The sequence below is a fragment of the Centroberyx gerrardi genome, chromosome 13, assembly GCF_048128805.1.
Source record: "Centroberyx gerrardi isolate f3 chromosome 13, fCenGer3.hap1.cur.20231027, whole genome shotgun sequence".
Classification (NCBI taxonomy): Eukaryota; Metazoa; Chordata; class Actinopteri; order Beryciformes; family Berycidae; genus Centroberyx; species Centroberyx gerrardi.
In genome coordinates, this window is record NC_136009.1 from 31,870,158 (window position 1) to 31,992,695 (window position 122,538).

The window sequence follows — 122,538 nt, forward strand, 5'->3', positions numbered from 1 at the left end:
ACTCTGAATAGTCGGGTGACTCATCACGGACATCTCCATTGGTTCATTGTTATGAATGTGCTTCTACTTGACAAGTTCCTGTGTGCTCCTGCAGCTCAGGGAAACTAGGCTAAGCCAACACCTCTAGACTAGGACCTGCTGTACAAACCCTAAGTCTTTTAATCTGCTGTCAGATGAAGCTCTTTTGTTGTTTTCAGTGCTTTCTGCTGTGGACGATTCTGACTTGGAAAGGTTAGAAGCTGGTTGGCCTCAACAGGGAATGAGCTAATATTAAAATAATATTAAAACAGTGTACTTCAGACCACACATTGCATTTCTAAATTCTCATTGTAACCTACATATTCTAATACTGGATTCATTATTATAGCCGATATATGTTAATCTGTAGCCTACATTACAGCCTATATATTATTGTATAGACGACATATTTTAGTCTACATATTGAAGATGATATTCAAGCCTATATTATAGCCTACATGTTTTAGCCTACATATCATAGTCTACATATTAACCCACAGTCTCTTCTGCCTCGTGGCTCCCCAGTAGTGGAATGACCTTTGACCTTCCCTCTCCAGTCAGAATAGAGTCATCAGAGTATCCTCATTTTCCAACATAAACTGAAAACTCATCTAACAAACTGAAAACTCATCAGGCAAACTGAAAACTAATCTCTGTAACAAACTGAAAACTAATCTCTAATAAATTGAAAACTAATATCTTTAACAACTGAAAACTAATCTCTAACAAACTGAAAACTAATCTATGTAACAAACTGAAAACTAATTTCTAACAAACTGAAAACTAATCTCTAACAAACTGAAAACTAATATCTTTAACAAACTGAAAACTAATCTCTAACAAACTGAAAACTAATCTAACAAACTGAAAACTCGTAATAAACTGAAAACTAATCTCTAACAAACTGAAAACTCATGTAATAAACTAAAAACTCATAGAAATACCTCAGGTCATCCACTTCCCCTCTTCTCTACTAATTCTACTTAATCTGTAAAAACGTCCTTCTATTTTCTACCTCTCATTAGCTCTTATTTTATTTTCCTAACTTACTTCTCTTACAAGATCACTCTACGGCTACCAAAATGTTGTCAGTTCATTGTAACCTCTGACCCTTGACCTCCTTACTATTGCTTATAATGTTGTTGATCTATTGCCTACAATGCATTTTAAAAGGTATAGCCCACTTTGTATAGTATATATGTGTAAATATATATATATATATGTGTGTGTGTATATGTATATATATACATATATACATATACACACACATATACAGTATATATGTATATACTTTTTTTATATATTACAGACTACATATTCTAACCTTATGTTATTGCCTATATATTCTAGCCTCAATATATTACCCTTCTAGAAATAGCAATAATAACAACAACAACAATAATAATTAAAGCTATGTCAACAATGCATGAAGGTTTATGATTGGTGTAAATAGGTGTGGTGTTCACTACCACATGGTCACTTTGATACTTGGCAGCCATCTAGGAACTGCTATTTGAAGCATGCAGAACCAGTTACATGCTGTTTGGTCTGAAGGTGGCGGTGTTTTTAAATCGATGTTGTGTTCAACATGAAACCTGATTCCATTTCCATCTGTTTTCGTATTCTACTGAAGGAGGTCATGCTGGTCATCTGTCATTTTGAATTGGCCAAGTTAAATCATCAAAAGCTGTTATTTATTTATTTATTTATTTATTTTATACTAAAGTAAACTTAACCTCCTAAGCCTCAGTGGAGTAAGATTCATCTGAGTTCCTTCCAGTTGTGACTGAGACATTCAACAAGATGATGCCATGTGACTTTAGTTCCACTAGAGGGCAGCATGCAGCCGATCAGACCGGCCTGATGAGAGTTACTCAGTCAGGGTTATGTTGTGAAATTACACTGGACATTAGTTTATATCTTACCTTTAATTAAACAAAGCTAACTAATTATCTTTGGCCATGTTTTTAAAGGTGCTATATACCCCTTCTTAAATAAAGGCTGTTTAACATAAAGCTTGACAACACAACAAATTCCCGAATTTCCCCTAGGGGATCAATAAAGTGTATCTTTATCTTTTAAACCAATGGCTGCGTAGCCTGAATGACAAAATAATTAATTTTGGCCATCCTCCACTTTTTACCTGCACCATACATCTGCTTCACAGGCCTAAATATGACACATCGGTGGTGATATGTGACATTTAGTAAAGCAAAAGAATGAATCATAAAGTAAAATAACTAATGTGTTGACCATGTCTAGTTCCCATATAACTAACATATAGCCTGGCTCATAGACCTAAATCTGACCATCAGTGGCTTCGGCCTGTAGAGACGATTTCTGACCTGCTGGACATCTGGCACCTTTTCTCTGATGCTGGTTCATTGATCGTTGGTAAAGTCCTGAGCTGTGGCCACTTTCAGAATGGAGAAAAGGAGTTTGTCAGGCAGGATCTGATGATGTCCTGACCTTCATCATGAACATTTGTTCACAGATAAGAGCTTCTGAATGTTGTCAGCACATGGTGGATAAACTCAGGGACTGAAACCTCTTCAGTGTTGTACTGTATTTAATTCTGTCTCTCTGCCAGTAATTTGATCAACTACTACTATCAACTACAATTGGATTTATAAAATGTTCAAACTTGAATTGTTGATCAGCAGATTTCTGCTAACATCAGCTCCGACTTCAGCTTGTGTGGATCTGCAACAGGTTTTGTACAGACTGACAAGTTGGAAAGTGAGCCACGTTTTTCTGGTGCATTTGGCTCTGCAGCAAACACACTTCATTTTGGAAGGCTTTCCCTGCAGCTTATTGGTGATCCTCAGTTTTACATTCAGGACATCGACACTCTGTTATGTCACGCAGAAAAGCCAAGCTGGTAACACTTTTCCCTGGTTGGTTGTCAATCGGCCAATTCCTCAAGCATCAGATTGATTTCTCCTCCGTTCAGCCAGCATACATTTTTCACACTCTGCAAAGAAACACTTGGCCTCCCATCTCTCTTGAAACTGTCCACATTCAGCATCAGTCTGCCTTGTTTTGAGCTGGTGAGCTGAAGCTTCAGGTGCTGCTGAGCGGAGGGAAGTTTGACTTTCAACTGTTGGAGGGTTTGAGGACTGAAGCAGTTTTCTATTCCACCAAATAGCTGAACATTCATATGTAGGACATCAAGAGCTTGACATGCGGTGTAGAAAAAAACACAGGTTTCATTCTCGTTTAACTACTCCCCCAACACCACACACACACACACACACACACACACACACAATACATCCCCCCCAACCAGAAATACACATCTATCAAATAAACAGGATGAATAGAATATAATTATTCATATTGCATCTTCATGCTGTGTCTTCATGGTGCGTCTTCATGGTGCGTCTTCATGGTGTCTTCATGGTGCGTCTTCATGGTGCGTTATGATTCACACACCAAGACGTACAGACGCATCTGTCAGTCCGGTCCTGAGGAACACCAGCTGTTGACCGGGGGCTGGATCTGTTTTCAGTTCAGTTTTGGTTTTAGGAGTGATCTTTCTGCATCCTTTTTGCCCACATGTGAACTCCTTTGACAAAGACTAAAGTGAGAGGTTACAGTCAAACCAGGTTAATGGATCTGAGAGTTGTTGCCCTTCAGATCTTTGGCAGTTCCATTTGAAATGAAACAAGGTGTGAAGCAATGGTTTAAGGATGGACTTGAGATTTGACCAGTTCCAGAGATGGATTGGTCTTATTTTACAGCAGCCTGGTTGAAAACCAGGAGCCGTATTCACAAACACTGAGAATCCTCCGAGTCTTAACTTTGTCTAAAACGTCCTACCAAGCAGTTCTAGCTTAGGAGTGATTTAGGAAAGTTTTCAGAGCGACTCTGAGCAGGAATGGACAGAACTTTTATCTTAGTGAGGAGTCGTCGTCGACCTGTTGCTAGGTGATGCTCTCTGTTAGACGCTGTCATTGGTCCATCAGGAAAAATCTCAACATGCCTCTTCAGGCCCCGTGTCCACCAAAGACCTGTGAAAAAAGCACTGGCGCTGTTCTTTCATTAATTCCAATGGAAAAGTAGCACTTTCAGCGCCTACAACCCAAAACAGGTACCTCACCTCTTTTCTAGCGCTGAGTGCCGTGAACACTGAACCTGTTCTCGAGTTGAAACAATTTCAACTTTTCTGAAGCGCACCGCTCATCAATGTCACTTCAGAGTTCTACCAACCAATGAGGATGAAGCAGGGGCAGGACCAAGAGCCTGCATCCTGCCGTTTAATAGCTAACATTAGCTAGGCTAAAGGTTAGCATAGCAACAACACCAGGAGACGTGATCTCAGTGCTCCTCGCTCCAGCCTCACCTGATGCGGCCAAAGCGCTCAGCACCAGCGCTTCAAACGCTCAACAGGTTGGTTGGTGGACACGCCCCTTAGTCACGCAGAATGGACACAAGGAATCACACAAGATAATCACACAGTTTACTCTATATTAAAGGAACACTTTGCCGATTTTCAACCATATCTCTATCTATCCGAAATCAGGATATAGTGTGAAAAACAACAACATGTTCTCTGTGTCTCTGGGGCGCAGCTTCAAAATCTGTTGTACTTCCGCGAACCAGTGTTGTCATTGGTTCTCGGAAGAACAACAGATTTTGAAGCTGCGCCGGTTCGCATGGCTGTTATTCGAACTACAGATTGTACTTACTGATTTTTGTATGCCCGCATCCACGGACAGTCAGATTGAGAGCCATACTAGCAAATGAACGGGGAGCTCTCGGTGCAGGCAACATGGAGGGAAGGTAAACATTGTTCATTAGTGTGCTTGCCGTAGGCAGAGCACACTCTTACTATCTTGCATACTTATTATTCTTTTTATTCTTATTCTTCTTATGGACAAAAGTTTAGGATGCATCTCCTCCTACAGTTTTTACAGTACATAGACATATTAGACATCAAAATGTGCGGCTCATAGAGGAATCGTGTGCTATTACTTTTCTAAGAGATCCATCATAAGCTCTTTGAGATATGAATGATTAAATGGCATTTTTAGACGCAATACACACCCATTGTAAAAGGATGAGAACCTGAGAACCGTGTGGACTCAATCACAGGATCACAGAGCCAGAAATTTAAGTTTGGTTTTGTCCTTGTTTCTCCGTGGAGATTGGGAGGCTCCCACACAGTAGCTGAAGCTAAGGTAGAATCAGATCAGTATGGATGTATTTGGACTTTTATTCTGTATATTAAAAGTCTAGTGCAGAGTTTTTAATGGCTGGCTTGATGCATTTGGGACAGACGGACCGCGCCGCGGAGATCGGGAGGTATGTCTGGTTTCTCCCACACAGTAGCTGAATCTAACTGAAGCTACGGTACACACACAGAGTATTGTGGTTTCGGCTCGTCGGCCAACGCTTAACGGAGCTTCTCACGAGCTCAGTTTTTAAGCTAGAGCGGAGCTTTTTTTATTTGCGGAAACTAGACATCCAGACGAATACGTAGGTACCAGCCATGTTATGTAACATAGCTCCAAAGTCGGCGAAGTTTTTGACAAAGGTAAATGGGCATGACTATTTTCAAACGGGTCCCTTGACCTCTCACATCAAGATATCTGAATGGCTCATTAGAACCGCAAGAGTCTTAGCTTTACAGCCATATCTGACATATGTCAGCTACATAGGGTATATGAGCTCCAGGGTACTAAAGACACAGTGTTCTGCATGCAGTGAAAAGATGTTATTCTCGCCTTTTTTTCTTTCCCTATTTCTGCACACTGTGGTACCTAAACAGTCATGGAATTGTAGAAATTGGGTATGGCTGCAAAGCTGAGACTCTTGTGAATCCAAAGAGCCCAATTGCATTCATGTGTGATTAAATATGGCCTCATAGTAACCATTTCAATGTGATGACAGCATTTTTTATAACTTGACCTTACTGTATAAAATGACATGAAATGAAATGGTCGAGCTCATTCATGTCAGTGCTTCGACACAGCCAGCAGATGGCGACAGAGACCATGAGTTCCCCACATGGGCTTTCTGTCAGCCTCGGCGCCGACTTTGTGATGCGTTTAGGATCCTTGGAAAGCTGGGAATCTGTAGTTTCGTTCGATACCAAACATGTTGCTGTGCAGTGATGAGAAAAGTTTCCCAGTGCCTTTGAACGCAACTGGCTCTGTTTACTGAGTCTAGTCTGTCAAAATGCTAACAATTGCAATGCTGCACCGCTTAGCAAAGCTAGTGAACGCCAAGTCTAAGGGCAGGGGCATTGGAAGGGCGGCAAGCACACTTAAATTTTCTTTAGAAAATTTAGCCTTTTCTAGTTTGCATATACTACCGACATTGTAATGATACAAAGCTGGTTGAAAATCGGCAAAGTGTTCCTTTAAAGTGTGGTTTACTCATACTGTCAAATATGTAAATCCCTGTTTAATCAATAGTTAGAGCAACCTAATGATTTTGACAAAATGTTTGAAAACGTAGTTTTAATTTTTAATACTTGTATCCTCAGGCTGACTGATGCCTTTATTTGGGTGATGTAGTAATGTTATTATGACTTTACCAATTTGATGTTAAGATTTGGTGAAAATGGCTCAAGACTTAGTAGTATTAGTATGATTTATGGACTATATTGGCAAGCCTATATGAAAGGGGTTGTTGAACATGAGTAGATAATCGATGATGCGGACGTCCCACCAGTGAACCGACAACACCTGCTGGGGGAAACCTGCTGTATCCATAAAGCTGCTTTGTTGGCTGGGGAGGTGCGAAGGTCCAGAGGGAAATAAATAAACTGCATCACAGCATGAAGCTGTGAAGAGCTGTAACTGTCTGTGTGATTATTCTGCTGATGGAAATATCATTGTGATAACTTTCATAATAATAATAACATTAATGTTGTAATAGTGTTACTTTGTTGAGTGGGAGATGTGAGTGCATCTTAATGAGATCAGCAACAAACATCGTCCTGCAGGATACAGTCTGTAGAGTTGAACTAACTCTGTCATTCAGCGTCTGGAGAACTTTTCTCCTCCTCTCTTTAAATCATTTTGTCTTCTGCTTCAGAACCTCCTCAGCTCCTGACTCAGCTCCTCTCTCCTCTCAACAGGTTTCACCTCAGGAGCTCTCTTAAAGGGGGAGATGCTTTGTCAATAGCTTTATCTTAACTAGGATTTAATCTTACTTTTAAGGGGAAATTCTTAGAAAACATCATTCTAAGAATTTTCTTACAATTTCACCACTTGGACCGACTCTAGTACTAGGAAGCTTTGTGAATATGACTCAGCAGTCAAAGCTAAGAGACGGAAGTAAAGTCAGTCATTGTTACTGACTGAAGTTTAAACAATCAGAAATAAAACAGATATATAAAACCGTCCGGTGGGTCAGAACTGTAGGATGTAGGCATGGCCACAGGGGGGAGCGACGTCTTTATTGGCTCAATGAAAAAGGCCAATTGATAGAAAGCGTTGGCTCTGTTGGTTTGGAGGTAGATGTTGCCGCTCTGAGTCAGCAGAAAGATCAATCGGATCAGTTAGGGTACTGCTGCCAGTTAACTAACAACCTTCCTAGTTACTTTTCTAACTGGAATGCATATAAATGACATCACAACTAAACTTGACATGGCTTTCCTCTTTGTTTTGATTGTTATTAACTGCTGAGTTTCCTGATCAGATGGAAACCAACCAAACTACTGAGAAGCTTCTCTTCTCCTGCGGCTCAGTTCAGAACTTCATCTGGAAAATCATCCTTCAAAACTTTCAGAACCTTCGGAACTTTCAAAACCTTCAGAACATTCAAAACCTTCAGAACCTTCAAAACCATCAGAACCTTCAGAGCCTTCAGAACCTTCAAAACCTTCAGAACATTCAAAACCATCAGAACCTTCAAAACCTTCAGAACCTTCAGAACCTTCAGAGCCTTCAGAACATTCAAAACCTTCAGAACATTCAAAACCTTCAGAACATTCAAAACCTTCAGAACCTTCAAAACCATCAGAACCTTCAAAACCTTGGCATTCCTTTCCACAGGATCGACTGTTTCCACCTTCTGACTGATCAAACTGCTGTTTGGCTTTCGGACCTGGTCAGTCAAAAAAAAAACGCTCTGTGTATTTTTTTTCAGATGCACTTAAATCTTTAACTGTACAGGGTTAGGGTTAGGACCTCAGTGAGACTCTGGTATAAGAACTGGTTTGGCATCAAATCTGAACCTTTGTAAGAAATGTTGGCTAAAGCCCCGTTTGGAGGGGATTAAAATGACAAGGTAATGAGGGTAATAAAATGTTGGCATGCTCCTCTGTTATTTTACTTATGACTTGGAACCAAGCGGCCAAAACCTTGGGTGAATTTTGAGTCAACGGACCACAACCAACTTCTGATAAAATATAAAGTCAAGACATTTTTTCCACAAGAGGTTTTGATCTCAGCAGCTAATTTCACTTCTTCTAATGTGTGTCCTTATGGAGATTTTCAAAATAATTGCATCATTAACAGATATAATGGTTATAAAACGGGTTTGCAGGGCTCGAGCTTAAGGACCTCCCGTCGTCCCAGGGCCGATAAAAATAGGATCGGGGAGGATGTAAATTAATTTTGGGACGAATTTGAGACGAGAGTTGAAAAAAAACAAACTGCTAACGTTACGTTACGTTACAATGAACGGCGATGAAAATGAAACTGACTGCACGTTTTGTGTAGCACACACAGTTCTTATTAAACCTCCTTGACAACATACACACACACACACGCGCACAAACGTTACTAAGTAACGTTATCTAGACCCACGAAATCCTGTCAGACGCCTGTCACTGCCGGTATTGACTGTCAGAGTGATACACAATGGCAATGGCGTCCCGTAGTGGGATACTGCAATTTTTTAACGTTAACATTACATCAAGAAAGCAAACATCAGGAAAACGCACAACAGAGCCAGACCCTGAACCGCCAGCCTCTGACCTCACGACAGCCGCAGCTGCAACGGGGAATTCAACCCAAGTCAATGAGGTAAGCAGCGTTAAGCTTGCTAGTATTAATGTAATGTAATGTAACGGACATGACAAAGCAAAACTCACGAAGCTATCTAGCAACTTACGATATGAACAAGCAACTTACGATATGAGAAAAATGGCTGAGGCTGAGGGAGACTTTTTGTTGAATTGGAGGAAATGTTTAATAATGACGGGGAAAATGAAGCGGATAAAGACAGGATTGGCCCGGTCAGCAAAGGGGCTGAACGGAGGGAGTGGCGGCTGGCGGGAGGTGACAGGCAAGCTGGTAGCCACTGAGGCGGTGAGGAAGAGCTCTGAGGGGAGGAGACTCCTTTTGATTACCGACATCCTAGATCAGGCCCACAGAGAGAGAGTGTGAAGTGCCAGTGATCCATATGATTACTTTTTATCGATGATTACACCAAACGTAAGATTTTAAATTCGGGACGGCCCACAGTCATTTCGGGACGGTTCCGGGAGGATGGTGAAAAAAGTTAGTTAAGAGCCCTGGGGTTTGTTTTCCTAGTGATTGACAGGTCGTCTGTCCAGTGATTGACAGGTCGTTGATTACAGACCAATACCAGAGTAAAAAAAAAAAAGTAACCACCCAGCCCCCCCTCCTATTTCTGTGAAATGGTTTAGTCCTGTCCTACTCAAACATGCGGGCACATAGCGCTCATAGCGTTTGGAGGTGAGATCACGGTGCAGCGGCGCTAAAACACACACACACCCGACACACGCCCCCCGCCCTCCGCTGATTGATTGAATTGGTCTTGATTATTTGGCTTCTCTGGTTTCTAAATTTGCTTCTAAACTCCTAACAATAATAATATAATTTATTTGTATATACTGTATGTATGTGCCATTAGCCAACATGCCAAACGTTGAAATAGAACTAGTAGGCCTACTCTACATGATCTCTCTACATGATGCTCTTCATGATGGGGGGCTTTTTTTTTTTTTTTTTTACAGTTGAGCACCTGCCCTCCTACAAGTCTGTGCACGGGCCTGCAGGACCCTCTGGGTGAAGAACTCACTGCTGGTTTACAGTCTGTGCTTGGAACAGTTTTTAGCCAATACCAAATCACAGGTCAGCTCAAATGAAAGATAAGAAGTTTTCCTTTCCAATCAGTCACTTCAGTTCTTCATGTTGCTGCTTTCTTTCATTTATTTTTTTTATTCATTTTTGGGATGAAACACGTTCTGTAAAACACACTGACATGTTTTGGCCAAGAAGTCTTCATCAGAGACTCTCTCCTCTCCTCTCCTCTCCTCTCCTTTCCTCTCTTCCCCCCCCCCTCTCCTCTCCTCTTTCCTCTCCTCTCCTCCTCTCCTCTCACCTCCTCTCCTCTCCTCCTCTCCTTTCCTCTTTCCTCTCTCCTCTCCTCTTTCCTCTCTCCTCTCCTCTTTCCTCTCCTCTCCTCCTCTCCTCTCACCTCCTCTCCTCTCCTCCTCTCCTTTCCTCTTTCCTCTCTCCTCTCCTCTTTCCTCTCTCCTCTCCTCTTTCCTCTCCTCTCCTCCTCTCCTCTCACCTCCTCTCCTCTCCTCCTCTCCTTTCCTCTTTCCTCTCTTCTCTCCTCTTTCCTCTCTCCTCTCCTTTCCTCCTCTCCTCTCTCCTCCTCTCCTCCTGGTAGATGACTAATCTCTGACAGAGATCTTGTGGGCGTCTGCATGTGAACAAATGGACTTGTTGGTGTTGAAGCCAAAATAAAGTGGGATTGTGAAAAAGGAAACTGTCCATCTAAACAGCTTCAGATAAAAAACGTGTTTTAGCCTCTAAACCTGAATGAATGAATGTAACACACACACACACACACACACACACTGATATCTGCAGGCTCTGCTCTGTTTCCTGGGCCGTGTGTGTGTGGTGGCGGCGGGGGGGGGGATGGGTTAGTCATTTTCTAACCCTCTTTCTTTAACTACAAAAATTGGTTCACAATACATTTATTTGGACTATTTTGTCTAAAATATACGCAAAATAAAAATTTGTGTTAAAGTGTGTGGAAAAGTTCCAGTACATATTTTCCACCTTTATTCATTTGGTCTAAAATGTCTCATTATCATAACCTTATTTATACTTTCAGTTACTAGATTTTTCTCTTATTCAACTTTATATTTTCACATAAATTATTGAATTTCCACTTTGAGATTTTGAGATCCAGATTTTAGAACAAAATACCCAAATAAATGTATTCAGAACTAATTTTGTAGCACAACAAATTGTGCAAATGTGGAGGAGGTGAATACTTTTTATAGCCACTATAATTCTCCTCATTTAGTGCAGTGATGGAGTCTGTTAGTGGAGGCGGCGCTGAGGTTCCTTAATTATCAGCAGTGACGATCCGCCTGCTGCCCACAGTCTTCACTCTGAGCTGTGGAGAAAAAATAGATCCTTCTCACGCCTGTTTGACTCATGATGATCCTCTGCCTCGCATCACTTTCTCTGGATCCGTTCCTCTAGTCGGTCTCAGGTGGACTGAGCCGAACCTGCTGAAGTGAAGATGACCTGATGAATGGCTTACAGCTGATCTCAGGTCAGAATCCCTCAGACTGAAGGATGTTTCCTCACTCTTCATTTCCCCATCAGCTGGTAGCTGCTCAGAACAGACAGCAGGCAGAGCTACGTACTGTGACTGATGTACTGTATATAATGAATTAACATTAATCACAAGCAGTTATGTTGTCGTTATAATGCCGTTACAATGTCATTACAATGTCGGTATGTCGTTACAATGTCGTTACAATGTTGTTATGTCGCTATGTCGTTACAATGTCATTACAATGTCATTATAGTGTCGTTATGTCGTTACAATGTCGTTCTGTCGTTACAATGTCATTACAATGTCGTAACAATGTCATTACAATGTCGTTATGTCGTTACGATGTCGTTCTGTCGTTACAATGTCGTTACAATGTCGTTACAATGTCATTATGACGTTATGTCATTACAATGTCGTTATGTCGTTACAATGTCGTTACAATGTCGTTCTGTTGTTACAATGTCATTACAATGTCGTTATGTCGCTATGTCGTTACAATGTCGTTACAATGTCATTACAATGTCGTTATGTCGTTACAATGCCGTTATGTCATTACAATGTCATTATGTCATTACAATGTCATTACAATGTCGTTACAATGTCGTTACAATGTCGTTTCAATGTTGTTACAATGTCATTACAGTGTCGTTATGTCGTTATGGGTTTTGATTGACGTTTAGGTGTGAGGGCGGAAGTAACAATAATTACTTACTTGGGGTGGAAGTAACAAAAATTACTCAGGTAAATGATAAATCACTGAGCTATTTAATCCAATCTCCTCTGAATTTATCAAGTCACTTGACAATTTATCACTGTCTTTTTGAGTTCACATGCAATTTCATCCCAGTATTTTTCAATTCACATTCATTTTCATCACCTCTAAATTTATCAATTAATTTTTGTTACTTCCACCCTTCTGAGGCTCGCCTTAAATGATAAATAGCAATGTTGAATGATAGAAAGTGGTGATAAATGATGAAAATGTCTCTCTTTTTATCAAATCACCACCATTTTAATCAAATCACTTGCCAGTTTATCACTCATTTTTTCAATTCACATGCATTTTCATCACATCTAGTTTTATCATTTAATTTTTGTTACTTCCACCCCTCATAGGTGTGGTCTGGTGTGGTTTGGTCTGGTCTGGTGTGGTCTGGTTTGGTCTGGTGTGGTCTGGTTTGGTCTGGTCTGGTGTGGTCTGGTGTGGTTTGGTCTGGTCTGGTCTGGTCTGGTGTGGTGTGGTCTGGTGTGGTGTGGTCTGGTCTGGTCTGGTCTGGTGTGGTTTGGTCTGGTCTGGTGTGGTGTGGTGTGGTCTGGTCTGGTGTGGTCTGGTCTGGTGTGGTTTGGTCTGGTCTGGTGTGGTGTGGTCTGGTGTGGTCTGGTCTGGTGTGGTTTGGTGTGGTCTGGTCTGGTCTGGTCTGGTCTGGTCTGGTCTGGTCTGGTGTGGTTTGGTTTGGTCTGGTGTGGTCTGGTCTGGTCTGGTTGGTGCTGTTTGTTTGCTGTTTGTCTACACATTAACCTCAATGACAACACAACAAATAAAAGAAAATAAGTAGAATAAAACAGAAGTACAAGCTCACTCTATCTTTTCTACTTTATCACGCAGCTGATTATCAAGTTTAATGGGATTCTTTTCACTTTCTCCGTTATGAACAAAACACAGTGATCTGTTCAGGAAACGTCTTCAGACAGCGGATTTTAAAATCATCTGTTAGTGGATTTATAAATCATCTGTTCAACATGATGTGTTCTGTCTCCAGTGTTTTTAATGTATTGTTGAAAACTACGGGAGTCTGAGTTGAAACCTGCAGCAGGACAGACAGCAGGAGCTTCTGATCGCTTGTTCAGACTTTTCATGGGGGATAAAGTTTATTATTATTATTATTATTATTATTGTTATTGTTATAATGGAGAGAGGAGAAACTAAAATAACCCCACTGTTCTCCTCTAAAGACTGAAGCCTGGTCTGTTGTACTTTGTAAACATTGCTCCACTCGCTGCTTCATTCTCTCTCCAGCCGAGTTTCCTCCTGCTTTGCGCACTTTGACTGTTTGCACAATCCTTTCCTTATTTACTTAATTATCTGTCGTCGCCAGCCTCCCATTCAGTATTTCACTGTTCGCCCCCTTTTTTCCTCTTTGCACACAGTGTGCCCATTTTAGAAAAGACCTGTAATGAACTGTGGCTGTTTGTGAAGTTGATCTGCAGTCAGGTTCACCTCCGTTCAGAGACGGAGACAGAGAGCAGAACACTGAGCCTCAATCTGTTCAGCTGTTTTGGAAATTAACCCTAAACTATTATATTTCCAAAAGTCACTGAGCAGCGGTCAGGACACAGGATGTAGTGAAAAACATCAATGGTACACACCAAAGGAAAAGTTATACTGATAACCTTTGACCTTTTACGGCCATCATTTGTGTAAATACACTAGATGTTTTTAATGCTTTTGTTTTGTTTTTTTGTTTTGATTTGTTGTGATAATGTTATGTTTTATATTTTAATGCTAATTACTTGTGTAAACAAAGTGTTAGACTCACATAAAGGCACAGGAAGTGAGTCTGTTACAATCGATAGCTAGAAAACAGTGATGTGCACCAATAACCAGGACTGCATTGTGTTTGTTCTGCACCAGGTTGTCACACATGCCTAAGCAGTCTTTGTGTTCCTTAAATCAACTCGTCGACTCAGCGATGGGTTTGTAGGTCAGCGAACAAACAGATTTGGAGTTGAAGAGCATCGCTGTGCCAGCCGGTCCTTATCTGTCCCGTTTCTCTTGTCCTCACAGCTGCTTTGGCCGCCGAAGGTTTAACTTTACAAGGTTCATGTGCCACGCACCGTGAGCTCGACCAGCGAGTCAGAGGGGAGAGGAGGAGAGAAAGGAAGCGGAGGAGCGATAACACCGGAGCCTCGCAGTCTGTAGGCTGCCGCTCCAATTTTTACCGGTGAACAAAGAGCCAAGTGTTGGGTTTCCCCGTCACTCTCGCTCCCTTTGTGGAAGTGCGAAAGCATAGCAGAGCGCCGACATGATACTGTTCTCAGCCTGAGAACAACACATCACCTGTGCAGAAGTCTGTGAAGCCTTCTGCTCTCTAACCAATATTCACCCTGCTGCAAAACTATTGATCAGCAGAGGAATGACAGATTCAGGTGCAAAAAGACTTTTATCTTCACAGAGTTCCTTAATGTTGAGACAGCGTTACGGTTAGGGAAGTATTTATTAAGTTCCACCCTGGCTCCGCCTTCTTCCTCTGTATGTGTGTGTGTGTGTAGTCATGCTGCATCAGAGTAGCATTCATGTCATCCGATGATGACATCATGACTGATGATGCCTGGCATCTCTTCTTTGATTGGTGTCCAGTAAAAGTCATAGAGTGACACCCTATGACACTCTATGACACTAGACAGTCTATGACACTCTATGACACTCTATGACACTAGACACTATGACACTCTGACACTAGACACTCTATGACACTATGACACTCTATAACACTAGACACTCTATGACACTCTATGACACTAGACACTCTATGACACTAGTCTATGACACTCTATGACACCCTATGACACTCTATGACACTCTGACACTAGACACTCTATGACACTCTATGACACTAGACACTCTATGACACTAGACACTCTATGACACTCTATGACACTCTGACACTAGACACCCTATGACACTCTATGACACTCTATGACACTAGACACTCTATGCCACTCTATGACACCCTATGACTCTCTATGACACTCTATGACACTAGACACCCTGACACTCTATGACACTAGACACTCTATGACACGCTATGACACCCTATGATGCTCTATGATGCTCTATGATGCTCTATGACACTCTATGACACTAGACACTCTATGACACCCTATGATGCTCTATGACACTCTATGACACTAGACACCCTGACACTCTATGACACTGACACTAGACACCCTATGACACTCTATGACACTAGACACTCTATGACACACTGACAGTCTATGACACCCTATGACACTCTATGACACTCTATGACACTAGACACGTCTATGACAGTTTAACAACTTATTACATGGCCTTCATAATCCCTCCTTTGAAATGTCAGAGTGCATCCAAATCAATCTGAAGAGGGATATGGAGAAACATGCAGCAGACCAAATGATTGATGTTTTTAACAGTAATCTTACAACCACACTTGATATCGTTGCTCCTCTCAAGACAAAAAAGAAATTACGCTGTAAGACATCACCATGGCTGAATAGTTCTGTCCAAAAGATTAAAAAAACTTTGTCGGGCAGCAGAAAGAAAATGGAGAAAAACCAAACTTCAGATACATCGTACCATTTATAAAGGGTAACACTTTCTGTGACGCCCATGTCTATAATGCATTATAAACATACTTATAATGCGTTATAATCTGCTTATAGCACTTTATAATTATAGTTATAAGCACTCATAAATATTCATTATGCTTTATAACAATAATCATAACACATTATAAAGCATTTTATAATTACTTATAAGGTCAAGTATCATAATACTTCATAATTGCTGGTCACTGACATTTTTTTTTGCAAGGATCATAGTGTATTATAATTCTCATAGTTGTAATACATTATAATCATTTTATAATGCATTATAATCACTGTTATAATGCATTATAATGTGATTATAAGTTATTCTAAGTGGTCATTGGGTGCTTAATGACATTCCTGAGGTATAGGCAGATATAATACATTACAAGCTGGTTATAAGTCACTATAAGTGGTCATTGTTTGCTTTAATTAAAGTGAAAAAAATATCATTAAATCTATGCAAGAACAACACACAAAACGTTGTAAAATTAATTTATTTGTTTAACGGGTCATAACAAAAATTGAGTACTCCAATTTGACAATAAATTAAATAAGTAAATCTCTCTGAATTAATAAATGGCGGTGCCTCCACTTAGTAGTGTTTAAAGAATTTAAACAATATCTACTAAGAATTTCAATTACTACAATTAACCTGAACTCAATGTCCCCCTTTGAAATATGTGACTGTATAAAATTACCACAACTCAACACCAGATACTTTAAATGCAAACCAATTGCCTTTAGTTATGCAACTAGCAAGATGTGAAATATAAAAACAGAAAATAAAAAACAACAACTTCCAATTATCAAAGCAAATACCCAGATATTCCAATATCAATCTTTTACATTCCACAGAGGCAAAGTGTGTAACTTACCTTAAAATTAACAGACCAATCTTACTTTCTATAGCTTATTCTCAAAATGAAATACAGCAATTGTGGATACACACACACTCAACAACAGTCTTTGGAATAATAGTAGATCTACTAAAATAAATAAAAATGTCCAAATGTAATAATGGTTGCAGGCCTGAGTCGTTGCTGGGGCGCGTAGAGGCCTTTCAGATGAAGATGATATTGCGTCCACTTCACTTGCTCCGAGCAAGGCAAAAACAAACCTAACGCAGTGCACGTGCACAGACAGTACTCATGACTTGATGACAGAGTTTGTGATGGGTAGACCTGATGAGGGCGATGCAGGAAAACGGCATGTGAGGCCGACTGCAGGCGGATCCAACACAGACACAGCATGTGGAAACAGGGCTTGAACAGGTCTGTTGTCCTCCTGGCCCACGGAGGATTTCCTGCTCCTTTCTCTCCCTATGCGGTACAACAGTCCAGTTCCTATATGCATAAAATCCAACTAAAAATCAAGTCCATAACACAAGGATGTATCATAATCTATTATTAGCTTACAGGCTATCTGATAGCTCGTTCACATAAACAAATGGCCAAAGCGATTGCTATGCTAATAACGCTAGCCACGATTAGCATTTCTTTAGGTAAAGTCATGCTTTACCTTAACAGCATTCACACAGGTCTAACATGTGGTCAACCCAGTTAGGAATATTATGATGGTGTTTTCAGGTCGGATAGTCCTTTCTCTGCTGCTTCCACATGTTCTCCCGCGCTGTACCTAGTTTTTACAGTCAGCGCCTAAGTCCCACCTCTCTTAAATTCTGATTGGAAGATAGCAATTTAACCACCAATGGATATCAAATATCTACCAAAGTACTAGAGAGAGTAGTTTTTAATCAGATTAATAATTTTCCGAATGTAAATAATATTCTAGATAAGTTCCAGTCAGGTTATAGAGCGAATCACAGTACAGAGACTGCTTTGACCAGAATAGTTAATGATCTCAGGCTCAATACAGACACGGGTAAAGTTTTGATTTTAATTCTTTTAGACCCCAGTGCGGCATTCAATACGGTCGACCACAATCTTCTTATCGATTGTTTATAGCACTGGGTTGGCTTCACTGGTTGTGTTTTAAACTGGTTTCAGTCATATATAACTGGAAGGAATTTTTCTGTTAGCCTTGGGGATTTTACATCTGAGAAAGACGATATATGGTATGGTGTCGCTCAGGGGAGCTGCCTCGGTCCATGCTCCCACTAGGAGAGGTCATCAGACAACATAATGTTAACTTTATTAGCTACGCAGATGACACTCAACTATGTCTCACCGTAGAGCCGAATGACACTGATACCCTGAACTCATTGTTTTCTTGTTTGTCCTCCATTAACAACTGGATGTGCAATAATTTCCTCTTTACTAATTCTATTACTTGGCCCTAAGCATAAGAGAGACCTGCTTCTCAGCAACTTGCAAAATCTGACTCCTCCCGTGAAACCTGAAGTAACAAGTCTAGGAGTCATTCTTGATTCGGATCTTAGTTTCATTTCTCACGTTAACAAAGTGACAAAAAAAGCTTTTTTTCATCTCAGGAACATTGCCAAGGTTCAACCTTTTTTAAACAAATGTGATGCTGAGAAACTTATTCATGCTTTTATTACTACCAGATTGGACTACAGCAACGCCCTGTTTACTGGTCTACCTAAACAGACCATTCAGCTACAGCTCATTCAGAACTGCACTGCACGGCTCTTAACTAAAACAAAGAGGAGGGAACATATTACCCCATCCTAGCTTCCCTCCACTGGCTTCCAGTGGCCTTTAGAGTTGATTGTAAAGTCCTTTTGCTGGTATATAAAAACGGCCTTGGCCCTGCCTATTTTACAGGTTCTCTCACTCCTTACACCCCTGCACGAGCTCTCAGGTCTTCTAGTGCTGGCTTACTGGTCTCAAATTCGTACTGTGGCAAAAAGGTCAGTGAAGCAGCCTTTTTTAATTATGCAACTAAACTTTGGAACTCTTTGCCAAGGAATATTAGAGAAGCAGACTCAGTTTATTCTTTCAAACGCCAGTTAAAAACACATCTTTTCAAGTTAGCTTTTACTTGATTGGTTTTATTGATTGATTGGTTATTTATTTGTTTTTAATGCTTTCTTTTTATCATTCATTCTTTTTATCATTAATGTATTTTATTTACATCCTGTTATAAGTATTTTGAATTGTGCCTCTGGTTTCAACTGTGCCTCTGACTTAATTTGCCTTTGTATTTTTATTGTATCATTTTATTGTCTGTGAAGCACTTTCAGCTGCATCCTATGCATGAAAAGTTTATTATTATTATTATTATGACAGTCTATGGCACTCTATGACACTCTATGACACTAGACACTGCATGACACTGTATGACACTCTATGACACTCTGATCCTCTGACACTATGACACTCTATGACACTAGACACTCAATGACACTCTATGACACTATGGCACTCTATGACACTGCATGACACTGTATGACACTGTATGACACTCTATGACACTGATCCTCTGACACTATGACACTCTGACACTCAATGACACTCTGACACTATGGCACTCTATGACACTCTGTGACACTCTGACACTATAACACTCTATGACACTCTATGACACTCTGACACTCAATGACACTCTGACACTATGGCACTCTATGACACTATGACACTTTGACACTATGACACTCTATGACACTCTGACACTTTGACACTCTGACCCTCTATGACACTCTGTGACTCTGTGACACTCTGACACTGTATGACACTCTATGACACTCTGACACTGTATGACACTCTGACACTGTATGACACTCTGACACTCTATGACAAGTAATGAAGCTCTCAGAGTCTTTGGTGGAATATTAAAATCCTCCACAGACAATAATGAATCAATGTCAAAAACTAGAATGTTGCTCTATTCATGTGAATGTTTTGTTGCGTCTCACTGCAGAAGGTTGTGGGATCTGACCTCAGGCCAGCAGCGCTACGAAACCATGATGCTGTCTTCAACTGATATCCATAACACTGGATTAGCTTCTCAGATTTAGTCAGAAAACATTACATTAACTGATATAATAATATAATAGGGTTAGGGTTAGTTAATTAAATTTTTTAAAAGGTTTGACCTTAAGCAAAAAAAAAAAAACAATTATAGTCAAGAAGAGGGACATTAGCTAGCATCATGCCGACACGTCAGAACATTATCATGTTCTGTATTTAGAACTTGTCAATGGAATAAAGGCATTTTAATTCTTTCCACTTCAAGTTGAGTGCCTTGGTTTCTTGTATCCTCCTAGCTAATATATCTATCCTCTGCCAAAGAGCACCTTCTTGTTTCTTACAGTTGATAGGCCTAGTTTCAAGAAGCTCTCCAGTCCTATCATCTGGCCTAACCCTAACCCTAACCCTAACCCTAACCCTAGCCCTAACCCTAGCCCTAACCCTAACAAGAGGGACATTGCTGCAACAGGCGAAGGACAGACTGAGACCAGCCTGACCGATGAGGACCAGCCACTTTGGACCAACCACTTGGCTCCTGTCGTGATAAATAATTGTAATTTTTTATATATTTCTCTAAGCCTAGCACATCAAAATATTGCAAAATCTTCACTAATCAATAAGCCATCCATCCTTCCTGAAGGAGAAGTTGGGGCAAGTTGGGTCCAATAAAACCTTGGAAAACAAAATCTGCTGAGTCGTCACTCATCACTTTCAGTTAAAACATTCGTGCGCTCTCTGAAAACACTCCATGCTCCATGCATAACACTCCAAATCCTCCATCAAAGCAAGATGAGCCATTTTACGCACACAACAATCACCATCTTATTGTTGCCTTTTATGATTGCCAATACCCTGAATTTCATCACCCATATTAATATTCAAAATTATGCCAATTAGTCATTTTAAGTCAGTATGCTTAAATGGTAGATAATATAGTTGGACAATATGCACTGTCCAAGTTGTTTATGGGTTTGGGTTAGTTTGGTACAACATGCACTTTAAGTCTCACCTACTGTAGCCAAAGCATTTTTGTATTAATTATGAAAAGGCCTGTTCATCTGATTGTCTGTTCCTGTCCTGCTGTTTTCAGCCATTTGGTTCTGTGTCGGCAGGTCAGAGCTGTGCTTTAATTTATTTTGTCAAGTAAGTACAAATTGATAAATCCCGCTCTTTGCTTGGAAATGGTCGTACGCATGGTTTATACATACATATTTGTACTTACGCACTGTTGATAAATGAGCACCCGGGTCTTACAGGTATCGAATGTCTGAACAAGACCAGTTGAGCATTAAAGGTTGCCAAGTAAACCACTAAGGCAGCATCAGTGTAACGGGATCGTTTTCTTTTTAACTGTCTTGTCTTTTTGATCAAAGGGATTACACACGCTACCTCCCTGCTACATCAGTGTAAAGCCATGCATTACACCTTCACATCTGCAGTTCCCTTCATTATTGTGGTCACTCAGAGGATCCAGTGGTTTAGTATCAGACTTTCCTTACAGCTTAAACTTCTTCTAACATTCAGCTTGTGCTCAAATCAAATCGGAGAGAAACTTTAGCTGCTGAATGTTTGTATCATGACAACTTTGGAATTAACAGCAGTAACTGACTTGGGATCAGTTTTTGATGGCATCATCTTTGTGAAAATGGCAAACCTAACCTATGATCGATTAATTTGTTCAACTTGGAATCATTCAGCTGCCTTAGGTCATGAGCTAACTGAAAAGTCTAATTTGACTTGAAATCAGTGTCGGGATCAATAAAAATGTCTTAGTATACTGAGTTTTTCTGAAGGTTAGGATCACAGTCACTGTGTTCAAAAAGACAGTTGGATAAGATGGTTTACAACATAAAAGACCAAATGAAAGAATGTTTATAACAGTTTATAACACATGTTTAATGAGGAAGCAAAAAAATGCAGCAAATAAATTATAGAATGTCGGCAGCGTTTAATATATTTACAATGAAGCGATAAAACCATACTTATGAAAGATTTTGACTTTTCAGCGTATTTTTCTAACCCTAACCCTCAAATGATAAACTGGACCACATTAAATTATCTCCATGCCGGTCTCTTGAGATGTTGATCAACAGTAAATGATGCACTGACCCAAAGAGGCGCAATCAGACTTAATAACGTGAATGATACGTTCATATTAAATTGACATCTTTGTCATCATTAGTGTTGTGGAAACTGTCTGGCCAAATGAAACAGCCAACCGTCTTTGGCATTCTTCTGAATGACAGGAAAATCTGAAGCTTTACAACTCGTCTTCTTGGTTGGAAAGTTGCTGGCTGAAGCAAAAAAATGTCAAGAATGTTGTTTACAGTGCAAATTTCAACATTCAGGATATTTATTATTATTATTATTAATAATAATAATAATAATAATGATAATAATAAACGTAATTATAAAAGTAATAATGATATTAATAGTAATAATAATAATAATGTTTGGCTCCAGTAGCTGGTCGAACAAATTTCTTTCAAGTATCTCAACAGAGATTTTATACACTTAGTTTAACCTTCAAAAACAGAACACACTGTATCAAAAAGGAATCCCTTGAACACAATATAGAGACAAAACATACAAATCAGGACTGATGAAGAAAATTTTACATTACATCGTAAGACTTCATCTATTGCATAGTATTCTCAGGTCGTTTAGATGTTCTCATTCCAATGTGGAAAAGAGTCACTCCACACAAGAAATACAATGCATAGTCCGGTTCTCACTCACCACTAAACATAAATATATTATGGAACTCTTCTTTTTATCTGAAAGTGCCAGAGAGACTGTGCTGATTTCATGACTCCTGCCGGATACTTTGACCAAACAGCTAGACTCGGGCAGGCAACAAGTAGAAGACCAAGTGTTTTTAAAGGGACATGGCAATTCTGACTGTCCACTGTCCCATTGTATCTAAGAGTTTGGGGTTTGTTTAAAAAGTGTCTTATGAGCAGCCGCACTCTTCTACAATCATGTTCTGAATGTCCTTTTTAATGATCTTCTGCTCTTCGTTGTAGTAGAGCATGGACATGGCGCGCAGCCTCATAGGAACGCAACACGACTTGATGCTCTGGAAGGGGCTGTAGCCCCGCATGCGGTAGTGATTGATGACCGTGGAATGAAAGGAGAGGGAGGAGCCTGTGATGCTCGCCACGTGATTTGGGCAGTCTCCCTCACAGTAGTTTGCATGGTAACCGGGTGGGGCGATAATCCAGTCGTTCCAGCCGATGTCCTTGAAGTTAACGTAAAACTGGCGCTTACAGCAGATGCGGATTTTCCCATCGCACTCCAGGCCTCGCTTGACCCGCCGGTGGTCCGGCTCCTCTCGCGCTCTGAGTGCCACCATGAGGAAGGGCCGATGAGACTGCTCCCTCTCTTTGGCTCGTTCCCCAGCCGCCGGCATCAGGACGGGCGTGGCTCCGGCCTCACCGCACAGCGGACAGGAAACCCGCAAGTTCAGCAGGCTTTTGCCGCTGTCCAGAAGAGCCTGGACGCTGCGCTGTACAGGCAGGGTGTGCCAGCCGCTGCGGCGGGTATCCACCATCTTCTCTGAAATAGACTCCTCCTCCTGGGCTTCATTGGGGTCCGCCGCCGGGTCCTGGCGCTGATGACGCTGAAGGAGCTGGAGGGTCACTTTGCCTTTGGCTCGGTTTCCCTTCGCTAACTTGAGGAAGATCCAAACGTTGGCTTGCTCCACCACAGAGGAGCTGGTTCCCTCCTTTGAAATGTCAAAGGTCACAGTGGTTGGAGAGTCTCCTGGTGCATGAAAAAACAGAAACAGTTAGCATGCCATAGTCACATTTATACAGTAGTATGGCACAGCTGTGTTGAAACTAGGTAGAGGATAAAGAGAGCAAAAATACAGTCAAACACAAACTATTCCATGAATGTTCTTAGCTAGGTGGTTCTCAACCAGACTCAACAAAAAACACTTGTAATGTTATGGCTTCAAGTAGAATTTGAAATATATTTAAATACAAAATTCTAAAGAAAGTTGCCTTTTGTGCCCAATGTGCATTGGGCAAAATGTGCAAAGACTTTGTTTATTCAAGGTCTGCCGTTTGTGACTGCTGGGTTTGACTGGCAGAACCAGGTTCACCTGGGATCTATTTACTTTGGAATAAGCCAGGTAATGATGAGGCATGTCAGAGCTCCTTACTGTACTTTAACTTTTCTATTCAGAGCTTTTGTTTTTGCCCTCATCACTATGAAGGATCTTCTCTCTAGTCACCGTGCTGCTAGCAGTCACCTAACATTGACCTTTCACCTGCCTGGCCCACTGACTGTCCCTAAAGTCTGGAGACAGCTGCACTAACCCTAACCCTGCTATTTGAAGGAGTAATGTTTCTCTCTTCTTCTTTCAAACTTCCCACGGTCCCTCAGACTCTTGGAGTAGATCATAATCTGTAGAGATATGGGCTATATGAGTGTGAAGATAAACAGTTCACTTTGTCTTTGTGAATTTATTGATGCTTTTGGACACCAGCTGTAGTAACACAGCAACCTATAGCCTGTTCTACACTGTTTTCTGTAAGATTTATTACAAACATGCAATGTATTCTGGGAAAATTATGGATTTGAAGTACACAAGAACACATCTTCACCCTCAGCCTTCAGTCTCAACCCCAAATGGATTCTTGTATGGATCGACTAATGATTAGGATGGGTCATGTTCGCTGAAATATTTATTCTGTAACAGCAACATCTGCTATCACAACAAAACAAAAGAAAAAGGCAATCTTAGCAACATGACTGCTGTGTCTTAGTTGAATCCAGTTTGTCTAACCCTAAACCTTCTCACATAAACTCAGGTGGCATCGGAAGATGAAGCCTCCACTCCTAATGAAGCAGCTAGCCTTGGTCTGTGAAGCAGAGAGCTGAGCTGGAGCAGATCTGAACACTTATTAAGAAATGGAAGGCAGACTAACTCTAACTTCTGTTTCTTGCTGCTGTCGTTTCAATTAAAATTTAATTGAATTGGCGGCTGAACCTCTTTCTTCAGCATTTCACCACTAGAATGCAGTTCTTCCCCTTGCCCCCTTTCCCACCTCATGTCTTTTTGCTTTCTCTTCCTATCATATGAATGAATGGACAAAAATGTCATGAACATAATAGCATGAATGGTGCCGCTTCTGCCGCTAAATATATTCAGTGCGATATGAACAGCAATGCTAAAAAAAGAAAGGCCTGGTTTCAGAGTGATGGAGAGAGGGAATGTTGTTAACAAGCCCCCCCCCACCACCCCCACCATCTTCTCCTGTGTCTATTTACCTCACTTTCTCTTTGTCATCTCTATCCGCCCCCCCCCCCCCAGCCACCACTGTAGCCCAGAGTAATTACTGGGGCCCATATTTGGCTGAATGAAGTGATTATGTACAGCCTGAGACCAGTGGGTATGCCCACCCCCCCACCCCCATCGTTACCGTCCCCCTAATTTCGGCGGGCCTTTGAGGGGCCTTTTTAATTGAAGATTTCACTCAAAGGGGAGACTATTTATAGCGCAAAGCCATTATGCACATTTATGTAAGCAAACAAGCTGAGAGAGAATGTGTTTGTCACGCGCTGCTTCACCACACACAACGCTCTCTAACCCTCCGAGCCCCACAGTGTCACATGTGGAGCATTTATGTCTTCTGTATAGAAATACCACCAAAAATCAACACCTACTAAAATCTGTCCCTCACATTGTATGTGTTCTGGTTAATGACAGTGAACCATGTTGGTCAGGATTGGTGTTAGTGAACTGTGTTCAGGAAGAGGAAGCCTTCCACAGTGACACACCGACCAGAAAACACTGGACTGGACACACTGCTGCTGCGGCATCTCCTATAGTGACGCACTGGGTCACATTTGCATTGGCAAATAATTCATAGCATTTGTTATAATGTAGGGGACAGGACTGGGGGGTTTGCCATATATTCCACCAGAAATGATGAAAGGCCATTTAGGATATTTACTATGATTGGCAACTTTCCTGACACTATCTGGATTGTCCTGATGTAGTAAACTCTCCCATCTGGAGTTAAAGGAAACACGAAATATTATTTGATCCATGTCTGGTAGTAGTTGAGACTCTCAGCTGGGAAACGTGTCTTTGCCACTTATTCCTTGCTTTTATTGAGCGGTTAGCATTGCTCGCTCTGTGGATATGGACTTGTCCACAATTCTGCCATTCAATCAGGGTTTGTCTTTTCAATAATTTAATCTATTAGTTAGGAGGGATTGATTTGTTTGAAGCACGATTAAAGATTCCATTTATAGTTTAGACTTTTTATTCCCTCATGGTTACTTCATTTCATCATCTGTCTGAGTAGAAAACTTAACTCCACTCCTTAATTATCTGCTTTGGAAGCAAGTGGAACTAGGTGTGTTACTAAGAAAATGAGCACATTTTCAGAAAACAGTTACATTAGTAGGGAAATAGGATTGTTAATAAGGAAATACAGTACATATGTTCTTCAGCACTTCTCCAATAAGTCCATTCTACATCAAGAGGACAAGAGATTGGAGTCTGGAGGTGTCCTGAATTCTGCCATCATACCAAACAAATCTCCAGCATGGATGCCAGGTTTGTTCCGAACACAAAGCCTGTCTGAGTTCCTGCAGCAGCAGGGGGTTATGGGACACCGAGGGGTTAATTGTTTCAAAGAGTTTGTCATTTCAACAGCATCCCTCCACCCCACTGAGTCTTTCCTAGAAAGATCCCCAACCCATTCAAATTACACTCGCTAATGCACGCACATGCATGTCCAGCCCATTTCCATTCATGGACCCCAGATAAATAGATCTCCCTTCTCACTCAGCTAACACACTGATGCAGCCATGGTGGCGATTAAAGAACATGGTTGAAGACATACATAACCTAACATTATTAAATTGAACAATAAGTTAGGCTTGTGGTCCTCAGGTCATTTCTTAGCAACAAAATTCTGACAGGACAGCTAATAAAACACTCTGTGTGTAGAACAGGTGCTATCACTTTACCGTAGAAGTCATTTGAACGTAAGGAATAGAATAAATAATGGCTATTGGTGTTGGTATTGATGAATTCTGGCTGTTTAACCATGTAAATGAAACATTAACTTTGTGTTTCTGATTGAGTACAGATTGGTTCTGACAATGAGCCTGTACAAGCTGGAGGTATTCAGGGTCAGCGGATCACTAGAATCATTAGAATCATCAGTAGACAGTACAGTCAGTAGAGTCAGTAGAACGTACAATCAGTAGAGTCAGTAGAACGTACAGTCAGTAGACAGTAGAGTCAGTAGAACGTACAGTCAGTAGACAGTAGAGTCAGTAGAATGTACAGTCAGTAGAGTCAGTAGACAGTAGGGTCAGTAGACAGTAGAGTTAGTGCACAGTAGAGTCTGTACACAGTAGAGTCAGTAGACAGTAGAGTCAGTACACAGTAGAGTCAGTACACAGTAGAGTCAGTACACAGTGGGGTCAGTACACAGTGGAGTCAGTAGACAGTAGAGTCAGTAGACAGTAGAGCCAGTACACAGTGGAGTCAGTAGACAGTAGAGTCAGTACACAGTGGAGTCAGTAGAGTCAGTAGACAATAGAGTCAGTACACAGTGGAGTCAGTAGAGTCAGTAGAGTCATTAGACAGTAGAGTCAGTAGAGTCAGTAGACAGTGGAGTCAGTAGAGTCAGTAGACGATAGAGTCAGTACACAGTGGAGTCAGTAGACAGTAGAGTCATTAGACAGTAGAGTCAGTACACAGTGGAGTCAGTAGAGTCAGTAGACAGTAGAGTCCATAGACGGTAGAGTCAGTGCACAGTAGAGTCAGTAGAGTCAGTACATAGTGGAGTCAGTACACAGTGGAGTCAGTAGAGTCAGTACACAGTAGAGTCAGTAGAGTCAGTACACAGTGGAGTCAGTACAGAGTGGAGTCAGTAGAATCAGTACACAGTAGAGTCAGTAGACAGTAGAGTCAGTACACAGTAGAGTCAGTAGACAGTAGAGTCAGTACACAGTGGAGTCAGTACACAGTGGAGTCAGTAGACAGTAGAGTCAGTAGATAGTAAAGTTGTGTGTGTGTGTGTGTGTGGAGAGGAAGTGTTTATGATGCTGAGACAAAAACTGAAGCTGCTGATTGGCACTTAGACTCACTGAGGTTCAGACTGGGAAAATACACACACACACACACACACACACACACTGACCTGGCTCTGCGAAGGTGATGATTTCGGCGGGCGGTTCAGGAGGCGCGGTGTCTGCGAGGCCCCGCCCCTCCTCCTGGATGTCCACGCTGCCGTCTTCGGACACGCGGCCGACGTGAAGCTTCTTGATGGCGTTGAGCAGCGCGGCGCGGGGAACCGGCTGGGTGAGGTTGGGCCGCGCACTCAGGTGCAGCATGTTGAGGATGTGGCGCTTCACGGCCTCCACCATGTCGGTCTGTCCCACCGCCGAAGAGAAGTTCCTCTTCATCTGAGCCAGAGCGCACGATGGACAGGGGGAAGCCGACGCCCCCTCCTGCGGCTGCGGCGCCTCGTCGAGCGACGGAGACGGAGACGGAGATGCAGTCGGAGAGGCAAAGACCGACTGGAGACTGGCCGCCGCAACCAAGACCGCAGCTAGCAGACACACTGAGGCCATGCTGGGCAAACACTAACACACACACACACACAACCCCTCTCTCTCTCTCTCTCTCTCTCTCTCTCTCACACACACACACACACACACACACACACACTCTCTCTTTCTCTCTCACACACACTCACTCTCTCTCTCACACACACACACACACACAACCTCTGATGCCTGTCAAGGTGCTGAGAAGATGCAGAAAGCAGTAGGTCAGGATGCAGCAACAGATCAAACCAAACAGCTGGTTCCTCTTTCAGCAGCTGGCAGTAAAATCCTTCTTCAGGTTCAACTGCTGTCTTCTCTTCTTCTCTTCTTCTCTTCTTTTCTTCTTCTCTTCTCAATGAGCTGAACTCAGCTGATGGTCGTTCAGTAGCCAGGAATGTTTAATAGTCAGCAGCAGTTTACTAGTCAACAGTATTAGTCTGGTTGTCCTGTGAAGTCTCCTGTGAAGTCTCCTGTGAAGTCTCCTGTGAAGTCTCTTGTGAAATCTCCTGTGAAGTCTCCTGTGAAGTCTCCTGTGAAGTCTCCTGTGTCCAGCAGCAGGTTGGAGCTGCAGGTCCGGCTGGTGGCTCTGCGCTCGCTCTCTGGTCGAGCTGAATGGCTTTGTACAAGTGGGCAGGGTCAGAGAACTCCCTCTCTCTCTCTCTCTCTCTCTCTCTGTCCTCTTACTGTAATTATACCTCTCTCCCTCTTTAATCCCTCCCTCCACAGAGGTATTTCCCTTCTTGTGAGTCACTAACATCAGCCCCCTACTCTACATACACACACACACACACACACACAAGCAGGTGAAATTCGCACTGAGTAAAATCCTGCCTCATATTTCAGGACTGTTTGTGGTGTTTCCTGACTGATGAACGTCACGACAGAGGAGGAGGAAGAGGCAGAGTGTCTCCCTGATTCATTCATACCACACACACACACACACACACACACACATTCCCCCTCAGTCACATTTTCACACACTAGTAGAGGCATGTGTCTGCTCACACACATCGTGGACATCCTTCCTCTGCGTCTTAATGATGACTCAGCGCAGCATCATCAGCTCATGTGGAGAGATTCAGTTTGGAATAAATTTTAGACTAAAAAGAGAGTTTGTCGTTACAACCACAATCCAGTCAGCCAAGTCCTGGTTCAGAACAGATGGAGTGGATTTACAGACAGAGAGATGAAGCAAACAGGATCTGACTCCCTCTGCTGCTCGCACCGAATATTACCGCAGCATCCTCACCTTCCTATCTCCTCTTTTTGTCTTCTTCTCTCTCCTCCTCTTTCCCTGCTGTGTCCTCTTGTTCACCCTGGCTTTTGTCTGTTCTGTCTGTTTCAGTAATATGATGAAGATGGTTCGTCTCTGTGTTCCTATTATGATGAACTGGTTCAGTTATCTGATCCCAGCAGTGTTCAGCCAAAGCCTGGGGACTCTGTTCCTTCACACTGCATATGGCTTTATACAGAATATTATATGTTCCTTTATACTGGGTTGAGGGCAGTATAAAGAGTTTTTACAGAATATTATATTGAGTGATTTTATATAGAATGATTTAATCTCTTTGACTCTTCCATCATACTGCCAGGATACACAGAAAATAATAATAATAACTAGGACTGCAAGCAGTCATGGACGGGGCTGGCAGATGTCGCGTAAGAGGAAAAAGAGTCACAGCAAACAAAGCACATTTACTCAGCATCACCCAGGACTTGAACTCACAACTTTTGACACCAAGGGCAAGTCATGAACTTGTTGAGCTATCTGTTGGTGGTTTGATGAAAGGAGGCATCACACTATGACTGAGGCAACCAGCAAGGTGCATGATAAGATCTGTCCATCCATACAAAGGCAGATTTCAAACTAGTGTCAAATATTCCGTTTTCAAGATAAAATTCTGAGAATTTGTGTACTTTATCAAGACAACATAGAGATGTCTGTAATTTATTTTTTACAAGGATTGAATGCTCCATAAGTGAATAATTGATGTTTAAAGATGCTATATTTTCTATTGACTTCAATGGTTTCCATAAAGGCAGAATTCAAATAATTTTTAAAAATTTAGATTTTGAGATAGAAGACTGAAATTTTGTAACTTTTATCTACCAAGACAGGAAAATATTTTCTATTTTTTACATGAAGATTGGACATCGAGTAAACAGCAATTCACCATGGCTGTGTACAGTACCATTTACAGTCAGACATTTTGATGAGCTTTGGGCTAAATCTTTGATTAAATGAAAAAACCCACAATAGTTTTATATGGGCAGGTCTATAGGCATGCTCTATAGTGATTTTCATGTAATTTGTGCAAAGTATGTGGGACTAGTTAGATTTAATTAGTTTTACAGTTTTTAATAAAAACAGATTGGTGGACTTCATAATTTAGCATAGGTACCAGAATGGGAATCATATGATCCTGACTCTTTGTTTGGTTAAAAGTCCAGTGGCTGCATTTTGCACTAATTGCAGACGACAGAAAGAATTCTGGCTGAGAGCGGAAACCTTCTCACGGCCAGCAGAGTGGAAAAAATACCTAATTTTGGAAATAATTTTGGAAGCAGGACCGAGCCAGCATTTTAAGGTCGGGATCAAATATTACGCCCAGATTTCTAGCAGCAGGCTTTACACAGGTGGACAGATTGCCAAGACAACGCTGAAGCAGCTTGATGGAAGAGAACAGGACAGATTTGCCTTCATTTAACTGGTAAGTCATGTGACGTCCAGCACCTGATATCAGAGAGACAAGCCTGGTTTTATCAGAACATATATTTGGGTAGCATCTGCATAACAATGGTTACAAATAATATGACCAAGGCGAAGCACATAAAGGAAGAAAAACAATGGGCCAAGGATTGAACCCTGAGTGACTCCACACAAAAGATGAGTTGAGCAAGATGAGGCATTCTACCTCAACAGAGAAATTCTATTATTCTATTATTAAGAAGTACTGCCAAGTAGAATGGCATGGTCAATAGTGTCAAAAGCTGCTCTGTGATCTAAAATAATTAAAATAGAGCAGTCACTAGAATCAGCAGTAGAGACAGTCATTAGAAACTTTAATTAGGGCAGTTTCTGTGCTGCGGAGAGCTCAAAAACCTGACAAACTTCTCAAAGTAATTGTTCATAAAATATATCAGCTTCCTTTTCTGTAACCTTAGATAAAAGGGGTTAAGAATGGCAGATATTGGCTGTATAGAATGGTATACATGATATGGAATGGCTTTATAGAATTGTATATTATAGAATAGTTGAAAGGGTTAGTAGGGTTTTGATATCCACTGTATATTGATTATTATATTTATAAGCCTATTGATAGCTATGTTGCCAGTATAGTGAAGGGTTTTTGTCTTCCAGATCATTTTCAATGAGAGCGTGCTCTGGTACAGAAAGGAGATTTATAGTGTTTAGGATGTAACTCGACTCCCAGTTTGAACTCGACTTGATCCCTTCTGCTTTGTGCTTTGTTTCCCTGAGGAAGCATCAGACTGAACACTGCTGTTCATCTGTTTCACAACGGGAGCGAAGCTTATAGTCAGCTGACATGACTAAACAAATTATAGCATTGTGTTGTTTTATACCATCCTCTGGTCGGTCTAACTAGCCGGGGTCCAGTATGGAACAATAAGGCTCTCCAGGGAGTTTGGAGAGTGAATGCTCTCCTTGTGCTGCCTTGCTCCTGGGGCCGTCGGCATCGTCTAAAGCCACATTCCCATCCCAGGCTCAGTGTTGAGAATGACAGTAGGACTGAACTGTTGGACCGGCAGCCATGAGCTGCTACACAGCAGCGAGCCAGGCCGTTTCCTCACTGGTCTGGTCATCCAAACTGGCAACCTCCAGTCAGGCTGCCTGTGTTCAAACTGGCAACCTCCAGTCAGGCTGCCTTCATTCAAACTGGCAACCTGGGGGGGGCTGACCAGTATTCTACTGGTTTCTACTGGAAGCTGACCAGTACAACACAGTCTTCTACTGGTTTCTACTGGGAGCTGACTGGTACAACACAGTCTTCTACTGGTTTCTACTGGGAGCTGACCAGTTTTCTACTGGTTTCTACTGGGAGCTGACTGGTACAACAGTCTTCTACTGGTTTCTACTGGGAGCTGACCAGTACAACACAGTCTCTACTGGTTTCTACTGGGAGCTGACCAGTACAACATTGTCTTCTACTAGTTCTATTTCACACAGGCTTCGCCCTCTAACAGGGCTCTATTGGCTTAGCCACTCATCTAGTTGCCTCAGCGCACTGAAAATTAGAATGCATGTGCTCAGCCAAACAGAATGAGCCTATACACCCCCTATGGGGCGTCACGCTATAAATGGCGAGCGGCCCCTCATTCAGCATCCGCTTTTTCTTCAGCGCCTGACGTTTGCCTAGGATGGCATTGTCTGAGACCAACATTGCTAAATACTGCCCGGACTGCCCCGGCCTGATCGCGACAACGGATCAGCATGAAGCGTGCTTCGAGTGCCTCGGCCCGGAACACGCTGCTTACGGCGTCTCCGACTCACCAGATTGCAGCAGCTGCAGGGCTCTTTCCATGGTGAGATGCTGGGCTCATTTCAAACGCTATCAGCATCAGCGTTCTCCTGAGATTGAGCTCCGCTGTGATGACAGCGAAGCAGAGGCCGGCAGCGGCTCACCCAAGCCCTGCTCCTCTGCCCCTGTCGCAGCGCTTCCCCCGCCGGCTCCTACCTTGGTAGTGGAGGAAGAAGAAGAGATGCCACCGCCGGGAGACAACGATGACAACATCTCCTCCGTCTCCATTACGGCTGCTGCCGCTCTACCTCATCCATTATTGAAACAAGACTTCCCCAACGTGATGAGGACGGCCGCCGAGAACGGCGGGCTCCCGCTTCCGCCTCCCGAACCCCCTTGCGCCGCTGATCGCCTGGCCCAAGGAGTCTATCGGCTGGCGGCAGAGACCAAGCTGGGCTTCATCGCTCCCGCCTTGGACGAAATTTGGGCAGCGGTGGAAGCATGCTGGAAGGAGCCACTCCGCTGCAAGGCTCCTATCTCCAGCCTTTTTGGTTTTTCCGATGTCCACGGGAAAGCTGCTATCTGCCGCTCTGGTCTTACCCTGCTCGATGATGTGCTGGCCGCTCATTTTTCTCCTGGCTCAACCAGCTGGTCTGGCAGCAGGAAACATGCTCCTCCTCAATCCAGAGACAAAGAGACGGTGGAACTCTTCAGCAAGGTTTTCCACCTGGTGGCTCAGACGGCAGCTGGCACCTGGGGCTGCTGGAGGTGTCCCTATCCACCATGTTGACAGGGAAAGCCTCCCTCTCCACTTCTGATTAGGATCATGTATCCCGTATTGCAGGACAGATGAACAATTTAACCAGGGGAGTTGCCGCTGCCGCTGGACATGTCATGGCTCTGTCTACCGTCAGGGCTCGGCACGTGTGGCTTGGTCTGACAGCCCTTCAGAAGAAGGACAAGGAGGACCTGCTGGGTGTGCCGCTGTCGCCTGACGGGCTCTTTGGCGCATCTGTCTCCTTGGCTACGCAGCGTTTCCAATGCTTAGAGGAGGAAAAGGCTCAGCTGCACCATCACCTGCCGTTGGCGTCTTCTTCCACCAAGCAGAAGACTTCCTCGCAGGACTCGAGGGAACATCCTCACCACAGCCCGCCCCACCACAGCCCGCCCCGCCACCAGCCTGCTCCGATGGCGACACTCCTCCTCCGGCACCGACCCAGAGAGGACCCCGAGGTTCCTGTCGACCGCTGGCTTGTTCCTGGAAGGCTGGGAACCAGCTGCCCAGCAAGAAGCGGTCGACCACTGTTGGAGGGGGGAACCAACCCGGCCTGCGGGGCATCTGTCCTGGCGTTGTCCTCGCATCCCCCCACAATGTTCCTCAAAATGTTCCCATTGTGCCTTGTGTGAATGATATGAATTTGTTTGTAATTAAACAAATTACTTCTTCCATAAAGAGTCTATTCCTATCACCCTGACGACCGATTGCTCTCTGTCCTCCTCCCACAAGGGAAACTGGCCAGAATGGCGATCACAGCCATCATTTTGCTCTCTGCTCGCTAACCACACGGGCAACATGGCAGCGCGGCAAGCAGACAAACCAGCACATCAACCTACTAGAGCTGACTGCAGTCATGCTGGTCCTACAGCACTTCCTGCCTCTGTTACAGGGGAAGGATGTGCTAGTGAGGACCGACAACTGTTCGACGGTGGCCTACATCAACAGACAGGGCGGAGTACGATCCGCACCATTGTTGAAGGCTGCCAAGAACCTGAGGCGCTGGGCCAGAGAGCACCTCCATTCTCTCAAGGCGCTGCATATTCCAGGCCTGGAGAACACGGGGGCCGACCTCATGTCGAGGGGCGAGCCCCTGGAGGACGAATGGAGATTACATCCCGACATTGTGGACCAGATTTGGTCCCGATTTGGGAAGGCAGAAGTGGACCTGTTCGCCACCCGGCAGAATGCCCACTGTCCCCTGTGGTTCTCTCTGTTTCCCTGAGACGCTCCCCCATTGGGGGTGGACGCATTTGGACACGCGCCATGGCCAGGAAAGCTGCGGTATGCTTTTCCCCTCCGTCTCATTCCTCCCCTGCTGGCGAGAGTGAGAGTGGAAAGACTGTCGCTCATTCTGGTGGCCCCGGACCGCACAACGGCACCGTGGTACGCAGAAATGAGACAGCTGCTGGTGGCTCCACCCTGGACAGTTTTGGGGGGCATTGTCTCAGGCGAACGGAGCAATAGGCATGATGCCCAGCCCGGGACAGCCTCTCAGGGTTTGGTTCCTGAGAGGGACAGACTAATGCATACTGGACTGGCTGCGGATGTGGTGCAGACCACCCAGGGCGCGAGGGCTCAATCCACCATTGATAGCTACAAGGCTAAATGGTTGGGCTTTTAAAAATGGTGCGGGGAGCAGAACATCGATCCTTTGAACTGTTCAATTGGATCTTCTCTCTTTCCTCCAGTGCCTGCTGGAAAGGGGGTTGGCGCACTCAACTATTAAAGTGTATGCATTGGCAATCTCTTCCTGCCATGAGAGGTTTGGAGAGAGGACGGTTTTTGGTCACCCCCTCATGAAGCGTTTTTTGCAGGGGGCTAGGAGAAAACGCCCAGTGGTGTGTTCCACCGCCCCCCAGTGGGAGCTGCCTTTGGTCTTGGAGGCTCTGTCTAAGGAGCCTTTTGAACCACTTAGGCAGACTTCTCTTAAGCTGTTGTCGGTCAAGACAGCTCTGCTGCTTGCTTTGATCTCAGCTAAAAGAGTGAGTTACTTGTGTGCTCTTTCGGTCCATCCCAGCTGTTTGCTGATAGGTGGAGACCTGAGTGGCGCCACACTCAGACAGAATCCGTCTTTTGTACCCAAGAACATCAATAGTTCTTTTCAGTCTAGGACGATTCAGCTGGAGGCTTTCTATCCTCCTCCATGGTGAGGAGAGAGAGGAGAGGCTGCACCGTTTATGCCCCATGTGTGCGTTGGCATGTTACATGCGCACAGCCACGGTGAGACGCACACAGCAGCTTTTTGTGTGCTATGCAGACAGCGTGGCTGGCAAGCCCCTGTCAAAGCAGAGGCTCACCCACTGGCTCTGTGAGGGAATATCACAGGCTCATGTGCTGGCAGGAAGGGACCCTCCTGTGGCCATCGGAACAGGTGTGGAGGAGATCTGCACAGCAATGTCCTGGTCGACGCCCTGTCCATTCATCAGGTTCTATCTGTTGGATGTGTCTGGGTCTTTCTCCGGTTCTGTACTCAGTACTGGTACACGAGACTTGTGAAGAAATGACCTGTTAGGCCTGAGTCTCTCGTGTTGTAGCTCGATGGAGACCGGCCACTGGGTTGGCCAGCGCTACACCTTACTGTTTGTCAACATGATTAGGTGTAACGTTGGTTTTCACGCCCCCCATTCTATAGACATGGGTGTGAGCGGAACCATATCTGGCTGACCTATTGCATTGTTACAGTCAATCCAGGCTATGACACAGCATGTTCATGTTAGTGTCTCGGCAGAGAGTGAAGTCATCGGGCTTCGCCCCCTAAGCCAATAGAGCCTTGTTAGAGGGCGAAGCCTGTGTGAAATAGAACGATAGTTACATATTGTAACTGTAGTTCTATGATCACAGGCGGAGCCCTACCACTCCACAAGTTGTTGAAGACTTAGTGGATGCTGAATGAGGGGCCGCTCGCCATTTATAGTGCGAGGTCCCATAGGGGGTGTATAGGCTCGTCCTGATTGGCTGAGCACGTGCATGCAAATTTCAGTGCGCTGAGGCGACTAGATGAGTGGCTAAGCCAATAGAGCCCTGTTAGAGGGCTCTGCCTGTGATCATAGAACTAGAGTTACAATATGTGGCGGGGCACTCCTCTGTTTGAGCGACTCGCGGTTTGAGGCGCCTTTGGTGTGCAGCCCCTAGACTGTGGAATAGCATCCCTCTCTCTATCAGATTTGCCCCCTCCATTGATTCCTTCAAGTCCAGGCTCAAAACATATTTTTATTCTTTAGCGTTTGGATCCTCCTGATGTGGTTTGATATGTGCCTATGCCAATGAATCGATTTGTCGATTCATTGGCATAGGCACATATCAAACCTGTGTGTATTGACGCTTATGTGGGTGTTTTTGTTTTTAGTCTTTTTTGTGATTTTATTGCCTGCTCTGGTTTGTACAGCACTTTGGTCAACGTGAGTTGTTTTTAAATGTGCTTTATAAATAAATTTGACTTGGCTTGACTTGATTTGACATTACAGTGAGTTTGCTGCTCACGGCATTACAAAATTATGACTGTGTCGTTCCGTCCTCACTATTTACCTCATGAGTTCACACAACTGACTGTGATTCTTGCCTATGTCCCTGGCCCTGACAATGCGCTCGCAGCTGAAGCATTGCAGACAGCTACAACAATGCTGTCTCCAGAGCAGCTGATCAGCCTGTCTTTCTGCTTGGGGACTTCAACAATTGTGACGTCATTATGCTACTCCCACAGCTGGAGCAGTATGTCACATCTCCAACGCGACTGGACAGAACGCTGGACTTATGTTTCGGAAATATACCCGGCGCATATGTCTCCAACGCTGAGGGGGTGTTTTGAGCTCACTGACTGGGAGATGTTCTTCCAGAGAAGTGAGGGTGACCTGAACATACTTAACAACTCCATCTGCTCATATATGTCATTCTGCGCTGGTAATGTCATTCCAACTAAACAGGTCAGACTCTATCCTAATAAGCCCTGGGTCACCAGAGAGCTGAAACACTGTCTCAACCTCAAAAAAATGGCATTCATACAGGGAGACAAAAAACATGTCAATGAACTGAAAAGGGAGCTGAAGCACAAAACCAAGCTGGCCAAGCTCCGCTACAAAAATAACATGGAGGAAAGGTTCACCAGCGGAAATGCGAGGGAGGCGTGGCAGGGTCTCAACATCATGATGGGCAGAGCTCAGAAACCAGCCCAGATACAGTGCCCAGACCCCACCTCCTTCGCAGAGCAGCTGAATACCTTCTATGCCAGGTTCAACAGGAGTGACCCCGAGGAGGACTGGACCCCGACCAACACCAGCTATGCCCCTGCACCAATCAGTGTGGAGGAGCGGAAGGTCGTCTCCATCCTCTCCAAGCTACACCCGAGGAAAGCTCCTGGACTGGATGGGCTCAAGGGCCGCGTACTGAAAGAGTGCGTGGCTCAGCTGGGCGGTGTGGTGGCACAGCTTTTTCAGCTGTTCCTGAACGCCAGCTTCGTCCCCAGGGCATGGAAGGAGACAACCATCATCCCTGTTCCCAAAAAGCCCCATGCCAAAGCCATGAATGATTTCAGGCCTGTGGCACTCACCTCCATCCTCTGCAAATGCATGGAGAGGGTGGTCGCTGGGGAGCTTACCACCATGGTGGGCGAGAGTCTGGACTCGCTCCAGTTCGCCTACAAGGCAAAACGGGGAGTTGAGGATGCCAGCCTAACTCTTCTGGTACAGTGGCTAGGCACCTCAATTCACCAAACACATATGTCAGGATTGTATTCATGGACTTTTCATCTGCTTTTAATACAGTAAACACAAACACACTTCTGCACTGCCTCCAAGGACTGGTTGGACCAAGGATTGGTTTAGTCAACACAACACTGGTTTTATGGATTAAGGATTTTTTAAAGGACAGACCCCAACATGTCAGAGTGAATGGTCTTAAATCCAGCAACATTGTTTTAAATAGTGGGGTACACTAACGAAATCACCTGCAATAGCAACGGACTGTCACTTTTTAAGTATGCTGATGACATGGCCTTGGTGGCAGACGAGCGCTCCCTGTCCACATACAGGCAGTATGTGGACACCATGGTCCTCTGGTTCCAGGAGAGCTCCCTGGAACTGAACATCAGTAAGACCAAAGAGCTGTGTTGCGGGGGGCGCCGGGCATCTGACACCCCACACCCTCTCTCGGGACCACTCAGGCTGGAGGGGCAGGCGGTGGAACAGGTCGAGATCTTTAAATACCTGGGCACTGAGATCGACCACCACCTGTCCTTCACACAGCATGCGGACGGGGTCTACAAAAAGGCCCAACAGCGCATGTTTCTCCTGAGAAGGTTGAAAGGTTTTAATGTCAGACAGGACATTTTAACAGCAGTATACCAGTCACTTATTGAATCAGTCCTCACATTCAACATTGCATCCTGGTACAACTTCCTCACAGAGAAAAGCAAGAAAAAACTCATCATTAAGCATGCACCCAAAATCACCGGCACCACTCAAACCCAACTCTCAGACCTTTACAGTCACGCAGTAAAAAGAAAGGCAGACTCGGACACCCCGGTGGCTCACCGAGTAGAGCGCGTACCATATAAGGCTCAGTCTTTCCCACAGTGACCCGGGTTTGAATCTGGGCTGCGGTCATTTGCTGCATGTCCTCCCCTCTCTCTCCCATACCTGCCTATCTCTGTCAATAAAGCATAAAAATGCCTAAAATAAATCTTTAAAAAAAAATGTAATGAAGAGAGCATGACTGTTGTAAAAATAAAAAAATATAGTACTCTAATTCAGCCCGCTTTCTACAATACACAGTGAGATTTGTACAGGACCAAATCCTGCACCTTGTTGCTTATAGTGCCATGCTGCAGTTCAGTTACAGCCCAGTACTGTCGCCCTCTGGTGGATCTCTACTGACACAGCTACAAAATCAAATCCCACATTTTACAGGAAACTTTATTTGTATAGAACTTCAAAACAGTTACAAAATGCTTTACCAACAGTAAAACAATCATAAATAAAAGCCAATATGATGAAGAATAAAAATGCCAAAATGTAATTAAAAATGGGGTTACAGAAAAATAAAACAGGCAAATACAACAGGAATAAAATAGACAAAAAACAATTATATAAAAGCCTATTGGTAAAAATACGTTGTAAGAGGTGATTTAAAAGATGATTAAAAAGGTTCTTAGACACAGGCTTCTTCCACAGTTAAAGGACCAGAAGGCAGCTACATTAAAGAAGTGTTCAGAGATTTACAGATATACAGCCGAAGATCGTCGGCCTAGCAGTGGAAAGAGTTGCAATCCCATATTTGCTGGCATTGAAACTCTTTCCACTGGTATGCCGACGATCTTCTAGATAATGACAGAATTTAAATTTTTGGATGAACTATTCCTTTAAGTTTACTGTGAGTAAAACAATCAGGTAATGTGATGTTTTGGTCCAAAGCCTTATAATCAATAGTCACAGTTATAGTGCAAATCTCAACACTTTGGACTCCAGTTCTTATTGTACACAGCAATGTTTCTTTTAAAAAGTGTATTGGACAGAGTAACACTGGTAACATATATTGTTAAAGGCTCTATTCCAATGTTCACATAATGATGTCAGTTGTAAAAGAGTCTCACAGCAAAACCAGTGTTGCAGCAGAGTCTTTTACACTCAATATCTAGAACTCTAGATATTAGTCTAGATCACTATAGGTATTTATGGCAGAAGTAGACTTAATACCAAGCAAACAACATTGTCATTTCTTTCCCCATAAATTGATAGCACAATAATAACCTGAGATGAGATTCTGTTACAATCTGGAATATTCTGATAGTTCTGCCTCGGTCTAACAGCCTGTACACAGGAATCCTTTCATGTCTGTCAGGAAGCACCAGAAGCATTCTGGGTAAGGTAGTTTGCGTCACTATTCCACAGGGACATTGTAGTGTCTGTCATCCTCTGTTATGAGGGGCAGGCACGGCCAATCTGCCTTCTGTTCGCTGGGGTAGTAAGTAAGAAATTCCTGGGAGTCGGCCTTGTACAGTCGGTAGACCTGCAGTCTGTGTTCCACAGAAAAGCCCAGCAAGCACATTTCCACCTGAACAAACAAAAGCACAATCTTTGACTTTTTGGACTTAACACTTTTGCAACTGTGATAAACCATAACTAAAAAAATAATGGTCTGTTTTTTCTTCACTGTTAAAGGATAAGGCTGGTGTTTTTTAATGCATTGCTTACCGTCAACAAATCCTATGAAAATAACAAAATCAACAATGCATTTGTTCTACTCCCATTACTTTCTGACTTCCCACGTTCCCTTTAGTCTTCAACCCGGAAGTCATTGGCTCCAATTGTAAGCTAAAAACCTTGAAATACAGCTCACAAAGACATAGTTTACATTTTAAAAATCGCTAACTGTTACCATGAAAAGTCAGGCTGTTGTAGTTATTACCAAATCAAATTCAAATGGGAACAAATTCTTCATTACGCCGGGGACTATTTTCTGTGCTACGGAACTACTTTCCTGAGATCGCAAAGTGTTTACAGCCGGCTTATTAAGTTGTTTGAGGAAAAAGTCGTCCGGCCCGGTGCATCGTGATGATGAAATATGCTGCAGAGCAGCAGCATGGCTCTGTGACGGGTTTTAATAGTTTTTTAATACAATAGAGTTCTATGGCTGCTGGGACATGAGGCTTTACTGGGCACCGGCTACATGGACGAGACTTGTTGGCAAAACAAATTCATTGCTGATTTTGTTATTTTCATAGGATTTGTTGACGGTAAGCAATGCATTAAAAAACACCGGCCTTATCCTTTAAACATTAGCAACATAAACTCTATATATGCATAAAATCCATGTCAGTATCATGTTTAGCTGTTGCAGACTGACAGTCCTTGTAGCAAACGTTCAATCAATGAAAGTGAAAAATGTCTTCATTCCAATAAATCAGAACACAAACAAAGCCAGTAGTGAGGTGGCAGTGTTTCAACAGGATACACCATACTGCAATTTTGACTGATTTTACATTGAAACATACCAAAAACACCCAACAATGGATGTTACTAGTTCATAGTGTCCCCAAATTACAGAAAAAATGGTTTAGCTGTCTTGTCGGATCTTAACTTATTTAACATTAGGTTGATTATGTATTCACGGCTCAAAAACCTTCGCCATCATTGGTTTAGATAACAGTTGCGTTCTCAGGCAAAAGCTACGTTGGCTAGTTTGCCCGAGTTTGCAAACTAACACTGAAGTTGCCAGGCACGTTACCTGCTCCAGTCCTCCAGAGAAGCCAACATGACTGAGGTGGTTTCTGAAGAGGGCCTGGGGAGAACTGGAGGAGTCTCTAGCAAACAGCAGCCAGGAGAAGTCTGGGACTTCCTGTGTCTCCATCTCTAGGAGGCCGTGGATCTCTGAGGCCGTCCGGAGCATGAGGTACTTCACAGCCTCCAGGAGGCCAAACTCCTCCTCCTGTCCCTGGAAGACCTGCTGGACCAGAACCTCCCTCTCTGCTGGACTGGACTGGACTGCTGCTGTCCACTAGACAGACAAGGAGACAGAGACATAGATAGATGATTTCATCATAAAAACAGGAATTATGGTTCTGTTTGAAGAGTGGATAAGGACTCTCACTTTGTTGCCTGTAGTAAGAAATAGAGTAGGGATCTTAGACCTGCAAGACTGGTCTGGGCCAGTTTCTACTGACACCCCACTCTGAGTATATTTAAGGAGGTCTGTCTGTTGGTGGTTGTTGTTACTGTGCAATAGTGAAGAGTTTAACTTCTGTCTTCTGATATAAGTACTCATTCTATGCTTTTGACTGTACTAGGAAGTAGAGTAGGGATGTTAGAATTGCACCAACTGAAACAGGAGTGGCGTCAACAATGGGCCAGTTTCTATTGCTGGGCTATTGACACCCCACTCTGTAGCCATTCAGACACACCTGCAACACATTCAACTAATTAGCAGAGCACATCTGCTAGTTGTTAGCTGAGTATATTTAGCCACAGTTCTTCGAGAGTGGCAGCCTCGTCACATTAAGACTCAGACTCACAAAGACTAAAGTACACACCACATGCAACTTGGTTGATGGGTCGCTTATCTATGACACTGTGGGCAGGCCAGGGCCAGTCGGGCTGTACGCGTTAGTAAATATACAGTAACTACACAATAAGAAACAATAAGAATTGTCTTAACCAAGTGTTTAATTTCTATGTTATCTCCTCATCTCAACGTTTCCCAAGACGATCAACTCCGCTCCATCACCACTCTCCAGTTTTGTCTATCCACCTACTGTAGGTCTCAGTGTGGAGAGGGGCTGAGAACACAGCTACACCTGCTGCCCTTTCCTAGTCTAGAGTAGCTAGACTTGCTGATCGATTTAACATAACTGCTGATAGGAGGGATGTTTGTACTTTACTTTTCCTGACTAACCTTGCAGCACTTTTGATCTCATATCACTCTAAACCATCTGGCTTCTTACCCAACTAATGCGTGAGGAATGTTCACTTATTCTACTATAGCACTTATTCTAAGTCACTCTGGTTACGCGTGTCTGTTAAATGCCTAAATTGTAATTGTAAAGTGACCACATATTATTACTGTTCATAATGACAGAGAAACCTAGAAAGAGAAACCTAGAAAGAGTAACAGTAAAAAAGACTACTAGATAGACTGAGGTAGTCTTCCATAAAGAAGGAAAAGGAAAAACAGAAAGCTGGTTTCAGACATTGCTCCTCCATCTAGGATTTCTTCAGCAGAAAATGTACCCGGTCCCTGAGCAGGTCCAGGTATACATGGAGTTGTGCCATGGTCCCTTGGGTGGTGCTGGACTTCCTGTTTCCAAAGGGAAACTTCCATTGTCCAATCAGATGCCTGTCGGCCTGGAGACTCTAGAAAACAAACAGAGAAGATTAAGAAGTCTTTCTTCACTTGTTTCCTTTGTCTTTCCTAGTCCTTATCCACATATACTAGTCCTTATCCATATATACTAGTCCTTATCCATATATACTAGTCCTTATCCACATATATTAGTCCTTATCCACATATACTAGTCCTTATCCACATATACTGGTCCTGAGCCACATATACTAGTCCTTATCCATATATATCCATATATACTAGTCCTTATCCATATATACTAGCCCATATCCACATATACTAGTCCTTATCCACATATACTGGTCCTTATCCATATATACTGGTCCTTATCTACATATACTAGTCCTTATCCACATATACTGGTCCTTATCCATATATACTGGTCCTTATCCACATATACTAGTCCTTATCCACATATACTGGTCCTTATCCATATATACTGGTCCTTATCCACATATACTAGTCCTTATCCACATATACAAGTCCCTATCCACATATACTGGTCCCTATCCATATATACTAGTCCTTATTAGGGATGTCACGAGAACCGATACTTCGGTACCAAGTCGATGCCAAAATTCTGAAAACGTGACGGTACTTGTTTTTCTACAGTACCTATGGTACTGTAGATGTGATTCTTCCGGAACTGACGGGGGCAGCATATACACCTACAAGTGTTCTAGTCTGACGTTAACTGCAAAAGGAAGAAGAAGGAACGCGTACCGACACGGGAGAATAACAACACATGTAATCGCGACAAGTGCGGCTGCAGCGACAGCAGGTCCGCCACGACGTGTCGAAAGCAGCTCAAAGACAGGCATCCAGATTTATACAAAGAATTCAAGGTGAGTGAGTTTCAACATATCGTCAAAATGTTCTTATCCTGAAATGTTACCGTTATTTTTGTTTGCAACAGCTGGCATCTGTTGTAGCAATGTTCCACACACAACGTTTGCAATGGCGAAACGCTAAGGCTAACGTTATCTTGTTTAGGCTAATGTAACGATAGCTCATAGTAGGCTACAGTCATTACTGTTCATCAAAATATAACGTTAACTTTTAAAATAAATATTTCCACACTAATGGTCTGTCACCATGTTAGTCAATTTAAACTACTGCTTGCACACTGAGTATATAGAGGTGTGTGTGTGTGTTAGTACATTGTGTGTGCAGCAGCCTCTGCTGTTTTCTTTGAGCTAAACCTGATAACTGAAATCTCCTAATTTTCTTTTCACAGTATCAGCCAGAGGAGGATGTCAGCAGGAGAGACAAAATGAATAGGAGGATTCATTTTTTTGTAATGTTAATAGTTGTTTCTTGTTATTTATTACTTGAAGGCTACATACCACTGTTGTTGCTTTTTGGAATGTTCAAAGTTTTCTTAAATAAAGGAGTGTATGTTGAAGTACATGGGATTTATTTATTTATTTTTTACTTTGGTATTGAGTTGGGTTTCGAGAATTGTGGAATTTCAATGGTACTGGTATCGACTACCAAATTTCTAGTATTGTGACATCCCTAGTCCTTATCCACATATACTGATCCTTATCCACATATACTAGTCCTTATCCATACATACTGGGAAGGATTTCTGGCTGACTAACCAGAGGAGCAGATAAGAAAAAAGGACTATTTCTTTGTACATCAGACAACTACACATGTCCATCTTTTGGTGCATTTGTACAAATGGTAAAGTCAGACCTCTGTTATTCTTGTTTAGTGCATGAGCATGTTCCATTAACTGTAAAACTTCCAATAAATACCTGTCTCTAATAAATGACAGCTGCTTTCCACTATTGAAATGGATAAAGGCCCAGCCTAGCAATGGAACTAGGCATTTTAGCGTTTTTATATAGCCAGTACTATTTAAACATTTATATTCAAGTATGAACTCAAAGTGTGTGCCTACTGATTGGATCTCCATGTCGCGGAGACGGGGAGGCAGGCGTTGTGATTGGCTGAGGATCTGGAAGAGGGTGGCCCTCAGGGCACAGTAGTTGTCTCCTCTAACTTTGCATAGCCGCCCAAACCTCTGGGCCACCAACCTGTAACCCTGCAACACCACAGAAACCACATTAACTGACCCTAACCCTAACAGAACCTCAGCCCTAACATAGCACAAAGCTAACGTGTCATAGCACAAAGCTAACGTATCATAGCACAAAGCTAACCCTAACATAGCACAAAGCTAACGTATCATAGCACAAAGCTAATGTATCATAGCACAAAGCTAGCCCTAATATAGCACAAAGCTAGCCCTAATATAGTACAAAGCTAACCTATCATAGCACAAAACTAACCTATCATAGCACAAAGCTAACCTATCATGGCACAAAGCTAACCCTAATATAGTACAAAGCTAACCTATCATAGCACAAAACTAACCTATCATAGCACAAAGCTAACCTATCATGGCACAAAGCTAACCTATCATGGCACAAAGCTAACCTATCATGACACAAAGCTAACCCTAATATAGTACAAAGCTAACCTATCATAGCGGAAAGCTAACCTATCATGGCACAAAGCTAACCCTAATATAGCACAAAGCTAACAGATAGGACTACAGCTCTGTAGGTGAGAGAATTTCCACCTTTCTAATGATGAGAATGATTTGATAGATAATTGATAATAGAAAGGCTACTGCTAGTAAAGGTTAGTGGCGTGAGCAAGGCAAAACTAACTGAAACCTGAAAGGCATGTGGTGAGGAAGACCAGTACCATCCTCCCTGGTCACCAGCTTAGAGGGCAGTTTTTGTTGATTCCCTCTGGACAATAAAGTTTTGAATTGAATCAAATTAAGTGAATTGATTTGAGCATTTAGACCTCTGTGATAGTTATGTAAGTAGTTAGACCTTCTTGATGAGGACACTCTTGGTCGTGTTGCCCCTCCATTCTCTGTCACTGTAGGACAGCAGATCTACTGAGGCAGAAACACTCACTCCTTCCCACAGTCTGGAAACTGCAATACAAAAGGACTGGTTGGTATCCAACACCTTCCAAGTCTTCTTTAAAAAGTAAATGACAGTGACAAGATGACCGACTGATATCTGGTAAATCAGAATGAGTCTGCCCGAGGTTTCCTCCAGTGCAATGTCTGTTCTCCTGCTGTCTGAAGGGGAAAAGGCAGATGAGGAGTTCCTGTGTGACGCTACCTGGCTATTTTTTGTTATTATTTATTATTATTTATTACTTAGGCTTCTTAGGCCTATAATGTTATTCAGTGCTTGATTGCATTGGCTCTTGATTGGCTCTAGGTTAAATACATTCCGGTGTCAAATGTTGAACTGCTTTCGATGTTTTAACAGTTGCTGCTTCAAGTTTCAGCCAGCAATGGTGGCTTCATTATGAAGTTTTTATTAATGGATCATCTGTTCTGTTTTTCTTTAGGTATAGGTTACTGTGGATTGTGTGCATCAAATTGTTTTATGACACATTAGAAGAAAAATGTGGGCTTTAATTATAGGCTGATAATAGAGTACGATAAAAGCTGCCTGTCTGCGCTAGCAGCTGCTGTTCCAATGGTGGGGAATTCGTGGATGGGCCAAAACATAACTTATGACTGATGTTAAAATAAGCACGCTCCAAAGAGAAAAGCCCACTTGTCCCATGGTGTTCTGTACAGAACAGACTACAGCTGGAGAACTCGTTTTCAAGCAGGTCTACTGTGTAAAACGAGCTTTAGGCTCTGAACGACACATCAACAAGTAAATGCTTCCTGCCCCTAGTATGCTGAATCCCAAAGTTCCCCATCACTTCTAGTCTGGCAGTCCCCCCCCCTCCCTTTACAGTAGTTCTTACTCACCAACTGTTTTGTCTCTGTTTTTCCTCTCCTCCTCTATGTCCTCTGCTCCGCGGTAAAGGTCTTCATCACTGCAGGAGAGATGATGGAGACAAGCTTCACACGCTGTCAGAAATGTGCTGGTCCAGGATCAGCAGGATTCCTGCAAATTTCTGATTTCTAAATTCCATGACTATTCCATGACACATTTCCATGATCAATATTTGACAGCACATAAGCTCATATTTTACATTTCTTGTTAAATAGCTGATCTGAGCAGCCAAATGTTTTATGTTGGCTAGGTACAACAATAATCAAGAAACTTATTTGGCAACTATTCCTTCAAAGGTAACTAGAGCAGACAAGCTTGACACCAACTGCGTCCATGAACCTTTCAGACCATTTTGGACATGCATAATTTTCCAGGAATATTCCAGGCTTGGAAAGTACAACTTTCAAATTCCATGACCTCCAGGTTTTCAGTGTCAGTTAAACATCTCATTCATAACACCTGACAGGCAAACCTGACACTACCTCCTCCTCCATCACACTTTACCAACACCACTCCAGGTTCCACAAAGGAGGCTAAGAACAGCCCGACTTCAGTAAAACAGATCGATCCGGGATTCAGCTGAGCTTTAATATTTGGGCTTTCTTCATCATTTATGTATATCTTCTGCCAGAAAAAAAATTATCAAAATCAAAAATTTGAGCCGAGGAGCTCTGGTGTAAGTGAAGTACAATGGGAGAGTGATGTGTGTGTGTGTGTATGTAGGGTGATAGTGGGTGGTGTGTGTGTGTGTGTGGGGGGGGGGGGGGGGGGGGTGTTAGTGTGTGTGTGTGTATGTGTGGTGTTAGTGTGTGTGTGGGAAACAGCTGGTGCTGCGGAGCCTCTCTCTCTGCAGACCAACATCCTGAAGGTCTGGTCGCACCGTGGCGGATTGGGCAGTTTGACGACCGGCTTTCTGGTCGGAGATGGAGCAGCTGGTCAGGATGCTTTCAGTGGTGCAGCGGTAGAAGTTGACCAGGATCTGTGGAGACAGTCTGGCCTTCTTCTCTTCACCTGACAGGTGTTGAGGACCATGAAAGATCCTCAGTAATGTGGATGCCCAGGAACACGTTCCACCTCCACCTCTGAATCAATGGGACATTGATTCAGATTGGAGTGTGTCTGCAGCTTGAGCGCTTTTGTCTTCTTAATATTGAGGGTGAGGTTGTTGTTGGAGCACCATGTCGCCAGCTGCTGGACCATCTCCCTCCTCCCTGGAGGCCGCCTCATCGTTGTTGGTAATCAGGCCCACGACTGTGGGGTCAACCGCAAACTTAATGATGGAATTTGAACTGTGAACAGGCACACAGTTGTGGGTGAAGAGGGAGTAAAGGAGGGGGCTCAGAGTCAGGCTGGAGGAGGTGCAGCTGCAACAGTCTGGGGTCTGTTGGTCAGGTAGTCCGGGGTCCATTTGAACAGGGAGGAGTCATGGCCAAGGGGGAGGAGTTTGGGGGTCAGCTTGGAGGGGAGGGAAAACCTTGGGGTAAACGCTGTGTTTCAGTTGTGTTGGAGGTTTGAAACCCCGGTTAAACCAGAGTTGAAGCCAAGCCTGAAAAACTAGCCTGACCGGACCAGGGTAGTCTGGAAGGATACGTTTCCATGGTAACTTAGCTTGGACTTACTTAAACCTGCTTTGTGAAACTGAATGCAGCCCTCTGGATTAGAGAGCCTAGCGTTACCAATACTAGTCCTTTGTCTCCGGATAAAACCATACCTGTCCTCTGGTGTTGCTGAGCCTCGGCTCGCCCCTTCACCCCGACGGAGGCCGGGCTCCCGGTCTTCAGCCAGAGACGGAGAGTCCTGGGAGTAGCTGCTTGTATCCATGGAGACTGCTTGGTTAACAACATCCTCCCCCTCCGGAGAGGCCGTCCTGGCTCCAAGGTTGGCCAGTCTGTAACAGAGAACACATTTCGTTATTGTTGGGTCTTGGTCTTTCGGTTTGAGACTGTGGTCTTCCACCGTGAGCCATGGAGGCCCAAGAGGTTTTTACACCAGCAGCTGATTTCACTGATTGGCACAGGAGGACCTAACCAGTGAAATGTGCCTGTGTAGTGTTTGGTTGTAGGGTTCGTCCGATATATCGTGATTTACGCCTTTTCTCGCATATTGGATATCGGTCACCAATGTTGCCCCTCTTCTGATATGAAGCAGCAAAAATATACAACTGTTAAGTTAGTCCATGTCTACCATCTAGTGGCGACTCTGGAAACTGCAGGCAGACCGTCTGCAGTGAGTGGCTTACCTGCGGCTGTTAGGGAACTGCAGAGGATTCACTGCATGGCCTGCAAGTCAAACACAAGGTAACTGCATTTTAATGCATTAAACAGTAATCATGACATAGTGGTGGTAGCTAACATATCCAGCGCTTGTCAAATAACTTACAACTGGCAACTCTAGCTCACCCATGTTTGATTTGTCATGATAAAATAATAGACTAACACAACCCCCCCCCCACTCCCCACTGTAGGGGTCCAGCATTCAGGCATTCCCCTCTGTACTGATGGATTTCTGCATTGCGAGCCGCTATTCTCCCTCTCTGTCTCTCTGTGGACAGACTGTCTGGCAGTCTGATCCGGACCGGACCTGCAGGGACAGTCAGTCACCTGAGGAAGAGTTTTCCTCACATGTGGCTCTAACGCACGAGCGTCGCGGAAGTCTGTCCCACCGATCAGCGTCACGGAAGTCTCTGTTTCCATGGAAACTCGAGCCAGTTGAGTCTGTTGAACCTTTTCAAAGTCACTTAGATCTTTTCCTCTTGCCATCTTAATCCGAAATCGAGGTTAACTGGGCATGCTCAGCATTTTTACACATGCCAAAGAGCATGATGGGATGTTAATGCTTAATTGTATCATGCAGTACACCTGTATGTTTCTCCACTCATTTATTCAGCTTTGTCCTTTAATAAAATGCAGCTGAGTTCAATCAGAGCAAACAGGAATACAGCAGGACTTTCTACTGTTAATCTATTTACCGTTAGCTTCTTAGCTAACGCTATCAGTAAACACAAAACCAACTTTGCCTTAAACAGGAAAGCTGGAAACATAAACGACAACCTGCAAATACTACTGACCAATAACAGCGCGATTGGCACTCTTTAAACGTCAAAAATTACCTTATTAATTTGTATTTTCCAAAGCTTTTGAGCACACTGACGTTACCGGTGAAGTCCGACCACAATACGGAAGGGAAATGATCTGGATGCCATCGCAAGGAATCCTGGGAATGTGAGTTTTCATAGTGAGGGGCCAGATGTATACAACTGGAGATCTTGTATAAAACTGTAGAAACATGCGTAGTGTTTCTTTCAGATTTATAAAACCCTGCTGACATTTTCACATTGTTATGTTTTCTAAATCTCAATCATCATGAAACTGCGCATGTGCGTGAGCCTAATGTTCACTCCCACAATTGTCCATAATGGATTAACCTGGTTCGGACATAAGAGTCGCTGTAACAGCCAAAGCAGCAGAGGTGGTAGAAGTACACAAATTCCCTACTCAAGTAAAAGTGAAAAATACTCATTTAAAAATATACTCTGGTAGAAGTTGAAGTACCATTTCAAATCCTTTACTCAAGTATAAAAGTAGGCTACGTGGACTTATATTTACTTAAAGTTTAGAAGTAAAAGTCGTTCTCCAAAAAAGTCTAATGCTCTAAACTGGTTTTCTGTTGAGCGCTCCTCTGAATCCCAGATGAGAAAGAGTCTGCAGCTCAAATCCCGAACCCGAACCCTAGCAGCTGAATTCACTACGTCAGTTCTCTCTCTCGTTGCTTCTCTCTTCTTCGTGTTGCTTCTCTCTCTGTCCCTTTCCCTAATTTTTAGTGTCACTTTGCTGAACAAGCAGCCAATCACATCTGGCTCTTGACCAGCTGCTTCCGGGATGGAAGCCGTCTGATGATGAAAATATTTTTTTTTTTAGAAAATCAGTTGATGATTTCTCGAGAGCAACGAGTCTGTTTTGAAAATGTAGTGAGTAAAAAGTACAGATTTTTCTTTTGAAATGTAGGGAATAAAAGTAAAAAGTCTTCAGTGAAAGAAAAACTTGAGTAAAGTACAGATACTTGAAAATCTTACTTAAATAGCCTACAGTAATGAAGTATTTTTACTTTGTTACATCCCACCTCTGCAAAGCAGCAAAGCCAATACAGATCAATACTGTGATCGATAACAGCCTGTTATGATTCTTATTCCCACATTATTGTATACGGAGACAAGATGAAACCTGTTACCACTTATAAATCATGTTAGAAAAAGGATTTTACCACATTTCTATTATTATATGAAACTGTTTGGGACTCAGGCTCCAAATAAAATGTCAGTTCCTGTTTGATTCTCCTTCTCTTTACCTGACAATATAATTTATCAATAATAATAATAATAATAATAATAATAATAACACGCAGCTCAGTCTGTGAAGTGGAGATTTGCACGGAACCTTTTTTTTATTTTTTTAAATAAATATCAATTTCTGTGGAAAGTGGCGCATTTTTTCTGCTTATTTATAATTTATACACCCTTATAATAACATAAACGTATAATAATAATAATAACATATAATAATATAATATTATAATAATATAATAATAATAACCTTAACTATTCCTCTTCCAGCCTATGGAAACCATCTGCTAGAACAGATAGAATATTAATTCACAGTCAGCTGCAGCTTTTAGACCTCAGTTTACCCAAAACACATTGTTCATTTTAAAAGAGATTAAAACAGATCAATACTGTCTGATATCGGCAACAAAAAGGAACGACAGAATGGATTCTCCACATAAACTGTTGAACTATTCCAAATTATGTGAAAATTCATCCAGGACTGAACTGTATACTAAAAAGACCATATACCTTATATTACCGAAATAACATCTACACCATATACTTATTATATACCATATTACCATCAGCTATAATATATACCAAATACTGTATTATATACATATCCTACCATATTAACCACAGCTCTACTGTCCAGTATTCATCTGACCATCTGCAGCTGAAGCTTCAACACAGAAACGAATCAGAATCATCTGAAAACCTGCAGACTCTCTGCGTCCATGGACCACTGTGGAAGACCTGCAGAGTACAGCTGCTGTTACCATGGGACCTATAATACAGTATATAATACAGTAGCCTATATGATGCAGTATATGATACAGTAGCCTATATAATGCAGTATAGGATAAAGTATATGATACAATATATAATACAGTAGTCTATATATGATACAGTATAGCCTATGATATATAATACAGTATATAATACAGTATATGATACAGTATATAATACAGTATATGATATATAATATAACACAGTATATGATATATAATACTGTATATAACACAGTATATGATATATAATATAACACAGTATATGATATATAATACAGTATATAACACAGTATATGATATATAATATAACACAGTATATGATATATAATACAGTATATAACACAGTATATGATATATAATACAGTATATAACACAGTATATGATATATAATACAGTATATAACACAGTATATGATATATAATACAGTATATAACACAGTATATGTTTAGGGCTCGTGGTCTAGCAACACCACACCGGTCCAGCCTAAACGGCTGCAGTAACGGGAAACAGGTGTTGTGTTTTAAATGTGCTTTAGTTTGTCAACCTGTCGGTGAAATAAGATCCGAGCCGTTTGGTTGAGTGTTGTAGCTTTAAGCCCCGCCCCCCCGCCCCCGCCCCCTCCCCCCTCCTGTCAGCAGATCTCTCGTCGTTAATCCCGTTTCACATCCAGCAGCCATGGCTGAAATAAAGACCGGAATTTTCGCAAAAAACGTCCAAAAGAGGCTGAACAGGGCGCAGGAGAAGGTCAGTGTGTTTATTTGTATTAGATATTATATTTCCAGTCGGCGGTCCGTGCTGCTGCTGCTGCTGCCCGCAGGAGGCTGCAGGCAGGACGGATGGATGCTGAGCTGCAGGCCGCTCGCTTCCTTCAGCCTGGTTCTGCTGCAGCTCCTGATGCTGAATCTGATGTTTGGTGCAGTTTCCCTGCCTGCTGCCCGGGTGAAGGTGACGTTAGTCGGGTTTCGTTAGTCATGGGGTTTGGTTTAGTTAGTTAGTCGTAGGGTTCGATTTGGTTAGTCACACCGTGTTTCGGCCTCAGTGGAAGGTTTAGGCGAACAGACACCGCACGGTGGATTCAATGTAAGACATCTTAGTGAAATACGTCCATCTTACGCCGAATGATGTCACGTGCAGCGAAATATTACTCATCACATGCCCGTCATGACCTTCTGTAATTTATCTGCTGTTTTACCGGACAGGTGGAGTTTTATTAAGGTGTATTTTTCCTCCAAGGTCGGCAGAAGGGGAAGCCTGTCTGCCGCGTCACGGCCTTTCTGACTCCAGATCAGTTGTCTGTTTTCTGTTGCTGGTTATTTATAGAGAAACAAAACAAATAAACACATTTTAGGCTAAAGAGCGAAATTATCAAAGGAAGAACATAATAACACTAATAGAATGCACTCGAGTTTTGTGATTTTTGTTTGGGATATATCAAGTATATATATATATGTATATATATATATATATATATATGTATATACTTGATATACTGTGTGTGTGTGTGTGTGTGTATATATATATATATATATATATATATATATATATATAGCCTATATGAACTGGGATGTGATACACACACACACACACACACACACACACACATATATATACATATATATATATATGTAAGTACAGTATGGAAGAACATTGTATCACCAAAAATATCTGCCATCAAATGTATTTAATGTTTCATCTATGAAGGCAGTTTAGCCTCAGGCAAAATAGACTAGCTGTCTCTCTCCCTCTCTTCTCTCTCTATCTCTGTCTCTCAGCTCTCTCTCTCTCCCTCTCCCTCTCTCTCTCTCTCTCTCTCTCTCTCTCTCTCTCAGTAAGAGGATTGTATTTCTTTTAATATCCCCTTGTAAGAAACCCATCTATCTGAAGAGAGAAACTAGTTAGGCTGCTAGTAAATGAGATTTTATCCAGGGGAAATAACAAGCGTCTGTTTGTTTGTTGTTTGTTTACAGACTGATCTTAGGGGAAATCTTCATTAGACTGATTTGACCAAGCGGTTGCTACAGTGACGCTGTCCATGGTGCTGAAACGGACTGAATCAAGCCTGTAGATCATGGCTGCTGGATAGAAATATACTTAATTGTTCAATTAAATTCAAATGAGGTTTATCAGTATTAGATACTTAATTAGCAAAACAGTGATAATCAATAAAAGTAGCAATAATAACAATAAGAATAATTGAACAATATAAAATTGCAATTTTCTGATCACAAAGAAAAATAGAAAGTAGGCTATTAGTAGTTCTGTCATTTGTCTCCTCAACAATATACAGCAGTTTTACTGTAGAACACTGTAGAATACTGTAGAATGCTGTAGATCGCTGAAGATCGCCATTGAACACCATAGATCACTGTAGAACACAGCAGAACGCTGTAGAACACTGTAGATCGCTGTAGCTGTAGAACACTGCAAATCACTGTAGAACACTGTAGAATACTGTAGAACACTAGATCGCTGTAGAATACTCTAGAGTACTGTAGAACACAGTAGAACACAGTAGATCGCCGTAGAACACTGTAGATCGCTGTAGATCGCTGCAGAACGCTGTAGATCGCTGTAGAACACAGTAGAACACAGTGGAATACTGTAGATCCTTGTACATCGCTGTAGATCGCTGTAGAACACTGTAGAACACAGTGGAATACTGTAGATCCCTGTACATCGCTGTAGATTGCTGTAGAACACTGTAGAACACAGTGAAATACTGTAGATCCCTGTACATCGCTGTAGATCGCTGTAGAACACTGTAGAACGCTGTAGAACACTGTAGATTGCTGGAGATCACTGCAGAACGCTGTAGATCACTGTAGAACACTGTAGATCGCTGTAGAACACTGTAGAACGCTATAGATCGCTGTAGATCGCTGCAGAACGCTGTAGATCGCTGTAGAATACAGTAGAACACAGTGGAATACTGTAGATCCCTGTACATCGCTGTAGATCGCTGTAGAACACTGTAGAACGCTGTAGAACACTGTAGAACACTGTAGATCGCTGTAGATCGCTGCAGAACGCTGTAGATCGCTATAGAATACAGTAGAACACAGTGGAATACTGTAGATCCCTGTACATCGCTGTAGAATGCTGTAGAACATAGTAGAACACTGTAGATCGCTGTAGAATACTGTAGAACACAGTAGAACACAGTGGAATACTGTACATCGCTGTACATCGCTGTAGAACACTATAGAACACAGTAGAACACTGTAGATCGCTGTAGAATACTGTAGAACACAGTAGAACACAGTGGAATACTGTACATCGCTGTACATCGCTGTAGAACACTATAGAACACAGTAGAACACTGTAGCTCACTGTAGAACACAGTAGAACACTAGAAGAAAGTGTGGCTTTGTCTGAGCAGAGCCAGATCTGTTTCTACTGTGTTTCTACTTTCAGGTCTGTTTCTACAGTCAGTCTGTTTCGATAGCCAGGTCAGTCAGTCTGTTTCTACTGTCAGTCTGTTTCTACTGTCAGTCTGTTTCTACAGTCAGGTCTGTCAGTCTGCTTCTACTGTCAATCTGTTTCTACACTCAGGTCTGTTTCTACTGTCAGTCTGTTTCTACTCAGTCTGTTTCTACTGTCAGTCTGTTTCTACAGTCAGGTCTGTCAGTCTGCTTCTACTGTCAGTCTGTTTCTACTATCAGTCTGTTTCTACAGTCAGGTCTGTCAGTCTGCTTCTACTGTCAGTCTGTTTCTACTATCAGTCTGTTTCTACTCGGTCTGTTTCAACTGTCAGTCTGTTTCTACTGTCAGTCTGTTTCTACTGTCAGCTTCTACTGTCAGTCTGTTTCTACTGTCAGGTCTGTCAGTCTGCTTCTACTGTCAGTCTGTTTCTACACTCAGGTCTGTTTCTACTGTCAGTCTGTTTCTACAGTCAGGTGTGTTTCTACTGTCAGGTGTGTTTCTACTGTCAGTCTGTTTCTACTGTCAGTCTGTTTCTACTGTCAGTCTGTTTCTACAGTCAGGTCTGTCAGTCTGCTTCTATTGTCAGTCTGTTTCTACACTCAGGTCTGTTTCTACTGTCAGTCTGTTTCTACAGTCAGGTGTGTTTCTACTGTCAGGTGTGTTTCTACTGTCAGTCTGTTTCTACTGTCAGTCTGTTTCTACAGTCAGGTCTGTCAGTCTGCTTCTATTGTCAGTCTGTTTCTACTGTCAGTCTGTTTCTACTCAGTCTGTTTCTACTGTCAGTCTGTTTCTACTGTCAGGTCTGTTTCTACTGTCAGTCTGTTTCTACTGTCAGTCTGCTTCTACTGTCAGTCTGTTTCTACAGTCAGGTCTGTCAGTCTGTTTCTACTGTCAGTCTGTTTCTACTCAGTCTGTTTCTACTCGGGCTGTTTCAACTGTCAGTCTGTTTCTACTCTCCGTCTGTTTCTACTATCAGCCTGTTTCTACTTGGTCTGTTTCTACTGTCAGTCTATTTCTACAACCAGGTCTGTCAGTCTGTTTCTACTGTCAGTCTGTTTCTATAGCCAGGTCAGTCAGTCTGTTTCTACTGTCAGTCTGTTTCTACTGTCAGTCTATTTCTACTGTCAGTCTGTTTCTACTCGGGCTGTTTCAACTGTCAGTCTGTTTCTACTCAGTCTGTTTCTACAGTCAGGTCTGTCAGTTTGTTTCAGCTGTCAGTCTGTTTCTACTGTCAGTCTATTTCTACTGTCAGTCTGTTTCTACTCGGGCTGTTTCAACTGTCAGTCCGTTTCTACTCTCCGTCTGTTTCTACTATCAGCCTGTTTCTACTTGGTCTGTTTCTACTGTCAGTCTGTTTCTACAGTCAGGTCTGTCAGTTTGTTTCAGCTGTCAGTCTGTTTCTACTGTCAGTCTATTTCTACTGTCAGTCTGTTTCCACAGCCAGTTCTGTCTAGTCTAAAAGTAAGAAAACACTCAGAAAACAGTCAAAACTGAGCACAATTTAATCTATAAGGTTAAAACGTCTGAAAAAATATTACGTGTATTTAAGAGCCATTTGAAACCGTTAATCACATTCTTCAATAACTGTGGCACTTTGCGCCGTGCATTATGAACATTGCACATTACAAAACATGACAACTCACTAAATAAAAGTTAACAAATAACATTTAAAATAATAATTAAAAATATTTAAAAATAATAATCAGTCATCAGAAAAACTACCAATAATAGGCCTACAAAAAAATAACAATTAGACGTGACATTAGATTATTAGGCTATTCAACAACGGCGTGCTGGCAATCAGCTTCAAACAGCAGGTACACACACACACACACACACACACACACACACACACACACACACAACGTGGTAGGCCTACTTACTCGACTGACGAAACATTTTTGTTCAGTGAAATCAACATGTCAACATGTTCGGGTGAAAGGCGAGACCTCAGTCTATTAACAATAAGTCCAGCAGCTGAAAAAACTCTCTCAGCTGGCACAGATGTTGCAGGCACACAGAGATAGCGACTTGCAAGCCGGCGTAGTTTTGGAAAGCGTCGCGTCTTCCCGCACCACCACACAAGTGGATCTTTGTTAGGTGGGATACAGGTTTCCATCCAGTAGCGCTCCAGATCATCTTGATCCGCGGACTCTCCATAGCCATCCCCAAATAAAGAGAGATGTAATCTCTGTCCGGTCCCACTTTCCACCTCGCTGGTTTACAGCCGGGCATAACCGCCTGCTAGGGCTGCAGCCCTGGCTAGTGGCGGGTGGTTGCGTAACATCTTAGACGCAACAGTTAACTGGTGTTGTACATTATTAATAATTAGTTTAACCGACTAGTATTTCTGGTGCCGAGTAGTGAGGGTAGAAACGTTTAATCGACTAGTCTAATCGCGCACATCCCTAGTCTGATGTAGCCAATATAGATGGCTCGTAGGTCAGCATGAGTGACGGAGAAACATTTGAACAGCTTCCTGCTGGCGCTTGCCGACCTGGTGTTTACCTGGTCGGGTCGCTCCACCTGAGGTCGTGCTGGATGGAGAGTCCCAGCACTTTGATTTTAGGCAGGATAGACACGGGGATGTTGTTGATGGAAAGAGGTGGTGCTGGTGGTGGATTTTTACTGAATATGTGCATAGCGACATGGGAACATGTTGTTTTGGGTGGACCAGATATTTAGCTCATTGAGCCAATCCTGGGTGGAACAGGGCTGCTGCCACTGTCTGGACTCCAGCAGGTTGATGTCATCAACGTACTTCCAGACTGGGTTACGGGCACCAAGGGCAGCGTCATCAATCAGGGCAAGGAAGAGGATAGGTCCAAGGAGGGCTCCTTGGGCCACCCCACATGTGAGGTACTCCCATTCCGATAAGGCACCACAATAGTTACAAAAGTCACAAATCTAAGGGACTAGTTCAGGCCTCACTCCCATGGTCAGGATCTTGTTGATTATTTTATGGTTAAAGCTCTTACTCAAATCAGTAGCTACCAGTGAACAGACAGAGCCAGGTTTGTCTGTGTTTTTAAACAGTCAACTAAGTTGACAAGGGTGTGGATGGTTGATTTGCCCTTCAAACTCCCAAGCTGTCTGGAGTCAAATGAGATGTCCTTGAGAACCCACTGGAGAGCAAAGTTTTCATCAATTTTTGCAAACTGGGAGGTCAAGGAAATGGGTCTTAACTGCTGTAACTGTAACGGCTTTGGGGATGGGGATAACCACTGCCTCTTTCCACTCTTTAGGGACGCAGCCTGCCTTAAAGGAGGAATTTAGGAAATGGCAAAGAGGAGCACTGATCTCACAAGCAAACTCCTTCAAGACTTTCTCGGGGATTAAATCTGTGCCGGGTGCTTTGCTGACTTTGACAGCCTATAGGCTTTTGTAGACATCCCATACTGGGATGGTGGGCAGAAAGGATGGTAGCTGGGTGGTACTGAGTCCTGGCAAAGCACATGATATCTCAGCAAACATTTTATTATAATATTTGCAATTGTCTCAATGTCCTCAGTTGCAGGTACACTAATTATTCGCTCAGCTGTCTTCACATTAGCCATGGCCATGACCTCTTGGTGCCATTGCCTGGGGTTGGCAGACTTCAGTCGAGCAACATTGTCAGAGTAGTAGGTCTGGACTGGACTAGTGTCTGGTCGAAATCATCAGCCGTGGTGGTTGCATCTTTGGCTTAATACACTTCAGACCAAGAATGTAACGTGGCCCATTTACCAAAGTTAAACATGTCACAATCTCTAACGGGTCTGGTCTGTTTCTTCCTCACTTTGTCTTCAGATGGAGCAGCTTTGGAGGTCCACAGAACAGAATTATGATCACTGCATCCTATTGGTGGAAGGATGGAGGGGCGCATATAGAGATCACCTATGTTGGTCACAATCATGTCGAGGATGGCATAGCCTCTTGTGTTGTCTTTGACTACCTGTGACAGTATTCTACCTAGGGTAGTCTACCACGGGTCAGACAGATCAAGTCTATTAAAATCCCAAAGCAGGACAAAGTTCAAGTTCAAGTACAGCACTGTGTATGTACTAAACACTAGGTAATAGCAGTTTACAGTATGAATAGTACTTACTGTTAGGACCCTGCCCCTCACCCATAACCTGCACTAGAACTTGAACCCTTGACATTTCTGCAAATCTGCTACTGTACTGTACATTACTGCTGTGACACCCGAATTTCCCCTATAGGGGATCAATAAAGTGCATCTTATCTTATTTAGTGTGGTTAGTATAGATAGTATTGTCGTTAGGACTGACATGCAATATGTACATAGTGAATTGTAGACTCTTGTAGATCAGGTAACTTTATCAAAATAAAGATGATTTTTTCATCACAATAAGTAACAACCAGGAAGGACCTGAATAGCTCACAGGAACACAGTTTCTTCTTAGATCATTCTGGTAGTTTGGTTTCAGTTCCTTTACACTGAATCAGCTCAGTCTAATCAGGCTGTTTCTCTACATTACGTAACATATGTAACAGTCTGTGCGCAGTCAGCTCACTAGATGCAGAGGCCTTTTCAGTGGAGACACACACACACACTTATACACACATCAGCTGCTGTGGAGAAAGCAAGCCCTATTAATAAGCCCAACAATTTCCTCCTTACAGGGGCAATTACTCAGATAAATTTAGTCTCGCCTTGTTGTTTACCAGTTCTGTTCACTGGTTAACTTCCTGTAGTAGAAGTGAGCAGTCCTTGCAAAACATGTGTTCATCACTGGAAACATTCAAGCCAGGATTTAATAAATTTGGTGTAATTTAGTTCATTAATTTTCATATAACCACATGGTTATGCCAACCACATGGCAGGCTCATTTCAGTATTATTACATACACAGTAACTAGGACATTTGATGTAACATGAAACATAAACTTAGCTTGTATTATGTTATTATGTTGTATAATGTTGACTATTACATGTAGCATTCATGAAGCTATGAGGAAAGGCTCTTTCCAGAGTGTTAACAAATGGAAAATAGGAACAGAACCACTTTATCTGACAAGTTTAATAAGTGTAGCGGGATTTGTCTTGGTAAGATACATTTGTATGTGGTGTGGTTGCACTTTCATGGCTGTAGAAACACAAACATTTAGCACACTTTAATTTGTTCCATAGCAGGCATAATTCAAGAAGGTAGTTAAATATGGAGGACAGAATCTGCCATAATTAGAAATATATTAATAAATAAATATCTTAAATATATAATATAATAATATAATATAATATCTTTAAAAAAATACCAAAATTAGTAAATGTAAAAAAAAAATGCAGAGAAATATGAAAATATATGGTAATATGTAAATAAATAACAGTTAGCATAAATGAATAAATGTGAGGCAATGCATGACAAGAAACATGATCTCTATAGTCATTTATTTCCACATTTATTTATTTCTATACTTCTTCCTACTATGAAAATGAGGCTGTGTCAATTAAACGCATGTGGGTGGTGCTTAACACACTATTGGTTGGTCTTGTTGTGGCGCTTTGCTCCAGTGGATTTACCTTTCTTGGCTGACAACAAAACAGCTTTGTTTGCAACAAAATCCCACCGCATCATTGACATAACTTCACAAGTTGGCCACTGCCAAGACAAATTAGGCTACAAATTGGCCACTGATAAGATGATTTTGGCTACAAGTTGGTCACTGATAAGAATTAGGCTACAAGTTGGCCACTGATAAGAAGAATTAGGCTACAAGTTGGTCACTGATAAGAAGAATTAGGCTACAAGTTGGTCACTGATAAGAAGAATTAGGCTACAAGTTGGTCACTGATAAGAAGAATTAGGCTACAAGTTGGTCACTGATAAGAAGAATTAGGCTACAAGTTGGTCACTGATAAGAATTAGGCTACAAGTTGGCTACTGATAAGAAGAATTGGGCTACAAGTTGGCTACTGATAAGAATTGGGCTACAAGTTGGTCACTGATAAGAATTAGACTATAAGTTGGCTACTGATATGACCATGTCAATTGCTTTGATGATGAACATTGCGATATCCAGAGAATTAAGAGATTTGGCTGCCAGACGACAACCTGCTTCTCAATGTGGAGACGATAGTTCCTACTGACAGAGGTCCAGCACTCAGTTCTTGAGAATTTGGAAGAGATTTTTACACAACTGCGCCTCATTTCATACAAAGGAAGCGTGGTTGGACGCCCATCGCATCCAACTGAACCCTACTTGCGGACATTGCAACATTGCATACATTATAAGAGTGAGTGAACTCTTAGTTTGATTGCTACACCTTAGTGTCTGATACTGAAACATCTCATTATCATATTATGGAGCAGGAAATACGTAAATAAATAAATACTGAAATAATAATGAGTAGGGAAACACCTGAAAAAAGAAATGTATTATATGTTCAAGTTCTAGTTCATTTTATTTATAAAGCACACTTAAAAACAACAATTGTCAACCAAGGTGCTGTACAAGTAGGCCTACACACAAAACACGAATAAAATAATACTAAAAATAATAATGATAAAAATAAAGATCATACAGAATCAAAAGCTACAAAAAAGAGATGGGTTTTAAGGCACGATTTAAAGGTGCCCATAGAAGGGGCAAGCCTAATACTGGGGGGTAGAGTGTTCCACAGTCTAGGGGGCAAACGGAAAAGGCACGATCCCCTTTACACTTCAGCCTAGACCGTGGAACAGCTAAAAGCTTTAGGTCAGTGGACCTGAGAGACCTGCCGGAAACTTGGGGGTGTAGGAGATCGGAGATAGACGGGGCGAGACCAGTGAGGGCCTTAAAAACAAGTAATAGAATCTTGAAATCAATTCTTTGGTGAACTGGGAGCCAATGAAGGGACGCCAGAACTGTTGAAATGTGGTCTCTCTTTTTGGTGCCAGTGAGAAACCTTGCAGCAGCGTTCTGGACCGGCTGTTGGAGGGACAGGGAAAACTGACGGATACTACTATACAGGGAGTTACGGGTTAGGGTTAGGGTTATAATAGTCGAGGCGACAGGAGATTAATACATGTATAACTATTTCTAGGTCGTGAAAAGAAAGGAAGGACTTGACATTGGAAATCGTTCTTAGCTGCAGGAAGCTGGATCTGACTACTGAGTTCATCTGTTTATCAAAGTTAAGGTCTGAATCGAAAAAGACCCCAAGATTCTTAGCAAAGGGTTTGACATAAGGGGACAACTGGCTAAGGTTGCCAGTTATGGTAGAAGTGAGGTGCGCGGGGCCAAATGTTACCAACTCCGTCTTGCTCTGGTTGAGTCGGAGGAAGTTACAGGCCATCCAACATTTAATATCCTCCAGACAATCCTGAGGTTGTCTAAGGAGCAGAGATCGCTGCGTTTAAGAGGGAGGTAGAGCTGGGTGTCATCCGCGTAGCAGTCAGGGGCGGAAATTACGGGGGGGACAGGGGGGTCCGGACCCCCCCTTCCTGGGAAAAACAGAGAGTTGTCCCCCTCAATATATCATTGTAAACATAACTATATAATTTTAAATAATATAATAATATGCATTGAAAGCACTTGTGCTAATTATAGACGCAAAACAATGCGTTTTTAAGTTTCGAAAGATTGCGTCCCCCCCTCATACGCCTCACAGTGGTTTGGTCCACTGCCTACCTGCCTCCCCGAACCCCCACACACACACATTAGCCCTCGGTACGAGTGTCTGTGGAGGATCTCTGGGAGTGTGTCAGTGGTGGCAGACCTCCAGTAAGAAGTTACTTTGCAAAGGTTAACTTAAAACAAAGGATGTGTCAGACATTTTTCTTTACTTCTACCACTCAATAGAATAAAACACATTCACAATTGTAACCAGACTACATTTTGTTCCATTACCTCGCGGTTGAATCTCGTGCGTCAGCGTGTTGGTACGGAGCCGCGTCTCCTAATGCATGTATGTGTATGGAGGCAGGAGGTCTGTCCACAATTAAAATCATCATAACTCGCTGAATTTTCGACCGATTTTCAAGCGGTTTGGTTTGTTACAAATGCCAGACATGTATTTATGATACAGGATACTTGGTTAAATTAAAATGCGGGTTTTCATACCAAAATTATCTTTTGTAGATGGCAACAGTAATATTTCTATAATATAATATTTAAGATTAACTTACCCTACGTAATTAGGTTCTAAGTATATTATATTATTATATATATATTATATGAATATTATTCATATTATATTATATTATATTATATTATATTATATTATATATTTTTTCTTACTGCATGTAAAATGGCTGCCACTATGTAATTTTGTTTATAATTTTGGAAATAAATGAAGACTTAATTCATAAAAAAGACATAATTACAACAAACACTATGTTAAAATATTAAGTAAGTTTCTGGCAGGCTTCATAGCGTTCTGGACTTTTACACATTGACAGCAAAACATTAGAGATCTGCTTTTTCGGGAAAACTAAATCTAATTAGGCATATATTAGCTTTAGTTCAGTTAATGGGTGTTGCATCTCACCTACTACTGTAAATAACCTGCATGCTGTGTGTGTGTGTGTGGGGTGTGTGTGTGTGTGTGTGTGTGTGTGTGTGTGTGTCTATTTGTCAGCCAGTCAGTTAAAATGGCAGAGAAAAGAAAAACAGACATCCGATCATTTTTCAGTGCACCGAAACGCCAAGTAGAAAGACCCCAGTAATATCAAAGGCAATTTGATAAAATCTTCATAAGAAAGGGATGAAGTGCTTATGGAAATGTTTTATAATAGACCTCTATATACATTTAATACAACAGTACTTTTGGCGGCACCTTTGGTGTCCCCTTCAGGAATTGCTCTTGAGAAATTTTTCTGTTTATTGTCCCCCCCAACAGTGAAATGAAATATCCGCCCTTGGTAGCAGTGGAATGAAATGTTATACTTAGGGTTAGCAAGCTAGCTAGCTACTTTGAGGTTAGCACAGACGATTTCAGCTTATTTTCTTCCCGATCTTCCGCCTCGGCCGACTGTTCATAATTAAGGTCAAATGTATCCATATTTGCGGTGTCGCTACTAGGTGCGAATGAAGTTAGAGTTTTATGTGGACGTGTACTGGGAATATCTGGTAAGCATTTGTTTGTTGCACAACACTGTATTGTCTGCTAGAAGTGCTAACCAGCTGGTTAGCTAGCCAGTTACTCAGCTAATGTCAGATGACGTTGTCGTGATCCGCTTTTTATTTCTCCTCACAAGAAGCGCTCCAGGCAGCACTTTCGCCACACAAAAAAACCCTATGTGTGAACGCAGCCTAATCAAGGTTACATTAGAACACCTGTGAAGCGGAGTGATACATACAGTACAGCATCCCAGTGCTGTTATACTGTATATCAGCACTCATGGAATGCCTCTTGTCCAATCAAATTACTCGACCGGAACTAACTGTTGTAAGGTTGGGCTTTTTAAGGAGTGGATGCACCATTGTCTGTTTAAAACAGTGCCATTGATATTGATAATAGAGAGAATACTGGGGCCTACAGAGTCCAGGGTTTGTTTGAGGAGTTTAGATGGCATAATATCACTGGGGCAGGTAGTAAGTCTCATCTGAGAAACAATTTCTATCAAGTAAAGAGAAATTGGTTCAAAGTGGCTTAGGGCAGCAGTATTAGCTGATGTGATAGAGGGGTCCTGTGCAGGGGATATGATGTGTGACCTAATGCTCTGAACCTTACTGACAAAGAAAGCTAGAAATTGTTCGCAAATAGTTGGGGACACCTCAAAGTTAATGCTGTTAGGTGGGCAAGTGACAGAGTTTAAAGTGGAGAACAGGACTCTGGGCTTATGGGAGTGTTTGGAGATGATATCAGAAAAATATTGAGATCTTGCAGTTTTAACTGCTGCTGATATCTACTGAGACTTTCTTTTAAGATGTCATAGAAAATTTGCAATTTATTGCTTTTCCATTCCGCTCTGCTATTCTACATTCTCTTCTAAGAGCCTGCGTGGTGTTATTTAGCCAGGGCTGGTTTTTAGGCTTGGGCTTTTTAAGCTTAAGGGGGGCAAGCAGGTGGTGTTGAATAGAGTGATCAGCTCCTCCGTACTTAGTTGGGTGGGGGGCCCTCTAATATACCAATGAGAGGGGAAGCAGCAAAGGCAGCTGAGAATTGCGTGGGAGTGGAAGGGTTGATAGAATGTGAGCAACAATTAAAAGTGTTCGCAATGAGACTGATGAGGTAGAGGGACATCAAACACAACTGCCCTGCGGTCAGATAGGCAAACATTGACTGTTTCAATGTTACCCATGGGAAATCCCGAAGACAGAACCAGGTCTAGAGTATAACCATGGTCATGTGTAGGGCCTCTCACAGACTGAACAAAATTAAATGAATCAACTAAATTCATAAAGTTGTTGACAAGTGGTTTGGACGGGCAGCAAACATGGATATTAAAGTCACCAAGAATCAAAATCCGTTCAGCTGTAGGCATAATAGTAGAAAGGAAATCAGAAAATTAAGTAAAAAATTCCATGTTCCGCTTAGGCGGTCTATAAATAAGGGCACAGAGCACAGGACAGGCCACACTTAAAAACAACAGCTAACCCCCTGCCCCTCCCAGAAGACCTGGGTGAGCTGAAAAAGTTGCAGTCCATTGGGGAAAGTTCAACAAGAGGGACAACCTCATCAGCACTGAGCCAGGTGTCATGAACAGGAAGTCTAGTTGACGGGATGAGAAAAAGTCATTGAGGATGAAAGACTTATTAGATAAGGATCTAACATTTAAAAGATCCCTGCAGACTGAGGGTTTTTTGAACACTGGGTGGGCTTGGTTGGACTGAGAGCAGGTATGTGGATCAAATTGTCAAGGTTGGCAGCAATGACTGGCTGGCAGGCCCGCCAACCATTGAGCCTTGCAGATTTTCTAGTACTCAAGCATATCGGTATATTATAAAGCCGGGGAAGTGGGGTGATCGGGAGCGAAAGTGAAAGCCCAGACCCTAACTGAGAGAGATTCTGAGCATTGGTGGAACCATCGCTATTCACAGAAGGGTGTGGGCTCAGGGGACATCATTTGCAGACGGACACAGCAGCATGAGGGTGGTGAAGGCAATAAAAGAAGTTAGCCGATAACATCCGCGTGCCGAGCGTATTCGGGTGAAGGCCGTCTCCTTTAAAATAGTCACTGCGATGTGTGTGTGTCTGATTAATGAGGAAAACAGATTTTCTTGAAAATACTTAATTTTTTAAGATATGAAGTTCATATCAATACAAGACAGTATGTTGACATAGAAGTATTTGATAATTAATGCATTAATTAGCTTGATTAATGACCTCATTATAACTTATGTTTAATATATCATGGTGGGACATTAGGAAACTCAAGTGCCGCTTGTTTAGTTTTGTATTTATTAATAGATTTATTTATTTATGTATTCATCTATTTCTAATTATGGCTGAATAGGCCAATATCTGCTTGTGTAGAGCTGGGCAGACATATGAGCAGTTAGCTTGGATCACATGTTTGGTAAGTAGGCTAAAGGATCCATTTACCACTGTTCCTTCAAATGGCTGAACACATCATTTCCCCATCACCAAGTTTGTTTTGTATTGCTCAGCATTTATCTAAGCTGGATGAAAAGGTGTAAGGTGAGAAGAGCTTCACACTGAGACAGAGGAGACATAAATTTTCACTTGTTTCAATGGAAATAGGGCTACCTTTCTACAAAACACAGGATCAAAACACTAATGTTACTTTGAAACTATGGAAACTAAGCTGGAACTAAGAACTTAACATTTTGCCACTTGCCAAGTTGAAGCATGTATGTTGAGCAGATAACATTCTGCCACCTGCTCCACTTCCTTCAGATTAGCTTTGAACAGACAGAAAGCCATCTTGACAGTAAATTAAGAGCTAACATGATGATATTGTTGACTAGTCAGAGAAGGCAGTATCAAATTTGTAGCACTTTGGGTGGAGTATACCTTCACGCACAATTAACTTTTCAGGAAAAGGTAGATTTGGTCGATCTTAGGAATGAGGAAATGTGTCCCAACTTTTATTGTGTCCCAACTTTTATTGTTGCCCATAAAGCTTCCTCCACACTGGAAACACGTAGTGTCAGACAACAGAGCTTGATTTAGTACACATTCTAAAACCAACTAGCATGTCTAAGTTGTGAAGCAGCAACAGCATTTTGTTAGCCAACATTGCTGTGATGTTTAGTAGTCTGGCTATGGGTGTTAGGACTGTTTGGCTAGGGAGTGGTTCAGCCATGTTGTCAATATTTAATAGGCAGGCTGTCTGTTGGATTGTGTTTCTGGGTGAAACAGTGAGACCGTTCAGAGGCTTGAACTGACACCTTGATGTTCCCATCAATAGTTGGACCTGTTGGACATGTCAGTGAATGCAATGAAGGAGGAGGTGATCTTTCAGTTTATTTTGTAATTTCTAAGTGATCAGTGGGGCAGAAGGGGCAGAAAAGTCACAGACCAGTTTACTATCTTAGAGAACTCAGTATCAGCTGGTGGAAATTCAAACAAAATCTCTCTCCCTGGTTCCCTGGCTGTCCTTGTGCTCTCATGTCAGTCAAACCACCCTGCTGCGATCTCATTGGTTGTGGCTGTCAGCGCATATAATGAACTGGTCTGTAGGAATCCAGGTGTCTGGGTAACCCTAGATATATATATATAAAACCATCCTTCTGAAGGCCGTCCCACAAAGAAGACTAAGAAAACCAAGGCTTAATATGAAAATCCTTAGTAACCTAACCTATTGATCTGGAATTTAGCTGTTCCACAAAGCCAACTTCCAGCTAACATAGGAAGGGTAATTAAAGCCTGGTTTGAACAGTCAAAATAATTGCATGTTCACACCTTTAAAACACACACCCAAGATATCAAGCATGGATCGCATCGATTCACAATGGAATAGAAAGAGACCTAAAGAGAGAGCCGCAGAGCAGCAGCTGTTCATCAAATAGTATGATGAATGAAAATGTTATAATGAAAAAAGGCTAAATCATGGCCAGTAAACAGCCAGAAAAGAGTTAGTTGTCTGGGTGGCTACAGTCCCTAGTGATTCTGCGAGCCTTGGGCAGGCAGCGTCTCTGGTAAGTGTCCTGTAGTGATGGGAGCTCTCTGGCGGTGATGTACTCGGCTGTTCTCACCACCCTCTGGAGAGCTTTGCGGTCCTGGGCAGAGCAACTGCCGAACCAGGTGGTGATGCAGCCGGACAGGATGCTCTCAGTGATGCACCTGTAGAAGTTTGTGAGTATGTGAGGGGCCATACCAAATTTCCTTAGCCTCCTTAGGAAGAAGAGGCATCGGCAGGCAGTTCTGACCACCTTGTCCGTGTGCAGGGACCAGGTTAGATCATCCATGATGTAAACTCTGAGGAATTTGAAGCTGCTGACCTGCTCCACTGCAGCCCCTTCGATGTGTATGGGGGCGTGCTTGCTCCCTTGCGACCTCCTGTAGTCCACAATCATCTCCCTCGCTTTGCTGACATTGAGGGAGAGGTTGTTGTCCTGGCACCATCCTGCCAGGGCGCTGACCTCATCCCTGTAGGCAGACTCGTCACCATTAGTGATGAGACCCATGATCGTGGTGTTGTCAGCAAATTCAATGATGGTGTTGAAGCTGTGCTTTGCAACACAGTCGTGGGTGAACAGGGAATAGAGGAGGGGGCTCAGCACGCAGCCCTGGGGGGCGCCGGTGTTGAGAGTCAATGGGGAGGAGATGTGATCGCCGATTCTCACCACCTGGGGTCTGCCCGTCAGGAAGTCAAGTATCCAGTTGCAAAGTGAGGAGTGCAGCCCCAGGTCCTCGAGCTTAATGACGGGTTTTGTGGGGATGATGGTGTTGAATGCTGAGCTGTAGTCAGTGAACAGCATTCTCACGTAAGGGTTCCCCTTGTCCAGGTGGGAGAGGGCAGTGTGCAGCGCGATGGCATCATCCGTGGATCTGTTGGAGCGGTAAGCAAATTGGAGACAGTCTACAGTGTCAGGAAGGGAGGAACAGATGTGGGTCTTGACTATCCACTCAAAGCACTTCATCACTACAGATGTCAGTGCAACAGGGCGGTAGTCGTTGAGGCAGCTGACTACAGGTTTCTTGGGGACTGGAATGATGGTGGTCCTCTTGAAGCATGTGGGGATCACAGACTGACTGAGGGAGAGGGAGAGGAACCACTCTGGAACCAGTCATCTCTCCTGCTCATCTATTCTGTCTCTTCAGTGTGAACTGTCTAATACAGCAGAAATACACTAAAATAATCTTTAAAAGGGTACTTCCCTCTAAATGCCAAGGGGGTCCTCAGGAATATTTTTTTCAAAATCTGCTTTTATTTATTGTGAGTTTTGTACAGTGGAATGTACATACCCTTTCAAGAGGGAAAATACAGTATACTTGCATTTCTCACCTCTCACTGTCTCACTGGCTATTCAACTATATTGTTCAGAGGGCCACATTGTCAGAAAGCTAAGGGCCCGGGGGCCGGATATTTCCCTGAGCTATTATTCTCATTATGTATGTACACTTGACACAACGTCCCACCACATTTTCAAAACTTTTATTTCGCTACATTGCAAAAGTAGCCTAATCATAAATTAAAAAAGAAAATAAATAGGCATTCTTTAAGTAATTAGGCCAAGTGCTTAATTTCATTTTCTTTGCAACACAAGCTGTGATATAGCCCCAAAAGTAAACACATTTTTGAAACAAATGTATTCTACAACACATCATGTCAGCCATTTGGCATATAATTTTATATGACATCACCTGGTCTCTCACTTGATTATCCATTACCACCTCCTCGACAGCGGCTAGCATGCATTCTTTTATCATCTCGGCGTCAGTGAATGGCTTTTTCTTTTTACCAAGGATCCATGCCACCCGGAGAGATGCTGTAGTTGCCTTCTGCTGGGTAGAGCAAGATCGACTGAAGACAACACGGCTATGCTTGCAGTTTGCTGTTAGAGTTTAGATTTTTTGCTGGCTAACATCCGAACCCGACGGATAAATTGCATCAAAGCTGGGAGGCTTTGTTTCGAAGTGCCTCCGCAGGTTATATTCCTTTGCAACGGAGGTGCACTCATTGCAGAGCAAACACATTGGCTTGCCCTCAGCAGTTTCAATGTACACATATTTCTCAGTCCAGTCGCTGTTGAATTGACGATTTTCGGCATCAACTTTTCTTTTCTTCTTCAGCGTTGATAGTGACATTGTGCCATCTCTTATCCAAATTCAATATTATAAAACAAATTACCGGTGGGTTACTATTTTAGTGAGCTAGTTTCGGTTGTCTGGATACTGGAGTAGCTTCTTCTTCTTCTTCTTCTTCTTTGCGTTTGTATACCGCCACCTACCGTACCGGAGTATGTAGAACAGGATCTAGTTTACATTACACAGGAGCGCTCTGCTGGTTTGAAGGATTTATTGTGGCAAAAATGTCCGTTATTCGTGCGATTTTTTTTTCTTCAGGTTTTAAATTTTATTTATTTGTAAACAGAACTGATCGGCAGGCCGGTGTGACTTGATTGGTGGGCCGGAGTTGGCCGCCAGTACGGTTTTCTTGTTTTTGCCTTTCTGTAAGCACTGTAAGCACACGTTTTGGAAAGTGCTGTATACCTAAAGTTTATTATTATGTTAGAAAGTCTGAAAAGAGCTATCTTACTTTGCAACCTAAATTAGACTCGTTCGACTTAAGGAACCAGAGCAGAACTTTGGAGAAATCGTCACGTTTTTAGTCAAGTCAAAGAAATGTTACCCTGGTTAAGCCTGAAGTTAGTCTGACTGGGACCCGGCTAGTCCGCAAGGATACGTTTCTTTGGTAATTTAGCTCGGGTTTATTTAAACCTTCTTTGTGGAACCAAATTCCCTGTAAAATAAGCCTGGCTTAACTGGTAATCTCGCTTTGTGGAACAGCCCTCTGATTGTAGATGGTTTGTACAAACCTGTTCTGATGGACAACAACGACCCTTCAATGAGTTGACTCTGTCGTTGAAATGCTGGTGAAATGTTGAGCTAAGGAAAAGGAGAAAGCCCTGCAACTACTCCATAGCCAATTAAATAGCTGGATACAGACTTCTGGGTTGCTGCTCTTGTCTAGTCTAGTCTAGTCTAGTTTATTTATATGCAAACTCCACACAGGGTTTCTGTGAGGCAACAGCACTAACCACTGAGCCACTGTGCCACCTGCTCTTGGGGCAACCGGCTTACTCGCATAGCAGTCAGTTAAGTTAGTTAAGTGTTTTTTGTGTGTTTTTCGACTTCTGTGTTACATGTGCTTCTAACGTGTGCTTAACGTGACTCCATTGCTTCATTGGATTGTTTCTATATTACAATGGATGGTTACAAACTGTTATAGATTCGATGCTGCTTTTGTCTACTGGGATCAAGTATAATGTTTTGCTTCGCCACAGGTTATACTTGATCTTGATCTGTAGAATATGTAGAAGATGGTGAGGGGTTGAATTACTCCAGACATTTTAAGCGAGCCATTGAGGCAATCTTCAATATGTTGGGTTTGGTGTAGGTTGTCCTTTTTTGTGGGCAAAGTTGTCCAGCAGCACGATTGGCTGTCAATTGACCAATCAGAGCCCAAATTCCCACTACATGTCTCTCTCTGCTTCAAGTGGCAGAAAAACCAAAACAGAGAAATAAGTCATCGCAGTCCATGTTTGAGCACAGTTTCTTTCCTTGTCTTAATGTCCATTGAGTTAATTTAACGAAACAGCTGAGGCTATGTGGAGAGGTTGGCTAACTGTTGCTTCAACTCTGTTTGCTGTGAGAGCTGCTGTTTCCTTGTAAACAATAGAAGGGTTGACTATCACTAGCTAGTATTCTTTTAAGTTGTGATGTTAGCTAACAAGCTAACTTTCCTTTGCTACCGTTATTGCGATTCTCTTAGTTAAATTAGGCCATGGAGGGTGGTAACAATAGGAGACCTGGGAGCCCCAGTGGCTCAACTGGTAGAGTGCATACCAGTTGCATAGCAATGAAAGACGGAAGGGAAGGTTTTACACGATATGGGACCTTTAAGCAACTGTAGAGAAAGATAAGATCTGATATTTAAGCAGTGATTAGTGCTAACTTACACTGTCTTAATCCAATGTTCAGCAACACTTACAAGTGCCAGCCCAGGACTCTCAGGGCCTGGTATCTGGTGCCATGATAGGCAGCTGTCAACACTGACTTGGAACTAAGTTAACTAAGTTATAAGAATGCTGTACTCATTGACATAACATGTTAGTGATGGGCCCCAGTGCAAGCCTGTATATCTGTGTGGGTGATTGGTAGTGTATTATTCATGAGGTGAATAAAGGATATAAATAGAGCCTGTAGGTCTGTGTGGTTAGTATGGGTTATTGGTAGTATATTATACAGTCTCAGTGACTGTTCTAACTAGTTAGACGCCCATCAGGAGGATATGGACCCACCAGATGCCTTGGAAGGCCCTTTGGAGCTCTGGGCCCCGGTGCAACTGCACTGGCTGTACTGGCAGTAGTTACGCCACTGGCTCTACTTATCCTCTGCTATTGGAACAATTTTACCAGTAAACTGTAAATCTAAGTAGGTGTCTTTTTCCCACGGCGCAGCTGAGGGCATCACAAGTCAGATTCAGGTCAGGCAGGCAGTCAGTCATCCGTCGCTTCATGAGATGGTCTCTGGGTGTCTTTGACTGTGACATGCAGCGTTTCCCATACAGAGGCACAAAGTCAAAAGTTGGTCTGTGTATTGATCTAAATCACTCTCTGATGTGCGCATCACGTCATGTCTGTCATTTGATGATGCAGAGATCAGCAGACCAGCAGCAAACTCTCCAGTGTTAGTAACGGGTTTGTAAACAGTAACTCGACTTCTGCTGCCCTACAAAGTTTAACGGTAGGTAATAACAGGCCAGCTCTGTTGTTGGACTCAAACTGGACAGTCTGGAGGCAGTGGCAGAGAGGAGGATGAGGGGAAAGATAAACTCCATCCTGGAGAACCCCTCTCACCCACTCTACGATGTGCTGAGGATGATGAGGAGCAGCTTCAGCCTCAGGCTCCTCCTCCCACACTGCAGGACGGAGGACGGAACCTTTCTGCCTGCAGCCATGGGACTGTTCAACACCATCACAGACCCCTGTGCCAGTCAGCCTTGACCATCTCTATTGTCTCTACTGTTGTATATTATGTTCACTACCTTTATTCTATGTTAGTAGCTATTTCCTTTATTTCTTTATTACCTGTACTACATACTTTACTTCTTTGGTATTGTCCGTCAATTGCTGCTGTGGCACCTGAATTTCCCCAAGGGGATCAATAAAGTGCTATCTTATCTTATCTTATTATTACCTTGTGGTATTTAAGTAAAGTTAGTGGAATTAGCTAATTTAACCATGTCACATTGCTTCAGTGCATAGAATTGAACACACGTGCCGTGGGTCTGTACAGGATCTGTGCTTGTTTAGAAATGACGTTCTATGATGGGAAAGCAGAAATTATAACTGTTGCATGTCAAAAATTCTAACCCTATATAATTTTGTTTGCAGGTGCTGCAGAAGCTTGGGAAGGCAGATGAGACAAAAGATGAGCAGTTTGAACAAGTTGTCATCAACTTCAAGAGACAGGAGGTAAGAACACCTCTTTTAATCTGATTAAAACAGATGGAAACAGTCAACTGCTGTCTCCTCTCTCCTTCGTGTCTCTTTGCATAAATCTGATCTATATTCCTTACCCCTAACATAGAATGTAATGTGTCACTTATGTGTCACTTTGTTATTTGAACCTCAAATTTGGGACCAGTGTTCTGTTAAGTCTGTGTGTGTGTGTGTGTGTGTGTGTGTGTGTGTGTGAGAGAGAGAGAGAGATAGAGAGAAACACAGAGAGAAGGAGAGAGAGAGAGAGAGAGAGAGAGAGAGAGAGAGAGAGATCAACCATTAATGTGTGTCTCCCCTATCAGTCAGAGGGCTCCAGGCTACAGAGGGAGATGAAGGCCTACATGGCTGCCATTAAAGGTAAACCCCAACACACATATAAATAGAACACTGTGCATTTAGACATTCAGCTAAGACTCTTTACCAAAGTTCCCAATAGTAATAGTAAGGAGGTCAAGGCTCAGAGCAACAACTGCCAGGCAATAGATGGGACAAAATATTGATATATGACCCTTGTATGATCGTATTAATAGAGGAGTGTTAGGGGAGAAAATAAACAATAAATATTAGAAATAAGAGCTAAGGATAGACAAGAGCATATTAGAGCAAATATTAGCGGAAGATATCGGAGCAGGGGATGAGATTTAGGTGGGACAGGGAGTTATAAGGTACTTCTTGAAGAGATCAGTTTTCAGCCTACAATGGAAGATGGGGAGTGACTCTAGTGTTGTGACTGGAGTTTGAAGGTATGGGGGTGTAGGACTGGACCATGGTTTGGATGTATGGGAGTGTAGGACCATGGTCTGGAAATATGAGGGTGTAAGACTGGACCATGGTTTGGAGGTATGGGGGTGTAGGACTGAACCATGGTCTGGAGGTATGGGGGTGTAGGACTGGACCATGGTTTGGAGGTATGGCAGTGTAGGCCCATGGCCTGGAGGTATGGGGGTGTAGGGCCATGGCCTGGAGGTATGGGGGTGTAGGACTGGACCATGGTTTGGAGGTATTTTTGAAAGTAGCTGAGCAAGTCCTTGGTCCCTGGGGAGGAAGTGTCTGATTCAACTGATGTTGTAGATTGCTTTTGTGTGTCTTGTGTTTTTCCTGATGTTTGTCCTATATCATTCTGTTCTATGGTTGATTATTGATAAGTTAGATGTAGTTAGTTTCATTCTCTGTAAAGTCCTTTGAGACATGCACGTGATAAAGGGCTATATAAATAAACAAACTTGAACTTGAACTTCAAATCTGCAGGATTGGGTTGTAGCTGCAGTTCAGGCCTTACATAGCAGTTGGTTGTCTAGAGCCACACCAAGCTTAACATTCTGGGCATAACAGGGGAAAAGAGCTGCTCAGTCTTGTTGCGATTGGAGGTGGTAGGCTGACATCCAATAGGAGATGTCAGTGAGGCAAGCAGAGATATGCTCTTCTGACCTGGATGTCAGAGGATGGCAAAGAAAAATAGTTTAGCTTCATCAGCATAGCAATGGCAGAAGTTGGTGAATGTGATGATAGGGCCCAGTGTAGTGTAGAAAAAGAAGAGGAGGGGACCCTGAGCCCTGGGACACTCCCGGTGGAGAGGGTGCGCTGTGAAGACTGAGTTCTTCTACATGATACCTGATAAGTGCTGTCCACAGGTAGGAGGCAAACCATGAGAAAGCAAATCCAGAGAGACCCGGGTCAACAAGGTTGATGAGGAGCATCTGGTGGACAGTGTCAAAGGCAGTGGATAAGTCTTTGAAGATCAGGACAAAAGAGAGGATCGAAGAGAGCAGTAAATAGGTCTAGGAGGATGAAGACCAAAGAGAACAGTAGATGTGTCAGGGAGGATGAGGACTGAAAAGAATAGCAGATAGGTCTAGGGACTGAAAAGATAGAAGCAGTTCCAGCACAGTAGAGTCGTTCAGTGACTGTATGGTGTGCTGTGTAAAATATAGATGAGATATTAGCTGATATTGGAAAAAGCTAGCTGGTGGCATCAAGATCAAGTGTTTGGGGAATAAATTCATTTTTGACATAAGATGGGTTGAGGGTACAAACAGTTGTGCTATCTCCGATGGTGATGCAGCAGGCTAACCCTGTCCTACATTTATGTGCCAGGCTAACCCTAACACTAGTGCTGTGCCCTACAGGAATGCAGCAGGCCTCCATAAACCTGACAGAGTCTCTCCATGAAGTCTACGAACCAGACTGGCATGGCAAGGATGACGTCATGATTATTGGCAAGGTTAGTGTCACATGCCCCTTTCTTTTTTGTTTGATTCCTTTCTTTCTTTCTTTCCCTCCCTTTCCCCGTGTTTCCCTTATTGGCTTGAAACATGATATCCATGGATTTATTTCTAAATCTAAGTTCTTTCTTAATGTGCAGGTAAAAACATCTTTAGTTTTAAAACTTTGATTTTCAATCATTATTAGCAGTGTGCATATTAGCTGTAGTGTTGTTAGTGCACTTACCATAAGAGTAAGTTGTTAGCCTTACAGCAGAGACCACCACGTAGTATTGCTGGTTCTATGTCTGTTTAGCATCTCTCCATGTGGTGAAGTTGAGCTACCACAGAGAGAGTTGCTAAAGCTGCAGAAAACAACTCCACAGGCTTCTTTATTAACGTTTGCCTACCATAGCCAATGCTAGTTAGCACTCATTGCACTAACCATAGCTACCATATGCGCGGCTACAGAAATCTTTTGAACTCTGTCTGTAGTTGCATCAGATGTTCTGAAACAAGTACTATTTTTAGAGCTTTGTTGATGGCCGCATTTTAGTTCATATGGGTATTTTAGCATGTGGAGCTAACTAACTATTGAATGTGTGTGTGTGTGTGTGTGTGTAGTATGTGATTTGAAAAAAATGGTACAAAGTCAAATGTTTTTTGTTTTCTCATCTTTGTCTGAGGATATGACCTGATTACAACAAGCAAATGGAGCACAATTTGGAGTGGGCCCTGTCAGATGTACCAGCATGTGCAATATGAATACTGATTCTTTTGTAAATAGTAACATGCTTTTGTTTGTGTTTGACTTTATCATTGCCATTGTTTTTAGCCCCGCGACAGCAGGGGCTCTATGGATCACTTTGTTGGATGGTCGGTCGTTCAGTCGGTCGGTCGGCCAGTCGACCATGCACAATAACATATTGCACCAGAGTTAGCTAATTTTAAGCTAATTTTCATCTGGTCCCTGGGCCTTAGGGTAGAGAGTGAAGACCGCATAAGAGAGACATAGAATATTTCATCTGATAATGAATGTATACACATATAAACACGGGTCTTACCAATTTACAACACTCTTGCAATCAATGTGTATATACATCACAGATATCAACACCATATATTTACTATATATTATATACTATATATTAGTATAAGTACATAGCTCTTAGAATTAGAATTTGCTCTTAAAACACAGGTACATATCAGTCATTCAGAATGTGCAAAGAATATATTCAGTGTCTACATGATTGATTTTCTTTCAACCATACTTTTTAATTTAAAGGCAGATAAAGTGCTGCACTCTCTTCTGTGCACTGGTATTGTGTTCCACGTTTGACATTCTCTAGCTGAAAAAGCCATCTGTCCAAATTTGGTTAACCTGAACTGGAACGAGCAGTCCCCCCTGGTTGATACTCTTGTCATCCTTGACTTGCCCTTAATGGATAACACACATTTCTTAAGAGGTGGCGAAGCAAGACAGTGCATCATTTTATATAAAAGATGAAGTGTCAGTGAACTGTATGAAGCTGTCAAAACTCAGCAAATTATATTTTTTAATAACATTGCAATGATGGTAAATATTTGGTCTTTTGTCTAGAACTTTGAGTGTTTGATTGTAGAGGTGTTGGGGCTACTTCATATTAGTATTACTAGCTTGGGACCAGGTTGTAAGACAGTAAGAGAGATGAGACAGTATCATTGAGAGCATGTAAATCTTAGCTGCGTTAGTAGTCATTTGATTTCTGATGAATTTGAAGTTGCCTAGATTTCACCTAACAATACCCTGTACCCCCTTCTTGAAGGTCAGGTTAGAGTCTATAATAACCCCTAAATGACATCTCCCTTTAGAGAGACCGCAGGATAATTGTTATGATTCCTGATGGTTACAAACATACACACTGTTTTTGATGTGTTTAAGGTTAAGCAAGACTAGCCCAATCAGTCAGAGATTCTGTCCATTGCAATGTTGAGTTTACAAGCAGCCTGGTCCTTGCTGTTGGCATGGACATAGATGACTGTGTTGTCTGTATACATTTGTATTTTAACTTCTGGGCACACAGCTGGTAAATTATTTACATACATACTGAATAAAACTGGTCCCAAGATTAATCCTTGTGGAATTCCAGCTGGACTCTCACTGAACGCTGACATATCAAAATTAAACAATAAGATCCTGAGAAGGGTTAGGGTTAGGGTTAGGTTAGGTAGCTTGTGTAGTCTATGGAATACTAAATCATTCAAAAAGGTGTACTTGTACACTTAGGTTTGTGCTTGTAAACTTAGTTTTGCAAGTTTGTACCTTCAGGTCCGTGGTTGCAAGCTTAATTTTGTAAGGTTGTACATTCAGGTCCGTGCTTGTAACCTCCACTTTGCAGGTTTGTACATTCAGTTCCGTGCTTGTAAACTCCGTTTTGCAAGTCTGCATATTCAGTTCTGTGCTTGCAGTTTCAGTCTTACCTGCTGTGAGGCAAAAAATCACACGCAGATGTCCGTCTTCTTTGGGATGACTGCGAACAATACAATTGGATAGATAATTCAATCAATCAAATCTTAATGGCAGTCCACTCTTCAGCATTCTACCCGCTTCCATTGATTTGTGTTTTTTACAGCAAAAGTTAGATAAATTATGATTTAAAAATGTGTGAGCGTGGAAATATCTTGGCTCAGTGTGCAAAGGGCTTTAAACTGTAGCAGGCAACATCCATTCCCAATACCGCTTCCATTTTTTTTTTCTCCAACTTTATTTTGAAAGAGGTAGTTAGTCGTTAGTAGTGGGAATGGATGTTAATGGGTAGAAGGCTGAAGAGTGACTGCCGTTAAGATTTGATTGATTGAATTATCTAGCCAATTGTATTGTTTGCAGCCATCCCAAGGAAACTGATTGGTCAGAATTTGAAGGTCCAGCCCCCTCTGCCTTGCAGATTTGTCTTTCCTTTACAAACCAGTTTACAAAACGCTACCACATAGTAAACCTGTCAAAAGTCTGTGAGCGCACACATGGACATCCACCCGTGATCCGTGAGAGCAGGGGCTTTAATGTGTTATATCCTGCCCTGTCAGTGTTTCTGTATATTGTTTTTGTTGTATTATAAATCTGGAAAATAAAAAATCTATCTGGAGAGAAGCTGTAATATGATAGTAAAATTAACCACCAAATGATACTGATCATTTGGTGGTTGCATAATTAAAAAGTAAATGATTAAAAAAAAAAATAAAAAAAAAAAAAATAAAAAAAGTTTACAAGCACAAACCTAAGTGTACAAGTACACCTTTTTGAATGATTTAGTATTCCATAGTAGTCTTCCCTCTCAACAGGTATTATACTTGAGGTAGTAAGGTGCAGTGTAAAGTCCACAATCTCAGCGTCTCCAGACCATTGTGGATGTGCAGCCTGTCCTTGGGCCTTATCATTGGAGACCTGTCTTAATTAGACACACAATCATTGGTTGTCAATTTCAAATACTGATTTTTGTATGAACAGATAGCTATCACTGTCCCCAAAACGAATAAATGTAGCCTATATCCGTGGCAGACAGGCAATATATGTTATAGCCTTTTGCTGCTGTTTTACTCCCATCTCCTTTGCTATAGAGTTATCTTTCAAACATTAGCAATAAGGGTAATGTTTCCATAGCATTGCAGAGTCAACCTGGCAAGAAGCAATAGAATGGAATAAATATTGGATCCTAGCTATATAGCTATATTGTTGGTGATTCATGTATCTCTATTTAATCCTGTTTACACGGCAGTGGTAACATCATTAGCCTAGGGTGGCTAGCAAGTTTTCTTTAGAAATGATTTTTTCAGAGTAATATTATTTTTCAGTGCCAACCACTCATTTGTAGTTTTAGTAAGATAGATATTTTGACATTTTTGTGGCCACATTATCATTAAATGACCATAAATGTGTACATAAATAAAAAAATGCCACAGTTACCTGGCTTGAACATGTTTACCTTCATTTAACCAACTGCTTTTGTGGATTGGTGACGTCACAGGCAAAATGCAAAGTTACAGGGTGTAGCTTTAACAAAAATTGGGTTGTGTGTTTTCTTGTAGGACTGTGATGCATTATGGGAAGACTTCCATAACAAACTAGTAGACTCAACTCTCCTCAACCTGGATGCGTACCTCCTGCAGTTTCCAGACCTCAAGGTGCCACTTTGGAAAAACTTGACATTTTTAATTTTATTCTGTAACTTGCTAGTCACATTGATAGCACTGATAGAATTCCTGATTGTTGAATCTGAAAGCTTAATCGATTGATTAATTGATTGTTTCTCTGTCAGACTCGGGTGTCCAAGAGAAGCCGGAAGCTCATTGACTACGACAGCGCTCGCCACCACATGGAAACCCTGCAAGCTTCTGGAATGAGGAATGATCGCAAGATGATAAAGGTTAGTTGTCATTGGTATTTACCACTTGACTCCATTAAGAGTTGTTTTGAGTTCATTATTTATGTACACAGTGATAAAACGTGATGTGAGGAAAAAAAACAATAAAACACCCAAGGGACTCCTAGAAACCATGTTGCTTAAAAGCAAAAACATAAATCAAGATGACAATCAAAGATAAAACAAGTGCCATGCTTTTGCCCAGTCTGTCAAACATGCCTAACTTGAAGCAGTGAGGTTTCCTTCCTTTCTGTCATATAAACTGCTCTCCTCAGCCAGACTTCTGGCCGCAGAGAGTTGGCTTCTACATAGAAGAATGTTTGGCTACATTGTAACCTTGATTCTCTGAGTGAAGAGACTATCTCTCCACACAGTGACATATTCCATATGTACGGGGACTGACCCCACTGGGGCAGTTTACATGGATATCTCTTTAAGACACACCACTAAGTGGCCCATGCACAGGTATATTAAGCCCAGGTATGCATGAACTCATTGGAACAGGTTCCTGAGCGGCGTTGACCTGGCGAGATAGTCTCTTCACTCAGAGAATCAAGGTTATAATGTAACCAAACATTCTCTATTTTATTGAGTCTCCACACAGTTACATATTCCATATGTACAGGGACCCTGTAAGACAAAACCGTGAGGAGACCCAGGAGACAGAGCAGATGTAGCTCCTCAAGTACTCCCCAATCATTACCAGGCCATGGTATTTGAATGAGATGTCCCCGCCACAAGAGTGCTCTAAACAAATGCAAGTGTGCGTCAAAACAAAAATCCCTCTGAAACACTATCATACAAATATACACCTTACACATCCATTGGCTGGTGATACCGCCAGACTCTGTGTATCACTTCCCTATGCTCAGGCGCCAGGTGCAGCCTAAAGCATATCCAACCCTGCAAGATGCTAAGGTTGGGTGTGAAAGGATAGAGGACACTCAGATGTCCTGCCCCCTGCTAGGTCAACTGACAAGGATACAAGACATCTCCCAAGCCAAGACAGGCCCACTGGCACAGCGGAACAGTGAATATGTTGTCTATTGCATAGTGGCACCTAGCATCCGTTCCCCGAAGGAGGTGCCAGCAGTCACATTCAAGCAATAAAATCTGGCAAAAGTAGATGGACATGACCATGTAGCAGCTGCACAAATCTCTGAGAGGGTGGCGCCTCACTGCAAGGCTCAGGAGGTTGCTACGCCCCATGTGGAGTGCGCCCTCACTCCCACTGGTGCCGGTGCACCAGTTACTTTGTACACCTGCTGGATTGTTTCCACAGCCCAATGAGACTAGATTTTGACACTGGCTGACCCAGGCACTGGGACTTAAAGCAAATAAACAACTGGTCCATTTACCAAAATGCCTCTGTCTGCTGAATGTAAACCTTCAGGGCTCTGACCGGACAAAACCATGACCATCCTTGATCCTCCTCACCCTCTTCCCGGGCAGGGCAGAGGGAACTCCACCGATTGATTCAGGTGAAAGTCCGAGCACCTTCGGCAGGAATGCTGGATTCGGACGAAGATTACCCCTGCATCATCTGGCAGGAATTAACAGCAGCTCTCATACGTCGACAGAGCCTGCAGCTCTCCAACTCTTTTAGCTGCAACCTTGAGTGACAACCACTGGTCACTAACAGTCACTGAGTCCAGGTGCTCGAAGGGCTCCCTATCGTAAGGCAGCCAGCACACGATCTAAGTCCCATGTCGGGATGGCCAGCCTCCTACTGCAGGGTGTACACCTCTGAGTGCCTTTCAGAAACTGTGAGATGAGGCTGCAGCCGCCCTCGGTAAGCCTAATACTGCCTACACGAGCGGCCTTGAATGCTGCCACCATGCCCCTAAAGGTTGAAGGTGAGGCAAGGCAAGGCAAGGCAAGTTTATTTATATAGCACATTTCATACACAATGGTAATTCAAAGTGCTTTACATAAATAAAATAAAAATAAAGACATAAAAAGACAAGAAGTGCAAGAAGATTAGAAAAGTGAAAAGTGCATTAAAATCACATTTAAAAGAAAATATAAAAGATAAAAATAAATAAATATTCCAGTGCAGATGAGTGTTGCCCTAAATTTCTTAAAAAACCCTGGCGAACAGAAAAGTTTTAAGCCCTGATTTAAAAGATTCTAAAGTGGAGGCAGACCTCAGATTTTCTGAAAGTTTGTTGGAGCGTAAAAACTAAAAGCTGCTTCTCCATGTTTTGTTCTGACCCTGGGAACAGTAAGCAGACCAGTACCTGAAGACCTGAGGGGTCTGGCAGGTTCATAACATTGAAGGAGATCAGAAATGTATTTTGGTCCTAAACCATTTAGTGCTTTATAAACATGTAACAGAATTTTAAACTCAATTCTTTGGTACACAGGAAGCCAAAGCAGTGATCTCAGCACTGGAGTGATGTGGTCCATTTTCTTAGTCCTGGTTAGAACCCTGGCAGCAGCATTCTGGATGAGCTGCAGTTGTCTAAGAGCTTTTTTAGAGAGACCTGTAAAGACACTGTTACAGTAGTCAAGCCTACTAAAAATAAACGTATGAACAAGTTTTTCAAGGTCCTGCTTGGACACAAATTCTTTAATTCTTGCGATATTTTTAAGGTGATAGTAGGCAGATTTTGTAATTGTCTTGATGTCACTATTGAAGTTTAGGTCAGAGTCCATAACAACACCAAGATTTCTGACTTGGTTTTTAGGCTTCAGTGAGAGGGTGAACAGTGACTTTAAGTCTCTCCTCTTTGGCTCCAAAAAAAATTCTTTCAGTTTTATCTTTATTTAGTTGCAGAAAATTGTGGCACGTCCAGTCATTGATTTGTTCAATGCACTTATTTAGTGAGTCTATTGGACCATAGTCATCTGTTAATAAAGCTATGTAAATCTGAGTGTCGTCTGCATAATTATGATAGGAAATATTGTTGTTTTGCAAAAATTGAGCTAGTGGCAGCATGTAGAGATTGAACAGAAGAGGCCCAAGGATCGACCCCTGGGGAACTCCACATGCCATTTTTGTTCGCTCAGATACGCAGTTACCAATAGATACAAAGTAGTCTCTGTCTTGTAAGTAAGATTTAAACCAGTTTAGGACTGTGCCAGACAACCCTACCCATTTTTCCAGTCTGCCTACCAGTATGTCATGGTCTACTATATCAAACGCAGCACTAAGGTCCAATAAAACGAGAACTGAGATTTTTCCACAGTCCGTATTAAAACAAATGTCATTTAAAACCTTTACTAGAGCGGTCTCAGTGCTGTGGTGGGACCGAAATCCCGATTGGAAGATATCAAGAGTATTGTTGGAGGTTAGGAAACTGTTAAGTTGTAGGAAGACAACCTTTTCAATTATTTTACTTAAAAACGGCAGATTCGATATGGGCCTGTAATTACTAATTATTGAGGCATCAAGATTATTCTTTTTCAGAAGAGGCTTAATAACTGCAGTTTTCAAGGCTTTATGGAAATCACCTGATAAAAGGGAACTGTTGACTATCTGCAGCAAATCTGATGCAATACAATCAAAAACATTCTTAAAAAGGCTTGTCGGTAGACTATCAAGGCAGCAGGTAGAAGACTTTAGATGCAACACAACTTCTTCTAGTGTTTTGTAATCAACTGGATTAAACTGTGACATGTTAGCTAGATTTACCTGCATCAAGTAGCCCCTGCAGATACTGGAGCACGTCTCGAGTTGTACATGTCAGTGCATCAACTCAGCTAGCCCTGCTCCATGATTCAAAGATTTCCCAGCAATATGAAAATGCTGCTCTTGTTGATGGTGCTCAAGCACCCTACATGGTCTGAACCACTGACTGCGTGAGCCCCATGGCCAACAGACTGGCCTTCTCAGGGGCCAGGCCCAGAGTTTGAGCCCCTGTGGAGAGGGATGGAACAGGGCTCCCTCTGCCTGACTCAGAAGGTCCCAGCGAACCGGAAGTTCCCATGGCCTCCCGTCCAAGAGGGGTGCAACCCCTGAGAACCACGTCATCTGTGGCCAACTCGGATCCACCAGGATCACCCTCACCTCCTCCTCCTCCCTCCTCTCTACAGCAGGGTTGGAAGAAGACTGAGTGGGGGAAAGCATACAACAGTCCCTGAGGCCACTGGTGTGCCATGGCATTGATGCCTTGGGGGTGGGTCATCTCTCCCCATGGAGAAGTACAGTGGGCAGTGTACGCAAACAGGTTGGCCACTGCCCTGCCGAAACAAAGCCAGATTTCCTTGATCACCTCCAGGTGGAGCCTCCATTCCCCTGGGCTCGGGTCTCCCCTGGAGAGCAGGTCTGCCCCCTGATTCACCTGCCTTGGCAAATGCATGGCTCTGAGTAACAGAAATTGTGTGCATGCTCATGTCCACAGCTTGTGTGCCACCTTGGGGAGCCCAAGCCCCCTTGCCTGTTGACATGAGCTGCTGCCATTGTGCTGTACATTCTTACAAGCAGGACGGCCGTGCAGGCTTGGTAAAAAGTGCTGAAGGGCCAGGTGAATGGCCCTCAGCTCTAGGACATTCCATCCTCCAGTGATGCATCCGCAGAGACCACCTGGTGACGCAGCACTGGACCAACTATACCTCCCTTTGAAATGTTGGCTGGGATCTAATACCACCTCAAGGCCACACACAGCCTCTTGGTGACCAGCACCCTGGCCTGCAGGTGTCTCTGTGGGCAAAGCCCCAGGTGCAAGAGACACCTCTGTACCGGACGCATGTGCATAAGAGCCAATGGCACCACTTGTACTGATGCCGCATAAGGCCCAAGAGGCATAGACAAAGCCTCCAAGTGACCTTGGTTCCCAGCCGGAAATGAGAGAGGCAGACTTTGAGGGATTCCTTCCTCTCCTGTGTCAGTGTCACCAACCCAGCCCTGGCATCCAACCACATGCCTAGAAACTGGGTGGTCTGTTCGGGCTGCAGCCTGCACTTTTTTGTGTTGATGCGTAGCCCCAGGAGTCTCCCAGGAGTCTCCTGTGCCCTTCCCAGATTAGTATTTGGAAATAGGCATCTTTGAGATCGACAGTTGCGAAACAGTCGCCTACAAGGACAGCCTGCTTCTCCCTTGGCACAGTTAACACTTTGCATTTCAGAGGCCTGAGGAACTTGTTTAGTCCCCTGAGGTCTAAAATTGGCCTGAGAGTTCTGTCCCGCTTCGGGATGAGGAAATATTGGGAATAAAACCCTGCCTGCCGATTTTTCCTGCCCCACCTCCCTGATGGCCTTCTATGCCAGGACAGTGGAGATCTCCAAGCACAAAGCCTCTCTGTGCTGAAGGTCTGCCATGATCAAGATTGCAGCCAACTTTGTCACAGGAGGGGTTCTCATAAACTGTAAATGATACCCCTTGGCCATTGTTGAAACAACCCAGGAGTCTGCCCCCAGGGCTTCCCATGATGCACGAAACCCCAGAGGGCAGGGGCAGGCTGGGGGTGATGTCATGTCAGGACTGAGGTGAGGGTTGGGGTGGCCCCTGGTCACCACTGCCCCGTCTACCCCCCTTAGACTTGTTTCGTTGTGATGCATCTAATCGGACCCTCAGATCCTCCCAGTAGATCAGCCAATAGCAGATGGCCAGTTCAGTACCCTGCTTTTCACCGTTAGATGTCAGGCTTCACCACAGATTTGGCTTTGGGGTTTAGTTACTCTTAACAGCTGAACAGTGTAAAGAAACATTAGTGCGTGTCCTGCGTTGCTTAGCAACAAAAGCAGTAGCGATTTGTGTGTGAAAGGGTACAATTTTAAGGGTACAAAATGATCTCCTTATATAATGAACATATTGTATTATATTTATTATATTACATATTATATTATTAATATTGTATATTATAAGAAGTTCCAGAACAAAGATTGTTTCTAGAATAGACTACTGTTGTTTGTTTGGGACAGCAGTGACATTTGTTTAGTATACTTGATTTTATTTCCCAGGCAGAGGAAGAGTTGAAAAAGGCCCAGAAAGTTTTTGATGAACTGAACGTTGGTCTACAGGACGAACTACCCACTCTTTGGGACAGGTGAGTGTTCTGATGAACAGCCATCAAATTACTTGCATGCCACTACCTATTATGCCATTTTATAGGCTGATAGGGAATAATATCTTTTGTGTAGCAAGTAACTGAATGTGCAGAGGTGTGCGAGTTTGATAACATGTTTCTATATACACTGGGCTACAGCATGTGGTGGGAGCTGGTGTGTGTGTGTGTGTGTGTGTGTATGTGTGTGTTGTGTTTTCCCAAGTCATGCTGACCAGCAGCAGGCCAAATGTGATGTAACCAAGCAGAGTCTTTATCTTTGTCAAAGTCCTCTATCTTCAGGCTACACTCTGTTATGGGAATAGCAGGAGCTTATTTTTAGCTGGCATGATAATTCTCTTTGCGCATAGTTGTTCATACTTCTGTGCTATTGGCCAACAGCACTGTGTGGATTAGTCCTAGCAGAATATAGCTGATCCAAATTGTCTGTTACACACTCTCATGGCTTTTGACAAATAAACCTAATTTGGCCTTTGATTACTTTATGGAATGGAATGTTAAGAAGGTATATTGTTGGTCTGTCTAGAACAAGTGACAACATTGATTTATATCAATTGAGCAATCAATTGTATTTCCAATGAATGAACTATAAACTTAGCCATGCATGAAAATGTATGATTCATTTGGCCATTCGATCCTGAGATGTAATGGCATGTTTTATACCAATGGTTTCATTTTGTGAAGTTACAGCTTAGACTTTGTACTGGAATTTGAGGTTCTGTGGTTGTGTTTTGCTTACTTGCAACAAAAAGAGTTATCCTGTGTAAAGGGATACATGTACCGAGGTTAGGATGAAAAATAACCACACATTGTCTTCCTCTATTATTATATATTTCCTTTAAGGATATTTGGCTGCAGGCTACATATTTACTTAAAAAAGCTGAAACCTATGAGTCATACCTGCGGGTATTACCCGTAGGTATGACTCATCTCCACAAACAATATCCTACATATAGTTTTGAAGCATTAAAAAACACTGATGAAAATTGGTCACACATACCATAAACTCAATCTGACGACCTGTAGCCCGGACTGATGTATGGGTATGTGCCTGAAGTCCAACCTGTACAATGCATTACCACCAAAATAACATTAATGTTAGCTGTTTCAGCTCTTATATTGAGTAGTGAGTAAATGAATTGAATTGATCCTGAATTTCCCCAAGGGGATTAAAGTGCTATCTTATCTTATGTTAAAGTTAGTTAAGCACCATCTCTTGATAAATTCTTTTGATCACAACAGTCCAGGTCCTCTGTGAAATGAGTGAATGTTCAAGTAAATATTTCACTCAATCCAACGCTGTTATGGTAACTATATGGTTACCACGTTGCAGTGGTTACCACTCCATGTTACCACAGCCGTGTTTTTTTCATTTGCCCTAAGGGCCAATAAAAACATAAGTTCTGGTTGAGAAGCAATTTCGCTCCTTTGCGTTCACACAGAGTTCATGTGTGGTGAACTTTGACCTGCAAATTCACACGTCGGCCAATAGAAATGCTGCTATGGGCATGTAGAACATCCAACATGTCTCTAATCATGGCAATATCAAAGCATCCAATTTTAGACAACACTGTTCTAGCAGAGTACACAAATAGGGAAGTAACGTGGATTCAGTCGTGAGGAAGGACCAGATGATACATTAATGTGCGCAATGATTAGATAGATGTTTTAACTGGCCATCAGCTGAGTGATGGGTGGTTAACTGTTCGTTATCCAGTGCCAGTGTCACTGTCGAGCAGTTAATTAAAAAAGGGTAGAAAAGTATTGTGACCGACCTCTCAGTCAACAACATCCCCCTGACCCAAGAAATCATACATACAAACAAACTCATTTTTATTTCTGCTGTTCAAACATTATGCTAAGCTAACTCAGCTCCAAAATAGCTGGTAAGTAGATAACAGTCACATCCTCTTCCAATGGCCGCCCCATCACACGTGACATCATATCCTTTTTCGTGGCAAAGATAGTTTGTTGGGCAAAATCAGATATGACTGGGCCTGAAGAGGAGCACAACAGACACATAAGTTTGAATGTGCAAACCTGACGAAGCAACAACCAACACATTTTTCGCTCATTGGTTTTTAAAGCCTACAATTAGTATGTAGCCGATCAATAAAAGTGTCAATCTAAGTAATTCTGGTGTGTGCTGGAGTACTAATTATTTGTTTGAGACACATGAGTTTGTTACTATGAATTTGTCACTTCATTGGTTCCCAACAAGGATGTTTATAAGTGGCTTGAATCTCTTTGATTCCATGAAAGATGATTGACTTAACAATTTCATGTATCCCTTATGACAGGATTAATTTGTTATTGTTATGATTAATACATTTTTAGATTGTGTCATTGTGCTATGATAAATCAGACATGTACAAACATTTATTTTTCCAAAATGTTTGATTTTTTCCCCCCTTTTTTCTTTTAACATATTTGAACAATTTCTTCCTTGTCCCATTACCAACTTGTTTCACATCAGGAGATGCACACTTTTTCATGACTGTACCTGAAATGGGAAGTATGTCTGTTCAAATTCTAGCCACTTCTAAGCATTTTAGCCGATTATCGCAACACCGTGTGACTAATCAGCTCTATATTTGTTCATGGCCATTAAGGCTGCCCTTCTACCACTGGATCAACTTTTGTAAAAATTGGCAGCTATGTCTAAACTGGAAATGAGCTCTCCAGTGCCTCTATGTCATTTGATTGGTCCAATAATGGAGGGTTTACCTGGTCTTCTGTCTGCTGATTGGCCACAAAGTTTGATGGTGTTACGTGAATCCGTTCTAAAGTTATCTTTCTTTTTGTGAGAACCCATGCCCACTACCACACCCCCGTTTGGCCTGTTGGTATGAAAAATGAATCACTTCTTCCTTTCCCTATAACCAATCTTTCCACAAAGTTTCATGCAAATCCATTCATAACTTTTTGAGTTATCCTGCTAACAGACAAACAGACAGAATGGGGCGAAAACATCACCCGCATCCAACTCCATTGGCAAAGCTGTCAAATTAGAACATCCAATAAATAAACAGAGTTCAGATGTGTAACTAGAACATACAAAATCCTCCAATTTACTCAGGTATGGGGTACATGTACATGGAACAATGTCAAGTGACTTCCCTCAATATCCTTGTGATGGGTTAACTCACTCATGTTAAAACAAAACAACAAAACAAAAACGAACAAAAATACATTTCTATTTGTCCTTGTTTGCTTTGCTCCCACCTCCTTTTCACGTGCTTATGTTATTGGCTAAGTGGTTTGACTATCTGAAGTTAGCTGCTGCAATTATTTTTCTTCCATATGAAAAATAACTCAAAGTAATGGAATCAATAAAAATAAAGGTAATGGAATCAATATTTTTCAGGAAACCTTGTACTCGACATGTGTAAGGTCAAAAGAGCCAAGCTAATGGTGTAGCCTTTGTATGGTGCGTATTTGGGCATTGCTGTGTTTGGTCAGTCTATTTTCTCCTGACTGTCTAGTGATAGCTCACTACCAGCTAGAAAGATCCCTGCCTGTGACGTTACAACGTTAACTGCACACTTCCGACATTACCTTGGCTTTTCGCCATCATTCACCACTTGTTGTTTCTTCAAAGGTTGAAAGAAGTACACTTCTAGTTATCCATAATGCAGCTTCCTCTGTATGCAGTTGACTTTGGCTCATCCCACCTGCCATCTGTGGCTCCAACTGGCTTCCTCTCCTATCAGTACTGATGGTACTGATAGACATGCGCCCTCTGTGGGTGAAAGACTTAATCACATCACAGTCCATTTTTGCATCCCTCTTAAATAGGCTTTTATTTAAATGCCATTTCCAAGCCAATTTAAATTCAGTATTTTCCTCAAAATTACACTTAGGCATCCCGGTCAAGATAAAACCTTATTCATACAAAACTTCTGTGAACATGCAATCTGGAATTGCAGTGACAGATCTTTTCATTCCAACCACACAACCATGGAACCTCACATTTCAGTACAAACCCTAGCTGCAAGTTCACAGAATGAAGCTATTAATATAAAATGTGTCATTATATTACAGTGGTGGAAAATGGATTCTTTTAACAAATTGATTCTTTTGTCAGCGATAAAAACAAAATGTTGGCAGAATCGAGTCTTAATTCATTCATTAAGTGAAATCCAAATTCATTGAATGAATCACAGACATTTGTACTGTGTCTTTTAACCAAACAGTGGTGCTTCATATGCACCTGAATGGTTCATTTAGCCTGAATGAAAGATGTCCAGTACTGAGACACTAGCAAATAAATTTATGTGAACTCACTGAAGGAATTGTTCAGTATCGCATCTGCTCCAGGTGGTATGTTTAGTGTCGTAATGACGACAAAGAATGAATGAACAAGGAATTTTAAGAATGTGAAATTGTTGTGACTGTGGTTGATTAAGTTAGGCAGATAACAACTGTCTTTGTCCTAATGTAAGATTTGGTGTCTTCTTCAATTATATTTTTTCTTTAACATGCTTGTTTTGTTTGCTTAGATGTACAAGGCACAGTCCAAGGACAATTTATTATTTGAAATTTCAAATCAGTTCTACTGTCAAACCAATTAAATTCACTCACTGTCAGGTATCATTCAAATGAATGATTGATATGTGAGCTGAACTATCGATTACTTTAGCCTCATATTCTTTGCCTATCAGCTTGTCAAATATTCACTGACATACGTTTAAAAACTGAATCTGCTCTTAATTTGAGTCACAATGATCTTAATTTGATTGTTGTTGGTGAAAGTATGTTTCAAAAGTAGGTATACATTTTTAATAATGACATCAAAGCTGTATAAATCTTTTCATTTTTAACTTCATTTTAACAAAATAATTCAACATTCAATAGTCTGTAAATGATAGGTGTACCTGGAAAACAGGAAAAAATGTAATAATACAATGAGTATTAATAATGTATATAAAAATGTACACCTACTTTTAAGACACCCAGTATGTTACCATAGTAATTCCTCCTTCTCTACTCCATTCTGTAGCCGGGTTGGATTCTACGTCAACACGTTCAAGAATGTCACAAGCCTGGAAGCCAAGTTCCACCGTGAGATCTCTCTGGTGAGGAGGTTAGGGTTCTGGGTTAGGGTTAGTCCATTTCTGTTGACATTTCATGAAAGCGGAGTAGGGGTTTCTGGCACAACTTCACCTACTTCCAAGGTGCATGGAGAAGGAAAAAAGGTCTAAAAAGGTCAAAACTCCAGCAACACTTGTAGTATATAGAACAACTTTATTGTTAGACCAATGCGTTTTGGCTTGTGGCCTTCATCAGGGTCATCATGAAACACATTACAAACAACGTTTAAATAGGGTAACAGAAAAAATTCAAAAAGGTAAAAAAATAAAAGACAACCAATCATATACAGCCACACACATATCAGCCAATGGGGTACCTACAAAGATGGGTTGGGTATATGGTCATGTGGCTTCAGGCTCTAACCCTATAAAAAATAGAGATAAAAATAGAGATTCATCTCTATTTTTTATAGGCATAGAAGTGATTAAGTCCAGCCAAAGAGGTGGTAATGTCAATTTTCTCAGGAAAAAGAGAGAAGCATTTTGGATTTTCTATTTCAAAAGTTTATTTCCAGGGGGCATGAATGAGGACTTCTCAATTAATGAGTTTTTATAGTGGTTTGTAAATATCTCTCATTTATGTGTTTTTTTTGGGGGGGGGGTATATGATGTATATTTTTTATGATGTATTATTATTTTTTATGTTATTCTTTCATGATGTATTTTTTATGATGCTTTTCCTACTCTTTCCATATATAGCACTTTATAAAACGTTTTTTATATTAGAGTGTTTTTAAAGCAGGCCACATCAAATAGGCACATTTTGGGTTGAGGCTTCTTCTATAGAAACTCAAGTACCACCCCTTAGTTGCACTTCTCCAGTTTATGACCCAATATGGTGTCACATTGGACACTTCCCTTGCCTCTCTGCCAGTCTGTGACTACGATTGGCCTGAAGCCACATGACCATATACCCAACCCATCTTTGTAGGTACCCCATTGGCTGATATGTGTGTGGATGTATATGATTGGTTGTCTTTTATTTTTTTACCTTTTTGAATTTTTTCTGTTACCCTATTTAAACGTTGTTTGTAATGTGTTTCATGATGACCCTGATGAAGGCCACAAGCCAAAACGCATTGGTCTAACAATAAAGTTGTTCTATATACTACAAGTGTTGCTGGAGTTTTGACCTTTTTAGACATTTCATGAAAGGAAAGAAAACATTCATTCTTAAAGGAACTGTCACTGAAAGGCACTTCCACAAGTGATCCTAAAGACAGATGAATATTTATATTTCCTAATCCTCATTCATGCTTTGCTCAATTCAGTACTATTTTCCAATTTTTTTTACTGTCTGTGACCGTTTGAATTAGTTTTTGTGTTCTCAATAATTGGGAAGGTCATACAGGAAGAAAGACAATGTTCAGTGACAGTCACCTTCCAGGCTACAGGCTTTGATTGTTGGTCTGAGGAAACCATGGAAACCAGTCACTGTTTCTGGATGTCTTATCTTTGCCTCCTGACAATCCTAGGCCGATGTGTCAGCATCCTAAACATCAAGACAGACAGTTTCCTTTCAGGAACTAATCCATGGCTAATGACAGTGGTGTATAAGACCCTGAAATATTAGCTCCCCATTTAGCACACTTTAAGTCTAAGATACTCAATTGAAGCTACTCTGTTGATTCCCTCTGGGATCGCCTCTGGTGGCCGGTATTTTGGAAATAATGTGTAGCAGTGCCTTCAGAGTCAGAATCTGTTAATGCCAATCTTATCAGGAACATCCATACCATCATATGAGTGGAATGAGTACCAGTGGTATTTTGCTGATACATCTTACTACAGAGCTATGTTTGACACAACCCAGAAAATGCATATTTTTTTTGGACAATTTTTGTATTATGTATTAACAGTGCCACAAATCATGTCAACTTGCTTCTGAAAGTTATTACCATATTTCTCTATGCTTTTCCACTGCCTTTCTAGCTCTGCAAGCAGCTATATGAAGTGATGACCAAGCTTGGTGAGCAGCATTCTGACAAAATGTTCACCATCCAAGGAGCACCGAGGTTAGTACCTCCACTATGTGAATTAACCTTTCAGTCTACAGTCCACTCTCAATTTCCTTTGAAAACTGTTGCTAAAATCAAATCTTGCCAGTAATCTCACCAGGAAATTCAACCCAATTACAAGAGTAACATTTGTCTACAGTTTCCCAAAATATTTTCTGTCGTTTAATGAGCCTTTAGTTACAAATTCTCAAGATGAAGGAAATTAAATCCTGTGGAATCTTTGAAGTGCCTGAAGCATGTTCATTTTTTTCTTAGATATAATGTATACATACCTAATATTATTGGTTAATATATATGTATGCATGGCTCTGTCTCTTCGGCACTTACATGTATTCCTCTGACAGAATGAAGCGGTAAGTGGCTAGTTAGCCTTTAGCATGTAAATATAGCTTACTGTTTGAAGTTCATCGTTGATTAATAATCCTGTTAGCTCTGTTGATAGGAACAGTCACTGTGTAGTTTTTCCATGGGACCATCAGATCGACAATAGCAGCACCTCACCTGAAGGTTCATCAGTAATGTAGTAGTTTACTTCAGCAATCTCCTCATTATCATAAATGTATGTCTCTTAAGTATTCAATTACTGGATATTCACTATAATTTTGTCCATGCCAAAACTAGCTTGTTGCATTGTTTTGCACTGTTTCTGAGCTGTGAATGAGTTGCAGAACACATCAGTTCAATAGAATTATCTTCTTCTGTGGATCAGAATGGATTGATTGATTGATTGATTTTATTTATGGATTAGTAAACAAAAAACAAAACAAAGAAATCCAAAGGATAACATGTTAAAGTGAAAAACACTTATTTCCAACATGGTCCCAAGATGTTAAAAAGACAAAGAAAAACACAAGGAAGCACAAGACATTAAACATAAAAACTAAACAAACACAATCCTAAAAAAACAAAAACACATCACCACCATTACAAGATAAAAAATAACTCCTACATCAGAAAAACAAGGACAGCTAAAGTAACAATGTCATTGCAGATTTCATTATAAATCTGTTACCCTGTTCCATAAAAAAGTCCTAACCTGACTTCTATAAGCCCCTCTCATATTTAAAAACTTGACGTGTAACGGAAGGCTGTTCCACAACATGGCACCAGTATAAAAAAAGGAACTTCTAGCTACATTATTCACTCGAGGCACTTGACATGAACGCACACTGGCCCTGGTATTATAGTTATGCTGAGTATGGACCATTGTTATCTGAGAACACAAGTACTGAGGAGCATACCCATTGATAATATTGTACATATGATGCAGCTTCTGTTGTTCTACTCTGAGCTGTACTGGCAGCAGTCCTACCCTTCTGAATTCATCACTACCAACATGAGTTCGAGGGGATGCATTTAATAAATACCGAATAATATTATTTTGCATCACCTGCAGTTTGTTCCTGAGTTTAGCTGTCAAACCACTGTACCAAGCAGAGCATGCATAATCGAAATGACACTGTATCAATGATGACACGAGAAGTTTCTTAACAGAAAAGTCGAAAAGCCTTGTTCTGCGAAACAGGAACTTGAGTTTGCTGGCACACTTAGATAATATTTTAGCAGCAATATATTCACAGGAGAGTGACTGCTCCAATATTATTCCTAAATATGAGACATTTGTCTGAGATACAATTTCAGCTCCATTACAAAAGACTTTCAACGTATTTGTTCTTGACAGCTTCTTCTTAGTTCCAAACAGGATTGACTCGGTTTTGCCCAAATGTATTGAGAGCTTGTTATCTATGAGCCACTCTCTTACACTTTCTAATTCATTACTAAGAGTGTTTTCAATCTCACTGACATTATTCCCAGATACCAGTAACGCAGAATCATCAGCATACAGTAAAAGCTTGCATTTCACAGCCGCTGGCATATCATTTATATACATAAGAAATAAAAGAGGCCCTAAAATAGAGCCTTGCGGCACCCCACATGTAATATCCTGAGGTTCTGATATAACCCCTTCAACATCACAGACTTGAGTTCTTCCTGTAAGGTAAGAAGTGAACCATTTTACAGCAGTATGTCTAAAACCCATGCACTGTAGTTTTGATAACAGTATAGTATGATTCACTGTGTCAAAGGCTTTTTGCAAATCAAGCAAGATCATGCCAACATACTTTCCTTCATCAAAGTTTTGTCTAATAAAGTCAAACAGATGAATAAGACAGGTTTCAGTAGAGTATGCTGCTCTAAAACCAGACTGAAGCTCATACAACAAATTTTTTTTAACTAAATATTCCTCAACCTGCTCAAACACAAGACGTTCAAAAACCTTAGACATGGATGTTAAAATTGATACTGGCCTATAATTTCCAACATCTGATTTACTATTCTTCTTAAAAAGGGGAACAACCCTTGCCCTTTTCAGTTCACATGGGAATTTACCCTGACTTATAGATAAATTTACTATATGAGTAATCACACTAGAAATTACACTGGCACTATCCCTCAGAAATCTGGCTGGAATAAGATCCAATCCAGTTGCTTTGTTTGTGGGTAATGCGGATAGACACATCCTTACCCTTTCCACTGAAACAGGACTTATCTCAAATACATCAGGAACAACATTTTTATCTTTGTAGAAAGAGTTCGCAAATGATAGGCCATATCTCCCTGAGCCACAAGGTAATTTAGTAACCAAACTAGCAGCAATGGTTGTAAAAAAATTATTAAAATAACTAGCAACCTTCCATTTATCAAAACATATCTTATCCTCAATGACTAGTCCAATATTGCCAGATTTTGTTTTGGACTTTCCTGTGGAGCCCATTTCGTTAAGTACTTTCCATAATTTTTTGGGCTGGTGTGAATTTTCAGCAATAGCATCCTCATAAAATTGGGACTTTGATTTCTCTGTCTTATATCTGGCTTGATTTCTAAAATGAACATATTTATCATAATCAGTAGGCAATTTTGACTTCTTAAACTTTCTAAAATATAAATCTCGTTGTCTAATAAGATCTAAAATATCTGTAGTCATCCAATTTGCACTTCTCTGTTTAATTCTAGTCTCCTTCATTGGAGCAACAGCATCAAGTGCAGCTATAAAATGCTCTTTAAAAAGGGTCCAAGCCTTATCAACATCATTGCTACCCAAAACATCAGCCCAATCCCTCTCAGAAAGCCTATGTTCAAATCCCTCAACTGAGTAATGTTTAGTACATCTGGACCTAATAGAGCGGTGATTTCCAGTATTTATCTGTGATTTAAATATCTTACGAGTGCAAAAAATTACTTTATGATCACTTAAGGCAATATCAAGGACGCCTGATTGGGAGATCTTTTCACACTCTGAGACCAATATCAAGTCCAATATGGACTGGCTATTTACAGACACTCTAGTAGGTTCAGTAATTAGTTGTTGCAAACCAAACACTTTACAGAAGTTTGAAAATGATTTAACTAAACAACTCTTACTAGGAGGCAATAGCAAGTTTGTATTAAAATCACCCAATATAATACATTCCTTCTCCATGCATACATTACTCCTAATACAAGTCATCTCTAAAAGTTCATAAAAGTCTGTTTGCTTAGGAGGTCTGTAACAGACACCAATAATAATGGGTTTAGTCTTGAGAAGCAGCAGCTCAATCCATGCCGTTTCCAAGCCCTCCACCTGGAGGTCGGCTCGCGGATTGAATGTTAGATCACTCCTTATAAACAAGCATACCCCACCTCCATTTCTGTTGCGATCACGCCTGTAGACGGAGTAACCGGTGAGCTCAATTTCTGCGTCTTGAATGGAGCTATCAAGCCATGTCTCGGACACTGCGACCACAGCAGCTTTGGAAGTAACTGCAAGGTGCTTGATCTCTTCAAGCTTAGGCAGCAAGCTCCTTGCATTTATATGAATAAAGTGAAGTCCTCTCCGATTAAATAAAACAACCCTTCTATTCTTCTTCTATTCCTTCTGTACTGTTTTTTCTCTAAAATCTTCCCCCCATTTTCTGAGTTTTCCCCCATATCTGAAAAGAATCATGTTGACTGTCATTTATACAGTCAATATGAAGTATGAGACATATAGCAGATCACATCCCTTCAACTAGAGAGGAATATAATGATCCAGAGATTGATGTCATGTAATTAGTGGGCTTGCTGCAAGCAAGTCTAACTGACAAACTGTCTGTCTAACTGACCACCTGTCTAACTGACTGAGCTGTCCAACTGACCACCTGTCTAACTGACCACCAGTCTAACTGGCCACTTGTCTAACTGACTGAGCTGTCTAACTGACCACCTGTCTAACTGACTAACCTGTCTAACTGACTGAGCTGTTTAACTGCCCAAATGTCTAACTGACCACCTGTCTAACTGACTGAGCTGTTTAACTGCCCACCTGTCTAACTGACCACCTGTCTAACTGACCACCTGTCTAACTGACCACCTGTCTAACTGACAAACTGTCTAACTGAGCTGTCCAACTGACCATCTGTCTAACTGACCACCTGTCTAACTGACTGAGCTGTCTAACTGACCACCTGTCTAACTACCTACCCGTTTAACTGACCACCTGTCTAACTATCCACCTGTCTAACTGATTGACCAACACTGATTATTATGGGATGTCCTATGGTTGTTATGGGCTGTGCAGTGTTATTATGGGCTGTCCTGTGATTGCAAAACCTTAGAACCACTTAAAAAAACACCCTAACAACCATTTGCAAACACCCTAGCAACCACTTAGTACACCTTAGTAACCGCCTTGAAACAACCTAGCAACCACCTAGGACACCTTAGCAACCACCTAGCACACCTTCGCAACTGCCTAGAACCACCATAGCAACCACCTATTAAACCCTAGCAACCATATAGAGACCCCCTAGCAACCACATGCAAATACCCCAGCAATCACCTTTTACATCCTAGCAACAACCTGTCTAACAAATCACCTGTCTTACTGACCTCCTGTCTGACTGAGTTGTTTAACTACCTGTCTAACTCATCACCTGTCTAACTGATTCAGCTATCTACTGTAAATACTTACCTGTATAACTGAACACCTGTCTAACTGACTGAGCTGTCTATTACTCACCTATTTAACTGCACCTGTAACTATCTAACCTGTCTAACTAGCCAATTGTCTAACTGATCAACTGTCTAACTGACCACCTGCCTAACTGACCACCTGCCTAACTGACTGACATGTCTAACATCCTGTCTAACTTAAGTATTCATATACTTCCAATTGCTTGCAGCGAGCCCACACAGTTTCTTTAGGAACTGTTTTTCTAGTTTATTCATGTTGTTTATATCCCATCTCTCAGTGATTCTGGACCGCTGCGGCTTGCTAGAACCCCATCGCCACCAGACGATGAGACTCCACCTGAGAGTCCAGATGCCAGCTCCAACCACATGCTCCGGCCTGTTTCACCAGGCCCACCACGGCCCAAATCCCCGTCCCAGGTAGTCCTAAATCTTTTTTGTTTTTGACATGACATATTTTCTGTCCTATAATATGATAGCCACATGTACATATACACACATACACCCGCATACATATATGTACATATACACAGACATATACATTTACACATACACCTACACATATGTATATGTGTATGCATACGCACATAGATGCATACATGCACATACCTACGTGCATGCAACCCAATAGGCCCAAATGCACCAAGAGGGGTATTAGACTCAGCTCAAGGTTCTCCTAATAATGTCCCAGTGACTTGTCAAAGTCTTTCAGTAGGTAGGCTGCTCTCTACATGTTTAACAAGTCCAGATAATCCTCCAGCCATGAGTCCCTTAAGAAGCATGCTGGCTTTCATAACTTCCAGTTGAGAAGGATCATTCTCTTGACTGAGAGGCAACCTAGTGCCCATTGGTGCATAATCATGGGGCTATCTATACTCTCAGGTTTTTTACCCAAAATATATACAGTAGGGCATAGAGGAAGATCAACATCTAGAATCTCTGACATCAAGGCCATACACTTCTAACCATAAAGATTTTACAGCGGGGCAGTCCCATAACAAATTAATTCATGAACCATGATCTCCACAATTATGCCAGCACAAATCAGAAGCATTTTCAGTCATCTTTACTAGTCTGACAGGAGTAATATATATGCTCTACATAAAATCTTATATTGAATGATCTTGTATTGAACAAATTTGGATGAAGAAAAGCCAGACCTCCATATAGAGGTCCACTGAGAAGTGGTAAGTGATGTATTAAGGTCGTGTTCCCAAGCTACCTGGATGGAAGTATAAGCCTTGTGTGCATCCAGACACATAGATCTATAAATACAAGAAACAGTGCCTCATAATGAGGTTGCATGGCAAGAGGCAGGCACAGCACCCTCTTTGTGTTTTCTACTAATGATGGCAGACAGTTGTGCATATGTTAGAAAGAAAGAATCTGTTACGCCAAATTTGTCCTTAAGAAGTTCATAAGGTAAAATCTTACTGTCAAAAATTTCACCGATTGTCTTCATGTTATGATGCTGCCATGGTCTATTGCTGAGCGTGCCTCTCCCAGTGGTAAGAGTTGGATTATGCCAAACAAGATGGAAGACAGAGCCCATTAATAATATTGAACCTCTTATGTAAAATTCTAGCAATGGAGCATGAATATCTAATAATAATATAATCCAAGGCAACAAGTGGTCTGGGATGGTACCATAGTGATGCCAGGGTTATGCCCTTATGTTGAGCCAGAATCGCCTTCTCCAACCACTCCCAACTGCCCACTTGACGATGCTCCTTGTATGCCCATGACAGTGGATACCTTGCATTGTATGAGAGGTAGTAATTAAACACATCAGGAACTCATCCCCTTTAGATCTTGGAATAAGTCATTTTTTGTATGTGATTCTGGGTTTATTTTTGTTCCAAAAGAACTGGGAGAAAAAAGTATGTATCTCTTTGAATCAATTGTTTGGAAATTTGAGAGGAATAGAAGAAATTATGTATGTAAGCCTAGGTAATATATTTATTTTCAAAATTTCAGCTCTGCCCCATAGAGAAAGTGGTAAAGTGGATAACAGGACCATTCAGGCTGAATATTTTTGTTACAATCCTAAATCTAACCTTAACCCCCATGGCCAAAATCCCAGTCCCAGGTAGCCCTAACTGTAACCCTGGCTCCTATGGTCAAAGTTCCCTAACCCTAACCCTTCCCCTTCCCCTTCCCATCCCACGCAGGCCTAACCCCTGTGCCCTGTCCACAACCCTAGCCAATAGGTTGCTACCAAATATGCATGTTCTTTAAATGGATATTGAAAATAAAATTGAAATGAATTCATTGCCAGCAGATTTAAAAAGTTTTAACATTTAAAGTTTCATCTTCCCTCATACCATAATTAGACACAAACAAGGTGCTAGTTGTGGATGTTCATTCTGTACTGCCCACTCTGCACTTTTAATCCTGGTGGAGAAAGACTAATAACCTACTAATCAAATTAGTTGTGTCCTGTTCAGTTTCAAGTTTAATTGGAACTTACTTAAAGGGGATGGGGAAGTTTCCTTCAACTTTACATTAACTTTTCATGGCTGTTTTTCTTTGCTGCACACTTCTTTTGTTTCGTTTTATTTGGTGAGTGAATATGTAACACCAATATTTTGTTCTTTGTCTTTGTCATGTGGTGAGTGAGTATGTAACACCAGTATTTTTGAGTGGATAATTGTACATAGTAAAATATGTATTTGAGAGTGGGATATCGCTTTGTGCCTATTCCATTTGATTTTGCAGGTCATGAGATTTGGTGTGAGTGTGAGCCTTAGACATTGACATGTTTGTCAAATTAATTTGGACAAATATGTATGTACACATTTTATGTTAAGTGAAATCATACTGTGTCTTTCCCCTTCCTGCTCATTTGTTGTGTTGTACCATGGTAAGTAACCATGTCACATTTGGTTTATGGTACTGTATCTCTTTAGTACCAGCTGTGTTCTTGCCAATATCTGATTTATTGAAACAATTGAAGGTTTCTAGTTGTTACATACAGTGTATATATATACAGTATATATACCATTAAGAGTAACCAACCTTTACAGCAGTAGCATGTTTCCTGTTTTCCCCTAGAAACCACCCATCAGACCTAGTGTCACCAGGTGTTATTGGTCTTCCTGTAGACTTGTAGATGAATTGGCTAGTGTCCTCTGTGTTAGTGAGAGATACAAAACATCCCTGATAGATACAGTATCCTCCTCTTGTAATTTAATTCTACTAATAGCACAGTCCTATAGAGTGTTCACTAGAGTTGTTCTGATACTGATACCAGTATCGGAAATGCCTCCGATACAGCCTAAAATGCTGGATTGGGTATCGGCGAGTATGCGAGTCTATGCACCAATCCGATCTCACATAATTTATTAGCCCCGAAAAAAATCAACTTTAAAGTAGTTTCACCCGGATAAAACAGCCGTTTTCCCGGAAATTAATTCTTCTTTGCCGCTCTAAAACAGTAGCCTACACAGCAAGTTGCGCTGTGCTGCCACTGGCAACTAACGTTACTGTTTTAGAGCGGCAATTATGTCACAGCAAACACAACCCTGGGAACATACTGTTATTGTTCAGGATTTTAACACTCGTGTTTGGGGCTTCCAGGGCTTGGTTGCCCGTGCATGTGATTCCCGGAGATGAGCGTTCGGCTGCCAGGCTAAAGGTAAGGTATGTGGGCTTACCTGTTGCCTTGCAGCCCCGGCACTGATCCGGTGCTTGTCACTCGCCAGCTCGCTCTCCGTGGTTCAACACCGTTTGGCTTCGGTGCTCACTTGACAGTTCATTTGTAGACATGTAACACGTGGACAATATTCGAAAACAAAACTCCGTTAGGAGAGGGGAAAACTTGACGGACCCTCCGTCTCTGTCACGACACTCAAAATTGCCTTTCGAAAAACCCGAACCCCACACCTGTTCAGAGTCTCCCCCTTTCAAACTTCCACCGGCTCCGTGATTAGGTAAGCCCCCCTCCCCCCTCCCCCTTAGCCTGACAGCCATGCAGGACAGCCAATAGGGAGATGGTGTGCCGTGAAATTTCCTCCCCCCCATGAAACCCTAACCCTGAAAACAAACAAACTTGGCATTAGACTAACATTTAATGATCCTTATTTACAAGTTTTTTTTTCTTTCTCGTTTTCAAAAAACTTTATCACTTTTCGTATTTTCCATGTAAAATACTTACTAAGCCCAGTCAAAGCTAAAAGAGAAAATTCCTCACAAGGGTCTACGATCTATCATGTAGGCTAACCCTAAAATTCTCTTCCTAATTAGAACAGGATTACACAACTTCATCCACCATTTCTAAGCAACTCTCTTCAACCTTTTGACAAGGAATCGGCTACACTTTTCTTCTTGCCTGCAATGTGCTTGACCTCAAGGTTATAACGCACTGGTATCGGATTGGTACTCGGTATCGGCTGATACGCAAGTTCAGGTATTGGAATCGGTATCGGGAAGGAAAAAATGGTATCGGAACATCTCTAGTGTTCACTCACGTTCTTGATTTTGAAGATTAGAGAAACTGTCTAATAGAGTCTGATAGTTCTGGTTTGGAGAGTTTACTTGCTAATGGACCCTTCTGTCTTCATCCAGCTAAAAAAGGGACCACCGGTGCCTCCACCACCCAAGGTCACACCTACCAAGGAGGTGGCACAGGAGCAGATCATTGATCTGTTTGGAGGTGAATTCTTACCAGCACCCTCACCATCACAGGTTAGTGGACTCCTGATTTTTATCTTGATCAGCTTCATCTTAAATTAATCAGCATTGCATAATTGCACAGGATGTTGTAACCAAGCCATGTTTGGGAATCTTTTGTCTGTAGCCCAATGAAAGACCAGGAGAATCTCTCCTCGACCTGGACTTTGATGCTTTCCAACCGGATGAGAGTGTGTCACCAATACCACAGGTCCCAGTCAGCTCAAGGGGCATTAACTGGGGGTGGGACTATTAACTAGGGGTGGTGTCAGTTACCATTCACAAGGGGTGAGGTTATTCACAATTCACCAGCGGTTGAACCATACACCATGCATTTGGGGTGGGGCCATTCAGCATTCACTAGGGGTGGTAAAATTCACTAGGTGTGATAGCTATCATTAAGGGAGGTACCATACACTATTCACTGAATGGGGGGGTTACTCTTGTACTCTTGAGATGAGACCATTCAAGAGGGGTGGGACTACTTGCTAGTGTTGGGACCATTGACTAGAGATAGAACCAGCTTGTCAGTAATCCCAGGGCCCAGGATAGAATTTCCTATTTTGACCATATTTACCATGTTTTCTTTGCCCCTCCAGACAGCCCTGCCTTGGGATATGTGGTCGGTAAGTAGTCATGTTTTGTTGGGGAATTTACTGAACAGTTCATCTCTCTGTATAGTGTAATATCTTACTGTCCTAACTGAAAATCTCATTGTAAATGGAATTAGTCTTGATGCACAAAAAAGGATTTAAGTCAACTCAAGTGTGTCTCAAGGCCTTCCCCTTCACATACATGTCATTTTAAATACAATGTCTTGGGTTAGTGGTAAAAGAAAAGAATTAGAAAAGAAGAAAAGTAATTGTAGCTATATGCCAATACCATGCAGGTAATAAAATATTGAAAACAAGCCGTAGTATGTTTGGGATTGTCAAATAGTGCATTCATTATAATTCTACTACACTGCTAAAATATGTAGCAGTTACCTCTACATCAGCCCCCATGTGTTGTGCTTTCTGTTAAATGGGATATTTCCCCTCTTTAAGGATTTGCACAAATTGTCTCCCAAAACCTCCCAAATCATCCCAAATGGAAGCACAAAGCAGCTTGATGTTTGTAGTTTTAATTGTCATGTGTTATTGCTGGAATTATAATTCATTATGACAATTAATTTGGCAGTCAAGTATGGAAATCCATCTCATGACAAGGATATGTGTTTATGTATTACATGATGGCATAGCTATAGTAGCAGGAATAGGTAGTAATATAATGTCCAACCAAACATAAGGGATGAAACTTTAATTCCCCATGGAGAAATTGGGTTGTTCCAGCAGAAAATAGTAGTACAATGCAGCAAAGGAAAATAAAACAGAATATACAGTAACTAAGAATATAACAAAACATGGAAACATGGGAAAAGTGTGGATTACAGCATTATGAGGGTGTGCAAAATAACAGCAATAGAATTTACTAAGTCAAAGAAACTAATAAAGGCAAAATATAAGAGAAAATTAAACTTTATTTATCTTTATTGATAAATTATGTAGCAGCAAAGTAAAAGGATTTAGCAGGGGGACATTTTTTTTTATATAAGCACACAAACAATATAAAATAAGCAATAAAAACAGTAATAATAAAAATAACTAGCGTAATGCGTGGGCTTGCTGTAGAGTACCAGTTGCTAGGGTATTTCTAGGTGGTTGCTAGGGTGTTTCTAGGTGGTTGCTAGGGTGTTTCAACTTGGTTGCTAGAGAGTTCTAGGTGGTTGCTAGGGTGTTTCTAGGTGGTTACTAGTGTGTGTGTGTGTGTGGCCGTCTATCATGGGGCATAAGGAGAGATAGAGAGCTGCGTGTGTATTTGCTACCGACTCTGGTCAGTGAGAATGACCCCACCTGCTCCACTGGTCTCTGAACATTCCATCAATGATTGTGTATGTGGTTATAATTTGCAATTACTCGCGTGCAGCCCGCTAATAAAAAACAAAATAAAGAAAAATAGAAACAATTGGAAAGTATGAGAGAGTATGGATTACTTACATGTATAGATTTACTAAGTTGTTACTTACAGACCTAACACTATCTTTTTTGATTGCTTACTTAATTATGGGTTACTAAATATGAAATGTGCTGTATATATATAAGGATAGTAAATATGTTTCTTGAAAAACTATATATATATATGCGTATATGCATGTTGTATATGTGCTGTATTTATAGGATTGTGAGACAATCAACACATTGCTATTGCGATTTGAAACTACCTATTCTACCTAAGCAGTCGCGTGGAAAGACTCAGCTCGGTCAGACAATCAGAGCTATTCATTTGCAATTGCATAGTAATCATTAAAGATGTTGAGTTGACCAAGGCTGTGAAGTCAGCTTCCCTCCTAAATAAAATGAACCTGAGAAGAATTGGTGCCAAAAATGTTATGGTGAATGTTCAACTAATTTCACCATGAACATCAATCAGAAACGTACAATGACAATAATCAAGTCATAGGCTGACATGTAAGTGGCTTGGACAGACTTTGGATTATGACTTAATAGGTATGCGATCAGGTTGTGGGGGATGAGGGATGACACACTTGCTCTCACTCTCCCTCCCTCCTTCCCTTTCCTCTTCTCTACTATCCAAGCCAGGGGCCTCATGTATAAACGTTGCGTACGCACAACGCCAGGTTCAAAAGTTGCGCACGGTACTTTCCACACACATTTCGGGATTTATTAAAAATAAACTTGACGTGAGAAAGTGCGCACCGCTATGGTAACTCTGACCCATCCGTACGCACATTTTGGAAATGTGAAATGGAGACTCTGATGGCCAAGCAGTGAAATCAAGTAAAATGTTATTATGACGCTTTCAATCGTCTCTTTATGCTCCATAGTATCAAATTACAGACCTCTAATAATAATATCCCAGAGGACCATCCAGACCTTAATCATGTATTTGTTGCCTTAGACTACACACTGTCAAGTTAACCCAAACAGCGCACCTCCTTATTTGTAACAAACTGTCAATACGGCCTCATAAGTTTTGTGTCCCATTTAATTGGGATAACCTCAAGATGATAAGCAACTGGACTGACTGTCACAGGGTTATTAAAGGGCTTGCAGTGATGGTGCGTAATGATGCGTTGTGGCAGCGTCCTCTACAGCCAGCTCGTCACCACCGATCGCACCGATCTGTCTGATACCCCGTGTCAGAAAATTAGAATAAAACACTTGTCAAGTCTGTTCTTAAGTCTGTTATGCATTTTATTTGTCAAACAAGAGTGTGAAATGTTGAATGCGTGGTTATGTTCACTCTTTCAAAACAGAAAAGGCACCTTTAGGATAAACCTGCCCGCTGCCCGCAGTCTTATCTCGCTCTGATGTCATATCGGTGTCGCCCTCTTTTTCTGGCATAATGCCACTAATTTGGGTTTCCCCTGTTATCGAGGAGAGAGTCGGTCAAGGGCAGAGAGCTCCCTCGCCCCGCCAGTGGCACTGACACTGCGCTTTTTTGGCAATCAATTGTTTATTTCATTAAATTTTTTTATTATGTATTTTTTGGTGATACCCGAACTAAGGCCACCAAATAATACCTCTGGCTTCGCCTCAACCTCTCAACAAGCATTTCAATTTCACAATCTCTGAAATGTATCTTTTTTGTCTTGCACTATGACTTCACCATTTTCTCATACAAAGAGAATGGAATGACAAGTACATTTACATGCATATCAATATTCATGGAAGGTGTTTCATTAACCATTTATGGCTAACTGTGGGAGTTACCAGGGTGGGAGTAAATGCTCGTTCACGTGCGCACAATTTCAAGTTGATTGAGATTTAATAAGGAAAACTGTCGCACTGGAGGGCGTACATAACTTTTATACATCACAATATTTTTTTCCGTATGCAGGTTTTCAGACTTCTGCTTATGTAGCCTTTTAGTGTGGAATCCACGCAAGGTTTTATACATGAGGCCCCTGCTCTCTCTATAGGCACTCACCCTTAATAGCATAAGGGATAGCTATATCAGATGCATGGATTGATCAATGCCTTTCATAAGACACATATTGCAGACAACAGATGCAATTATATGCTGCTGTGTTTGTACTGAATTTTGATGACTCAAAGTTTACTGACACCCTCAGAAATAATTAAGTTACCTAAATAAAAACAAAGCTATTTGTTGCTTTTATAGAAAATGATTAGAGGTAAATCAAATGGCCTATATACTTATCTAGTATTCTTTTAAATGCTGTATTTTACTGCTGAGCCTCTGTACATATTAATCATCTTATATCACAGCTTGTTTTGTTTATTGCTTTTAGGCAAATGCCCAACCAACACAGCCTGTAAGTAAACATCACAATGCACAGCTGCTTTGTAAATCACCAGTTTATCAGTACTACCATCACAAAGACTAAGTAGTATACTGATTAAGAACATTTGATTACTTTGAACTCACTTTCCATGATGAGAATGTTCATGCTCTACAGTACATGATGTATTAACACTCTTCTATCACAGCAGTTGTCCACTTCATTTGCCACAAATTAGTCACATTTGACCATTCTTTATACACTTGTATTCTTAATTCATTCCTGTCAATTTTACTGTCTTTGTCTCACAATAAACACTCTATAATTTTGTTTATCTTACCTGCATGCACTGGCCTTCCAGTCGGACTCTGGGTCCCTGAGTACTATGGGTGTTGAGGAAGGGGGCGGCGGTGCTGAGGCTCCCAACTTTAACCCTACATTCCCTGCATTTCCCAAGCAGGCCACAGACGCTGGCTTCGTCGCTGACTGGTCTGCTGACTTCGGCTCAGGGACAGCAAATGGAGACACTTCCTCAGTGGCTCCGGAGGGAGCCGCTACCGAGGTCCCTCCTGCGGGGCAGGACGGGGCTCAGGGCTCGACCCCGGCAGATGGTTGGCAGCAAGCAGGGGATGCAACCACGGCCCCACAGCCACAGGACAGTGAGGCAGCCACAGCAGCTGGAGATGAGGTTAGCGACTGGGACTTGAACTCCCAAACTAACCCCAACCTTGATTCTTCTGCAGTGGGGGGTGACAAAGCCATACAGCAGGTGGAAGGACAGTGGCCAGCTGAGGCAGTGTCAGAGGATGGGGAGGCGGGTGCAGGTAGACATTGGACAGGACAGGCAGATTCAGAGGGAAATGAGGCAGGGCGGGAGGATCGGCGGAAGTCTACTCCAGGGCTAATATTCACCAATGAGCATGGTGAGCAGATTGAGGACACTACAGAGGATAGAGGAGACAAGTGTTCCAGGTCTCCAGATGGTTCTGGCTCAGAATATGAGACTGCTGAAGAATGGGGTGATGGAGGCCATGGCGGCGGCTGGGCTAGTGCTGATGATGAACTTGCCTACGAAGAGAACACCCCAGTAACTGCTACTGAGCTGTCATGCGGTGCACTTACCCATGCAGGCTTTGCAGATTTGGGGGTTAATGATGCAGAGTTTGAAAATGATGCCTTTGCAGCAGGTTGGTCTCAAATAGTACAGCAAGCCCTACCAGAGAAGGATGCACCAGAGCAACTGACCAATACTGATAACTCAAACCTTAATCCTTCAGCTCAACAAGAGACACCTGGAAAACAAAGTGCAACTGACACCTTGACAGAGACCCCATCCGATCGCTCTGCAGAAATTCCTGGGGGAGGAGGATTTGACACTGATCCTTTTATGGACATTCACGGGGGAGGTGGGTTTGAGAAAGATCCTTTTGCAGAAGCTCAGGGGGCAGGAGAGGAAAGTGTATTTACATCAGATCCCTTTGCTGAAACACAGGAGGAATGTGGGTTTAAATCAGAACCCTTTGCTGAAACACAGGGGGAATGTGGCTTTAAATCAGATCCCTTTGCTGAAACACAGGAGGGAGGTGGGTTTAAATCAGATCCCTTTTCTGAAACACAGGAGGGAGGTGGGGGAAAGAGATTTGAGCCAAGTCCTTGTATTGAAATCCAGGGGGATGGAGTCCTATCAGATCCCCTTGCAGAAACACAGCTTGGAGATGGAGGTGGTTTTAAATTGGATCCATTTGATGAGACCCCAGGACAAGGCGGGCTTGTGGTTGATTTCACTGCAGATCCCTTTGCTCAAGTAACTGAAGAAGGAGGGACAGGGTGGGGAGCAGACCCTTTTGCCATCAGTTTCCCAGCATCCTCTTCAGAGACAGTAGTTGCTGCCACCGACACTGGGTCCTGGCAGGAAGTTAGTGACAGCAGTGGCTTCTTCTCTTCAGTCAGACAAGGAGACTTTGCTTCCTTCTCTGGCACAGCAGCAGAAGGAGTGAAAGAAGTAAACATCCCCAGAATTCACAAAGACCCTGAAAATTCAGACATGTCCGAAGATGAGGCTGCAAACCGGAGATTTGGAAAGTTGTACCAAGAGCTAGATACAGAAAAGGAAGAGGTACTTGACTTCCTCCCCTTTTCTATGTAGTAGAGTAGTATAGAGTAGACTAGAACAAATAAATCCCCCTTTCCTTTTTTCTTACCCTCCCACAGATTGAACAACAAAAAAAATGAAAATAGCTGTCCTGCAACCCCACCTGGATCCTGACACTCAGCAGAACCCCAGCCCCTCTCCTCCTGTCTCTCCTCTTGCTTGCTTTGTCTGCTTGTCCATTCCATAGTTTCATTTTCATAAATGCCATAAATCCATTTTTGCAACACATTTCAGACTCATCTTGCAGAAAGGCTTCAAATGCTAATTTGTGTCTCTGCAATTTGATTTAGGTGACCAATGCGTTTAACGGATTTTCGCAGGTAATTTGTTCATACAAAATTTGAATTTCCACCTATTGTAGAGATGAAACGTTAATAAAAATGTCCAATCCATTTGATGTTACCTGTAAGTTTTTGAAGATGTTGACATTTTCACAATTATTCTAATAACACTTTTGCTTTAGGTATGTGCAAAAGATGAAGTTGCATTGAGTACAATGGCTAGGAGATTCACTCCATCTTTTAGCTATAGGATCACTCCAATCTTACCCAGTCTCCACATATTTTATTATTGTTAGTTTTGTTTTGATTTTTTAGTTAAATGTAATTTTTATATTATTAGCTGCTGTTTTACTGTTCAGCCTGCCTGCAGTAGGTAGGGAACAGCCGGGGCTCATCTGAGTTCAGACGGTCTTATTGGCCGAAGAGGAAACTGCTGACAGTGCACTTTCCAGTTGATCCTTGAGCAGGAACTCTTTCTTCTCATAAAGAAAACCTGAAACAGCTCCTTCTTATTCACAAACAGGCAAACGGCTGAAAACAAGAATTTACTTACTACTGTAATAATAGCGTTTTCTCAGAAATGCAGTATCTTACAGTTGGAATAAAGCTTATTGCTAAGTGTATATCACATCTTCAGCCCCTCACTAGCACACGTTCACAATATTTTCCATTATTACTGTTCACCTATTTTTTTTTCCTCTGGCCTGTGCTTACCAAATATAATGTAATTCTATGTTGTGAGTGTTATTTGTGACTTTACCTCTCTCTTCCTGTATTTTTTAAACATGCACTCTAAAGGATGCAGCTGCTCCATCATTTTTTGCTGATTTTGATAAGATGGTGAGTTTACAATTTCAGTATATTATATGTGATGGTTTATTATGGCTGACATGAACACATGATGTGTGATGGTTGTTTAGGTGTACTTTATGTATATGTTTGTGATTTTTGTCTTTGATCTATGGTACTTGTACCTGAATTGTTTTCTAGAAAATGTCAATTTTTTATCTTTTTTTAAAATGTATTTATAAATGTAAGTAGTTACAGCTGATATGTTTTGAAACAATGTCAGATTTTGGCTCACATATTCATAACAACTGAAAAAGAGCTTCATAAGTTATTTGGTACGATTTATGAATGGTAATTAATTTTTCATGTCAGCTTCCATACAGTGTCCATGTAATAATTATGTCATTTGTGACATGGCAGCAGTGGAACAGTATCCATTTGTGTGAAAATTTCAGTGCAAAAGTCCTCCTTACACTTGCCATTTTTAACTGAAACAGCTACACATTAGCTATGAAAATTTGTGTCTTATAGCTTTTGTCAGACATGAATTGTTTTTAACTCTTTCTAATTTTTAATCAATGAAGTGACATATTACTATAAATTACGTGAGTATAACATAAAACAAACTGAATCAGTATTCATGAATGGCCTATTTAGCCATGTAGAAGCTCTTGTTAAGGTGTTTTGAATGTGTTTACTGGAGTGTTGCCACCAAAACACACTACTGCATGAACATTTTGAGGGTTGACTGCCATCTTTCCTTGCCTGTGTGGCGAAAGAACGAGAGTAGTACTGCAGCCGAAACAAGTGAAGCCCCCAAAGCCTCAGAGACAGAAGCTGCCCCCCTGGAGCCTGGGGATGTCACAGCGGGGCCCGGGGATGTCACGGCGGGGCCCGGGGATGTCACGGCGGGGCCCGGGGACGTCCCGGCGGATCCCGGTGACGTCCCAGCGGAGCCTGCAGCACCTCCTGCTGGTGAGGCTGGGGCAGCAGAGAGTCCCAGCAGCCCGAAGGAGGAGAAGTCTGCTGTGAGTCAGCATGATCACATCCAACTGTGACACAGACTGACATGATCACTGCTATCATAGAGCTCTGTGATCATCTCTGCATCTTCATCATCATCATCATAATTGTCATTATTGCCTTGTGCATCATAGGCATCATCATCGTCATCATCATCATCATCATCATCATCGTCATCATCATCATCACAGTGCCCATCATTCTTATCATCTGCATCATAATCCTGTTTCTCCTTGGCATCCTTGGATTTTGTTGATCATAGACATGTTTTTTTTTCGGTTTAATTGTGTTGACTTAATATAAAATATCCATTTATTTTATTTTATCATACTGGCTATTGTGATATCTATTTTTTTTAAACTGAGAACGTATGCATCATTACATCACATACATGCCCTGGTATCCATTTGATTCAATTTTCATTGTTCTTCCTGTAACTAATAATTTTGAAAACATATCAAGATGAGATGATTAAATGTGATGTGAATCTTTTCCAAAGTCCACTGTTGGGTCTCCAGTAGAGTTCGCAGCCGCTGAGGGGGCGGAGCTCGACGAGGTATGTAGCTCCTCCCCTTTGAACAAGCGTACTGATGTAAAGTTAAGGTTAAGGTTCTGTTCTGTTGTGCAGTTCTTCTGTTAGCAGTCATGTTTCCTTTGACTTTGTCATTATTTTGGCATTACTTATGATTTTGGTTTAAAATATACTCTTAACACCTGAAGAAGAGCTTCATAACAGCTACATGACCTATTCCTGAAGTCTGATTTAATGTTTGTGCTAACTTTCATTCAATGTTCATGTAATACTAAACTCATTTGTAACATAGTAGTGGAACAGTGTGTCAGTTTATTGAGTGAAAATTTGTAAGTAAATGTCATCTGGTAATTGACATTTTTAACAGAAAAACCTGCCCAGGAATAGCCATGAAAATGTGTAATGAAGCTGTTCTTCAGATACTCCATCCACTTCAGTTTCAAGTTTTATTTGTACAATTTGCATTGTTTGTATATATGTATCTGTCGTGTATTTTTAATCGACTTTGAGAATAATGTTTCAATGATGATTGGATTAAATAACTATATTATATTTCATTACGTCATTTAGCAGATGCTTTTGTCCAAAGCGACTTACAATTGTACATTTTGTCAACAGTAGTGAAACCAACTGTGTATCACAGTCTTCATCAGCTAAGACTTTTAATAGGAATAAGTAGCATTCGTTGAATTTTTTTTTTTTTTTTTTAAGTTTAAGAAGGGTAAGAAGATAGGTTAGTTCAAGAAGGGTCCAGGTGTAACCTGTATATTGTACATTAAGCACCATAGTATCCAGATAGAATGGCTGCATGCTGAATAACAGCAGGAGTCATATCAGAGAATCTTGGTTCATTCATTTGAATCATTATCTCACATTTCTGTTGACACATGTATTTTTCTAATTGTTTGTGCCTTGTACTGTTTGACGCATTGAGTAGAGGAAATGTCCATTTATGTGTAGTTTTATTTTTTGTGCAGCTCTGAGCCTCACAATTTGGTCACCATCAAGATTGTATTTGTTTTGCTGCTCATATGTTTAAACCACAATTTAATGGTTTAATAATACTTGCTAATGTAACCACATTTTAAAGATGTGTGGTCCTTTGCATTTTTTAAACTACTGTGGGTCTAATGTTACAGAGCCTTGCCATCAGAGTTCAGCATGAGGCTAACTCCTGGATGACACAGTGAGACAGGGTTTGGGATTAGCAGCCATGTACAGACTGCAGAGCCAACTGTGTCAAATGTCTTAATCCATTATGTCCATGACTAATGAAATATTAAATACTAATCCACAGTAGATAATGCATGACTAATATCTCCTAATGCTAACTCAGTACTTGACTCTAAAAGCTTTGCCAACCTCCAGTAACTTCAGTAACTTCTCCCTCTGCACAGATTCCCCCTGAAGAGGCCACAGCTTCTCCCAGCGAAGCAGCTCCACTGGTAAATACATATTATGACCCAGTGTCTTGTGTCAGTTACAAGCTAACAAACTTATTTCATTTGATGATGATTATACAGAGGTATAGAATTAGCTGACTAAGCGTAGTTACTAGGTGCCACTCAAAGAAAGCTGGAATACACAAGTTGTGTGTTTATGTTGATGACAACAAACACCAACTGAATATTTTGACATTTTATGGAACAGTTTTCCAAAAATGTAATTTGTCTCTGTAATTGTTCTCCAGGGTTAGTAAGAGTTTGGATGTATTACCAAGTCCTGATTCCCTTAAACTGGATCACAGGATGAACATTTCACCCTCTGAAGACACTTCATCACATTTACACCGCTGTGCACAAACAGCAAATAAATACATAAATTTAAAAAATAGAAACCTTTTGTCCACAACCCCTTTGAGCTACCATCCTACAGGGCCTGCATATCAATTTTATCATAACAAAAAAATGTTTTTTCTTTGACATAAATTGAACTGAAACTTGTGTGATCAAAGAACATACTTGCCCTTAAGGCATGAACAGGTGTCTCTTCCTCAAAACTTTTGCATGTCAATCCATTCTTTGTACATAGGAATCAGTTTCAACTCCAGAGGAAAGGAGGGAAAGCCCGGTGGACGAGGCCTCGGTAAATATATATATATATGTATATATATATATATATAATATGTCTTTTCTAACCCAACATAACCCTAAACCCATTGTATCTTGCTGTAATTGTTTGGAACATTCAAAATATTTTCTAAAGTCAAAAAATGTACTTGCAAATGTATAAACCATTATTATGTTTTTGGTGTAATTATGCATACTATTGGTTCCTATTCCTGTGCTGAGAATGATAATTTGACATTTATCATTCTAACTGCTGCTCAGTTTCTGGGGTGTTAGAGGGTTAGTGGACATGTGATGACACATGTTAGTGGACATGTGATGACACATGTTTGTCTGGTTCTCAGGCACCGACAGATGATACACAGTCTCCTAAGGAAGAGACTCTGGTAAACTGATGACTGAGATCCCATTCCCTTCATATGTCACACAGTCATTTACTGAAGCACCTCACTTGAATCTTTCCTCATAAGCATCATAAAGAATGAATCCGGGAACTTTTATACCAACAGGAAAACATACAGTCCTGTTATAAACTGTTGTAATGGTATTTGAATATTCAAAGCAATTATCATGATGGATTGTGATTGCTTCAAGTGAATTTCTTCCACACCACACCCTTCCTTTGAAGGTGCATAATCCTTTTCCTATAAAATAAATGTCTGACCATTATAGTTCTACGTGGTGTAGAACTGTAATGGTGGTCGCAGGTAATTATAGCATAGCTAATAATGATATTATTCGATGACTGTAAATCATATTTACAGTAAAAGTGTCTCCTGCTCTGTTAACTGAAGTACAGTAAAGTTCCTAAGGGTCCTGTTCTTACGTATTTCATATATTAAGTCATTATTACTATGGGATTATTATGGAAACTCTGACCTTCTACAACTGACTTTGCCAAAATAGTTTTTTTTAATATATGAAACCCCAGAGCCCAGATCTCATGGACCCAGATCAAATTGTGAGTTTGAAGCTTTTCTTAAAGCTCGACTAACCCGCTTCCTCCACCGTCTCTTTGAAATATCTTTGAAAATGGAGCCAAGATTTTTGACATTTGTCACTTGAACCCAATAGGTTGAATGTTTTGGAGGCAGGATGAAACTTAACATGACGAGATTGCCTGGCTGAAGCTTTGACTTGCGGTTTGCAGGATGTTTCCATGTGGGGTGATGCGCTGTCGATGAGGGGGTGTCATTATTTCTTTCAGAAAAATGACAAAAGTTTTTCAGCATTTATTCAATGCTATGTGGAAAAATGCTAAACGCATTGAATGTGATCAGTGTCACTGACTGGTAAACATTCCACTTAATCAAAAGAAAATGGGACTGATAAGAACTTAACATGTCCTGTAATGAAAAACACTTCTACTCATTTATTCATGTATGTATATGTTATCCCATTTTTCATTGATTTTAAAATGTAAGTAAGATTGTAAAGAGAATCTGAAGTTTTAAAATTTTTATGAGAAAAGCTGTCTGTCTCTTCACTCCCATCCTGGAGCGAACATCCTCTTCATCTTCTTCTTCCTCCCCCCTTTCCCTCTCTGTTCACTCTCTATTTCTCTGTGCAGTGCCATGTTGTAGACTAATGTTTTCTTTTGGCATTAAATACTGCGTGCAGATGTGAAATTAGTGCTTTATGGTTTAGTAAACCACATGGAGGAAGTCCCCTTAGCACTGAAACACCTCAAAATCCATATCGGTATGGTTTTAAAAGCTAATTCTGTACACCAGCATTACAGTAAATCACAGTCTTCACTCTTATGCTTACAAATGTCTTCACGCCACAGCAAATGTTCAGTAGATGTAGCCCAAAAAGATAAAAATTGTAGCGTAGAAATTAAAAGGATTGTCTGCAAAAAGGCACAAAATACTGCAAATACTCAAGTTCAAAACAAGTACTGGACCGTTATCATGCTGGTTGCTCATTGGCTAACAGTGAAACAGGGTTTGTACTGGGCAGTTCCCATGTATTTGATTAACTATGTAAAAAGTCATGGGCCACAGTAACAGGCGGAAAATCTATTTTTGTTGGTCAGAAGTTTAATCGTCATGTTTTGGCAGAATTACACTTCTGCACCTCTCAAAGAATTCACTGGCACATTTTCCACTTCATGTAAAATAACATCATCATCTATAATAATCTATAAAATCTATGAATTATCCATATAATCTATAAATTGTTGTTCATTTTCATCATCATTTTTATTAACATTTGGTGTATTCATGTTTATCTGTGATGACTCCTTTGTTGTCTCTTACAACTTTGTTTTGTCTGATCAGTGTTAAAATCACTGCATTTCATTATACTGTAGTAAACATTTTTGTAGAGTAATTAGTATTAGTAGTAATAATACTGAATTGATCCCTGCAAAATGGACTTTTCTCTTGCCCCCTGGAGGTCAGAGGTCAGGGATTCAGTGCCCTCCCCCCCAGAATAATATACAAAGAGGATATAATAAAGCAAAGCTGACGAACTCAGGCTAAATCACTATCATGTTTTCAATCTGTTCTTAAAACTACTTTATTTAGATTTACTTTATTTACTTTATTTTTTTATGTAATGATTTATTTTAATGTCTTGTATTCTTTTTATTCCTTCTTATCCTTTTTATTTCTTCTGTTTTATTTATTTGTGTTGCACATGTTGGTTTTTTGTTGGTTTTTTGTGAAGCTCTTTGTAAAGTCCGTTTTTCAATAAGTGCTGTAGTTTATTATGATGTAAAACTCTAAATTAAGTAAAGAGCTACCAGATTCCTTAGCAAATGTGATGTAGAAACAATAGTGTTTTTACATGAGTAGAGATATAGAGTTATAGATATAAAGATAGATGTAGATACAGGCAGACTAATCCACTTGGAGGATGTATAAGTATCCTCATATATATAACACACACATATATATATCTATATAAATATATATATATAACACCATGTATGTCAACATGGACACAATAGTCTTTGAAGGCACATTGCCTTTGATTCTTTTCAGAACCTAATAACTGGATCATTATGTTCTGGATGTTTTATTTGTGATGAACAGTTATGGAGGGACTTTTTTTTAAATATTATTTTCATCATTATTGTGAGTTCTAATAGCTTGTTGTCTTCGCTAGGAAAAGATGCCTATCCCCTCGGTAGTGATTGAGCCCGCCTCCAGCAACGAGGGCGATGACGACCGAGACGCTGACATCATCTCCCCCACCGCCATCAGCGACAACGGAGTGACTCCAGAAAACCAAGTGGCCAAAGACATGGCTTCTGGAGCACCAGGGCTTCCTGATAGCTTCATGTACAAGGTGAGTGTCGTCATAGGAACAGAACTCTAAGCCTAACCCTATTCCTTCTGTCTTCTGACTGACTGTTTACCTACCTGCTCATCACATATATCCAGTGCTGGAAATGGACAGATTTTACTGTGGGATTATCATCCAGAAAACCAATATGAGCAATAATGCACTTGTGATATATAACCTACTGGATTAGCCAACTGCTTTTCTCTCAGTCTAATTCTGCCAGGGTGATACAACTGAAAATATATCATATGATTTCTTCTTGTAGAATATTATGTTTAAACACTGGGCCTGTTTTCATACCTGATCTATTCTTACAGAATCCTGGGATCCTCCTTATTCCCTTATTCTATATCAAAAAGAAAACTGTTCCCAGTCCTACCTGACTTTTTTAAGAGGCTTTATGAGTATTGCCCTTTTTTATTTTTGTGCCACATCAGACATCACTGAATTTTACCAGTCGACACATTAGATGAAGCTCAGCCTCTGTATCTGAAAACTCACTATTTCTCCAAATACTTTTTGTGCAGTGAATCTGCAGTTCAGTGATACTTTTTCTCATTAAATCACTAGCACCTTTTGGGCTATTCACTGATGTGCATGGGTCACACACACACACACACACACACACACACACACACACACACACACCTGTTAATCTACTATCTGCTCATTTCAGAATGGAAATACAAGAAATACAAGTTATGAGAAAGAGAAAGAGACTGGAGTGTGTGATATTACATTGCATTTCCTTCCATGTCCAAGTTGTGTGTGTTGGTATTGCCTGCCGGTTGCCAGTAGTGAGGTTGGGTTACATTGCCTTGGAAACCAGTCAAACTTATGGCGTTCTCTCTTGGCTTCTTAAATTTGGGTTATATTCCGTGGACAAAACATTGAGCTCCGAGGTTTCAATCGAACTCAGGTTCTGAAAGATTGTAAAATAAATCTCTATAATTTTAATATCAAACCCAGACACTCTGGTGTGTCTGAGATCGTCACACTGTCACACGTTTGATATAAAATTATTGCAAGTTGTGAAGGCATCAACTCCATTTGAGATGATGGTTTTGAACTATTTTTTCATGTTTTTAGCAAAGGAAAAATAATTATGTGCAACAGTTTAACAATCTCAGAGAGTTTCTCTGTTTGAGATCAAAGATTATTGTGATTTATTTAGATTTTCGCCACTGAGAAAATTGTTCCTTATTTTTGGTAGAACCTCTGAGCTGGATAGCGAAACATTTCAATCATTCATCTGGTCTGAATTTAGAATTGCTTTATTAATTCAATAATCAGACAAATAAACAAAGTTCTGATTATTTCTGGGGCGGAACTCCCTTTTTACTCCCAGAAGGCGGTTTCCATTTCCAGCAGTGTTTATATCTAATTCTCGTCATATATATATCATCATATTCTGTAACATTACTGCTAAGACATTCCCTAATTCACTTCAAGGTCAAAGGTCATTTCCAACCAAGCTAAGAGGAACACTTCAAATTCATCTTGTTAAAAAATGCCTTGAGGATTTTACCTATGTAAAATATTTATTTTTGCTTACTGCAGAAAACACCTAAAAACTGGTGATTATGTTTGTTTTCCTATAGGTGGAGACAATGCATGACTTTGATGCTGCAAATTCAGATGAACTGGAGCTGAAGAGAGGCGATGTGGTTCTGGTGGTTCCCACTGCGTTAGCAGAGGATCAGGTCAGTTAAGGTTCTGGAGTTTGTAACGCGCTTGGTCGTGTCTTAGCTTACATTAGCTTTAGGGAAGTAGGCTGTTCCGAGATAGCATGACAGAGCCAGATGACGTCAGTATTGGGATTTCACACATGTATCACTTTATTCACCTATACTTGTCAACCATACAATGCCAGGTCTCTACAGCACTATAATCTCTCAACATACATGTAGATTGATATAGTTTAACACGTACCAAATCGTTACTGAAGAGACAAGCTACTCGTCAGGAGATAGACTGGGAGTAGCACTCAACCTGCCGCTGTAACCCAGTCCCAGTAAAAACAAGGAGCGCCACCCAGTGACTTAATCTGTTACTGCAACCAAACAATGTTCCAAAAGCACAGCAGGCACATTTGTGACTGTTACAAGTCCCCACTGCTTTAGTAGAGGATCAGATCAGTAAAGGTTCTGGTGTTCCCACTGAGGATCAGATCAGTAAAGGTTCTGGTGTTCCCACTGAGGATCAGATCAGTAAAGGTTCTGGTGGTTCCCACTGAGGATCAGGTCAGTAAAGGTTCTGGTGTTCCCAGGCTGATGCCCCAATGCTACTGTTGACTGCACCCATTCAGATCAACTCACTAGTTAACTTCCAAGGCAGTATAGCATCCACAATTCTGTATTTAATAAAAATGTCACGAAGCAAAGACTGGAGTGGACATTAAAAATAGATATAAAATGTGAAATCTTCAAAATTCATGACCAGCAAGCTATATCAAAACTAGATATGAAGCTTCCGGGTTTGCTTGCTTACTGATTTGCTGTTACTCCCACATGATTCACTATCATACAAGTCTGAAAATGTGCATTACTTCAAGCGAGGTTACAGAGATCTTTCTGCACATGATCCATTGGCCATTTTTGTTGTTGTTGTTGCAGGATGCCGGCTGGCTCACAGGCATCAAAGAAAGCGACTGGTTAACACTCGGCGTTAGCGCCCAAAGAGGACTTTTCCCAGAAAACTTCACACAGCGCTTGGAGTAAAGGTCTGGCCTGGTGGAAAAGGAAAGAGAAGTAAGAGACATGGTGCCCATGTCCTCCAGTCAGCATGTAGCGACCTGTCTGCTGAACAATCTGTGACCTGCCTGCAACCTTGTCTGCTTGACAGAACGAGGCTGTCTCTAATAGAGGAAACTCCACAATCTACAAAAACCAAAACACATGATAATAAATACTAGTCCCTACTCCCAGCATACCGCAGAATAACATAAGCATGATGCGATAGTTTGGTCTACCCTCCTTTGGAATTGAGACATTTGTTTTTTTCTGTTTAAAATCTGTAAACAAACAAAATGATGTGTGCTTTGTTGGGAGTGTGATGATCTCCACGTTTACCCCCATCAGTTTCAAGGAAAAGCAAAAGTGGGAGATTTTGTCCTGAAGAAAAAAAAATGACCGTATTTTCTCTGCACCAAGTGTATTGTATTGATTTTGTTGCTCTGCTGCGGAATATATCAGAATTTGTAGTGCTGTGATCTATTTAAACGTTCTTGAGTGTTACATGAAACTTTTCAGTGTTTTTTGTTTTTTCAGACATGTCAGCCATGATTGTTCCCTTGCATCATTGTTAGTGTTCTCCTGTAGTGTCATGGCTGAGTGTGTGTGACTGTGGTGAGCATTTCGTTTGCATACGTGGTAAAAACATTGTTCATTGACAAGATTTGCTGTTTTTGCCAAAAGGTAATTGACGTTGACCATCTGAGCATTTGGACGCACAACCAATGGATTTCTAGCATGAAAAATGAAAAAAATCTTTAATGAAAGTGACATTAGAAAAATGTCAGAAGCAACTATTCCAAGATAGAAAAAACAAAAACGTATCTCCCTACCACCAAACAACTGTATATCCTTATAACTTCTATCTCATATAAAATTATATTTCCATGAAAATCAAATAAACTTTAACTTTCTGTTTTTTAAGTGTATGATCACAGGGAAGGTATTGGGGTGAGAAATCCGATATGCAATCTATGTTGTCGGTTTATAGGGTCTCAGTAGTCCAACTGTGCAGTAGATCAACGAATATGATGTCACTTCCTGTGGTGGTACAGTTAGTCCTCACTGTAGAACTTTTTTTGTGATGTACATACCATTATTATTTATCTAAAGGTGAATAAAGAATAGTTCATATGGTACAGTTTGTTGTGTCTTAATTGTAAGTAATTTGGTTATCACTCAGCAGAAATGTATTTAATTAAAAGGAAGAAGTAAGCAAGCTAGGGAATGCTGCCCAGGGTCTATATAATATAAGTATATATTTAATATAAGTATATACAGGGTTAGATTTGCCAGGGGAGATGGGGGGGATTTCCCCCCCTCTGCTTTTGATTTCCCCACCTCTGATCATGAAATGCAATCGCAGGTGGGGACACACTTTCCCCCACTCTCTGGCATGTTTTATTCTGTCAGTGAATTAAAGACCCTATAGACAACTTTTTTGCTTTAACTTATCACTATGAAGTAAAAGTTGATTGCACAGTGTAATGGCTATAGAATAATGGCACCATTGGTGTATAGATTGGTTCCCTATAAGCAGTGACGGACTGGCCATCTGGCAAGGTGGGCAAATACCAGAAGGGCCGCCAGACTATGGGCTGCATGGGCCACTC

At 41.6% G+C, this 122,538-nt stretch overlaps 3 protein-coding genes and 1 long non-coding RNA gene across 4 annotated transcripts; 1 reads left to right on the forward strand and 3 right to left on the reverse strand.

Annotated features, from left to right (window-relative positions):
- Positions 1–22,722: 22,722 nt before the first annotated feature.
- inhbab (inhibin subunit beta Ab) lies at positions 22,723–28,295 on the reverse strand. The gene is made up of 2 exons (XM_071901237.2): positions 27,947–28,295; positions 22,723–23,534 (listed from the first exon to the last, which is right to left on the reverse strand). Exons 1-2 carry the CDS (start codon positions 28,209–28,211, stop codon positions 22,723–22,725), a joined length of 1,077 nt encoding a protein of 358 aa, XP_071757338.1. The 5' UTR covers positions 28,212–28,295.
- Positions 28,296–39,526: 11,231 nt separating this feature from the next.
- Positions 39,527–50,568, reverse strand: LOC139913271 (ubiquitin thioesterase otulin). Its single transcript, XM_071901238.2, has 8 exons — positions 50,385–50,568; positions 48,987–49,163; positions 47,248–47,315; positions 46,298–46,404; positions 45,352–45,495; positions 43,331–43,453; positions 41,832–42,101; positions 39,527–40,658 (listed from the first exon to the last, which is right to left on the reverse strand). The coding sequence occupies exons 2-8, from the start codon at positions 49,094–49,096 to the stop codon at positions 40,485–40,487; spliced, it is 996 nt and encodes a 331-aa protein (XP_071757339.1). The 5' UTR covers positions 49,097–49,163; positions 50,385–50,568; the 3' UTR covers positions 39,527–40,484.
- On the reverse strand, positions 45,699–46,277 carry LOC144542186 (uncharacterized). The gene is made up of 3 exons (XR_013507137.1): positions 45,955–46,277; positions 45,828–45,869; positions 45,699–45,721 (listed from the first exon to the last, which is right to left on the reverse strand). It is a non-coding gene; the product is annotated as an uncharacterized LOC144542186 (long non-coding RNA).
- A 2,494-nt stretch (positions 50,569–53,062) lies between the features above and the next one.
- amph (amphiphysin) lies at positions 53,063–121,175 on the forward strand. The gene is made up of 25 exons (XM_071901235.2): positions 53,063–53,131; positions 74,266–74,346; positions 74,676–74,730; positions 76,500–76,594; positions 80,637–80,732; positions 80,867–80,974; positions 86,876–86,961; positions 91,982–92,057; positions 94,002–94,084; positions 99,358–99,499; positions 103,643–103,762; positions 103,875–103,964; positions 104,020–104,035; positions 104,351–104,373; positions 108,063–108,086; positions 108,514–108,741; positions 110,496–110,525; positions 111,285–111,326; positions 112,055–112,303; positions 112,798–112,854; positions 114,228–114,275; positions 114,862–114,915; positions 118,014–118,196; positions 119,795–119,896; positions 120,809–121,175. The coding sequence occupies exons 1-25, from the start codon at positions 53,063–53,065 to the stop codon at positions 120,911–120,913; spliced, it is 2,262 nt and encodes a 753-aa protein (XP_071757336.2). The 3' UTR covers positions 120,914–121,175.
- The last annotated feature ends 1,363 nt before the right edge of the window (positions 121,176–122,538 follow it).

Excerpts from the sequence above, each read along its gene's own strand:
- amph (XM_071901235.2), top strand. The coding sequence starts at position 53,063 with ATGGCTGAAATAAAGACCGGAATTTTCGCAAAAAACGTCCAAAAGAGG. Across the intron at positions 99,500-103,642 it reads CCAAATCCCCGTCCCAGGTA|CTAAAAAAGGGACCACCGGT; the intron begins GTCCTAAATCTT and ends GTCTTCATCCAG. Across the intron at positions 108,087-108,513 it reads ATGCCCAACCAACACAGCCT|GCCACAGACGCTGGCTTCGT; the intron begins GTAAGTAAACAT and ends TTTCCCAAGCAG.
- LOC139913271 (XM_071901238.2), bottom strand. The coding sequence starts at position 49,096 with ATGGATACAAGCAGCTACTCCCAGGACTCTCCGTCTCTGGCTGAAGAC. Across the intron at positions 47,316-48,986 it reads TCAGCAACACCAGAGGACAG|TGATGAAGACCTTTACCGCG; the intron begins GTATGGTTTTAT and ends TCTCTCCTGCAG. Across the intron at positions 46,405-47,247 it reads AAACAGAGACAAAACAGTTG|TTTCCAGACTGTGGGAAGGA; the intron begins GTGAGTAAGAAC and ends TTTGTATTGCAG.
- inhbab (XM_071901237.2), bottom strand. The coding sequence starts at position 28,211 with ATGAAGAGGAACTTCTCTTCGGCGGTGGGACAGACCGACATGGTGGAG. Across the intron at positions 23,535-27,946 it reads CATCACCTTCGCAGAGCCAG|GAGACTCTCCAACCACTGTG; the intron begins GTCAGTGTGTGT and ends TTCATGCACCAG.